Consider the following 119,476-nt stretch of genomic DNA (forward strand, 5'->3'; position numbering starts at 1 on the left):
GTCATCGGGTTTACAGATAGCCTAGATATGCCACTGCTTCACCTGCTATCTTTGTACACCCAGCTCATGTGAAAAACACAAGAGGTCAGGTTTTCTTTTTGCTTTTCCTCACTCAACAGGTCAGAGGTATCATTTTAATCATTTCAGGTAGCTTGGTATTGAAAGGTCCAATGAAACTGTGTTATGGAGAGGTAGCCAATAAAGAAGACAAATAGGCCTGTGGGGACAGTCAAAGTTGATGCGGAGGATGAGCTTTCCACATATTCAGCATAGCATCTTCAACAAGGTCAGCTATGGAGAAGACAGTGGTGACAGTTGAAGGCAGATGAGCCTTCCATGCTTTCAACAAGCTTGATTATGGAGAAGACAACAGCAGTAGTCACGGTAAGTGAAAATGAGCCTTCTGTGCCTTCAAAAAGTTCAAACACGACAAAAAGAAAAAAGTAACAAGAAAGTATGACACCAACTACTTAAAATTGGGATTCATGTGGACTGGTGATGGGGAAGATCCACAACCATAGTATGTGGTGTGTGGAGAGGTGTTCGCAAATGAAAGCATGCAGCCAAATAAATTGCAGACATATGGAGACAGTGGCCAGTCCACAATAAGCAGATGGTAAAGAGTGCACAGGGCATTATAAGAGACGGTTTATATGTGTTTGAGACTCCTACCATAGTCCATACAACCCAGGCAGTCTTTAGGAACAAACCAGAGCATGACAATTGTGTGCATTTATTATGAAGAAGGCTGGGGCATGCCAGTTTTAGGGTACTAGAAAAGACTGCTGAAAATACGTGTGGGCTGAAGTTAAAGAAATGTCCTAATTGTTTGGATTGTGCCACATGCAAACAGGTGAAGTCAAAAGCATGTTCTGTTAACAAAAGGAGTAATAGGTAAACTGTCCGTCCGTTCGAGCTAGTTTTCGCGGACCTGGTCAAGCTGTCTGAAAGGTCACACGCAGTGCCAAATATGTTAGTTATAGAAAACCATCACTCCAGATACAGCTTCTGTTATCTTATGTAATCCAAAGACCAAACCTTCCAGTCTTTCTGCCAATGGGTTAATTTCATGGCACAAAGGTACGCCCATAAAGCTGGTCAGCTGCAAATCAACTGCTGCAACTGTCAGTTGGATGGAATTCATACGCTCTGAGTTTAAGGATTCGTTCAGGGGAAAGGGAATTTGGCTGCGGCTGTTATGATATATGCCCCAGGCCTATAGTCAATTTACAGGCTGGATAGGGCAAGGCTAGGCCCTGATGTCTTGGCCAGCATACATGTAGTGTAGCCCAGGTGCATCATGGGATTGGCTGAGCAACAGGGCACAGCAGGGATGACCCAATACCCTGCAATAACATGTCACCAGACAATGAGTCATGCAGTCACCAGATCGTAGCCCGCCTCTCATTGGCCAGTGCCTATATATATAGAATTTGAGGCATGAGACGGAGTCTGCAACCCACACAAGTGGTTCAGGTAGTGCAGCTCATCCAGGATGGCACATCAATGTGAGCTGTGGCAAGAAGGTTTGCTGTGTCTGTCAGTGTAGTGTCCAGAGCATGGAGGCGCTACCAGGAGACAGGCCAGTACACCAGGAGACATGGAGGAGGCCGTAGGAGGGCAACAACCCAGCATCAGGACCGCTACCTCCACCTTCGTGCCAGGAGGAACAGGAGCACTGCCAGAGCCCTGCAGAATGACCTCCAGCAGGCCACAAATGTGCATGTGTCTGCTCAAACTGTCAGAAACAGGCTCCATGAGGGTGGTATGAGGGCCCAACGTCCACAGGTGGTGGCTGTGCTGACAGCCTGACACCATGCAGGACGTTTGGCATTTGCCAGAGAACACCAAGATTGGCAACCTCGACACTGGCGCCCTGTGCTCTTCACAGATGAAAGCAGGTTCACACTGAGCACGTGTGACAGACGTGACAGAGTCTGGAGACGGCAGGGAGAACGTTCTGCTGCCTGCAACATCCTCCAGCATGACTGGTTTGGCAGTGGGTCAGTAATGGTGTGGGGTGGCATTTCTTTGGGGGGGCCGCACAGCCCTCCATGTGCTTGCCAGAGGTAGCCTGACTGCCATTAGGTACCGAGATGAGATCCTCAGATCCCTTGTGAGACCATATGCTGGCGCGGTTGGCCCTGGGTTCCTCCTAATGCAGGACAATGCTAGACCTCATGTGGCTGGAGTGTGTCAGCAGTTCCTGCAAGATGAAGGCATTGATGCTATGGACTGGCCCGCCTATTCCCCAGACCTGAATCCAATTGAGCACATCTGGGTCATCATGTCTTGCTCCATCCACCAGCGCCACGTTGCACCACAGACTGTCCAGGAGTTGGCGGATGCTTTAGTCCAGGTCTGGGAGGCGATCCCTCAGGAGACTATCCGCCACCTCATCAGGAGAATGCCCAGGCGTTGTAGGGAGGTCATACAGGCACGTGGAGGCCACACACACTCCTGAGCCTCATTTTGACTTGCTTTATGGACATTACATTGAAGTTGGATCAGCCTGTAGTGTGTTTTTCCACTTCAATTTTGAGTATGACACCAAACCCAGACCTCCATGGGTTAATAAATGTGATTTCCATTGATGATTGTTGTGTGATTTTGTTGTCAGCACATTCAACTACGTCAGGAACAAAGTATTTAATAGGAATATTTCGTTCATTCAGATCTCGGATGTGTTGTTTAAGTGTTCCCTTTATTGTTTTGAGCAGTGTAGTTCAGAACATGCAAGCTGCTGTGCGGGAGATGTTATGTGGAGTGTCTTCGGGAAGCTACGTTGGTGGAGTTGGTGATCTGAGAATTAAGAAAAGTGCTATCTTTGCTGTTTGCTTGCTGAGTTGCCTTTGCACTGTAAATATTGCATATATCTCCAAGGACATCCGGTGGTGGAGCACTGCCGTGTCTGTGCCTCATTATCTACTGGGATTATTTGCCTGACATTGAGTCTCTGGAGCTGCGGTGTCGGCTGTGTACTGCAACAGACTCATTAACAGAGCTACTCAAGTGGAGAACGGTCTTTTTGAGAAAAAAAAAGATTTATTGCAGAAAACAGTGTGTGCATTGTTATCCGATTCTGGTCTTGGAAATATCAGGCTGAAGCTGTGCTTACTGCTAACTAAATTCTTAACTGTCTTTGGAGTTCTGTCTTAGATAAGACTCCTTACAAGCTTTTATAGGGGAGAAAACCCTCTCTGGAACACCTGCTTGTTTTTTGGTCTAGTGCCTGGATGAATGTGCCAAGGAAATTTAGGAGGATGAGTGATGCAAGAGCTATTAAATTGACCTGGTCCCTATTTTCAAAAAAGGAAATAAGAACCTTCCCTCTAGCTACAGGCCAATAAGCCTTTTGGATGTCGCAGGAAAAATGTATGCATCCCACTTATTGGAAAAACTTTCTTCCTGGATATCTGAGTATAACATCATAGGACCAGAGCAAGCAGGTTTTAGACCAAACAAGTCCATAGTCGACCACTGTGTGATATTGTCCCACTTAATTTTCAAACAGGTGATTCAAAAGAAATCTCGACTCTATGTGGCATTCCTGGATTTAAAGTCTGCCTTTGACTCTATTGATAGGGATAGACTCTGGGAAAAACTTGAGAAGACGGGACTTGACAAAAGACTATTAGAATTAATTCGTGTCCTCCACCTAAACACTTCCTGTCAAGTGAAATTATCCCCACAGGGTGACCTTTCAGCTCCAATCCTGATCAACAAGGGGGTCAAGCAGGGTTGTGTGCTGGCACCCACTTTGTTCATCCTTTTCATCAATGATTTGGCCCCCTTCTTAACAAAGCTTGACTCGCATTGCCCCAAACTGGGATCGCTGGGTGTCCCTTTACTGTTATATGCTGACGACATGGCTCTGATCTCACGTACAAAAATAGGCTTACGGAGATTGGTCAAAGCCTGCATTGAATATTTTACAACAAATTCTTTGCAGTTAAATTCTGGAAAGTCTAAAATTGTGGTATTTGGGAACTCTTGGAAACCATAATCTTGGCTTTTCAGTGGAAAATTAATACAGGTCAAAGAATTCCAGTACCTTGGTCTTCGATTTCATTACAAGCATTCCTGGTCCTCTCATCGTTCAATTGCAATTAATTCATCTAAACCAGTGGTTCAAGCCATAACTCGCTTTTTCTTCTCCTGGGGCAACTGGTTTGTACCAGCTGCTTTACAAGCCTTTAACGCTAAAGTTATACCACAAATTTTATATAGCATCCCAGTATGGATGCCAGCATTAAATAACACAATTGAAAGCGTCCAATCCAAATTTCTTTACAAAATTCTTGGCTTACCGCATTGCTTTCCCTATGCGGCTCTCTGCCTGGAATCAGGTCAACACAGGCTGGAGTTACATGCATGGTCCAGTTTTTTAAAATACTGGGCCAAAGTCTTTTTTAGGGCTGATCACGACTTGCTGCTAAAGGGGTGTTGACTGATTCAACGTTATCCCCTTGCCTAGTACTTTTCTATAAAAAAACTCAACAGATGGGCCTTGAGGTCGATCTACAAGGAGCTCCTTCACCTGAGGTTATCATCAGACTTGTGAAAACCAGACTATTTGATATAGAAAGGCAAGAGATTCTAGGCGCAGCACAGAAAAAATGTTCCCCTCTGAATTTTCAACTTAAAATCACAAGTGGTCAACAACCAAATTATCTGTCCCTCCTAATACACCCCCTGGAGAGAAGGGCTTTTACCTTGGCATGCTGTAATGTGACCCCCTGTAATGACTTGCATGGCAGATTTAGAAACGCCTCCAGGGAAGAGCGTTTATGTTGCTGCAATTTAGGCGAAGTAGAATCATCCACACACATCATGTTGCACTGTCCCAGATATCAAGTACTAAGGCAGCAATTTCTCTCTCCCTTGCTCCATTCCAAAACAGGGCATTCTGAGAAAGATATAATTCAATTCCTTCTAGCAGGTGATGTAAAACATACAACCCTCTCAGTCGCACAGTTCTTAAATTTGAGTATCCTGAATCAAGCCAAGCTTTCTGTACCAAGTAATCACTGAGTAGGCTACATTCTGGCAAGATCCGCAGAGTAACTGACTGTTTCTGTCTTTTAAATAATTCATGTTTGTTTGTAAAATGTAATGTACGTTGTATCTGTCTGTACACATAGGTGTGCACTGATACATATATTTGTGTACTATTTAGGTTTATACTCTCTACGATTTCTGTACAGAGTTCTCACCTATCAAATGTTTATGTCAAATAAAGGTTTTGTTGACTGTTGACTGTATTAAATTGACCTGCCTCGGTCATGAATCAGCGACAAAATCGTATTATTTTGCAGATCATAATCTGAAAGTTACATTTTCCTGGTCAGCCACGTTCAATGAGCAGCAAGGCTGACAAAAAATAAAGAAACCTGTCAGTGTATTTGCCTGACAGCCGCAGCAACCAACTGATAAGCAGGTAGAGAACCAGGTAGAGAGCCAAGGAGGGAAGGATGACAAGTTAACCCCTGTAATGCCAAAAATTGTGCATCCAGAGGTTCAGGCTGTAATACAGCTCTGACATTCATAGCGTGCAACAAAAGGGGTCCCTCCTCAGAGATTTGGCCATATCACAGTTTGCAACATTGTGGCTGAGCCTTGCAGTTATGCGAATGTTTTACAGCTACCTCAGGCCGAAAGGGAGAAATGGCAAGATGCGATGGAGGAGGAATGCAGGGCTCTCAATGAAAAGAATGTGTTTTGCAAAACAGTTACTGGCAGGGCAGAAAACCATTGGCCACAGGAGTGTGTATAAAATAAAACACTCAGGCAATGGAGTGTTTATACAACTTAGATACATTCTATACCTGGGGTCGGCAACCCACGGCTCTGGAGCTGCATGCGGCTCTCTCAGCCATCTGCTGCAGCTCCATGCTGAGCCAACCCGTCCCGGGGGGAAAGGGGTTTGCTCCCTGCGGGTGCCGAGGCTGAAGGGGCGAGCCAGACGCGGCCAACGGGAGTATCCCACGACATGGCCGCCGCTCACCGGCCCGAGCACACGCACGCACAGCTCTGATACCTCCAGCGGCTGTGCCGACGAATTTAGGAGAGGGCGTGAACGGCCGGCGCGCTCGCACATGCAGCCACACTGACGAGAACAGGAGAAGCAGCCCAGCTGCCCGCCCCGCAGCTCCCCTCCCCGGCCGAGCTTCCAGCCTCAACACAGGTGAGGCCAGATCAGAGGGACAGCACGGGTGGGACAAAGAGGAGAGTGCTGGAGCAGCTCCTGCCCAAAGAGCCCCTGCCACCCCTGAGAGCGAGCCCCCCTGCTGCGTGTCCCCTCCCGCCCGAGCCGCAGCACCAGCTGCTTGCCCGTGTGGGGGAGGGCACGTAAACAAATGGAGCCCTGACCCACAAGCAGCCCTGACCCCATTAACCTGTTGTTAATTTATTTGAATCCCACCACTGCAGAGAGCGCGCCAAGAAGAAGCAGAGAAGATCCAGGGACCGGGACAACAGCAGAGCGAAGGTAAGTAAACAGTAAATAAAAAAAATATTTTCTTGTCGCTGCATAATAAAAAAAAGGGCCTACACGAGGGGCCTACATTATAAAAATGGGACCTATGAGAGGGGCCTACATTATAAAAATGGGACCTATAAGAGGGGAGTGTATTATCTAACTGGGACCTATAAGAGGGGAGCGCATTATAAAAATTGCATATACAAGAGGGGACTGCATTATAAATTGGGACATACAAGGGGGAGTAATAACTATAAATCTCTTCATTGTATTGAAAAATACTAGTCATTAGATTTTGTATTTCATTGTACCTCTTTTACATTACTGTGGAAAAGACACAAAGATGACTATTTACTGTTGGTCAGGATTTTCTACTAGGGAGGGCACCAGCCCAAATCTTGCCTATAGCACTTAATTGGCTAGGGCAGGCCCTGGGAAAATAAATTAATATTTAATTTAAATTTGTTTTATTTTAGCTTTCATTTTTTATATGTAATTCCAAATTTAAGATTATGGTGATCTTGTAACATTAAATAAAACGTGTTTAAATGTGTCGCTCAAATATGTGATTTATAGAGCTTTTCGACCTTCTGTAGGCCAACTATGGATAAATCCAGGAAAAGAAAAGTTTCTGAAGAAAACAGAATTTTTAATGCTGTGTGGGCAGAATCATTTGGTTTCACTGCTGACAAGACTGGTTTACCAGTATATTTAATATGTGGTGAGAAATTAGCAAACAACAAAAAGTCAAATATTGAAAGACATTTCCAGAATAAACACATAGTCTTTGCTGAAAAATATCCAGATGGAGAGGAGAGAAAAAAAAGCCGTTGCGGTACTGATGCGGAAGGCTGATCAGAGCAAAAAACATTTTAAGAAGTGGATTAAGTCTGCAAATTCAACTACATATGCTAGTTTTGTGGCCACTCAGGAAATAGGCACGGGAAGCCGTTCACAGATGCAGAATATATAAAAGAATCATTCATAAAGATTTCAGAACATCTATTCACAGACTTCAAAAACAAGAGTGAAATTGTGCAGAAAATCAGATATGCCTCTCTCTGCAAAGACTGTCAAAGACAGAACCCTAAAAATGGCAGAAAACATCACCAGACAGCAAATTAAAGACATAAATTCAGCTGTGGCGTATTCAATCACCTGTGATGGGTCCAAAGACAAAGATGATATTGAACAAATAGTGCTGTTCTGCCGATATGTGAACTCTGCAGGGCCACAAGAAGAAATTGAGTTGATACCACTAAAAGGCCAAACATGGGGGGCAGGACATCTGTGAGGCTGTATTGGATTATTTAAGAGCCAAAGAAATAAACACTGCCCATCTGGTGTCAATGGCTACTGATGGGGCCCAGAGTATGACAGGAGCACAAAAGGGCTTTGTGGCTTTATTGCAGAAGTCGCTGGGTAGAAAGCTGCTGACATTTCACTGCATCCTGCACCAAGAGGCATTGTGCACGCAAACGTTTCCTCCGGAATGCACAGAAATAATGAATGTTGTCATTCAGATTGTCAATAAAATAATGGCAAAAGCTTTAAATCGCCATCAGTTCCGTTTATTACTTGACGAGGTGGAAAGCACATATTCTGATATCCTGCTGCACAACAAAGTCCGGTGGCTGTCCAGAGGGGAGGTGCTGAAACACTTTGCCACATGTCTGGAAGAGGTGAAAACTTTCCTGGGCAACAAAGGGTTCACCTTTCCTGAGCTGGAACAGCCAGATTGGCTGGAAAAGCTGCACTTCATGGTAGATATGACAGCACACCTGAACAGGCTAAACACAACACTTCAGGGGAAAGGAAGCACATCCCTGCACATGCTGGAGGAGGTTTTAGCATTTTAGCGCAAGTTGAGTGTTTGCCAGAGATTTACAGAGAGGTACACTGTCTCACTTCCCGTTTGAGATTTCAAACAAGCTAACAATGAGATAAATTTGGAGTATTTGCAGTTTGCTATCACTGCAATGCAAACATCATTTGGGAAACGATTCTATGAGTTCAGAGAGGAAAAAAACACATTATCCTTCCCTGTCACCCCCCTGACAATCGATCCGTCCCTATTGAATATGACTGCATCCGCAGGTGTAAATCAACCTGATCTTGAGATGGAACTGGCCGACATAGCTGACAAAGATATATGGGTGTCCAAGTTCAAACACTTGACAGCTGATCTTGAAGATGTTGCCCGTCAGAAGGTCATTCTTGCTCAGAATCACAAATAGAGTGATATTGAGAAACTTCCTAAACTGGACAAACTTGTGTTTGAATCATGGAATGCCATCCCCGACACTTATATGAACATGAAAAAGTATGCATTTGGAGTCCTATCGATCTTCGGATCCACATACGTACGTGAGCAAGTCTTATCCAACGTGAACTTTGTTAAAAACAAACATCGCTCACGCCTCACAGACATCTGCTTACAATCCTGTGTGAAGATGAAGGTGACACCTTACAGCCCTGATGTGCAAATGCTGTGCGTTGAGGTTCAGGAGCAAAAATCACATTAACCGGGTAAAATAAATATTTTAATTGGCTATTAATTAGCCAATATATATTTTACATTGTTCAGTGAAATAGTCCCTTTTTTAATTCAGGTTGACAGCTGACTGCACGCTCCGGTACACGCGATGAAAGGATGACAGCATTTTTGGTTTGCTGCAGGGTGATAAAGTTCTGCTTTGAATTTTGCTATTGAATTCTGCTATTTGAAAGTTATCTTCAACCCGGCGTCTTTTTTTCGACATTCAAAATGTTTTTGTTGCATGCTGAAATAAAAATTTTTCTCTGTAGCAGTTCATTCATTTCAAAAATGCAACACACTATAGTTTTTTTATACATAGCATAAAGGTAAAAAAGAACTATATATGCAGTGTTAGCTTCATTTTAAATGTCAAAAGGATTTTGTGGCTCCCGAGGTTTTCTTTTCTCCAGAAAACGGATCCAAATGGCTCTTTCAGTGTTTAAGGTTGCCTACCCCTGGTCTATACAAAGCCTGCTTAGTAGCTCAAGGCAATTCGCAAATAAAAAATGCCACTTATGATGAAAACTTCGCCCCAACTCTTCGATGCCAGTGTATTCGGCTGTTTACCCCTGGCAGCAATTCAGGGAAGCCACGTGCGGCACCTTGACTTTACCACTGCTTATCTTAATGCTCCTCTGAAGCAAGTATTGTATATGGCTGAAGCCCCAGGTTTTAGCAGTAATACACCTGGGACAGTTTGGGAACTTAGAAGACCATTGTATAAGCTGCTTTTGAATGGCATGGGTGCTTAGATGCCACTCTGAAAAAATTAGTATATAAATCTGCCAAAGCAGATCCCTGTATCTATTTAAGAGGTTCAAATGATGACTGTACCGTAATTTTATGCTCTGTTGATGACTTTTTGCAGTGTGGACAGTAGAAGGGGGAAGTAAAGCCTGCAATTCAAGAGCTGAGTAAAAGCTTTAAACTAAAGAATCTAGGAGAGATCCAGAACTACTTAGGTGTGTGCTTTGAGAAATCTCCAAAAGAGAGCTCTCTCTGGCATCAAAGGGGGACAAGATAGAGCAGCTCCTCCTACGTAAATTTGGAATGGAGCAATGCAAGGGAGCTAAAACACCTATGGTGACTGATTTTTCAGAGGGGGGACTATGAAAACAGACTAGAATGCAATAAAGAACAATATTAATCGGCAATCGGAAGTCTTTTGTATTTAGCCCAATGGTCCCAACCTGACATAACCAACGCCATCTCTGTATTGAGCAGGTCAGAGCCTCCCAGGTCCGTGGTTGCTCAGGCCGCCCCAGCTGCTTGCCCATCTGCTGTTCTCCCCCCCCCCCCGCAGGCTGCAGCCCCACTGGAAAGAAGGCTGCCAGGCCAGACCCCTGGCCTTGGTCCTAATGAGATCCCACAGGCACCAAGAATGCCAGGTCCAATCCAGTTGCACAAGCATGCCAGTGTTCGCAAGCACACAATCCCACCTGAGATAGATTGACACAGCCCCACAAGCCCAGCATCATGTCCTGCCCACCCCAACACCAGTCCCAAGGTGCTCCCAGGGGGCACCATGGACAGGAGCTGCAGTGCTGAGGCATTCACCGGCCCCCTAGGCTGAGGAGGGCCAGCCCCACCCAGCAGCCAAGCACTCTGGCTAGGGAGGCTGCCTGGCCATTGTGGCGGGGCATGCCGGCTGCACGCCGTCAAGGCCTGTTGTGCCTCCTTGCCATGCTGGGTGGGGATGTGCCACTGGAGCTCCAGAAATGATGAGCATCCGCAAAGTTACCGTGGCACCAAGGTGTTCAATTGTTATGGCATGCCAGAGTGCCACTCTGGCAGAAAATGGCAGCGATACTGACCCAACACAGGGCCTGGATGCCTGAGGCAGCTGGTGTGCTGGTCATGGCGGTGGGCAAGAGCCCCCACCTATACACCCTGGTGGCCAGCACCACAGTCCCCAACAGGGAAGTATGGAGCACAATTCGCCAGTTCATGGCACAGGGCCAACCAGATGGTAGGCAAGCTCAGAACAGAGTTTTACTCTGAGCTAGCCTACCAGGCCCACCATGGCCACCCCAGCCAGCATTCAATTCCCCCCCCCCCCGAGAGGATGAGACAGCGGGCAGACCAGCCCCACTACCGAGACTAGTGGCACAACAGTAAGGGGGGCCCTGCCCCTGCATAGGGGTGTGAGGGGGGACCTTAGTCAGGTCAGGGGGCCCCAGGGGCCCCAGGATCCCTGCCTTGTGGGTGGGCTGGGGCATGGGGGGGGCCTGCCAGTGAATCCCATCTTATTCACCATTTGTCCTTTTCAGCAGGAGCATCATTTAATGATAGTATCCCAAGCCATCTTTGCACAGTTCATTACACTTCTTTTGACCTGGCCATTTGCATTTTGAGAGGATGTGGCCCTGGGGCCCTGATACAATTTGCAGCTTCAAATCAATGACAAAACTGGCTTTGATCTTGTAGCTAGAATTGAAGCATAAATTTTGTAATCTGTGTTTAAAAGCGAAATGGGTCTATAATTTTTAATTTATTTGTCATCCGTGTCTGATTTATGTATCAAAGTAATTGTTCCTTCCTTCCATGAATTTGGCATTTCTCCAGTCTCCCATATGTCATCAATCACTTTTTTAAATGGTAACAACAATACTTCTTCAAATTTCTTATAATATTCAGCTGGTAATCCATCAGGGCCTGGCATTTTTTGAAATTTTTGTTTTTTAATCGCTTCTGTAATTTCAGTTATAGTAATTGTAATTTCTAATAAAATTTCTAATAAAAATTGTAATAAATATAGTAATTTATTTTCCAATAAATTCTTTTGATCATCGAAAATTTTCATGCTATTGTTTTTCTTCAGATACACTGTTTCTGGTGTTCTATATTTTTTCTTCCATATAATAACTGATAAAATTGTTCAATAATTGTTTTTTTTTCTAATTCTGTTTCTTTTTTTCCAATCAAATCTTTCAATATCTTAATATGGTTTTTTTGTCTTTCTTTTTTGAGCTTGTAAGCTAACCATCTTCCTGGTTTATTTGCATTTTCAAAAAAATTCTGTTTTGCCATTTTCAATTTCTTCTCCATTTCCTGGGTTTGAAATATTTTGATTTCATGTTGTATCTTCTTAATCCTTTGTTGGATTCTTTGATTTGTAGGTTCTTTCTGTAATTCCTCTTCGTCATTCTCTAATCTTTGCACAAGATCTTTCATTTTCTTCTCTTGTCCAATTCTTTGTTTCGCTGCATTTCTTATTGCTAATCCTCGAAAAAATGCTTTACTTGCATCCCACACCATTTGTTTTAGTTTCTCGATGAAAATTGGTCTTAAAAAAAAAAATTCCATTTGTTTTTGTTAGATTCTAAAATTCCTGATTACTCAACTGAGCTGTATTTAGCTTTCAAGTATTTCTCCTTAATTTTTTACTTATTTACTTTCATTTTACTTAATGAAAAGTATTAAATTAAATAATTAAAGATCAAACTGGTTTTTTACCAAAAAGACAATTGAAAAGCAACGTGAGAATTATAATAAATATATTGGAATTTTTTGAAGCGCATCCAGATAAGAAATTAGCTATAGTGTTTTTAGATGCTGAGAAGGCTTTTGACAATTTACATTGGGATTTTATGATTAATTGTCTTCAAGAATTAGATTTTGGTCCAAAATTTATCAAGATAATACAAGGAATATATTCGGACCAAAAAGCAAGGGTAAGAGTAAATGGAAAATTGACGAGAGAGATTAACATTCAACAAGCAGTAAGACAAGGCTGCCCACTTTCACCATTGTTGTTTATTTTGACATTAGAAATACTGAATAATGTAATAAAAGAAGATGACAGGTTGAAACCGCTCAAAATTAAAAGTGAAGAATAGAAACTACAAGCGTTTGTGGATGATTTGGTATTTATTTTGGAAGATCCACTCAACTCCATGGAATTTTTGATAGAAGACTTAAAACAATATGGAGAAGTAGCTGGCTTAAAAATAAATTATCAGAAGACCAAAATGATACTTAAAAATATAAAAGATAATGATATAGAACGATTAAAGGCATTTGGATTACAGATAACAAAGTAAAATATCTAGGAATTACAATTACAAAAAAGACAAATACATTAATGGAAGACAATTAAATTAATGAAAGACGTCAAAAAAGATTTGGAGAAATATAACAAACTGCAATTATCTTTAATGGGAAGAATAGCTTTATTGAAAATGAAAATATTGCCCAAATTAATATTTTTATTCCAGACTATTCCGATTATTTTGAAGAGAACTTTTTTTGAAGAAATTAGTAAAATTACTACAAAATTTGTTTGGCAAGCCAAAAAAACCGAGAAATAAGACTGAAGTTACTTCAAGAGGATAAAAAAAAGAGCAGGATTTGGACTACCAGACTGGAAATTATATTATCAAGCAGCAGCTTTAAACTGGATAAAAGATTGGGGACTTCGAAAATATTAACATTAGAGGCACATGATTTACAAATAGGCTGGCATGCGTTCCTGTTTTATGATAAAGTTAAACAGCACGGATATTTTAAATAGCACATTTTAAGAAGATCTTTAATTTGGATATGGGATCAGATAAAATATAAGATATATTCTAAATTACCTAGATGGATAAAACCGCTTGAAATAGTAACCAATCCAAACTGGATTAAAAAAGATCAAAATAAACCATATGGCGAGTTGCTGAATAAGAAAGGAGAGATCCTAAGTAAGTATGAGTTAGAAGAAAAAGGAATAAAGCTTGACTGGTGGAATGAAATGCAAATAAGAACAAGATTACGAGAAGACCAAAAAATAGGTCTATACGAAGAAGATAGAAGTTTTGATAAAATATTTTTGATTGATGAGGGGAAATATATAAGAAAAATGTATAGTTTTCTTCTGGAGATAAGAATGGAAGATGAGATAAAGATTGCAATGATGTGTTGGGCAAAAAAATTTGGATATATTGATGGATGATGAATCAAATTTGGAATACAAATATTAAGATAACTAAAGCAGTGTCTTTTAAAGAGAATTTATATAAAATGTTTTATAGATGGCATTTAACTCCAGAGAAATTAGCAAAAATGTATTTTGGGTTATCAAATAAGTGCTGGAAATGTAATGAGGTAGAAGGAACTTTTTATCATATGTGGTGGACATGCAAAAAAGCAAAAAAATAATGGAAAATGATACATAAAGTGTTGCAAGAGATATTGCATTGTGTATTACCATTCAAACCAGAAATATTCCTCCTAAATGTTATATCAGAAATTAAAACCAATCTAAGAAACACCTTATTGTACATATTGTTACAGCAACAAGAATATTGTTTGTGCAAAAATGGAAATCTATAGATGTGCGAACTAAAGAAAATTTAATAGACAAAATTTATGAAGTAGCAGAAATGGAAGTCTTAACAGAAAGAATGAGAGAGATTTAGATAGAGTAAGAAAATATTGGAAGTTTTTTTACGATTGGGTAGACAAATTTAGTTAGATAATATTGAGTGTTTCGTTAGTCAATTTTTTATATTGATAAATATGATAGCCTTTGTACTGATGATTATTGTGTTTTGTTTTGTTTTTGTTAACTGAATGATGTTGAAATCTAAGGCCAAACCCTTATGCGTAACCTGAGTTGTACCCACCCTAAGTAAACCTATTTCCTTTCCTGTATCTGTAATAAATAAATAAATAAATTCAAAACTGGCTTTGAAACCAGCATTCCAATCATGTTTCAAAAGGTTGCAAGCAATTTTGCTATCGCATACCATGAAAATTCTATTGAAGGGCAACTGTCTGTATGTCTTCAGGTTTCAGGCCCAGCTCTAGAAGCTGAATCCAAAAAGAGTGGATTCATACATGTTGTTCACACCCATATTTATATACTGCTTTGCAACAAAAAATAGTTCACAAAGCGGTTTACATACTAAAATCAAGCTTCCCTGTTCCCAAAGGGCTCACAATACTAATAACAAAAACAATAATAAATAAATAATGCAGACACTGGAAGAGTTGCCATGGTGAGGTGAAGCAGAACAGTTGCTCTCACCCTGCTAAATAAAAGAGGACACCACTTGGTGCTGAGTACATGAACATTAACATCTTCACATACTGTTGCAGAAAAGTTCTCTCATCACTGAAGTACACCATCAAATATATAAGCTGAAGTATTCTCACCTACCCACAAAAAAACTCATTTCCTTCAATACTATATGAAAAAACCCAGCTTATATCAAAGTTGATCTTTCTTTCACTGGCTAAACAGTGCTGCTGAACTGTTCCTTTTTATCTTATGCTCATAGTCCAGTAGTTCCCAAACTTTTTAGCATGAGGATCCACCTAAAAAAAGGTTAACTTTACCATCCACTCAAGCCTCTGTGGCTATAATGGTGATTGGGCAGCAGTGCTCCCAAGGAGCAGGTTGTTTAACCCTTGATACACATCACCTAATCTACCCTGTCAGTTTTGTGAACCACCAATAATTGGGTCGTGACCAACTGGTGGGCCATGGACCCAGAGCTAGGGAACCACTAGCCAATACTGCTAAGTGTTCTAAAGCTACAATTTTAATAACCTAGCTAGATCATAAGAACATAAAAAATCCCAGCTGGATCAGGCCAAAGGTACATCTAGTCCAGCCTTCTGTATCTCACAGTGGCCCACCAGATGCTTCAGGGGGCACACAAGACAAGACACCTGCATCAGGCTTTCTGAGATATCCCACTTCTAAAATCAGAAGCTTGAACATATCTATTATGACTTGTAACCTATGATGGACTTTTCCTCCAGAAATCTATGCAACCCTTTCTTAAAGGCACCTATGCCAGATGCCATCACCACATCCTAAGGCAAGGAGTTCCACAGACTCATCACACACTATTAAAAAAACTATTTTCTTTTGTCTCTTCTCCTGACACTCAATTTTAGTGACTGTCCCCTGGTTCTGGTGTTGTGTGAGAGGAAAAAGAACACCCCCCCACACACACAAAACACGTGTGTAGTTGTATGAGAGGAAAAAGAGCATCCCTCTATCCATCCCCTGCATAGTTTTGTATATCTCAACCATTTCCCCTCCCCTCAGGCACCTTTTTTCTTGACTGAAAAAAGCATAAAAATCAAGCTTTGCAAGGAAAAAACTACTGCTATAAACTGCTCATGGAAGTACATACAGGGCAGGCTATACAACTACTGTATTATAAATTAATTTATAATGGAATACGAGTTAGATAATTTAAGTAAAACCTCTTGGCACAGAAGCTGCTTGATGCAGCTAAAGAAAGAGGTATGATATTGCTTGCTGACGCCACGCAACTATGACTGAGCTAGGACAGAACCCAACCCAAGGCAGAAGCAGGTCAAAGTCCCAGCCTCCTAAGGAGGGCTGAAAGGGAAGGAGCAAACCATGCTGCTCCTCCTCCCTTCACACGTGCCAAGCCTTCACATGTCTGTTCCCAGAAACAGAACAGGCTTCCCAAGATACCCCCATCCGCCCTGCAGCCTCTCCCGCCCGCCAAATGGCTGCTCTCCGCTCCTGTGCCTCCTTTTATACCAATCCCCCCCTCCCCTCTCGCTCGCGCACGCGCTGCCGCCTCGTGTGCCGTTACTGGAGAATGAGGATCGGGGGCTTGAGCGATTGTGGGGCGTCCATTCAGAACGCCTGACTAGAAGTTGACCCAAAAAAGCAGGCACTAAGCAGGACAGCCCCTGAGGCGAAGTGGAGAGGGACCAGATGGGGGTCCATGGGATGGGCGCGCGCCAGAATTCTGAGGAGGGAGGGGCTGGAAGGAGAGGCTGAATTCCAAGGCTTGGGTGAGGCTCTCAGGGAGGCAGTGATGGGCTAGTGTTGCACCCCTTTGAGTGCACAGGCCTCTGGAACTGCTAGGAATAGGAGGAAATGGAATAGGAGGTTGCTGCCTATATTTTGGGTGGGCTGTGCACCCTATGCTTTTTTGTGAACTTTTTTTTAAAATGCAGCTAGACTTATTAAATGCATGTAAAACTATCTTCTTAAAGTGCTGCTTTTCATTATTTAGAGGGAAAAAATCATTTTATTGTAGTGTTCTAGAGCTTTGGTAACAAAGGAAATACGCCAGGCACTGGGTGCTCTTCAGGAGATGGGGCAGATCCAGTGTTTGGGGAGAGAGCATTAGCACTATTAACTCTAGAGCCAAGGTCAACAAGACAGGGAGACCTGGACTCCAGGTTCTCCATTGCCAAAGTTCGCAGGGTGGGTAGAGCTGGGCTTCTGCATTGCCTTGGAGCCTGGGACTACCTGCTGGGTAGATCTGGGCTTCTGCCTGGCCTTGGAGCCTGGGTCAACATGGGCTCCCACCTGGCCTCCAAGTCCAGGCAGGAGCCTAGGTTTACCCAGTCGGTAGACCTGGACTCCCATTCCAGCCAATCTTGCCAGTGCCCACCCAGTAGGTGTTCCCCCTGGGGGCTGATTTTGCTCCTCAGCTACTGGAAAACAGTTTGGGAGGAGCACACACCCATGGCCCCACTTGGATCCACCCCCTCAGGAGAGAAGTAAAGCTGCAATCCTGTCCCCACTTACTTGGAAGAAACCCCAGTGTCTGTAATGGGACTTACTTCTGAGTGTATGTGCATAAGATTGGGCTCTAAGAAAGACACAGGTTCTGGACCCTGCACAACAACATTTTAGTGCTGTATTTGCTCAGGGTGTTCTCATAAGAACATAAGAACAGCCCCACTGGATCAGGCCATAGGCCCATCTAGTCCAGCTTCCTGTATCTCACAGCGGCCCACCAAATGCCCCAGGGAGCACACCAGATAGTGAGCACACCAGATGTTCTCCAGAACATGTCCTCTTTTTTTGGCCTTGTGTCCTGGAAAAATGTCCTCCTTTCCCCTGTGAACAACCCCTGCAGGCAGTACTTAGCCTTCTTGGAATTAATACATTCTACACATTTTATGACTAATTGGATATTTGCCCTCTATGCCTCTGAAACACTACTGTGACTTGACTGCCTCCCTGGACTTACTTGTTTCCATGGACCCAATGATAATTGTCATTTTTTGTAATTTTTAATGATAATTACAATGATAATTGTAGTTTTTTGCCATTTTGGTTACGTTCCACTATGTAATGTGAAAAACAGGAATTTGCCTTAACTGGGTAAGTCTTGTTCCTGGTGGAGGCGGGGGCATTCCTCACCAATGGGATTGTCCCTCACTGCTGCTGGAGGCAGGGCCAATGAAAAGGCGGGTGGAGCTCCACAAGCACAGGGATCCAGTCCCAGGACACTACTTGCAGAGCTGTGACAGGATCCTCATACACACTACTGTGACTGGTTGTAAACTTGCATCACAATTGTACACTGGAAAACAACTCTACACATAAATAGGTTTAGTACCCTAGAAACAGAAGGGTTTGAGCAAGGGAAATAGATCATAGGAAACCCTAAATACCACCTTGCATCTATGTTTATGCAGTAGAGGGAGTGATCCCCTGAAGTGTGGTGGGCGGAATACCCCCTGCCTCCAACAGGAACAAGATTTACCCAGATAAGGCAAATTCCTGTTTTCCCTGGTGGAGGTGGGGGCATTCTTCACCAATGGGATCTACCAGAGCAGTATCCCTCGGGGGGGGGGCAGTTAGATCACTCACTCTCATACCTTTAGTACCCTCTGGAGAACTTTCTTCCTGAAGGAAGCCTCTGCAGAGGTTGATAGATTTACCTTGTAGTGCTTAAAGAAATCAGGATGCAAACTCTAAGCCACTTAGCTAGAGTTACCAGGGAAACCTTCTTGCCCATGGTAAGTTACAGATAGAGCGCCCGTCTTCCTGAATGGGCAAGTGTGTTCTGTATGGAAGCTTAGGACTCTTCTGACAAGTAGTGTGTGCCAAGCCTTTTTCCTTGTATGTTTAGGATTAGGACAAAATGATGGTAAAACTAGTTCAATGAAAAATTGAATTAACTTTGGGTAAGAAAAATGAGTCAATCCTAAGTACCACGGTGTGTGGCATACACATAAGTCAGGATGGATAAGGCCCCCCGTTCAGATACCCTTCTTTCCGATGTTATAGCTACTAGAAAGGCAGTTTTATATGACAGGACTTCATGAAACTATGGCTGTCTTGAAGGAAGGACTCATTAAAGATGTTAGGACCCTGTTCAGATCCCAAGTTGGAAGCCTATGAACAGGAGAAATGTTAAGTAACACTACCCCTCTGAGAAAATGTTCGGGGGGTGTCTGAAGATAGGCAGATAGACTCACCCCCTGCTCCTTGGATGCCTTGGAGAGCTGCTACTTGACGATGTAGCAAGCTAGTTCTAAGCTCCTTGACTAAGCCATCCTGGGGAAACTCCAAGATAACAAACACATCAGGTGAGGTAGGAGAGAAAATCTTATCCCTGCACCATTCTCTAATGGTTTTCCGGGTGGTCCTATACACATTTCAAGCAAGCAGAGGATAGTCTGGGCTTTATAACCCTATTGGAGAAGCCCAATTGGTGCAATTCCACTTTTCAACCTCCACACTGTCAATTGAAATCTGTGTGGTTGTGGGTATTGTAAAGGGCCTTGTAAGAGTAGATCTGGCCAGACTGGAATCTCACAAGGTTCCTGTCTTAATAATTGTATTATTGTGTTAAGAATAATTGTATTAAGAACCTGGCCACTTTTGTGCCACCAGAACAACTTAGGAGCCCCTAAGGTCAAGGGCTTCGATAGTGCATCCACCACTTCCACTCCCTTGTCTCTTACTCTGAATTTGTTAAGTTGCGAGTTTTCCTTCTGCAGTAGCAAACTACCTACTGTGGGTGCTCGAATCTGGTCCTCAGTTTCTGGGTGCAACCTGCGCTCTGTTTCCGAGAGGCTCCATCTGCATAGGCAGTCTGCCTCTATGTTCTTCTCTCTGCTAGGTGTTAAGTTGTGAGAGTTAACTGGTTTTGTTTTTTTTGTGGATGCTGTCTGTTCTTACTAGAACATGACAATGGCAGTAATCAGGTTTGAGATTAAAACAAAGCAAGACAGATAGATCTCAGCTCCAGGAGACTGATGCTTTGAGACATCACTCTGCCATTTAGTTGGGCCCTCCAACCAAATACGCTGGCATCTATGGTCAGGATTACTTGTTGCCAGTCCTGAAGGCTCCCTTGGACAGCTGTCCATTGTACACCCACCACTGCAAATCCCTCTTCAGGGGTGGTGGAATCAGAGTGTGGAAGTGGCATCTCCCTTCTATCTTGAGCGGGACCAGAGATACTCCTGAAGAGTTCTGGTGGGGAATTGGGTCTAGTTGACCAGCTGGTGACAGAACCAACATTCATAGCAGGTGGACCATCGTCATGATATCTGCCTACTTGACTGAGAATCTGGAGGATTGTGTCTGTGACCCTCTGTCATCTCTCTGTTGGCAAAAAGGCATGGAAAATGTGGGTATTGAAAAATACTCCCAGGTGTTGCAGTATCTGGATGGGAACCAGTGAACTGTTTGACTGGATTATCACAAAACCATGAGTTTGCAGGCAGAGCACCATCTGGTGCGTGTTGAGCTCTGCTTTGCTCCCTGGACAACATCTTTATTTAAAAGTCATCCAGGTGAGGAAAAAGAAACAGTTCCCTCTGCCTGAGATGCGCCAATAGTATCACTAACACTTTTGTGAGGCCCCTTGGGGAGGTCATTAAACCAAAGTGAAAGGCATGGTACTGAAAGTGAGAGGATTTGTAGGAGACCTCAGATTCCTTCTGTGATTTTATAAAAACAGTTCAGCCACCTTAGATCTAGGATTCCATGCCTCTGCATTCTGCTTTGGTACTGGAAAGAACACCAAGTAAACCCTGGTACCTCTCTCAGCAGAGGGAACTGCCTCTATCGCCCCAATATGAGGTAGAAACTATATGGCTGCTAGGATAGGTATATGGGCGCTGCATGTTTATTTGCATCCCTTGATTTTGAGATCTGCCAGAACCCTTGGTTTACTTACAAATTCCAAGGAACAGTCTTTGGAGACATGTCTCCAGGAACCATGCATCCAATATTGTATTGTACCAGGTTCGCACATAATACTGAAACCTAGCCTGCACCTTGGGTGAGAAACCTGTGCTTGTCATCATGCCAACCTGTCTCTAGCTTCATTCCCTGCCTTGGAAGAATGGGAATGCTGGAACTTTCTGTGGAAGTTCCCAGATTTGTGCCACTTGGGGTTGAATTTGGACGGCTCTCTGTTCCTTCTTTCAAGATGAAAGGGGCGAAAGCTCTGGTTGGCTTGAGTCTTCCCTGTCTTGGAAGCTGTGGAAAGTGTTCTGTTTTTGTCCTTGTTTCAATAAGAACAAGGTCTAATGCTTAGATCTGGAGAATAGAGTCCCCACTAATCTACTTTGAGATTGCACAGCCACAAATTTCTTATGGCCACCACACTGGAGGTGGTAGCTCTAGAATAATAATAATAATAATAATAATAATAATAATAATAATAATAATAATATTTATATACCGCCTTTCTTGGTCGTCAGATTTCTCCTCAGACTTTATTCAAGGTGGTTTACATAGGCAGGCTGATTAAATCCCCGTAGGGATTTTTACAATTGAAAGAAGGTTCTATCTTTCAAGAACCACAACAATCCAGATGTTTCACTCTGATCTGGTTTCACATTCTGGCCTCCATCCTCCCACGCTCAGAGCAGATGGAATAACTCGGCTCAGCTTGTCAGCTGCTTCAAGGTCGCATGGTGCCGGTGGCCTTGAACTGGCAACCTATGGATGTTATCTTCAGGCAAATGGAGGCTCTACCCTCTAGACCAGACCTCCTGCCATAGAACAAATAGTCAGCTAAAAAGCAGCTGGCAAGGATACCTTTTCCAAAGTGCCTTGATTGGTTTGGATAAGGTGTTGTACCTCCTCCCAGAAATTGGTGACTGGAGAAAAACAAATTGGCTGCTGAGGCTCTGAGAGCAAATGAAATGGTCTAGAAAGCTCTTTTCAGCTGTGCCTCAATACATTTGTTGCATGGGACACAAGGGCTATGTTGCCCATCTGAAGGGATCACGGCCTGAGAAGACAGTACTGCAACAGGTACATCCATTTACTGATGGTACCTTATCTAAGATTCCCTTAGGAAGAGAATAAAACTTACTCATGCATTTGGTGTCTCACTAGCCGTGCAGTGAGGAGGACCACTCCATCTCCATCATTTTAGGATGGGTTCTGGAAAAAGCCATCTCTGCTGGCCTCAGTGGACCCTGAGGAAAGAGACTTTCTGGAGAAAGAAGTTAGAGTTGCAGCACTGGTTCTCATTCTGAGGCATTAAGGCTCAATGGCTTAATAACTTTATCAAATATCCTGGAAAAAAACTCCCTCTGGAAAGGTGTTTGTTTTTTTTCCATTGATGTAAGCATCCACACTCTCCACATCCTCACCATTTTATTTTATTTTTTTGGTCCTTTACTGAGGAATGGGCAACTCTGAATCTGAGGAGTCAGATTGGCTTGAACATTGTGAGGGAGAGCTGGAAGAGGCAGGGTTCCTCAGCGCCTGAGGCTGCTTTCCCTTTTCCAACCTTGGTCCTTCAGTTGTTTAGGGAGGAGAAGCAGACCCTGCAAGGCCAGCTTGCTATCAATCAAGCCCTTGAGCCACAGCACCTAGGTCAGGAGGAACAGGGGTGATAGCCGTACCACTGCTTGACCCCTTAAGCTTATTAGTACCTTTAGGCCATATATATATAAATATATATTACCACACTGAACAGCCAAAGAATAACCGTCCGGCTGATCACTGGACCGTTTATGAGGGAAAAACAGAGGCTGGCAAAAAGAGCAGGAAAACAAACCCTACTGGGTCACTCACTGCATGTGAGGAAAATGTTGCCCGCCGAGATACAAAATGGCACCTGCTGAGGTAAAAAACAGAGCCGGTGCTTTGTGAGCATTGGGCAGGCTCTGGGCAGGCTGATGGAGAGTCCTGCCCATTTGCCCGATACCGCAATAGTGCCTGGTCTCCCTCTGTTCCTCAAACTTGCCGCCACCTCAGAGAGGTGCAGACCAGGCACTGTGAGCCCAAACAGCTGAGGTAAAAAAACAGAGCCGATGCTTGTGAGCGTTGGGCAGGCTCTGGGCACTCATGGAGAGTCCTGCCTGATTGCCCCTGACACTGCAGTAGTGCCTTGATGGAGGGGTCTGCCTCTGTTGCTCAACCTGCCACCACCTCAGAGAGGTGCGGACCAGATATTGTCAGCCCCAACTGCTGAGGTAAAAAATGGCGCCCGCTGAGATAAAAGCAGACCTGATGCTTGTGAGCGTTGGGCAGGCTCTGGGCGCTCATGGAGAGTCCCGCCTGATCACCCCTGAACACTGCGATAGCGCCGGGTCAATCCAGGGGTCTGCCGCTGACCCCCAAACCTGCCGCCACATCAGGCGCAGACCAGGCGCTGCCAGCCCAAGCAGCAATTTCCCTCACAGCGGGAGAAATGGTGAAAAAAAGCAGCTGTTAATGTTTCTGTGGCAGAGAGAGCTGGGCCTCAGCCGCATCCGTCAGGCAAAAACGCTCCTTTCTCCAGAACTCAACGGACCCGACTCACTGAGGAGGGGAGTCGAGACAGGCTGAAGAGAACCGTTTTCCCTTCGCTTTGAAATCGCTGAGGAGGAGCTCCAAAAGAGATGACCAGACTCCAGCGAGGCAGGGATGGTCTGGGGACTGGATCCCTGTGCTTGTGGAGCTCTGCCAGCCTTTTCGTTGGCCCTGCCTCCAGTAGCAGTGAGGGACAATCCCATGGGTGAGGAATGCCCCTGCCTCCACCAGGGAATTGTTTTTAATGCCTTATTTGATTCCTGTTGCTATGCTTTGTACTCGATTATAAAGCCACCTTGGGCTTAATCCAGGTTCCACAAGATGTCCTCAAGCTCACACACTCCACTTCCCCAATCATGTCTTTCCCCTTCCTTTCTGCAAAGGCATTCAAGCCTCACTGCAGTACTGAACTAACGCTTTTTAGAACAAAAGAAAGTAGGAGTTTCAACAGTTTAACTTTATACCCCATAGGATAGAATACCGTTTGTTGCAACACTTATTTGGAAAGGGGGATGAAATTAGCAGTTCGATCCAAGAAGAGGTCATGCTCCTTTATTTAACATTACCTTTTGAGTGGGAAGGTTTCGTTCAGTCAATCCATTTACATACTTGACATCCAGATACAGAAATTCAATGTAGTGAATTTAATGGAGACTTTTTTTGCAACATTAGAAATTGTTCAACATAAAACAAATTTGTAAATCCAGCAGGGTGCTATAGTGTCAAATTTATACACGTCAATTCAGGTATACAAAGCAGCATTAAACAGCAGCACAAGCGCCCGTATTCGGGCAACAGTGTTTTATAGTGCAATTGTTTTCAGAAGAAAACATAACTCTCCAAAGGCCACTTTTTTCCCCTAAGTCAGCAAATCTAAAAGAGGGATGGGTATCTGACCTCTAAGTCAACTTCCTGCAGGTTGGTTTCTCAGAGGCACACTTCTGATAAATTCAGAATCTAAATTTGGAAGAAAAAAAGTTATTCAGAGAAGCTATTCATCAAACTTGCACATTCCAGGGAGGAGCTCTTACCCTGAAATTCTTAAGTCTTCAGTAGAGTTAATATAAATTTCCATTTGGAAATATCACAGGAGCTGCTCCTAACCCCATTTCAAAATACTGAAGCCCTTACTGAAAAGTTGTATCAGAGACCCAGAGCATTTAAGTACACGGCTGTCACGGGTTCTATAAAACACTCAAAACCGTTGGAAAAAGAAAAGGAAAAAAGCAACACTTGAAATTTCTGCCAAATTAAAGAAACCCTCTTGCACGACAAAATGGTGTATTTGGTAAAAGTCATACAAAGGTCTTATGCCTACAAACATTCACATTTACAGATGTGCTTGGCCAATTCAAACTGAAGGTAAACAACAAGCAGCTTTCTGTAATACACTAATCTTTTAGACCAGCTTATAGCACCTCACAATTCCTTAGCAATGGATGCAAGTTAGAGAAAGAGGCTTTTAATAGAATCTGACACATGCCCCCAACCACAATTTCTCAAACTCGCTAAGGGCCAGTTTGCTAGCATACAAGCAGTCCTCTACATGTGGTGAGATAGCATGACTACAAGCATGCTCTTCCCCACCAAGTTCAAGATAACATGACTCAGGATATAGGCATGTATATTATGCACAAAACCCATTTTCTCTCATCTATCCCTCTTGGAGAGAAGGATTGTAGGAATTGGATATATATTACATTATGACGAGGCTGCTATACAGCTCAGATGTCCCACTCCATCTTCAGGATTTCTGGAAGGTGATAGTCTGAAGCAGCCCTAAAATCCCCCTTTCTGTGAAACATATTAAACCTTTCTAAAGGAAAGGCATATGCTCAGTAAGTTATTCTATATCCTGGTTTGAACTGCTGGGCTCCCAAACCATCATTTCTGGGAGTATAGAGGGCTGCTCCAGTTGTATGAGCCATTTCCATGCAAGCATCATCCATGCAGCTGTCAGGATTTATGCAATTCAAGCAGTTTGCCAAAAGTCTTCTCTCGGCAGCCACGTATACAGCCTCCTTATGGAGGCACTGATTCATACAACAGGTGCCTCTAGCTGAACCAGGAGGCTAACAATGCATGACTCCCAGAGACAACTGAGTGGGGACTAACTATGTGAATGGGCTCAGTGTATTGTGTGCTCTCCAAGACTGTTTTATACTCTGCAAACAGTATCTCTATACAAACAGTATCTCTATACAGAAGGCAATTCCGTGTAGGAATTCACATGCTGCTTATTTATAGAGCTTCATGTGCAACAACCCTACAGACAGCACTTTACATGCAAAAACATCACACATGACAACCTATAAGTGGGTATCACTCCAATTCCTACACAGAAGTTCCTTCCACATAGGACAACTAAGCTTACAAGTGTTGCTGAAATTCAGAGTTGTGAAGTTGCATGGACTAAGAACTTCACAGTCTAAGAAATCTTTATTAAAACTGAAGCAAATATCAGATTTATATTTTTTGCTAATACAGTATGAGGGACAGAGTAATGTTACTATTGAATACAATCACATTTGTACTCTGTGTTATTGAATGTAATGTCAAGTTGGTGCAAACCAAAAATACTTCCTCAAACCATAAGATGCGGCAGCTGATAATATTACATGGTTAACAACATTAATAAATGTTAAAACTGATACAGCTTTCCAAAGCAAGAAATGGGATTACAACAAACCTGAAGGGCAGAGGGGAAAATCTACTATGAAGTATTTCTTGAAATGACTTGAAAAATGTATTTTAGACAGATTTTGCAACTATCACGTTTTGTTTTTGCAAAACAACGTTGAGGTAGAACAATGTTCCACCTCTAATTTTTAAAACCAGTTCTCATATTTACCCTTGTTCCAGGCAACTAATTAAAGTGCTTTCCAATGTGCATTCTTATCTAATAAATTCCACACCTTTAACACAGGGAAGAGGTGGACTTGCCCAAATCTCAATTTTAACTCCATTGTTACATCAAAGTGACGTTATGCGGCTCTGAACAATCAACACACACCATTAAGGGAGGTCAGGCTCAACTAACAGAAAGACTGTCCTCTTCATACATCGATTAGTTCCCTTGGTCCTTCTATGGGACCTAGAGTGCTACCAGTTCATTACCCAGTAATAATTAACTACTCCATATGAAAGACCCAGGTGAGGCTTAGTAAGGACTTGCTCTCCAGTGCTGTCATAATCACCTTTGTTAATTCTTCTATAGGGGTCATTGTTTTTGTGCACGCAGTAAAAGATTTTGCCTGGTGTAATTTATCAACAAGGTGCTTCTCCTTCTCATCACTCACACAGAACAAAGCCACTTCTCCCAAATTCGTTACGCAGTTTGTTTTTGTAATACTTTCAAGGCTCGCTTACTAACCAAACTGGTTGAAATTGTTAAAAAAAGAAAGAAAAAATTAATGGGGAACAGAATTCAAGGCGTTCTTTATTTTAGCCAAGGAATGATGCATGCTACAAAGTCATCTTCATGTTCCCTCTTCAGAGCACACTGCCTGTTTATTTTTGCTTGCTTCTTTTCTCATGGCACTTGGTTAGTTTCAATCAATATTTTCTAGGGTTTTCTTTAACAATGATGCTTTCTCTTGTAGCTCAGGCCTGTTGTCCAGTGTCAGAGCAGTTAATGAACCAATGAGAAGTCCTCTGCTTTCTGTGCTCAGGCTTTCCCACTGTTTGGACTCTACGTGGGGACAGAGAACCAAAGGGCACAATATTTATTAAATTCACACATTCCAACTCTGCTTTTCAGCCAAAAATGCCTCTCACAGAGGTTTACAACAATTAAAACTCATCATAACTTTACTAGTTAGAATACTACTATAAAAAACCTCAGCAGCAACAAAGGTATTAAAAGATCAGAACCATCACTATTTACCTGGCCACCAGTTTCTTCAGCACTAGAAGTATGTGGTCCCTCAGGCCGATATCTGGCCACAGCCTAGCTGTTGCATTCTGGTCAATCTGCAGTTTCTGAACAATGCTAAAAAAACTTCTCCTAATCAGCCCACAGCCAAAACCTGCAGCATTTTTTAACTCTTTGGATTTAAGAGGTAATCTTGATCACATTTCTAGAACCACAAAGCTTACCTTCAAGTTTTTTGAGCAGCACTTCTATCACTGACAAGGCTTCTGTTCTTATTGAGGTGTAGCTTCTATTCTCTAATGGAACAAAGTTAAATTTAAGGGTCAACATACCTTAAGCCAGAGGCACTAGCATCAAAGCCTTTGTTCTTTTTAAGCAACATGCAGCCTCCTAGCAAACACACCTGCTATTTATCAAAATGTTACTTCTAACCCCGCCATTTAGGCAGAGATAAACTTGTATTTGAGAGGTCCAGTTACCAGGGGGTAGAGGAGCAAATTATACAATTTCCAAGATCAGAATCACACACTAGTTCCTCCCCACCACAAGTAAGAACCAAACTATACATTGTACAGAACAAGGTAGTAGAATTCTTGTACCACCTCAGATTATAGGTGGAAAGATAACTTGCTCTATGTAGGTAACTAGCATGCCACAGATCAGGATTAAAGTGGCTAAGTTAACTGCGTATTTGGAGAGATGTAGAAATGTTGAAGGAACATTCTTTAAGTTAGAGATTGGTTACTCATTATTTCTTTAATAATCAGAATGAATCAGATTATGAAGCCAGGTGTGGATACTTTAAGAAATTAGACAAAGATGGTATACATTAAAGGTGAATAGTTATGATTGGTAGGTAACATTATATATACACACACACATACATACATAGGCACCTTGTATATTTGTATAAATTTAGGTAGTTTTGTATTGCATATGTATGTATATTTGTTGCCTGAACTGAAATTAAAAACGATTCTTCCATTTACAGTCTGAAGAAGTACAGGGCAAAATTCTACCACCTCATTTTACATAATGTGTAGAACAGCTCTTAGGTGCTGTAGGAGCCAGGCATAAGCAGATGTCCTTATGGATGAAGCCCCAATTTGCAAGATCCTTCCTCTTCAATTAAGAGCAAGCATAGACTGAGAGAGCCTAAGCATCTCTGGGTTTATGAACTAAGTGCCTGGATTACACAATGCCTTAAATGCACAGGACAAAGGACTGTATGTGCTGTATTACAATGTCCACCATGAAATGACAACACTCAGACCAGAGGCTTTCAGTTCTTTCTTTAAATTCAGGAAATAAATGTTTTCCCCCTCAAACACCACCTAGGTTTAGCAGAACCTCACTCTTCTCAACTACCAAGACAGGAACTTCTTAACCCTCAATCTGGCTATTCCAGTGGTTCCCAAACTGAGCCATGGCTCCCCAGGAATTTGTGGAAATTAGCCAGGGGAGCCATGGTATCCTCATAAAAAATCCATCACCTTATGCAATGTATAGGATTATAGCCCTAATGGGGAGCCGCAGCCAATGGCCCAGTAGGTCAAGGGAACCACCAGTTAAAAAAAGTTTGGGAATCAGTGGGCTACTCAGTGGATATAGGTAATATCAAAAGCAAAAAATACTCTATGTTCCTCCTCCAATAACTCAAAATGTTAGACTAATGTTAGATTAAAATGGGCATCTAAAATGATTAGATTAAAATAATCTGAAAATGTTAGATTAAAATGGGCATCCTGAAATAACACACCACTGAAAGATACTTACCTAGAGAATGGGTAATAGAAGAACAGGTTTCCAAGAGTATTCTTGTCAAAGCCTCAGAGTCTGAGTATTCTGCTTCAAGCAACAGTAACCTATCCAATTGAAGAATAGCATAATTACATTTATATTGCCAAAAAGGGCACAATTCTTTCCTCTCTCTCTCTCTCTCTCTCTCTCTCTCTCAGAGAACATCAGTACAGTGGTAGCTTTTACACGCAGTTCAAAGCTACAGCAGATACTGAACTGTCTCTGGAAGAGACAAGAATTTTTTCCTCCATAGCACCCTTGCATTTGGGTGAAGGAGGACTGAGACTGTGCAAACTGCATGCCTATACCAGTCATAGTCATATAAATAAGTGCTGAACCAGATGTACTTCTGATATCAGACAGAAGCAGCATTTACAGATGGCTATACTAAGGGGCAACTACCTACTGTGTTCATGCAATGATTTGGTCAACAGATTGCCTGTAATGCCCTACTAGGCAGTTTAGTTTAAAAATGTATATCCCACATAACTAGTCCAACTGGCTTATTCATTTTACTAGTCCCCTATTTTTCCAGATGTCTAATTATATGCCTAAAGGTGGAAAAATTCTCATCATAATTTGGAAAGACAATATGGAGAATTGGACACTAGTAAGTTAACACTTGTCTGCATTCATTGACAGACATTATCTCACAAAGACAAATTTCATGCAACTGTGGGATTTGTCATAGCTATATATGAAAAGCACAAAACATCATAGAAAGGCAGCCCAGAAACAACAGCACCCAGACAAATCATAAAATTACCCTTGAAAATAAGCCTTCATAGCTTGGAGCACGCTGAGCTGCACTTTCCATGTACTGAGTTTCAGTCGTTCACACATTAGTTTGCACAGCTCTAGTTGATAGCAACCTGAAAAAAAGTTTGCAAGAAAGCCAGCATCTAAGAAATCAACATTCCTCACTTCATTATATTGATACATTTTACACTAAATCCAGGTACTCTGCTGCACTGGCTCCAAAAAGAAAAAAATGGATGCTGGCTTCTAGATTACTGAAAAGGGCAGGAAGAAAGTTTTTCATTCTTCCTTGTGTGTTCTTGGGCATGGGACTTGGTTGCCACCAACTTCTCTTACTTCCTTCATTCCTAATCACACCAAGCAGTTGCTCACTAGATGAATGGTTCCCATGTAACCAGTAATTTCTAGGAAGGTTTCAGAAGCAAGACTTCTAAATTAAGCACTGCCCAAAAGAAAGATGGGAGGGGGGAGGCAAGGAGAGAGACTACCACAGGATCGCTTCCTCCTCTTCCTCCCCCAATACTCTGAGCTTGTATCTAGACCAGCAGTCTCCAAACTGGAGTCAGCTGCACACCAAAAATCCCATCCCCGGAGCGAACAGAGTTTACCATTCCACTGGGAAGCCTACCATCTTCCTCTCCAATCTCCCCCAAAGTTCAAACTGGCCAGCCATATCTGCCTGGAAATCCAGGTGCAGAGCATGCTGGGGCAACAGAAGCAGCTGGCTAGTGTGAAATTTGTGAGAAATCAGAGAGGAAAACAGCAGGCTCTCCTGTGGAATGGCAAGCTCTGTTTATGCAGGGGAAGGATTTTCATGTGTGCTGGATCTGGCCCATGGGCCGGGGTTTGGTGCCCTCTGAACTAGACCATCAGGCATTGCTCCTAAGTTTTGCAAATGAACCTCTTTACACCTCCTGCCTATTCACTATGCTCAAAATTAAATATCTTTCATTGTAAAGTTATGATCAGAAGTCACCATCATGGTCTTGTGCCGAGTGGACTTTTAACGATGAAGAGTCTAGGCAAGGCTGTGGATCTGGATCCTGCCCAACGCATCCAGGCCTTTCTAATACTCACTGGATGTCTTCTTTGAACAGAGGGCTTCTATACATACAGCCCACTATGTACACAGTTCAGTCTGCACAATTATTAGTTCTCAAAATCTTCACATGGCTAGTGAGCTCCCTTCCAGCAAAACAAATCTTGATTCGTGATTGCTCAATAGTTAGGAACACTTTATTTCCTGCAATAATCTTCAAAACTGCTGCTGTAGTATTAAGAGAGATCACTACCTAGACTATAGAGATAAGCATGATTTTCCTAACAGAAGAATTGCACCTTTTCATAGCCCTCCTGTGGGTACGTGACATTAATAAAAATATACTACTGATGCATTTATAGCTTAATCCTAACTACCAATGCAACAGCAATGCAGCCCTGAGATAAGGGAACAAACATTTAACTACCATAAAAATAACTAAATACAAAAAAAGTAAACCTTAGCATAGCATAACAAACAAAATGACAAGCATGAAATTCACAGCTCTACATCTATGAGTGCTTTTATTAGCTATCTCCCTTCCCCCACCCCCAACAGATTTCCTGGAAAAGTCTTATTTCAAAAAATCAATCCGTATTCTAAATGCATTTGGCTCTGCTAAGTTAAACCTACGCTGTGTTTCTGGGCTTCTAGGCCAGGCTTTTCCCAAACTCTCAAAGGCACAGAGGAGAGATTCCATCTGCAGTTCCTTCACATTTTCGTCCTCATCCTCGTCATCCTGTGGTGACTTGGCTCCCATATTTTCAAGACAATTCTTCAGTGGCACCAGAGAATGTAAGGTTTGGAAGAGACAGAAGAGTCAAGGAGTGTGTGTGTTAAATGTGAAACATCTCTTTCCACAACAGTTCAGACATCCCAGTTCATGTATTTATTACTAATATTTATACACCACTTTTCTATGAAAAAGGTCACAAAACATAGCAAAATAAATGGTTCCCTTTCCCCAAAGCACTCACAATCTAAAATAAAAAAAATGCAGAGCATGTTTGGGCAACAAACATGCATGGGCAAAAGAATCTTATAATTAAATTTAGTTCTCTCACATAAGGACAAATGGCTTAAAATGAGAACCTTCAAAAGTTGGGGCTGTCAAGTCTCCCCTTGGACTTGTGAGTGAAAGTCTCTATACTACACCAGCTAAGCACTAAATCAGAAGGTCACAGCTAGGAAGCCTTATACAAGTGGCTACTTCTCAGCTTTAGCCCCCGGCCCCATCTGCAATATAGGGCTATCAATACTCACCTACAGGGTTGTTCAGTTTTTTGAAAAAGCACAATTGTGAATGCTAAATATTCTTCACTATTAAGCTGTACTCAACAACAAGGAGGACTGCAAATTCACCTTCTTTATGATTGGAAAGACGATGTCTGTCAATTCCTGGAAACGATTTTCCTGCATGGTCTTCAGCACATCAGCTGTGCACCGGAGAGCCACAATCTTGTACCTGAGGTTCTCCTTGCGGCACTCCTTAAGCATAGCCTCAAGGACATCATCAACACTGGGTTGGTTGGGCACGCACTTGTGCAGCTCCATGCTGAAAACAGCAACAGCAGATGGTGATAACTGTTCACAATTTGTCCATGTGCTGCTGTTATCAAGTTCACAGCTCAGGCCATCCTTAGCTGTTATGCCCAAAGTCCACAGGCTTCCCTTATTATAGTGCTAACCTAACCTGCGAACAGGCTCAATCCTCCTACTGACTTCTCGCCTCATTTTAATCAGGGATCCCTAATTTTAATTTATTACTACCTCATCTTTGGCTGAGTTTTTCAGAATCTTGCCGATTCTATTGATAGTAACTATTTTGTCTTTTGTTTCTGTTTTTCACTTTTTGAAAAGTGGCATAGAAGTTTGTGGAGCATCCCTGCTTGCCCTGTGGAGAGCTTCATAGTATGGTCACATAGGGAAGATGTAATTGCCAAGCACTTTGAGCAGCTGAGAGCTGGCTGCAGCACAACTGAATGGCAGCATGTATCAACAGAGCTGAGTGGCTGATATCAGCCCTGGGGGAGAAAAAAAGAGGAGAAGGGAGGAAGAAGATGGGAAAGCACACAGAGGAATAGAGCCTAAAGAAGAGAGAGAGAGTGCAACATGAAAGAGAAGGGGTTGGAGCAACATCAAAGGAAGGAAGGAATTCAGCAACAGAGGACAGGAATACAACAGGAGGGAAGTACCCCAGGTGAGAAACAGGTGCAAGAGGGAACAGAACCCTGGAGAGTCTCAACAGAACTGTTCCGTTAGGGCAAACTTGTAGAAAGAAGACCTTGCACTAGATTCTACCCCTCTGAGGGTCCAATCCTATAGGTCTCCAGCTCCAGTGCTGAATTCTGGCACTGGATGTCACAAATGTGCCGTAAGGCACGTCCGCGACACCTGGAGAGATAAGGCCATGGGTGCTGAGCCTCAGCACCACACTGACAACTTTGTGGTGCCAGCGGTGGCAAGTTCGCCCGGTGGGAGGTGCGTGTTTGTGGGGTGGGGGCGGGAAGGCATTCTGGGGCAGGGAAGGAACCAGGCCAGGAGCAGGGTGGGATCAGTGGAGCCCACCCAACACAGAGGTTCTCTTGTCTGCACCAGCAAAAAAGCCAGCATAGACTTGAGAAGCCCCATTGTGGGGCCTAGGGCTTTCCTTGGGGAAAGGGGATGAAAGTATACATCATACAGTGGTTGCCACTGTGGTGCCAATGCAGTGGATACAGTGGTTGCCATTGTGGTGCCAATGCATCTGGCATCAGGGACACCATTGGGCTCTGAGTTAGCTGAGGCCAAATGGGATTGTGCCACCCTCTGCAGTGGTGAACAAGACAATTTCCTGGGAGACAAATGCAGTGGCCAACATCTCCAGGTGGGGAAATTCATCTCCAGGTGGAGAAATTCCATGGACCAGAAGCACATCTGCAGTGCTAGATTAGCTGGGCTTTATGTTACCCCCAAGGGTAGGGCATGATGAGCACCCACCTAGCAGACTAGTGGTGGATAAGCCCAGGGTGAAGAAACCACTGGGCACATCAAAAAGGTATGGATCAATGAAAGAAAAGGAGGCTATTGGGGATTCTTTCAATGCTGTGCCCTTAACACTTTGGAATCCAGGTCTTTCTGTGGGCCATGTCCCACCCTCACCAGGCAGTGGAATAAGGTGGAGGCCAGCATGACAATGTGCTTAAAAATAAATCAGATGTTGTTCACTCTTAATCTAGAAAACCTAGGACTATATATCTTCTTAGTTTCCATTCTTTTATGTCAGGAATTCCTTACAGCATGTCTGTGTGTGTCTCTCTCTCTCTCTCTCGCACCATCTCTTCTGTTCATTTTACCAGATCCCTTCCCTTTCCCTACTTTTATTTTTATTTTCAAAGCATTAGATAATGCTACAATGAGGACTCGCAGCATCAATGTATACATGCTTCTGAATGGGCTATATCTGCAGTTAACACAATGTAAGTTTATAAAGCATGACATTACAACAGTCTCGTGTGCAAATTTCTAAGAAACCATTTTAAAGATTTAATAACTCCCCCATGCCAGAAATAGTCTTACGAACATCAATTGAAATTTGCTAGCGTAAACAAATTTATACAGGTGGAACCTGTTTATCGGCAAGGGTTACATTCCTGGACCACCGTGGATACCAAAAACTGCGGATAACAAAATTTGCAGTTTTCTTAGCCCACCTGAGCTCCAAACACAACCGGAGCCTTGCTGAGCATCTGGTCGCATCTGGAGCCGTTCTGAACCTCCAAAGCTCAGAATGCTACCTGGACACTTTTTATATCGTCTTCTGGTTTTCATGAAAACTGGAAGTCGATGAAAAAAGGCTCCAGGTGGCATTCTGAGCCCTGGAGAGGTCACATGTGCTGGTGAGTGCCCTCTCCAAGGTTCAGAAAACCTCTCAGATGCAACCTGAACCTTGCTCTGGTTGCATCTGGGAGGTCTTCCGTGGGGCTATTGGGGGGGGGGGTTCAGCATCCGTGGTGAGGCAAATCCGTGGATGCCAAATCCACAGATAAAAGGCCCCACCTGTAGTTTGAAGAGTAAAAAAACTTCCAGTTTGAAGAGGACCTCCATTCACAAATCATCTCACCATTTTACAAAATGGCATCTAGATTGATTTACTTTCTCCTCTCTTCTACAACTGATTTACCCCTTCTATTTAACTTATTCTCCTCCATCTTCATCCCAATCCTTGCATTTTTCACCCTTAACTTTGATTCCTGCGCCCATATTTCCTAGATCACTCACTATAAAGAGCAATCTTGCCGTAGTTCTAGGTTAAAGGAAGATTATATTTTGCCTTCATTAAGATGAGAGAGAAATGTAACCTAGCTCAATATACGAAGGACACTGACTTCATACATAAGAGGAAAAATTTCCAAACCAAAATAGTAGAAGAAATTTACCCGCATGAACAGACAACACTGGCAATAGCTTTCAGTAACTCCTCCTAAAATAATTAACATGAGAAATATAAATAATTTTAGCATGATTTTTTCAGTGTCAAAAATTCTTAAGTCAATCTGAACAAGACAGAAACTGCAGAACTATTTGAACTATCATTTGCATACACAACAGCAACTTGGTTTCCAACTCCAGTCAAAAACCCATATAATTAAGTGTCCTGATACATTGCGCTCTCTCTCTCTCTAAAATGTTCCTAACCATGAGTGCACACAAATTTATGAGTGATTCCACCTTACCATGAATTACTTATATGTAAGTGGTTCTTTATAGACCACATAGTATGATTCCACAGTGAAATATGGGGCCAAGGGACCATAGTTTAAGAAACACTGCATTAAGGTAATTTTTATCCAGCACCAGACCAAAGCACTCGTAGAATTTAGATTAGCCAACTAGATTGGTAGTTTTCATAACATGCCAATCACCATTTTATTTTCAGCTGTCCCTCTATACATCTATCTATAAAATGTTAAAAATCAAACATATCCTGCTAATGGAGGAATGAAGTTACAGAAAACCAAGCTATTAAAAGGTGAGTGCTGTTCAAAGCAAATCAAAATCTTTCCTGTTTGACAATCATATTCAAAACAATATTCAAAACATACAAATTAATAGACAAATGTTTTATATTATTTTTCCTTCATGTCTAGGCTATGGAATAAGCACTTTTTACCACTGCAAAGTAATGGTGTCTTTACCTTTCCTGTCCATGTTCTTCCAGGTAGTCCTTGCAACAGTGTAGAAAGCACCATGCCCAAATGTGGAGGTACCAAGGAGCCAGTTTGCTTTGCTATAGATGCCATGGCAGCTGCTCCCTGAGCTTTCATCTTCCAAGACTGGGACTGCAAAGCTTTCTGGGTAATTACTATCAATTCCTCCATATAGAGCCGAAGGCCACCAGTAGTACCTGTTTAATCAAATCAAATACAGAGATTCACAGCACAATCCAAACCTTCAGATTCACCAGCTTCGTGACCACTGTGTTGGCGTAGAGCAGCTATTTTCAACCTTTCTCATCTCACGGCACACTGACAAGGCATTTAAATTGTCAAGGCACACCATCAGTTTTTTGACAATTGACAAGGCACACTATGCTGCTGGTAGAGGGCTTAAATCCCCCAATTTCCCTGCTAATAAATTACCCTCCCCAAGTCCTGCGGCACACCTGCGAACCACCCATAGCACATCAGTATGCCACGGCACAGTGGTTGAAAATTGCTGGCCTAGAGTGTTGCAAACATGCTGTAAGACATGTTTGTAAGACTCATGAGCTCCAAAGCTAATGTTTTAGGTGCACTTGCAGCCACTATTTAGCTTTAAATACCTCAGCAGTATATAATCCTACAGAGTAGTCATTGCATAATTATTAATATAGCTGCTATCCTTTTTTTCCTGAAAGTGAGGGCTTTGTGCCTTTAGCATGCATAACTAGCATATAGGTTCCCTGCATTGTTTATCACATTAGCTGGTATGTAAAATAAGTCAGTTAGCCTGAAATCTAGGTGCTCCACATGTGCTCCTAAGCACATGTGGCTTGAAAATACTGGGGGAAGGGCTACAATTCCTCACCCAGCTCTACAATTAGTAGATGTTCCAGCCTTTACTAATGTTTTTCCCCAGAAACATTTCAATAGTTTCCTTAACAATAGTGCATTATGTTTCATTTTCACAGAGATAGGACTGACAATATAAAGCAGGAATGTCAAACTCATTGCATATAGTGGGCTGAATAGCATTCATGAAGCCTGCTGAGGGTCAGAAGTGACATCATTAAACAGGAAATGATGTCATTAAGCAGATGATAACCAGAAATAAGCATTTGTTTTCACATAGGCACTTAGCTGCAAAGGACTAAGAGAAAATGTGCAAATCTTGATCATGTTTTCAAGAGATGGAACAGCCCAGTTATCACATGGGTTGTCCTTTCACAGCAGTGCCACTTCTGCGGAGGTGTCACCTCACATCTCAGCAGCAGACAGGTGGCCTACAAAGTGATCCTCAGCAGACATGGCACTACTGAAGGGCAACCCATGTGACAATTGGGCTCTGCCTGTATCTCAGCAGCATCTCCCTCCTTCACCTCCTTGGTCTTTCCCTTCCCCCATAGCATTCCTTGCCTTTTGAGGCCTCCTTTCATCTCTCCCTCTCAGACCCTCAGCAGAAGCAGCACTGCTGAAAGAGACAAAGCACTGGTAGAGACAAATTATCATGTGGACTGGATAAAAAACTTCCACAGGCTGTATGTGGCCAATGGGCCTTAAATTTGACACCCCTGATATAAAGCTTCTGTCTTAATAATCTCACAGGCTGCAAACTATATGTTCACAAACCGCCCTCATAGCTTCCTACAGGGAAACAAATATATTGCTAATCTCCATGTTCTGTCACTGACCCTACATACTCCAACCTGTCCATGAATTATGAAGTTTAGGAAACAGTTGCTTCGGTTTAGTTGAAGGGAAAAAAATTGTAGTATTGGTTCATCTTGGGATGCAATAGGAATACATGTATTAAACAACAGTTAGGCATATTATGCTGAGGCTTTGAAAAGTTACTGTGACATTATTGTTAATGGAGTTCTTCTTCAAAGTAGGAATTCCTTTTTCCTAATTGTAATTGCAACATGACAATAATTTTTCTCAAACACATATAAAAATACCATACCCCCACCTCCTATAAGTGCTGGCAAAGTGATTTTGCATGTGTGTACATGTTTGTGAGTGTGTGTGCACGCGCGCACACACACACACAGACAGAGAGAGAGAGACAAGTAACTTTTCTATAAAAAGGTAATAAAAATGAAACTAGACAGCTTCATTTATCACAGAATTTGTGGCTCATTAATTCTCCAAAAGTAAACATGAGGACTAAGACAACCCACTTCACTCAATCAACTTACCAGGTACATTTTCCTGCCATACTTCAGTCCATAAGTTCCCTTCTTCTTTGTCTGCTTTTTCTTCCTCGGAGATTTCATGCATGCCCAAGAAGGCCAGGGGCAAGACATTTTTGGCTTGATTCTTCAATACATCTGGGCTGTAGCGCCCAATAGCATGGATGGTTAATGCACAGGCTGTTTTATAGACTGGTTCTGAAGCAGAAGAAAGAACAAAGCTGCAGACATGTGGCTATGTACTGAGATGATTTGGGGGCATGGGTAAAAGTTATTGACATTACACTTGTGCTACACAAACGTTAAATGGGAAATAGTCATTTGATGTTTAGTACAAGCTCTTCATCCAGAAGAAATCCACTCATTCACTACTTCTTCTGTCTCACGTGGTTGATTCCTTCAAAATGAAGATTTAAAAATACATATACAAGATACATACCCTCCTTCTCCATGTACCAGCTGCTCAGCTTCTGCAGTAGTTTGTCAGTGCTGCTATCCCGTGAGGTCTTTACAAAAAAAGAAAAAAACAAATTTCAAATACTCATGGTTTCAGAACACACAAGCACCCAATGCCCAACATAGCAAACACAAATCAGTAAGCACCAAAGTTTCACTCACCCGAACTAAGTGTCCCATGGCAAATGCAAAAGATTTTTGCACTACACTATTGCGATCAGTAAGGCCACTGAGCAAAGCACTCATGAGTTTGCCTGTGTGAAAGAAGGAGCACACTATAATTCATGCTTCACCAACTAATTTTAGTTCTTTATTGAGACAAGGGCTGAACTTGATTACAGGGCCTAAGATTTAGCTATTGATCACAGTTATACATTACCAACAGCCTGACTTGGCTTCCATCTAGCTCTGCGTCACTGCCACTGACTGACAGTGGCTCTCCAAGATTTCAGATAGAAATTTTTCTCAGGAGATGCTGGAAACAGAACCTGGGACTCTCCACAAGCAAAGTAGCTGTTCTACCACTGAGCTACAGCCCCTCTTTTCCTGTTTTGTCCTCTATTCACTAGTCATTTTGCCCCTTAAACTTGCAAATTCTTGCCATGAAGATCTTAACTCCTTAGACCATTCCAAACTCACTGAACACTTACCCTCTCAACACTCTCCATTAAAAAGTGTTTGGTGAAAAACAAATTTAGAGTGACTGACTAGTGCTCAGTTACAAAGAATCACTCCCTTACCACTCAATCTTCAATGCTACTCTACAGAACTATTTCAGAACTGCTTTTCAACTGGTGGCATATTATAGTTAAAGGACCAGGAACTTTTAGTTCACCCCACATTCTGCTCCCATAGATGTCAAGACTCAAGCAAAGATTTCTTTAACTGCTCCTCCAACAGTGTAAACTGTAACAGAGGCTTTAGAAGAGCCTTTGCTTTAGGCTGCTAGCTACCATTTTGTCCCTGTATCTTGATGTGTACACAGAAATGAGCAGCTGAGATGCCTATGAAGGGGAAGATTCTGCCAAAGCCCCTCTTAGTGTTCACATTGCTGGAGAGGAAGAGATTGAAAAGAACACAAACCTCGACATACAGTGGCTTAGGAATCCAGTGGGACGGTAAAGTACTTGGTCAGGATTTAAGCAACAATGGAAAGCCCCACCCCAAGCAACAATTTGCAGGTCTGGTTTCCAGGAGTTGTTTTGTTCCACAGAACCAACTAGCTTTATCTAGTCTGAAACTAGCTATGTTAGGCTGAAAAGTGGGGTACAAGCTTCATTTTATCATTGTTTTCATTAACAAAAACAGTAATGCCAAAAAATACCCTACCTGAATATGGTGTCAAGTCTTGGGGGCACTGAGTTGTTAGTGATACAATTACACTAGCACAGCCACCCTAAAAACAGAAAGAAATCCAGTTTTTACCACATTTTGCCAAGATTCAGATTACAAGTCTATGCACATTTACTTGAGAGAAAACCCCACTGAATCAGATACCTTTGAGTATACAGGTGGACCCTCATTATTCCATTCCTGGAACCCTTGCTGGAATACCAAATTTCACATGAAACAAAGTCACACGAAATTCGGGGTTCACCAAACTCCGAATGCAACCAAAGCCTTTCTCTGGTCATGTTCAAACCTGTTCCAAGACTCATAGAGGCCGCGTGCAGCCTCCACAGGCCTCAGAAAGGCCTCCAGAGATCCTAGAAGGACACTTCTGGTTTGGTGGCAAAAACCAGAAGTGCCCTTCTAGGACCTCCAGAGGCCTTTCTGAGGTCTGTGGAGGCTGCACACGGCCTCCATGGGCCTCAGAAGAGCCTCCGGAGGCAACCGGGGCACAGTTCTGGTCACCTCCAGAAGGCTTAGGTGGGGCCAAGTCTGGCTTTACGCAGGTCCTGGGGACCTGCATTGAGCCAGATTCACGAATAGAAATTCCTCAAATAAATAGGCTCAACATGTATACACAAAATACAAGTTGTTAGCCATTCCTTCCAGCAGTTTGACTTGGTACATGATCTGCAAGCCACATTCAAACCCACATTGCCATTATTTGTTATAATAGAGCCTGCAGACTCCACAATTGCAGTCTTCCCAGAAAATTGAAAGTGAGGAGAGACTACACTCAGTAGGGGTGTAAAACTGTGGCCCAGGTGCATTTGACCAGCCTCTGGTCCCAATTCCAATCCATAGTTTCAACCCCATCTCTGGGTCCAACTCATCATGCTCACTTTTAAGATAATGTAATCAGGCCTAAGTCTGGACATGAGGAATTCATTCATTCATTTGATTTCTATCCCGCTTTTCTCCAAAAAGCACTCAAAGCAGCTCACAACAATATTAAAATTCAGTCTAGCACCTCAGTCTGCCTCTCATCTCCATCCATCTTCAAACACAGCCTTGCTAAAAGGACAAGCATACCTTAGTACCAATGCCTATTCCACTCCGCGTCAGTTCACATAGCCTAGGAACCAGTTCACCCAGGACAGACACATCCAAATACTGTAAGCACTACATTAAAAAAAGTAACTGAAATTAGAAACACACAACTGTGAAGACTGGTAACATAAATGATGTTCACAAGCCACTTGCTAAGGCATCACTGGAATGCTTAGGACCAATCTACTAGTTTATAGACGAACAGGAAGAAAGGAGTATGCTGTTACAGGCCCCTAGAAATTGTAGGATCCTTATAGGCATCTTTCTCATGCCTATAATCATAAAACACATACAGATGGCACCTTGGTATCCATGAGGGAATCCATTCTTGGAACTCCCGTGGATACAAAAAAACAGGATATGGAAGTCTGCTGTTTCGGCCTCTTTAAACCCTCTGAAGGCAACAGGAACTGTGCTATGGTCGCCTCTACAGGGCTTTCTCAAGCCTGCAGAGGCCACGCACATGCACCTGTGGCCTCTGCGGGTTTCACAATGGCCATTTCAGGCTGAAAAATGTGACTTTTGGTTTAGGCAGCTTCCTATGTTTAAAAAGCATTTACACATAAAGAAAATGTGTAAAAGGGAAGACTGATTTGGCTTTCTTCTGCTTCTCCATGTTCCAAAGCATCAATATCTTTTTCTTATCAACTTGGGGAAAACAAGAAGCACGCAAAAAAGAAGCAGCAGCCTGAATACTTATATGCCTACAACTGGCTTTTCTGGGAAAAGGGCAGCAGCAGCTGTTAGAACTCAGATGGATTTAACACATCCACTTTTATACAGAGCTTTCCACGTAGAAGTGCTTTATATGCTATTTATAACTACTATTCAATCTATTTTCAAAACGCAGTTGTCAGGAGCATGGAATACGGAAGAGACATCCAGTTGTCTCATATAAGACCTAGCCACTATATTAGGTTAGGAAGAATAGCTAGAATGCTCCGCTTCAAGTCTGCACTCTTTCCTACCTTTCTTGCCTAGAGTATTTAAGCTCCAGACTAGTGGCATACACAGCCCTTCAAAAGACGAGGTGCATCATTTGAGGAGCACAGTTCAGATGCACAGCCCTTCAAATGATGAGTGGAGCTGGGGCCTGAGCACTCTAGGGTGGTCTTGACTGCTGAATTAAATTATGATGCACTCCAAAAGGTGGAAAGATGCTGCCTCAGATCCCTTCAGTATCAAGACAATAACGTGTGATTTACAGTGTTGAACCCACAGAGAGGAACATCTGTGCAGTATAGAAACGGCCCAGCAGAAGGAAGACTCAGAGAAAGAACCACCAAACAGTTCTGGCTCTCTTTCTCTAAAGATGACCATTTTTCATCCCCTGAGGCTTACTCTAGGAGATTCATGGAAACCATGCATCCCTGTCACAGAGAGGAAGGCTAATAGGGATTTGTGAGCTCAGGCTTTGTGACTCATATCTTCCATGAAAATGAGACTTCCCTAGAGCTGAACACCCTCCTGCCAGCAATAGCAGCTTTAGGGCCCAATCCAATCCAACTTTCCAGCACCGGTGCAGCTGCAATGCAGCCCCAAGGTAAGGGAACAAATGTTCCCATACCTTGAGACCACCTCTGTGACTACCCCCACACCACAGGATGCAGTGCATACCCCATTGGAATGGCTGCACCAGCACTGGAAAATTGGATAGGATTGGGCCCTTAGCTTGCCAAAGAAAGATTGAGTAAAATCTTACAGCCAATCACAATCACCTAAAAGATTGCATCTCAAAAACACCTAAAGCAGTCCTAAACTACAGATGAACGTTAAGTCCCCCCTACCCAACTTAACACTAATACCCCATTTTTAAGTAAGTTACCAACCATATTGATAGTTTCCATCATGGGAGAGGATTTAGCAGCACTGAGTCTTGCACTATCCATTGCAGCCTGAAGGACACAAAACAAAAATTGAAACAATTAGAATGAGATATCAAATTGATGCATTCCAGCTTTCAACAGAAAGTACATATAGTCGGCCTGCATCTTACACGCAATTAACTTATGCAAAGTCAAGAATATGCATTTGCCCTCCCTCAAATGAGAGAAAAACAGCAGTTTAAATAGTGCAGACAATTCTATGTACCATTCAACTTGATGTTTGTGCACTCCTATCCTAGGAAACCTCCAACATGCAGCAACTGATGCCATTTCTTTATATCTAATGGATTTTATAAGTCTTCAGTGAGCTTCTCTGTTGGGCTGTTACCTTTTCCTGTTCTGTTGCACGGAGACTCAAGTAGTTGAGCACCTGGGGCTCTAGCACACTCAGTGACTCCAACAAAGCTGGGATGAGCTTAGGTGCATGTGGTTTGAGCATGGCCCCAGCACTTTTACTGATCTTCACCAGGGTGTTGATGCTACAAAAAAAGGGCACAGAAAAGAACAAGCTAAGGTATAACGACTTCTTCAATGTGTTATAAAAAAAAAAATCAACAACTCCAGAAATGAAACCTCTCTGCACAAATAGGATTCTACCAGATATATAAGGAATAACGTTTGGAGTTAAGAGCACCTAGCAGCAGTAGCAAGCAAGGTGTTGCTAGAGCAAATTGGTTCTTTAGCAAGCCTACTCTGAATTTGACAGCATACAGTTGAGAGAACCTATTGATACAAAGCAATCAAAGTTGGGAGAATTCAAATACAATGCAATCTACATTGGCTTCAGTGTAGCTACAATAGATGAAAACCAGAACCAACAGGGGATGGTACCTGTGCAGCTACATGGAAAAAGGACACTAACGTAGAGATTAGTCCTTGTTAGCTAAAAGAAAGCTGCCTCAGACATAAGTGGAACACTAAGCAATATCTGACAGATGAATCACATAGAACCTCATTCTCAGATCAGAAGCCTCCAAGTGACTGTAGCATTCAGGTTCCATCAGAAAACTCTCTTCCAACTCTCTCGTAATGCTGCCACAGTGTGTGCACCCCCTTCCATCCCTCTGGCAGTGCTTGGTTGCTTCATGTACTTTTCAGCATTAGCAGCAAGGAAAAGTAATATTGCCCCCCACTGAGGCAGTGCTGATAAAGGGATGTCAGAGGCCCCCCACAGGTGGCTATAGCAGCTCTTGGAACACAAAGTTGATGCAGTCATCCCCTGCATTCCAAGTACTGTATTTTCTCCAACACCATAGGATTGTGGGATTGCTTATTTTATTTCAACTAAAACCTGTAAGTGGGGGAAAAATCCTGCTCCAACTGAATGGGCTCCCAAATACTTAACTAAAAATTGGGGGGGGGGGGAATGTGGCAGAATGGAGGACAGAGAACATACCTAAGGGTCCGCACTTCAGTCACCGTACTCATCATTCCTTTATCAAGAAGGCATGGCAACAGTACAGCTATTGTTTTCTGACCTGCAGCCCCTTTAGATGGGTCACACATCTTCACACACACCTCAAAAAAAAAAAAAAAAGACACAATAAACTCATCACTGCTTCTTGAATGAAACATATGCCACTATGGGAGGTAAAATTCTGCTGGAAGCAATGGAATGGCCCTTATTCATACAAATTCAATTTAAATTTACCTTACTAAGAGTTTTCAGGGAAAATTCTGCTGCCTTTCGTACAGATTCCTGAAAAAGAAAAAAGGGGAGGCGAAAAAAGGTTTTGCTTAAGCTTTTAATATAGCAGAAGTCACTATGTGCAATAAGCATAAAGTTGTTTATCCCTATTCCATGTTCATCACATGCTTACAGAACTACCTCAGCTGCTTGTGTGGGAAGCCAAGAGGAGCCCCAAAAGTTCACGTTAAGTCAATCAATTATGAGGGTGTCTTATGGGAGACAGTTAAATGTTTCCACACAGTCTGCCTAGAGCAGCCATTTTCAACCACTGTGCCATGGGACACTGGTGTGCCACGAATGGTCCACAGGTGTGCCACGGGAATTTGGGAGAGGGTCTTTTATCAATAGGACCATTAGGGGATGTGAGCCCCAATTGACAGAATAGTGTGCCTTGTCAATTTTCAAAAAGCTGATGGTGTGTCTTGACCATTTTAGTGCCTTGCCAGTGTGCCGCGAGATGAAAAAGATTGAAAATCACTGGCCTAGAGTTCTAACAGTGTTCCACACAAATATAATCAACTAGATTTGTATGATTGCAGAAAGCATGAATAGTTTTGCTACCAACTGCAGAAACAAGTTCACCTATACTGACCTGTGACTGGATGCCCTGTTATTTTTACTTTTTATTTTACTTTACATGTATTGTTAGAACCTAACAGTAGCTTTGCGAGTAGGAAGTGATATAACATGCAGACAAACTTGCTGCAGGGGCTGAAATTCCAAGCAGAGTATAAATGAGCCAGAGAGAGGCCAGAGAAAGGCCAGACCAGGAAGGAATTCAGCTGGAACGAGGAGTTCTATGAAAGACTAGAACTATTCAATTGTAAAAATCCCTACGGGGGTTTAGAACAGCCTGCCTATGTAAACCACCTTGGATTAAAGTCTGAGGAGAAATCTGACGACCAAAGAAAGGTGGTATATAAATACCTGTATGCATGCATGCAAGCACAATAAATAAATAAATAAATAAATAAATAAATAAATAAATAAATAAATAAATAAATAAATAAATAAATAAATGTGAATTTTATCACTCTTGGTCAGACCCAAGACAAGCAAACTCTTTACAGTTATTACAAGATGAGTCTTGTTATTTGTGAGGGCTCCATTCCTAGAACTGATATGGATGACAAATATTGCACTAAAGCAAATCCATTTAAAAAACAATATCCTTTTGCTCAGCAATTTAAGAACAGCCTCACCTTACAAAAGGTCAGCACACAGAGGCAAGCAGTCTCTCCAGGTGCTTAGAAAGGCTTCACTCCGAGGCAGTAACCCCCTCCCTTCCCCCTTCCTTGGGAGCCCAGCGCAGGGAAAGAATGGAGGTGGTGATAAATAACTTGCATTCTTTCACATGCACTGGGGGAACGGAGGGGTTGCTTGCCTGGGAGTGAAGCTGTTCTAAGTGCCTGGAGAGGGAATGATTGTGGATTGTCTACTGGCAGCCCTCTTGCCCATTAATGAGGCTGTTAAACATCTTTTTTTCCTTTGATTTGAAAGTCTCTTATCATTGCATTGAGATAAAACTGTGGATGAAAAATCCATGGACAATTAGGTTATACCTGTATATATATTTTAGTACCTTAATGTCATCTTGTACTTTAAAGAGAGTTTCCCATATTTCTGGAAGTTTATCAATAATGTCATCCAAGGGTCTTCCTCTCAGCAAGTCATTCAGGGCTAGACAGCTGCAACAAGAGGGGTTTGGGGTTTTTTAATTATAGTTTAGCAATATAAAGTTTCATGTAATATATATTTCATGTAAGTTTCATGTAATATATTATAACAAAACATTCAGTTTCTTGAAACCAAGACATTTTTTATTAAACTTGAAGGACTGAAATAACGTCTAGATTAAAGCAACTTCCTCAAGAGGGAAAGACCTCTTAGGCCAAAAATCTCTACCAATACAACTGAATCCAATTTAAAAGTTCCCATCTCCCTACAAAAAGTGTTCTTGGAATAATTCAAAAGCATAGGTTATCTGTGTTGGTTCAAGGCTCATAACTAAAACCAACATTAATATACAGGCATCCCCCACATAGTCAACAGGTTATACTAGCTAAAGACTTTATTGGGAGTAAGCCCTATTGACCAATGGGACCACCTTCTGGGTAGACATGCATAGAAGTGTGCTGTGAATCCTTTCTTGTACAACTGTAATATTCCAAAGCAAGTCAAAGCAATGTTCTGTGACAGCTCCAATGCATGTCAATGGGATTTCTGACCCCTGCAAGTCCCAAAGTTGCATAAAAGCAACCTTTTGTTTCAGGTGTATGAAAACATCTGGAATATTTTCTGGTGGCATAAATCTCTTAATTTAGGTCCCCTGACAAGGATTCCACCCCCCACAAAAGCAAACTTTAAAGGTTTTTCTATACCATGTCCTTAATGGGTTAAAGGCAGGAAGGGAGAATTCACTCCAAGAAAGCAGCACTCACCCCTCTAGGTCATTCTCAGATAAATGTGTCATTTATGCCTACTTATTAGAATCATGCCATCTTAATCTTAAACCAAACTGATAAAACTGATTTCACTAGGATGCATCTAAGTATGCATGCTTAGTATTTTAGTGCTAGGCTTTTGGCTTTTTTTCTTCTTAAAATGTCTATCCTTTATAGTTACTTAAAAAATCTTGAAACTATACAGTGCTGGAAAGATACACATGTGGTTCTTCCAAAGCACCTAACTTTTCTTTGAACAACAACTGGATTCATACACACCTTGATTCTCTAATTCGCCACATGTTGCTTGTAAGATTATTGATTAAATCATCAAGTATTTCTTTCATATATTTGTCCACCTAATGGAACAGAAGTCACCTGTAAACATTAATAGCATCTGTACCTTGAAAGCTGTCATCTTATACCAATATTAGTGTGGACTATCTGTATGGAACCAATTGCAAAATTCTGGCTAAACAGAAATGTAAATCATGAGTTCTTGTTCTTGTTCATGAGTTAGAGCCTTCAAAACCTTTCCATCTGAACAACAGGATAAAAAATCTAAAAGTACAATGCAAAGGAGAATCCACCAGGGAATATCACGTCCAAAAGAGAAAGTATTTCAGTGACTTTCCTACATGAAAGGGGATAACTCTTACACAAAACTAAGGGCCAAATCCTTCCCTTGCTGCCTGATGGTGGTGAGCCACTTGCACAGTGCTGTCCACCATAAAGAAATCAGAATGTCACGAAAAGTGCTCTGAGAGCACGCAAGTTAGTGTGCTGCCAAGAGTGCTGAAGGGAAGGCCTGCACCCTGTGTCTTCAAGGCCTGTGTCTTCCTGCACCCACCACCAGTGGATTCCCCACTCACCAGAGCAGGGATGATGATGGGAGTGGTGGGAGGGAGGAATGGAAGCGGGGAGGGGGAAGAACAAGGCGGCGAGTAGGTGGGGGATGGGCAGATTGCTTCTCAAGAGTGGGCAGGATCAGCTGCAATGGCGCTGCCAATATCCTAACCCAATTCCAAATTTCAGGCCCGATTCTGTGGCACAGGGCAATGCAAACCTACAACAGCTATTTAGCTGTTATAGGTCCGAGTTGACCCACCCCCACCATGAAGGCTTACCTCCAGGTAAGGAAACAATTGTTCCCTTACCTAGAGGAGAGCTCCCGGACTGCCATAGAATTCAGCAGTCGTCATTTTGGCACTGCTGTATTGACAGATGGCAAAGGGGATAGGATTGGGCTGTAAGTGGCTATTCTCATGAGGCAGTCACACTCCTCTATTTTGCTGCATGTATAAAACACTGGAAGCCACAACCTATCATACATACATACAATGAAATAGTCAGGTGTACATTCATTGCATCTGAGTGTATACATTTGGTGTGCATTCTTTTTCCTATATGGAAAATATTATCTGCATAGGAAAAAACTGGGAATTTCTTATCTATAAATTACTTGTACAGCATGTTCGCAATACTTGTAGGCTGGCGCAGGCATTAGGTGCATTAGGCCTGCACCAGCCTAATGTGAAATTATGATTGCGCCATGAAAAAAACAAGCACTGAGTTCCTACAACTCCCTCAGGTTCACTTACTGCAGATTTGTCAGTCACGAGCGCATTCCAAATGCTGGTCATAGCCTGCCGAATCCCAATATTGGGATCAAACTGGTAACGATAGAGGCGAGGAAGCAGCTGAGGGAGGAATGGAGCCAGTTGTTCCCCAGCTTTGGTAGCAATCACATTAAAACCAAACGCTGCTCCCTGAGAAAATAAACAATAATATTGTTGAATGGGAAAAACTCTAGTAGACCAATTTATCATCTTTGCTCACATTTTACAAATGAGGTATGGGAGACTAGATGATAATCAGGAAATATTCAACACCAGTTACATGCCCACTATTATGACGTATGGAGTGTATGTGGAGAGGAAGCCTATATACTACAAATATCTTGGGCAGAGTGCAATATGTGTGCTCTCTGGGGTCTGGACTGCATAGGTTAGCCCAAAGGGATTAGTGGGTTAGAAGGTTTCTTGGTCTATTCCAATTATATATGAATTCTACAATCATGAACTTCATAATACAGGTCAGATCACAGGACCAAATTCCTTCAAAGTGATTCTCAACACACACATTATTATGCAACATGTTGGTTGTGTCATTTACATTTAACAGCCATAAAAACATTACCTTCCGAGAGTTCCACATTGCATGATGATTGGCCAAATTCATGAATTTGTACACCAGGTCTGGCTGGTTGAGATCACTAGCAAGTGAACAAAGTTCCTGATATGTAGAGAGACCCCGGCTTGGGAAAACAGAAATGAAAAGTTAAATGTAATTTATTTTATCTTTTGACTTACAGAAGTTACTACCAAAGCATGCATTAACTATAGAGGGCATTAAAATAATATATTGGCCATAGTTTAGGACAATTCTGCAACAATTACTTTTTCACAACTCCAACAAGAAAAAAAATCCATGGTAAAAGCTAGTGAGCAAACCCAGTGAGTCAGATTTGGACTAGATGAGAAAAAAAATCCAGGAAAGATTTTCCAAATATAAATACAAAGTGTAAAAATTGTGATTTATCAGTGAGCTTACCCATCTGGTGTCTTGCCAAGGCCTGATCCCTGAAATACCACAGTTTCCCCACTCACGTCATGCTTGACTCTGGAAAAAAGTGCACTTTTTGTAGGCAAAAGCCCGAAAACCAGTCACTATAACACTTGCTAACAGTTAATAGTTACTCCCTAGCCGTACTCTCTTAGAGACTGATATGTCTTTAAGGGACATTTTTTATGCAGGAACAGAGGTTTCCATATACGGACCCCAGTAGGATAGGGAACCCTATGAGGAAATAAATCTTGCCTGTGCAGTTCCCCTCTCTAGTTTAAAACCTGGAGTTCTGTGTGCACAGCACACTTTCAAAAACACCAAAATCTCCCTGATTAGCTATTTGACAATATTTTAGCTGCTTCAAAGGGGATTGATCTGCAATATACATATATAGTGAACATTCAAAATGGCACAAAGCTGTAAATAGGTTTGTTTGGGTAATTATTTGTCAGTAAGGCTAGAAGAAACGGTTATTCAGTTCAGTCTCCTACAGTCAATCCAGATCTTTCACACTCAGTAATTTTAGTCTGCAGTTCTAAGCAAACATAGAAGAAGTCAGCCCCCACGAATTCATGTTTAGGAATGGGTTACCAGTCAAATACATTCCCTGATGAAAACCTATTTCAATTCAAATTATGGTGTGTCAACTGCAGAAGGCAGGAGTCAGTTTGTACTGAATAAGCTTCATTATGTCAGGTAAAGATTGCACACTATGAATCCATGTACTACTTCCCCCCTTTAGTAATTCTCCTACAAAACTGCAGATGGGGTCAAACCAAATTTACATCAGTTATTTTCAAAGATCTGCTTCTTAAATCCCTGACAGATTCCCTGTTCCCTCCAACAATGCAACAAACAAGGGGTGCACAAAATACCTTTTCCCAGTCATAAGGGTTTCAACAAGCGTAGTAACCAGTTCCTGTTGATCTTGTTCACTCCCTAGCTCATATATCAAACCAAGGCCTTTAGAAGCAACATCTTGACTGAGTTCTATAAGAAACACAAAACAAAATTACAACTAAGAGGGAATCACAACTGAATTCTTATTTACTGAATCCATAAATTGCTTATTTGTGAAAAATCAAGGCTTTCAAAATAGCTAATTAAAAACTACAATTAAAAAATCCTTAAAACATAAAAATACAGAAACTCCAAACCCAAGATCAGGGATAGCTGCAGCGATCATGACAGTCCTCTATTGCATATGAAAGCAAAACTTCCCTTAAAGATTACAGTCATACACAACTTAACAACGGGGATTGGGACCGCAGTCCCTGTCATCAAGCAGCGCTTGACGCAATGCAGACCCTCCACAGAGAAGGGGATACTCTGCTCCGCTCCCCTCCAGAAGGTCTGAGCCTCCCAGAGGCAGTGCATGTCTGAGCACTGCCTCTGCAAGGTTCAGACTGAGGGAAATTGCATCTCTCACGATTTCCGGTTTCCTCTGTGAAACTGGAAGTTGCACAAGAGACACAATTTCCCTCAGTCTGAGCCTTGCAGAGGCAGTACTCGGGTGTGCTGCCTCTGGGAGGCTCAGATAACCCTCCAGGGTAGGGTGTTACTAAAAGGGCTGTTTTGTTTAGGGGAATTATTACACTGCCCTTATTGGAACCTTAGGATCGCAGGCTGGATAACAAGAGGGCGTAATGCAGAGCAATTCCCTTTTGCTTAAAGAGGAAACTGAGAGAAAGACAACTTTCAATAAAAGATTATAGTTTTATTACAAAAGCACAAAGGTAAACATAATGCACATGGAGAAATGATAAGTGTATGTTTCTTGGTCCTAGTACTTGAATCCAGTGTACCTAGCTTTCATGGTGGTTGCGTGTAAAGAGTATTTGGTGCATCCGAGGAAATTAGAAAAGAAAGGTTGTAGGGAAGGATTTTAGGGGTCCCTGATCTGCCAAACCCAGCTGCTAACTAAAGATGGGGAGAGAAGGAGAGAAAGGGGGGGGGAGTAGAAGGGAAAGAGTTCCAGGCGCAAAATAGTTACCTGTCCTGTAGAGCAGTTGGATTGGGGGGGGGGAGAAGAGTCCTGCAAAGAGGACCCTCTGACACAACACAGATGTGTTGGTCCTTGGAGAGAGAGCCAGAGAGAGCATGTGAGAGGAAGCCCTCACTTAAAAGGGGTTCTGACACTGCTGAGCTGGGTGGTAACTTGCTTACTACCACCCAGCAGGGTGCTTGGAGTGTGTAAAACATTGAAAGGATCAGGATGTCCCTTATCAGCAAAATTCAATGGGGTCTATGGCTGGTTTCCTAGCTGGGGGAACTTAAACAGTACAGTGAATCAGCAACCCAAGAAGGCAGTTCAAGTTTGCATACAGGACTTAAACAGTGATTGGGTTAAAACAATACAATGAATATAGTAATGTAGGAGACACTTAAACAATGATTTAAGATGCCAGACTTTCTCCCATAATGTGTGACCATAGGGAGGTGGTGGTTGTGTAACCATGAGCTTGTGACTTGACTTGATTGTGGCCTGTGTGCTAGGAGAAGTTTAGCCTGCATGATATTTTAGTCCATAGTAACATAACCAGATATATAGAGAAAATCACAACTTAAAGGAAAAAGGGGATTTTCACGTAACAAGGGGTGCGTGTCCCCGATGACCACATATGGTCATTGGATACATGATCCCGGCATTAGCTGGAACATCACTAAGGGGCGCACACCTGTATTTTCTTTACAATTTTCCTAAATGGTATGAGAATGTAAAACTCACTGTAAAAAGAATTATAAACATATAATGTAATAACAGAGAAGGTCTGTAGTCATCTGCAAATGTGCTTTCTGAAAAGAAGGAACAATAAGCAAGGTAACAACTTAAGGCCAAGGAGGAATATATGGGATAGACAATCCCTTCTGATACAAGCAGCCATATCATTAAATATTTATATACTGCTTTTCAACAAAAAGTGGTTCACAAAGCAGTTACATAGGAAAAGAAAATCATTATCTGGCTCCCTGAACCCAAAAGACTCACAACCTTAAAAAAAAAGATGCAGAAGAAACACCGGTAGCGTTAAACCTAGTCAAGGAAGTAAACTACCAGATTACGTAGACTTGTTGCCAGGTTTTATTCTTGCAATATAGTTAAAGGCCCCTCATTGCCTCATTGCCCCTCTGAAGTCTGCCACAGGCGAGGTCATCCAGGATCGGGCGCAGCAGATGGAACGCTGGGTGCAGCACTACTCTGAGCTATATTCCAGAGAAAATGTAGTCACCGAAGAAGCACTGAACAACATTGAGTGCCTGCCTGTGCTGGAAGAGCTTGACAGTGAACCAACCCTAGAAGAACTTCACGTGGCCCTGGACTCCCTTGCCTTTGGCAAGGCACCTGGAAAAGACAGCATCCCTGCTGAAGTCCTAAAATGCTGCAAAGAGATCATCGTCACTGAGCTGCATGAAATCCTCTGTCTCTGCTGGAGAGAAGGTGGAGTACCTCAAGACATGAGGGATGCAAACATCATCACGCTGTACAAGAACAAAGGTGACAGGGGTGACTGCAACAACTACCGCGGCATCTCTCTCCTTAGCGTTGTAGGAAAGCTGTTTGCCCGAGTTGTACTAAAGAGGCTCCAGGTACTTGCAGAGAGCGTCTATCCAGAATCGCAGTGTGGATTCCGAGCCAACAGGTCCACCACTGATATGGTATTCTCCCTTAGACAACTGCAGGAGAAATGCAGGGAACAACGACAGCCACTCTTTATAGCCTTCATAGATCTCACAAAGGCTTTCGACCTGGTCAGCAGAGACGGCCTCTTCAAGATTCTCCCCAAGATTGGATGTCCACCCAGGCTCCTCAGCATCATCAGATCCTTCCACAAGGACATGAAGGGCACTGTTGTCTTCGATGGCTCCACATCAGACCCTTTTGACATCCGAAGCGGAGTGAAGCAGGGCTGTGTTCTTGCACCAACCTTGTTTGGGATTTTCTTCGCTGTCCTGCTGAAGCAGGCCTTTGGAACTGCAACAGAAGGCATCTATCTCCGGACCAGATCAGACGGAAAGCTCTTCAACCTCTCCAGACTGAGAGCAAAATCCAAAGTCCAGCTGAAATGTCTGCGTGACTTCCTCTTTGCCGACGATGCAGCTGTCACTACCCACTCTGCCAAAGATCTCCAGCAGCTCATGGATCGTTTTAGCAAGGCCTGCCAAGATTTTGGACTGACAATCAGCCTGAAGAAAACACAGGTCATGGTTCAGGATGTGGACTCACCTCCCTGCATTACAATCTCTGAGCATGAACTGGAGGTTGTCCATGACTTTGTGTACCTTGGCTCAACGATCTCCGACACTCATTCTCTCGATGCCGAGCTAAACAGGCGCATCGGTAAAGCAGCTACCACGTTTTCCAGACTCACAAAGAGAGTCTGGTCCAACAAGAAGCTGACGGAACATACCAAGATCCAGGTCTACAGAGCTTGCGTCCTGAGTACACTTCTGTACTGCAGCGAGTCATGGACTCTTCGCCCACAACAGGAGAGGAAACTGAGCGCTTTCCACATGCGCTGCCTCCGACGCATCCTCGGCATCACCTGGCAGGACAAAGTTCCAAACAACACAGTCCTGGAACGTGCTGGAATCCCTAGCATGTATTCACTGCTGAAACAGAGACGCCTGCGTTGGCTCGGTCATGTCGTGAGAATGGATGATGGCCGGATCCCAAAGGATCTCCTCTATGGAGAACTCATGCAAGGAAAGCGCCCTACAGGTAGACCACAGCTGCGATACAAGGACATCTGCAAGAGGGATCTGAAGGCCTTAGGGATGGACCTCAACAAGTGGGAAACCCTGGCCTCTGAGCGGCCCGCTTGGAGGCAGGCTGTGCAGCATGGCCTTTCCCAGTTTGAAGAGACACTTTGCCAACAGTCTGAGGCTAAGAGGCAAAGAAGGAAGGCCCATAGCCAGGGAGACAGACCAGGGACAGACTGCACTTGCTCCCGGTGTGGAAGGGATTGTCACTCCCGGATTGGCCTTTTCAGCCACACTAGACGCTGTGCCAGAACCACCTTTCAGAGCGCGATACCATAGTCTTTCGAGACTGAAGGTTGCCAATACAATAGTTAAAGGATAAACTATAGGATCTGGTGATGGAATGAATATGGGGAGCAAAGGAGAGAGAGGAATTAAAGATGAATCCAATGCTTGGAGCCTATTCAACAGGGTGGATGATGACATTGTTAATGGATAAGGAAAGAATCGGGAAAAGTTAAGAAGTTCAAATATTTCCAGGGCAATTCTATGCATACTTACACAGAAGAAAGCCCCACTGTGTTTAATGGGGCTTATTCCCTGAAACACGTATAGCATTGCAGCCCAACTGCATTAAGAGCTTTGCTTCCACTTACAATGCCCAATATTAACTTCTATTTCCTAAAGATATATTAACTTCCATATTAACTTTATGGAATATTAACTTCCATAAAGACCTGATTGTTTTCAATCAAGAGGCAAAACTGTGAACGTGTAGTCTACTTACCATCGCTGTCAGATAAAACAGATACAAATGCACTTTGAATCTCGTTGAGATGAGACTACAGGGAGAGAAAAAGAGTGAACTTTAAGCATACAGTATTCTTGGACCTGTTCTCTCAAAAAGAAAAAAACAACGAACAAAACCCAATGGCGCATTAATTCAGATTTGCCTTCTTTTGATTCTAAAAGACTCATAGCCAAGACCAAGACTCATTCCCTACGCTACTGCTTAGGCTTCCTCTCTAGGAAAGTAACATCTGATCAGACAAAAAGAGAATACTGCCTCAAAATCAGCTCATTTGTCACAGAAGGAAAAGGGAACTGACTGAGAGTTAGATTGGGAAGTGCCAAGGAATCTGAACATTCTTCAGTGTGAATGAAAGAAGGTATGAGAATCCAACCAAAAAGCCTTATACATTCACGTGAGCTTCAGATAAAATTACATGTCTATAAAAACCAAAAGGCATTGTTACTCCCTATCTTTTTTTATGTAACCAGATGCTGCACTTAAAAAAAAAAGTAGAAAATCAAAATACAGAAGAAAAGAACAAAAGGAGATAAAAAAGGCAGAGCAAGAGGATATAAAAAATTAACACTGCAGAACCAGAGGGAGAGATAGACTGATTACTTTTTCTTCCTACCTTAATTTCTTTATGGGTGCTCAACTTCTTCACCAGTGACAAAAGCCAGATGCAGGATGCTTGCCTTACATGAGGATTGGGACTGATAATGTGTTTATTTAAAATGACATCTAAAACCCAGGGAACAACATCATTCACTTTCACATCTATTGTAATTAAAACAAATGGAGACAGATGAGAGCATTAAAGAGACAAAATAATTACAAACTAAAGAGAGTGGGGGGAAAAGAAAATTCTAGCTTTCACTAATGTTCTGTCCAAATATGAACTGATGGATACAGGCGTCTCATATGTACTTAGGAAAAAAGCTGCAACAAACTTTCCCAGAACAATTGTGGGATTTAAAACAGGACTGGTAGATATCCAACATTGTTTTTGCCTCCAAAATTAAATATTACCTATATAGATCTTGCCACATGGATGATCTTATTGTAAACACTACTCTCACAAAGAAATTAAGCATCCATTTTCTTTCCAAAGGTTGCAATCCTAGACACATGTTCCTGCAAGTATACCCCACTGAATTCTATGGGACTTACTTCTATGTAGACATGCTCTATAACAGCATGTCCTATCCATGTCTACCTGGAAGAAAGTCCCATTAAATTCAATGGTACATATTTCCAGAAAAATATGTATAGGACTGCAATCTAAATTTAGCAGCTCTATGCACTAGTCCCTGCAAAGAGAGAATATTAGCTCCTCAAAGCTCTCACCAGGCTACATCTCAGAGGCTGTGAGGGAACAAGAAGGACTCGGGTACAAAGGCATTCCATGAACTTTTCACTTAGCCCTTCCTCACCTTGGAATGCTCCCCAGAATGTAAACACACAACCTTCCCCGCATCAACAACCATGCTCTCTCTGGACCATTTAGACAGGAAGATCCAGATATTATTGAAATGTCTCTGGTCCAGGAACCGGAACACTATGTGAGAGGGTGAAGTACTTTTGATGACTGCCCAGAGCTGGGTACAAAGGTATTGCATGTCGCATGAGCTTCAAGCATGTGTAACCCCAGTAGTAAGAGTGGCACATGAACCTTGCTCTCTGGGTCTGTGCACATAGACACCTCAGCACCCAGCCTTCAACACACAAGAGTAAGTAGATTACATTGTGCCTAGGTCTGCAATGTGTTTCCACTTTTGTGAAAGAAGATCCTTATTAGGCAAAGCACATACACATATTACATGCAAATTTAAAGCTCAGCATGGGCTTATGACCTTGCTGAATAAGGCCCAGTATCAATGAGCTTTGAAAAGAAGTCCACAATAGTCAGAAGAAACAGATTTCACACAAATTGAGAAATCAGGGTTCCCTGTAGATACTGCTTTTCTCCTGCCAATCATGAAGTCTCCATCACATCATAGTAAAAGGCAAGGTGCTAGCAGAAGGCTTAATTTCAAGTGAGTCATAAGGTGGCACTTGTGAGGGGAGGGAAAGTAAACAGAACAAATTCGTTCTCATTGATACCAGACTGTAACTGAGCTTAGGAAAAAGCACTATGTGCACAAGAAGAATTTTGAAGGTTTTCTAGATGTTACCCACACCCAGACATACCAGCAGGAGGGGTGTATTCTTCTTCAGTTACCATCCATGCATCACGGGCAGCTACTGAGCTTGTTCCTATTGCAGCACTGGTAATAGCTTCACCAACAGTGAACTGGAGTTCAATTTGCTTGGCCTGAAAAAAAACAAAAGGAAAGCACTAAATTGCAACTTGCTCACTCGCAAGTACCTACTTTCCTAGAAAAATACAAGTTGTAACTTCTGTAAAATACAGAAGATATGGTACTCTTTACCAAAACTTACTGGATGAAATTTATCAGCTCACTCCTGTGTTTAAATCAGTGACACCTGAATGGCAATTCCCTGACCCCAACAAAACTTTATCCAGGTGGGGCCTCCATATCCACAGATTGTGTATCCACGGATCTAGCTCAATGCAGGTTCCCCTCAGAAAGCCTTCTGGAGGTGACCACTTCAGTCACCTTCAGAGGGCTTAAGGCGCCAAAGATCATGGATTTGATTATCTGAAGTTTTCTGTATCGGGGGGGGGGAGGTGTCCAAAAATTGATCTCCCACGGATATCAAGGTCCCACCAGTATAACTTCTTTGGAAGACTTTCGCATAAATGTCTTTAGAAAAAAATAATCCTATAACCATAGGCATTTTCACTTAGCAAGCAGCACATTTTTGAAGACTCAAGCCATTTTAACTAAGCAGCCTAAGCAATCCACTAGGTGGATTGCAAGCAAATTTTAGGTGGGTGTCCATTCATTTCAATGTATATTTTATTTTTAGTATATTAGACTTAATACTACCATAGAATGTGACTGCATTTGGGGAAATGTTACAGATCTATATTTTTAACAGGCTACTATGTATATGCTTTTAACAATGCTAGTTAATGGGGCTTACTCCTAAGTAAGTGTGAATAGGATTACAGCCTTAGAATGTTTGGGAATTTTTTTTTAACAGATCAGCAACTACTTGGGAGGGTTAGGAGGGTTATTTAATTAATTGAATTTGTTGTATGGGGGTGTTAATAATTTTCCTGCAGGATGAGGTAACTTCTGGCCATGTTGTCACTTCCAGGTTAATGACCTCATTTCTGGTGGGTCCCAACAGATTGCCATTCTAAAACATGGGTCCCGGTGCAAAAAAGTTTGAGAAACACTGGTCTAAGCCATTTACTCATTTTTAACCTATTGCTTAGCCCAGAAGTTCTCACACTTATGTGTTGTGATGCCCCAGCCAGGAAAGCCCTGTCTCTGCCCCCTTAAGGGGCGGAGCAATGGCAGCAGCAGCAACATGATCACCAGGATCACATTGTTGCCGCGGCTGAAGGGGGGGTTGTACATACCAATGCCAGCCTCCTGAGTGGTGCAAGGAGCCCACGGATGCCTCTGCAGGGCTTCTCAAGCTTCAGAATGTCCAAAAATAACAATTGTGACCCACTTCTGACTTTGGATCGTGAAACCAGAAGAGGGTCACAACAGCTATTTTTAGACATTCCAAAGGTTGGGGAGCCCTGTAGAGGCATCCATAGGCTCCCCGCATTACCAAGGAGGCTAGAGCTGCCACTTGTAAGTACAAAAAAATCCCTTTAGGCCCTGGCAGTGGCGTGATCCTGCAATTGCATCACTGCCTTCGCCCCTCCCCCGCAAAGACTTACAGCGGTTCCCAAACTCCCAGAGAGTTTTCCAAACTCCCTCTTAGCATCTTGACACCAGGACTACAGAACGGTTTCCCTTAATCATCTTCAAAACAGAACTACTGTCAAAACTCTGTAATGCAGCAACTGTGACTTTATCATTTGCAATGGACTGGTGAAGATTTAATGGAGACAATCCTTTAACATAAGCATAAAAAGGTCATGAACACGTTATGGAAAGCTTCCTCATCCCCCTCTCTCCTCCTCTTCCTTGTGTTATTTTCCTTATCTTCCTTCACCTAAGTTAATCATTACATTGGCACCAGGATTAGCAACCATCAAAGCTAATGACGACTTTTATACAGCTTAAAATTTTAGTTAATAGCTATAAAGGCTAACTAGGTTAACTGCTGGTCTGCAATTACAGAAGCAAAAGGGAATTAATTCTTTTAAAAAATCCAAAGAAATGAGGGAAGGGAGTGCACAGTCTACAGCCTGCTCCAAATCTCTTAAGTCACGGTTTAAAAATTGCCCCATTTTATCTGCACTGGAACAATGCAATTTCCACATTTTGACAGCCACTCAGACTTGATTTGACTTGTGAGAGAATTTAGAGAGAACACCCTATTAAAGCACAAAAAGCCATCAATCAATAAGAACAGTTGGTGCAATTAAGTGTAACATTAAAGATTTATGATGCTCATGAAGGGTTTACTTATGCTTTCCATATTAAGGTAAAGATAAAAGAAGTGCCAGTCATAAACCAAAAATTGTTAAATTAACCCATGTTATCATGCAACCAAATCTGATAAAAGCAGAAGTTGAAACAGGCAAATGAAAGCATATGTTACACAGAAAAATTGAAGCCTGAAGTACAAACTGCAGAATATGTTACTTAAAAGTGTGTATATTTGAATCTCACTTATAGAAAAGGCAGACAGTGGCATCGCTAGAGGAGTGCAGGGTGTGTGGACTGCACTCGGGGTGTGTGTGTCACAACTATTGGCAAAAATTGTTATTTGAAAATACCAAGATTATCACATCATCATTCAATGTGTAATTTGATGCAGAACGCATTGAAACAAACCACATTGAAATATCTGTATTCTATCAAATGTTATAGCCAAATAACCCAAAAAGGTCACACAATGCCTTGTAACTAGCTGTAGCAAAACTGCCTGTAACAAAAAGTGGGTTTCTTTATCTCAAAACTGACCAATGAGACTGATTGTTCCAAGAGCCAATGAGGTGTTCTTATGACACAGCAGGAACCCAATAAGGTGTTAGTATGAGTCAGCTCTAATTTCCTTGCATCAGAGCTAATTCTAGAATTCTTATTCAGTTGTGTGAGTGTCATCAAATTGGCCACTGGTTTTTTGTTGGTTACTGATTTGTTGGCCGACCCATATTGTTATACATTAAAATAAAAGAAAGTTAATGGGGGTTATACCATCCCTATTGATGCCACCGCATTTAGGTTGTGTGTACTTATTATTTATTTATTTATTTAAGGGATTTATGCCCAACCTTTCCACTCCACTTAAGGGCCCCCAAGGCAGCTTACAAAATAATATTTCAATACAATAAAAACAATGCTAATATAGTTATTATAAAACAATTAAAACCATAAAAACAATACACAATTGGATCACAGTCAAAAGATGATTTAGAAAAAGCACCAGTCCCCCCAATGTCAACATTTAAAAGCTTCTGTAAATAAAAAGGCCTTGAAACCCTGCCAAAAAGACTCCAAAGAGGGAGTTGTTCTCAATTCCAGAGGGAGGTAATTCCACAGACGGGGTGCCACCACTGAGAAGGCCCTATTTCTTGCTGCCATCCCCCTCACCTCTACTAATGGCAGCACAGTTACAAGGGTCCCCTCCAATGACCTGAGAGGACAGATAGGATTATATGGAAGAAGGTGGTCCCTCAAATACCCTGGACCCAAGCCACAAAGGGTTTTAAAAGTCAAAACTAGCACTTTGAATTCAGCCCAAAAACAAACTGGCAGCCAGTGTCTGCTGAAGTAACAGTCTGACAGAGTGGAACCTGCAAGCCTCAGCAATGACACAGGCAGCTGTGTTCTGCATTAATTGCCGTTTCGAATCATCTTCAGAGGCACCCCCACATAGAGCACATTACAGTAATCCAGCAGTTTTCAAACTGTCAGGGAGAGTTTGAGCCGCTCTAAGTTCTTGCGCGGGCAGGAGGGGAGGCACCGGGGGTGGGGGGAGGCAGCGGCACGATCACCAGGATTGCGCCGCTCAGGGGGGCTGCAGGGGATTGGGTCCACTTACCTGAGCTTCCTGGGGGTGCAGGGAAACCTGCACGACCTTCTGCAGGGCTCCCCGCAGTTTCAGAAGTGAAAGTGGAGCGATTGCGTGCCACTTCCGCTTTCGTGGAGGTGGGGAGCGATCACTCTGCTTTTGTTTTCAAAGCTGCAGGGAGCCCTGCAGAAGGTTGCGCAGGGCTCCCTGCATCCCTGGGAGACTGCAGGAGGCTCAGGTAAGTGGACCCAAGCCCCTGCAGCCCCCCTGAACAGCATAATCCTGGGGATTGCACCACTGCCTCCTCCCTGCCTCCAGGCTGCCCCTGCCCCTTAAGGGGAAACAGGCCAGGGCCCACAGCCTGGGGCATCACAACGCCCCAGTTTGAAAAGCCCTGCAGTAATCTAATCTATATGTCACTAGGGCATAGGTCACCGTGGCCAGGTCTGAGCAATCCAGGTATAATCATAGCTGGCAAATCAGCTTAAGTTGAGAAAAGGCTCCCCTCACCACAGCTGCCACCTGGGGCTCTAGGAACTAGTGCAGATTCAGGAGAACCCACAAGCTGCGGACGTGCTCCTTCAGAGGGAGTGCAACCCCGTTCAGAACATGCTGATAGTCCAATACCCAAGCCATGGACTTCCAGACCAGGAGAATCTCTGCCTTATCAGGATTTTTTAATTTTGGCTTGTTCGCCCACATTCAGCAAATGATGTATGATACTGTTGACATACAATGTATGACATACAATGCATGACATTGTAATTTATTCTGTATGGTGTAGTATGGGAGGAAGTCCATCATGGGGGTGATGCAAAGAGCTCTCACACTGGGTGAAACAGACCCTAGTGACGCTACCTAAGGCAGGGGATATCGTATTCTCATATTTGAAAAGCAATGGATCAAAAGTTGAAGGTCAATTTTTAAAGATACATGCCTGTTTTGGGAAAACTTGCAAGGAATAGCATGAAAGAGAATATTACCTCCACAGAATCCATTAGTCCTTGCAAGAGTAGCTTCTGGTGTGGGAAGTCTCCATCCCCCACTGGAAAGTAGCCAAGTGTCTGTATGGCTCGTTCTTTCATCTGAAAGAAATTAGAAGGGGTTCTTCTCTCAGTTCAACATGGAAACATTTAACATACAATCCCCTAACTTCAAAATCACATCAAATTCACCTTACCGGCAGAAAATCACTTAATCACACACTCTCCTCACATACTACACTGCTTTCTCCCCTCTTGTATGGAAATCCCCCACTTCTTATTTATCCAGAGATAGCCATGATACAATGTTACAGGTGCATCAATGTTAGTCTAAGGCAGGGCTTTTCAAACTGGGGTGTCGCAACGCCCCAGCCTGCGGGCCCTGGCCCCTGCCCCCTTAAGGGGCGGGGGCAGCCTGGAGGCAGGGAGGAGGCAGCAGCGCGATCCCCAGGATCGTGCCGCTAAGGGGGGCTGCAGGGAGCCCGGCACGACCTGCAGCAGGGCTCTCCGCAGCAGTGAAAGTAGATGCAGAGTGATCGCTCCACATCTACTTTCACTGCTGCAGGGAGCCCTGCTACAGGTCTGCAGCCCTGCAGCGATCGCTCCGCATCTACTTTCACTGCTGCGGGGAGCCCTGCTGCAGGTTGCGCCAGGCTCCCCTGCAGCCCCCCTGAGCGGTGCAATCCTGGGAATCATGCCCCTGCCTTCCCCCGGCCCTGCTGCCTTCCCCCACCCACCCACGCAAGAACTTAGTGGCTCTCAAACTCTCGCAGAGAGTTTGAGAGCCACTGGTCTAAGGCTATAACACCTACACACACTTTCTTGGGAACAAGCCCTATTGAACACTATGTGACTTGCTTAGTAGATATGCATAGAATTGTGCTTTAATTATAGATAAGTACAAACCAGTTCAAAAACTTGCTACTAAGAATGTTTTAAGGTTAGAACTGATTACTGCTATCATTAGTGTAGATGCAACACTACACAATGCTTAGTTTGGAAAAGGGAGGAAAGGGGAGAATTTATGCCAAGAAAAAAGAAGGTCTTAATGAAAGAAAAGTGGTGCTTAAAAGGAACAGAGAGAGCAGATAGTGCCAGCAGCACACTGGTTTCTGGCAAATGATTATCATTTTAAAAAATCCCATCCATTATCCACCCCACCCGATTTCTTGTACTAACTGCCACTGCTTGCAAATCACCAAATTCAGAATTTAACTATGTAAACTGCATTCAAGAAACAGAACAAATCCCAAGGACTGGATTTCAGTGCATTGGATCCTACATGTTCAAGACTATACAGAAACAATCATTCAATGCATGAACCATTGGGCATGAGCATGTGTTTTGGGATTGGCCTACATTACAAGCTTTGCACAATCCAGCAACAACTGATTTAGGGCCCAGTCCTAATAGACCATAGAGCCAGTGCTGAGCTCCAGCACTAGCACTCAGTGTCGTAAACATGCTGCAAAGCACATTTACGATACTACAGGAGAAGGGAGCACCAGCACTGCGCCTAGCAGTGTGGGAGGGGAGGCAGAGGCAAAATAGCCAGCGCAGACTTGAGAAGCCGCATTGTGGGGCCTGTGCCCTTACTTGGGGGAAGGGGCTGAACATCCCCCCTCCAAAGAGATCTCCAGCGGCTTACTGGCTCCCACAGGATACAGTGGTCGCCATTTCGGCATAGAGTTGGGCTGTTAGTCAGAAGCTATCTACAGTGCAGACAACTGGGAATCACTTGATGACATGCCTGAAGTTGCATTTGCCCTAGGTTTGACAAAACACTGCATTTTTCCCCTCTTTTTTGATGATCTTTCAGACACAGAAAGACATGTCTGCTTTACAGGGTAAAATTAAAGCATACATAAAATACATGAGGCACTAAAACAGCATTGCAAAACCTTACTTTATTTGTTTCCTTGCCCGAAGGAATCCTGGCTAGTAAGCTTTCAACAAGATGGAGCTTTGTAAAACCAGAGCCCTCATTGGGGATGGGCAGAGCAGCATTCCGGCCAATTTCTCCCAATGCCGTACAAGCAGCTACTGCCAAAAGTGGTGAGGTACTATCCAAAAAAGAACCTATAGAGAAAAACCAAACAGGATGAATTTGATTTCACCTGTAAAAGCCAGTGGTTCAAAGTCAGACCATTAGTCCATCTTAGGGTGCAATCCTATCCCAAGCTGGAACACACAAGCCAAGAGGCTTGTGCTATATCCAGCATAGGATAGGGGCCCAAAGTGGCTCAGCAAGAGGTAAGGGGAAACTTTTCCCCTTACCTCTGAGTAAGGCACCCTGGCCCCAATGGGTCTGCTCAGACTTGTGCCTGAGGTGGCACAAGTTCGAGGAGAGCGAAGCAGCCACTCCGAACTCTCATGGAACGGGGGTTGGGATCCAGCATAACTGCCAGGTTCCAGCCCTGCCTCCCATTCCCCACCCGCCCCCAGGGCCACCCACAGCCCCCCCCTGCCCAGGAATGCCTCCCTCCCACCTCCTCCCTGCCCACCCCAGGATCTTGTGTCAGCTGAGCTCGGCCAACATAAGACTTGGGGCCTCCATTGGTGCGGAGGCTTGTGCATGCTGGCCTTGCTGACTCACGAGGAGGTGCAAACATGCCATACAGCACGTTTGTGACCCTCCTGGGCCAGCACTTGTGCCAGCCCAAGAGAACCTCAAGATTGTGCCCTAAGTCACCAAAGTCTACAAGGACTGACAGAAGCTTGCCAAGGTTTCAGTTGGGTTTCTGCCCTTCCTAAAGGTGCCAGATTGAATCTAGGATCTTGTGCATGCAAAGCATGTGCTCCACCACTAAGCTATGCCTCCCACCTAAAAAGTGAACTCTCACCCCAGCAGTGTCTTTTCTAGTGGCTGTCTGCTGGTGTTGCATCTTTTTAGATTGTGAGCCCTTTTGGGACAGGGAGCCATTAGATATTTGATTTTCTCTGTAAACCGCTTTGTGAACTTTTTGTTGAAAAGCGGTATATAAATACTGTTGTTGTTGTTGTTGTTATTTCAGAATTTTAAAAATATATTATCTTTTGTTCCTTATTTAGTAATCTTATTCACAAAGCCATGAACAATTTTAATATCGTTAAAATTTGGGTCACCAGGGACCACAGAAAATAGGCTACAAATTATTTTGGCCATCACTGCCATAGGTAATGCACATCAACACAGTCTGAAGTGTAGCTATAAAGCAGCCATTTTCAACCACTGTGCCATGGCACATTGGTGTGCCGTGAGTGGTCCACTGGTGTGCCACAGGAATTTGAGGGAAGGTCATTTATTATTAGGGCCAATGGGGGATGTGAGCTCCCACTGGCAAGCATGGTGTGCCTTGTCAATTGTCAAAAACCTGATGGTGTGCTTTGACAGTTTTAATGCCTTGTAAATGTGCCATGAAATGAAACAGGCTGAAAATCACCGCTATAAAGTACTGATACATTATTCAAGTTTAGAACTCTACTAGATGGATGTATTTTACACTGTGTATTTGCCTTCAACCAGAGAAACCTTGTACAATGTAAAAATAATAATTCCCTAAAAAGAATTGAAAGTCAGCACAACATAGCACAACTATGTCATACTGCACAACATTTTGTTGTTTGATGCTTTGGCATTTAATTCTTTTTAAAATTATGGGTTAAAGTTACAGCCCACCATTATGCCATGAAAACCACTATGTCATACTGCAACAGCATAGACTAGGGAAAAGGAGATTTTAATGGTTAAGAAAGACGCTTCATAGGTAAAGTGCAAAAGATACGGATTAACCTATAGTTTCTGTAGTTGATTTTATCATCTGATCTTGTTCTGGAGAAACGATGGTATTTGGATCCTCTAGGTCATGCAATTCTGCCATCCTGGTTTTCCTTTTTGACAAATACCGTCCAACTGTAAATCCTAAAGCCAATAAAGATCCATGTTGCATTTCCAGATTCTGCAGACAAAGAGCAACAATCTCAAAATGAAATACAAGTCACTAATTAATACCCATAAAAGCTTAGAATAGTACAAGACATTTTGCAATAAATTCACGCAGCTAAAAGTTTACCATAGTCCTATGTCTAATGAACTCAGCATCATCCCAGGACCTCCTGGCACCTCTGGTGGGGCAACATGGTGATGCAGAAACATTACCCCCCCATGTCACAACATCATCCCCATGACTGTGCCCGACTCCCCCCCCCCACCCTGTTTCCAGAATGGCTTCATTTCTGAGCCAAATGGAGCCAAGGGTGGGCCCAAGTTCATAGCCCATGAAACACCCAGAAAGCCCAGAAAACACCCAGAACACCACAGGTGAGCTCTGCCCCAGTCACCCCCTTCATACGTTACTGGACGAAATGAATGGCAAAATTCCAATCAACTTGAATGGGGTGAGATTTCTACCCTCTCAATGGAATAAATATTTGTTTAGATTGAAATCCTCAGTAGGTTTCAGTGAGGTCCATGGAGATGTCTATGAATAAACTATGGCTTCAAAAACACTTTCAGTTGAAGGAAACAAAAGGCAGGGGATGAATATGCTAATATACACAATCTACAGTCTGTCATTTTTGCTTAAGGGAACATAAAAAAATAAACCTCTCAAAATATTCTCTATTACAACACAACATTCTACAGAATAAATTCTCTCTCTCCAAAATACAATGGTTCAGCTGAATTAAGAACACTTTGGGGCATACTGTAGCATTGCTATATTTTATTATCATTAGGAAAAATTACATAAAACAAAACAAATGAGGCTAATTATACTTACATAATTGTCTTTTGCTGTTTTTATCAGATGATGAACTGATGTTTTAAATTCATTTTCTGACACTGTTGACAACACTACTGAATAAAACAAAGCAGCCAACTCCCGCATTTCTTCCTTATTGGTATTCATAAGGCTCTGAAGGGTTTAAAGAGGTGGGGGGGAGATATGTTGAAATGCTAGTAATATACATTTTAGCAATAAACAGGCTGATCCAAAAGCCTGATAGTCAATATCTGCATGGTATGTTACCCAAAGTTGCAACTGTAGGAGGAGGAAAAATGCAATATCGAAGAACTCTGCATCAACTGCACCTTTACACGGTGGTCCCAGCATCATACCTGTGGACAATGCAGGCCAACCAAGGGCCAGATCAACCAGGGTGACAACGGAAGGAAGCAACATACATCCAAGCTTTGAGAAGCCCGTGAGAAGAATCTCTTCCAATTCCAGTGTTTTAGTTGCTCTTGTACTAAAACAAAATCCGTTGACTTTGAAATTTATTTTCAAATCATGACATGCTTAAAAGGAATTTCTATCATCCTTTTTTGTTGCATCCTTATTTTGCTTTATCTTTAGAATGTTATCATATGTTTGTAACGTCACACCAGCATCCCTATAGCTCACTCTTTAAAAAGGATCCCTGTGTGATTTATAGAGTGAGATTTAAGTCTCACTTGTGAGATTTAAAAAGGAATATACCAGGAAATACTGGGACAATGCAGATGCAACACTGGTTAACTGTTAAGAGTCAAGACCCAGCCTTAGGAACATGCACTTCCTCCTCCCATTTTCTCCCTTCTAGAGAGAAAATTTTCTCTCCTGAATCAACCACAGTTAAGGAAAATGTTGGGTTCCCATTTAACCAAAATCTGAAACAGTTTAATGTAGCAGGTGGGAACCTAGTTCTGCACAAAGATCTTTTTTGCTTAATTGTGACAATATTGTTCCCCTTTCATTCTTTTCCCTTTGATTTAAGATAATTTTCTTCCAGCTAACCCTTTCTATGCAAATACAAACCCCTATGTTCTACAGAAGTGAAATGTACTGAAATAAAGTCACATAATTTCATAGATTGAAATTAATGGAAACGGTTGAAAAGCAGTTTATAAATACTGTTAATGATAATAATAATTATTATTAGAAGTTTAACATACCTTTATCCAATCCATTTTGTCTACAAATCTTGCAGCTAGCTTTTCAGGATAGACTGAAACAACCTCCAGGAGACAGTACATGACTGGCAAACCTATGTAGTAGATATTTTTTAAAATGTTACAATAGCAAGGGACAAAAGGATAATATTTTTATTTAACTACATAGGTTAATAATATATTTACTGTATTTTGATTTCTTTCATTATATCAAAAATAAACATGCAAATAATTTTACAAATATATGTTAAGATTGCACAATTTTCTTCAAACTAGAACTAGATCATACTTTCCAAGACAAGACAATTTGCAAACTTGAATCTTCACAATGAGCACTACCAACTTTTTTAAAATGAGATCTAGAATTTTGAGGATACTATAAATAAGAGTGAATCAGGGCCCAACCCTAACCAACTTTCCTGCACTCATGCAGTCACAATGCAGCCCCAAGCTAAGGGAACAAATGCTCCCTTCCCTTGAGGAGGCCTTCCTGACTGCCCTCCTGTTTGTGCATGCCCCTTTGGCACAGCTGCATCAGCACTGGAAAGTAGGATTTGGGTCCTTAGTCACATATAACAATATGATGTTGCTCTAGTGTGCCATATAGTGACTGGTAAAAATATCAAATGCAACATTCCACATGATCAAATGCAACACCCCACATGCACAACACTTCACCAATAGGAATTTACAATATCCGGATGGTCCAAAAAAAAGACTTAAATCATTCTGAAAACTTTTAGAAGGCACAATATACACAGTGTTGACAACATTGTACATGCACTTCTGGAGCTGCTATGTGCTTTAGCAATACTTAAATGAAGAAAGAAGCAAGCTGCTGAAACCCAAGCCAAATCCTACCATGCATGATGTACATTTCACTCTGGTTCAAGCAAAAAAGGGAAACTGTGATCCATAGGCTAAACTCACTTATGCCTAGAGCCCAGAAATCCCAAGGTCAAAGTTCATTTGATTTTGGGATAAACTGATTTGGTATAAACAATTTTAATTGTTGAAATAGGCAGATGTTTAAAAACAACATACTACATTAAGTTTTGGCAATTTGTTTGTTTTAAAGAGCACAGTGGATTTTTTTCCCTTTCCTAACACATAACACAATTCTGAATGGCACTCAAAAATTATGTGTCGGGAAGGGTAGCTGCATCACCAAGGACTCACCCACACAGAACCCGAAAGCAGGAAAGATGGAAGAATGAGTGGCACAGCTGCCAACATCCCGCGATACTGGAAGTGATGCCACTTCCGGTGTCGCTGTGATGAGAGGAAGTGATGTAAGAGAGGTGTGGGGATAATACAAGAAAACTGGAGGCAATGGAAGCATGTAGTACAGCAGAAATACATGGGGCCATTAAGGATGTGATAAACCTAGGGTACTCTTTTTTATTCAGAATGCAAGGTTAGAAACTATTTAAAAGAAAGAGCAGCATAAGGAAACAGACTTCTGAAGAGAAATTAGTCAACCTTCATGGTCTCTCTTTGAGAGTCTGTCCTCTGCACATTTACCCCAACCAGCAGATAAGGGGCCATACAAACTAGCCTTTAGTAACACATTTCAGGTGTCCATGACTCATTTCAGAAGACACACCTCTGCAGACAGAGTGAGGTTAGAAAATCCTACAATATATAAAGAAAAAAGAACCTGTAACAGTAGGGCTCTCAACAGTTAATAGTCACACAGAACGTCAATGTCCTCAACTAGAGACTTCTGGATGCCAGATAACAGACACATGGGAAAGGCCATGATCATCATGCCTTTTTGGCCAACTGCTGTTGGAAACGGAACGCTACACCAGATAGACTTTAGACTGTTCCATCAAGATAATTCTTATGTTCTTAGGAAAATGAACTTCCTGCACACCTGACAGATAGCTGTACCTGAATTTGTGTTTGGAAACAGCACTAAGAGCTCATTTATAAGGTGCTTTTATGAAGTCGATTACAAGCGAAGAGCTTTTTCATACAGTACTGAGGCTCATAGTTTCTCACCTCCAACACCAGAGAGCAGCTGCTGAAGGAGACTTATATAGATCTGTACAGGGTTGCTTTCACCAGTCTTGGAGGAGGAGGAAGAGGATGTTATAAAATGACCAGACAAGAGGTTTCTTATATAACGGCCAATGGCTGGAGCATGATCTTGCATATCAGCTAAGCTTTGAGAGGTGGGCACCACTCCAGCACTGTGAGCAAGACACATTCGGAGGTACAGGACTATCTGAGCAAAGACGACAAATGATAAAAGGTTGAAAAACGACCCAATAGATACAAGGAGCAACCATCACTAACCATCAGTAAGATACAAGGAGCAACCATCAGTAAGGGAGGGGCCTGTCTTTATTATCTAAGTCGCAATTCCTTATTTAATGGGTTACGTTAATGCATTAAATATATTACATAGCATTTTATAGTACTTTAAAACATTAAAAAAACCTATTCTTTAAAATAGCCCTGCAAGGTAGGTCACTCCAATTATCCCCATATTGCAGGTGTGCACTGGGAATGACATACCTATGGTCACCTAATAAGTTCATAGCAGAGGTGAAATTTTAAATAGAACTTCTTGGTTCAGAACTTCCTGGTTCAGAACTCAATCTCTTAGTAACTATTCTATACCAGCTTTCTAATTTAGGCTAATAAAAAAATCGTCAAACTGGGATGGAATAAATAAGATAGGAATCGGACTTCAGTGTCCTCCATAGCTTCTTACTCCTTCCAGTGACTAACAGAAACAAAATAATTATGCAAAAAAAAAAATGTACAATTACAAAATTAGCACGGGTTTTCTTGATAACAGAATTTACCAAATTCTTTTTTCTCCCTCTTGAATGGAGCACACACAGCCCTGATTTTGCCTGAGGTTTATAACACCAGCTCTCAGAATTAAATGGAAAGAATAGAGCCCTATTGTTTGAACAACAGATTTTCAAATATTTATCAGCATAGCTTTAGAGCATACCTGGGGAGGGGTGTTTGTATTAATTGCCTTCTGGGAACAGAAGATACTGGCAATAATCAGTTAATGTGTATCAGAAGGTCCACTGTTTTCATGCTGACTACCATGGTTAGGGGAATAGATACATTTTAAGGCTTGCCAAAATGCACACAGATCTGGCTTCCCCAAAGCTGAGCACACAAAAACATACCTCTCCATATGTAGTTGGGTTGAAAGGCATGACTGTAGTTCCTGTCATATATTTAGCAGGAGTTTTCATTCTGTGAGAAGCCTAAAGAAAAAGACAAGAACATATCTGACAGAGATCCAGGCAGCATCCGATAACAATCCCAATGCACAATTTAAAATGTATTGCTCAACACCATTTAGTACGTGCATGAATGAAAGCAGCTTCCTATGCTTCCTCCTTGTAAAGGCTTCAGTACAAGTTTTTGAAAATGGTGTTTTCATTTTATTCAGAAGTAAGGCCATTGTGTTCAGTTAGGACTTGGGCCATAAACCTATCTGACTCACTGGAAACAAACACCTCTAGCCCAGCCTTTTCCAGCCACTCTGCTGTGGCACATTGGTGTGCTATGAATGGTCCCCAGGTGTGTTGCAGGAATTTGGGAAAGGGTCATTTATTAGTAGGGCCATTGGGGAATGCGAGCCCCCTGCTGGCAGTGTGGTGTGCCTTGTCAATTGTCAAAAAACTGATGATGTACCTTGACCATTCTAGTGCCTTGCCAGTGTGCTGTGAGATGAAAAAGGTTGAAAATCACTGCTATTTACAGACAGCGGTTTCACTTATCCACTGATCTGGGAGGACTCTCCTCCCCACCCACTACACGTACCTTTGTTTACTGTAGTAGCACTTGCAGCACAGGTGCTTCTTGCTTATATTCTTCCTTAACTGAAGAACTGAACATGCAGGCAACCAGTCTGCATGCTAGAGGGTGATTAACAGATCTGGTCGTGGGCCAGGTCAATTTGGAAGTGGCTTCTGTGTCGTGCTCCATATTGACTCACAGCTTCCTGGTTGTAGTGGGCCCACAACCCACTGTGGACAACAAAGTGGGTCGTGGAGGTTAGAAGTTTGGGAATCACTGCTCTTAACTATTCTCTGTGGCAGGTGCGCTATTTTAACTAGAGTATTTACAGATTTTGCCATACCAATTGGGAAAACAGAAGCTGACATACTGTACCTTCTCTTGAATATACTGGACCATTTCAGGGAAGGAAGGCATCTGCTTGCCAGCACTTTCCTTTTCATTTTTACCAGGAAATGTTCTCAAAGCCCGTTGAGCCTCTCCATGTACTTCCTCCCGTCTTAAAAAAAATGTAAAAAAACATGCAGTAAAGTGTACGTACACACATACACAGAATATATGTTATTTCCTCCACCATTCCAATTAATGTATTGAGTGAAGAAATTTAAGAAAGGACAGGGTATGTTTTATGCTGAATTTTTTTGAGAAAAATGTAACAGAATTTGGGGTCACCCAACAATGTTGATCAGCTGTAGACTCCAGATAGCCAAAGTAAAATACTGTTTTCACACAATGCATAATTAATTTGAAGTACTGATTAACACAAGATGTGATGATGGCTACTAGCTTAAATGGAGTGCAACAGGAATTGTTAGTAACAGACTTGAAAACAAGAAATTATTCTTTTTTGCCACAGTCACTGCAAAATGTGGCAGGAGACACTAGCATAAATGGTTTATTTCTTAAAAATGAGATAAATCCATGGAAGAAAGGTCTCTAAATGGCGATAAGGCATGATAGCTAATTGAGGATGCAATTCTAACCCTTTATGTCAGTGCTTTCCAGCACTGACATAAGGGCAATGCAACTCTGAGGTAAGGGAACAAACATTTCCTGACTTTGACGAGGCCTCCGGGAATGACATCCAACTGCCGGATACAGCACGTGTCCCATTGGCACTGCTATGCCAGTGCTGGAAAGCACTGACATAAGAGGTTAAGATTGTGCCCAGAATCACCATGTTCTGAATACCAAAGGATACTGCAATCACATCCTACTTATTGGGTTCCTGGAAGTATCTAGCTGGCCGTCATTGCTAAGAGAATACTAGAATAAAAGAACATTTGTTTTGATGTAGCAGGGCTCATCCTAAGTTTCAAAAAGGAGCAGGAGATGATTAGCAAGTTGATGAATTTGACTCCCATGTGAATTCACCTTCTACTTAGGTATCAAGAACTGGCACCTTGACTCTATCTACTACATACTAAACCATCTGTTACCACTCCCAAACTGTATTATAACCACCCCTGACAACAAGTAGAGAAAATTCCTTGCTTCCATGAAACATTTATGTCTGAAATTTTGGAACAGTCCCCATCATCATATCTTTGATCTACAAAATCCAGCTTTAGAGTTTCTGTTTTCTTTGGTCATAACCACAGCAAGCTTCTTCTCTCCTTATCAGCTTTCTATTACTTGTTTCTATTTCTCAACTAGCTCAGCCAAACTTATTTCATCAGATCTGGCATATTCTACCAGTGAAATGCAAGACAAACTTACTAAACTGCAACAACCCCTCCCCAAACATTTAGCCTGAGCCTCAACGAAGTCCAGCTACCTGTGACTTGCTCATATTTATCTCTTGAATGATCTCTTCAGGGCCTCTCCCATTTCCTCTTTGAATTGCTCACTGTCAATGTTTAGACAAGCAATTTTCAACCACTGGGCCGTGGCACATTGGTGTGCCACGAATGGTCCACAGGTTTGCTGCAGGAGTTTAGGGAAGGGTCATTTTTGATAGGGCAATTGGGGGATGTGAGCCCCCCACCAGCAGTGCCGTGTGCCTTGTGAAGTGTCAAAAAAACTAATGGGGTGCCTTGACAATTTTAGCATCTTGTCAGTGTGCCATGTGATGAAAAAGACTGAAAATCGCTGGTTTAGACTCTAAGCATCTTGGAACAGAAAAAAGGGGTCACTCTGTGTTTCAAGGAATGAAGGAATTTACTGCCAATGCAAATGAATATTGAAGACAACAGGCATTTAGTTGTGCCAGCAGAGTGTTACAAGCCATTTTATATTACAAATGTTGCAATGACACTGTTTCATTCAACAGAGAATTCACTGATGCCAATGATTAAGACAGCATCACAATGATGAAACAGTCCATTTCTTCATCCCAATGTAACCTATGCTTATCTGTAACCTCAAATAGTTATAAAGCCAGATGACAAAGCTCCGTTAGTCTATCATTATAATATAATAATAATAATAACAGGTATTTATATACCTCCTTTCTTGGTCTTTGTTCAAGACTTTATTCAAGGCGGTTTACATAGGCAGGCTTTATTTAAATCCCTTATTAAATAGGGATTTTTACAATTTGAAAGAAGGTTCTTTCTTTCAAGAACCACTACATTCAGGTGTTTCATTCTGATCTGGCTTCACATTCTGGCCTCCATCCTCCCACGCTCAGAGCAGATGGAATAGCTCGGCTTCAGCTTGTCAGCTGCTTCAAGGTCACATGGTGCTGGTGGCCTCGAACTAGCGACCTTGTGGATGTTATCTTCAGGCAGACGGAGGCTCTACCCTCTAGACCAGACCTCCTGCCCATTATCATTATTCCACGAAGAGACACAGTAACCTTATACACTGTGTTTTTATACTGGCAATCAATGCTTCAAGTTCAAAACCATGCAACATTAAAACTTACGGATCTCCTGCAGCCAGAAGTAGTAAGTATCTTGAAGGAATGTGATCTGGAGGAAACACTGTGCTGGCAAACTTTACAGCTACCTGACGTACTTGGACTTGAGGCTTAAAAAAAATAGAATAAGGGATGTATAAAAGCTACTAAAAATGTATATGAAAAACATATGGAAGAGACTCCCAAAGTAGAAAAGTAGTTACATTAATACATGAACAACTCAGGTCTCTCCCACCACTGCAGTTTCTGGCCATATGCACCTCTGCCCAACTCTCTTCCAGTTTTCTTTTCCTTCTCACCCCTCATCACACTGGGGAATCAGCTCTATCAATCATTCCCTGCACCCCTGCTTCTTCTCTCCCTCCTTTCCCAAGATCTTCAAAGTAGGTCAAACAATGCAAGCCAACAACATTACAACAAGTCATTCAATGGCAGACAGAACCTTCCAACTACCTGGGCTCTTAAAGACAGAGAGGCAGCTGAACCAATTACTGCCAAATGCTTCAAACACCTTCACTAAGGCAAAATCCTGTAGTACAGCCATTCCCAAACTATGGATCATGACCCAAATTTTGGAGGTTTGCAAGACTGAAAGGGCAGATTAGGTTAAGTGCATCAAAGGTTAAACAAGCTGCTACTGGGTGGCGGGATACTGCTGCCAAATCCTCATTATAGCCACACCCCCTGGCATTTATAAATCAGGCAGCTCCAGGCTCTCTAAAAAGTCTGGGAACCACGGCTCTAAAACATTTCAATAGTGGAGAATGCTGACGTTGTTCCATTTCTAACAATACTTTTACATAAATAAGATGGGAAGATCTGTTAATTAGTTCATTTTTTCAAAAAGGGATACTGGCAGCAATCTATTCTTTAACTTCTTCCACATAATCATGGAGCATTTTCCATATATATGAAAATTAAAACTCAAATGGGAGTTATGGTTATTTAGAGTTCTACCTGAACATCTTAAAAGAGATTCAAAACTATCTGAACACCCATTTAATTGAATAACAGGAGTATCACGCACCCAGAGTTTTACCAACATGGAGATAAAATAAGGTTCAATAATGGGGATTCCTATCTTTAAGTATTCCACTAAGCAGCAGAACAAGACACTGCATTAGAAAATGAAGGAAATGGGTTTCATTAACATAAGTCTTGCCGTATAGAAGGGATTAATATATAAGAGATACTTGGCTCTCCATATCACAACCTCCTCACTCTTTTGACATACCTTAATTAGGTTTGAGGCCACAAGTGCCTCCATAAGAGTACGAGGTGCTCCTTCCAAACTGGTGTAAGCCCCAACCATCATAGACAAGGCCTCCTGAATAGCAAGTATGGTATCAGGCTCTTCCTGAAATAAGAAGGTAGCTTTTAGTAACTAACATGAGACATGCATCCACATTCAGCCCAAGAGTGTCCAAACATGCTATTCCCATGACAAAAATATTGAAAATAAATAGTCACTCACTTTAGAGAGCGCTTCAAAAAACTGTTGGACTAAAGCCAGGTCCTTGGTGAACAGCTGAGGTATGCGGCTAAAATGAAATGTCAGTGTTTTAAAAGGCTAGCAATATCTAAGAATGAAGCAAGATATATATGCATTAAATCTAGTATTATTACCCTGTATGATAACTGGGGACCTAGAATGAGAGAGAGTTATTTGTCTCAAGGCTGTTGACATTTGAACTCAGAATTTTGTAGTCTTTTAACTGATATTTCTGGAATCAGTAATAAAGACTAGGAGATCACATCTGCATATTTAATGTAGATCTAAATTAGCTGCCTCTACCATTTGGATGCTATTCTAATAATCATGAAATACAGTGGGGGGGGGGGAAATCAGAAAATTATACAGGGGAGTAAATTTGATTGACATTTTGAAGGTCAATTTCTATACACAGAACTCATTGAGCGTGCCACTACTGACTGCGCTCCAAGATTGCTTAGTTGGCAATCTTGGGGGTTTAAACTACGCCGAGAACAAATCATTTTTCAACTCAATGCCCATTTTTAAAAAAAAAAAATGGATTATCACAAGCATTCAAACAAACTATTCAGAAATTAAACCGCTCTAAGGTATTAATATCTTTTCTACATTCTGCATCCCATTACAAATTGCCATGTGATATGCTAAGCTAACTTGCTTGCCTGCTGGCACAGTAACAAATTGCTTTGGAAAAATCAACTGACATCTCATTAGTTTAAAAATGCTTTTCTGTTACCTGGAGAGTTTTCCAACAGCTGAATAGGCCACTGACAGCAGTTTGGGGTCCTTGAATTAAAAAAGATCAGCAGAATAAAACATGAGAGGCAGAAGACACATTCAGGCTTCCTCATTTATCCCCAACAACTACACTTTTATTCTATATCTTTTCTACAATTTTTTTCCCCAATTAAAAAAAATTTTTTTTCAGGGACATATGTACAATAATAACTCCTAAAGCAAAACAAGTGAAAAATAGATAGAATTATGTTCTTCATTTGGATATTTTAAAAAGCAGCATATAGCAATAAAATTACATCTGACTCTTAATTTTTTCTGTCCAGAAGGAAAAGAAAGAGGACTTGGCAAACGCAAAAATGCAGCTACAGTATGGCCAGACACTATGCAGTGCCTTTATGACAACAACTTGAAACAGCATGAATGCCTGAGCAATGTAATCCCAAACACAGCCTGGGAATCAATGACATGATTTGGGCCTATAACGAGGGATGATGACTCAACTCATGCCGACTATACTTGAGTCGCCCCAAAATGTGCTTTTGGATGATTTGTGTTGACTCAAATTGTGGATATTGCTGACTCCACTGCAACTCAGGGCCAGTGAAATGAGTCTTGTGTGTGTGCTTGCTTACATTTTTTTGCGGTTTTCGCATCAAGCTGAAAGACCCCATGGGCAATCTGGAAGCCGGCATTCAGAAGGACGGCAGTAGCATAGGTAAGTAGGTTTCAGGTGGAGAAAGGCTTAAGTCTTTTTTTTTTTTTTTTTTGCTGCACAAGACTTGTTTCTCAAGATGACTCATGACTCAACTCGAAAGACATGAAATTTTTAACAAGTTACAATTTGTGAGTTGAGCGGGTTGTTGATTCAGGACTCAACTCGTGCTCATGAAACCTGAGCACATCCCTGCTACTACACACATCTACTGAAGTCTTACAACCACTTGTAGATTTCTGCCTTAATAGTGAAAAAGGTACATTCAGTGAGCAAGGTAGGAAGCAAGGTAGGAAGACATGATGCATGGTAGGAAGCAAGGTAGGAAGACATGATGCATGAGAAGATTGGGCAGAGTACCGAAGCCATAGCTTGAGCTGATGCTGCCTACCCCATCACCTCCAAAGCCAGCCAAACCCCAGCAAATGCCAGGCATACCATGTGGTCCACAGACCATGCAATTACCCTTAATGCCAAATTATTTCTGACTGGGAAGTTCTGGCACTGCTCTGCCCAATCACAAGACCTCCTGGTCAGGTTTGCTAAGTATGCCTTGAGTTTGATGGGGCATAGATTTCTATGCTGATGTGTGAGAGGAGGATCATTCCCCTATAGTTGAAAGCTGTGTGAATTGCAACCACAGAGATTAAACATAGGTTGGGCTCTGAAGAGCTGCACATCTAATTCCCCACGACTAAGGGGCATTTGGGCTAACATTTCTCCCACAGCAGCCTCCAATATTACATGCAAACTGCTTTTGAAACCAAACATTGCTTTCAAAAGCTGTTTATGATATGGCACAGAAATCTCCTGTTCAAGGAAATAAAAAAGGTTTAAAATCTCAGTAGGGATACCGAAATACTGGGCTCTTTGAATCCTGACGCTTGGTTAAAACCATGCAGATTTATAATGTTTAAATTTGATCTGTCAGTGGCACTTAGGTACACTTCTCTGGGCTCAGAACTGCAGCCTTGGCTGGCCATTTGGAAAACCAAGCATGCATTGCATCCTGTGATGGGGGGGCAGTCCCGGAGGCCTCCTCAAAGTAAGTCAGAGGTCCTCAAACTGGGGAGTCATGACGACCCAGCCAGGGAAGCCCTGTCTCTACCTCTTATGGGAGAGGCGATGGGAAGGCAGCGCAACCACCACAATTGTGCCGCTGCTGGAGATAAAGATTGTTTTTAAAAAACTTACTATTTGCAGTGCTGGTCTTCTTGGGAGTACAGGAAGACTGTGGTCCCCTCTGCTGGGCTCCCCATGCCTAAGAACAACTAAAAATACTAATTGCAACCCACTTCCAGTTTGCAATTGTGAAACCAGAACTGGTTTGTGATCACTATTTTTAGTTTTTCTGAGGCACAAGGAGCCCAGCAGAGGGGTCCACAGTATCTCAGCACCCCCAAGAAGGCCAGCACTGCGAATATTAAGTTTTTTAAAAAAACACTTTTATCCCCAGCATGAGCACAACTGTGCTGACACCTTTGCCCTCAAGCACGTACCCCAGTTCCCAAACTCCCAGATAGCTTGGGAACCACTCAGGTAAGGGAACAATTTGTTACCTTGCGCTTCATTGGTGCTGGAAAGTTGGATAGAATTGCACACTAAACATAATTATTTTAAAAGGATCCTTTGAACTTACCTCTTTATATTCATTAATCAGTTTTGTCAGTCCATTCAACAGCATTGGACCTAGTGGCTTAATCTTACTGTCTGGGCAACTGAAATTCAACATACGAAAGAGTAACAAGTTAATTTTTTTAAGTGTCACAATATAAAACAAATAATAAAAAGAAGGTCTTGGGTTGAAATCAACTCAGTAGTGCAATGCTCCTCATGCAAAGAATCTTTTCCATTTCCTCCTCCCCACAGACCAATCAGAAGGTGCAGGCACCTTGTGTGAGTACAGCTTTGCTCAAGGAAGGAGGCTGCACCCTATTCCCCAAGATTCCTCTCTCTGCTTGGAGCCACTGCACCTCATTCCACCCACTTCCAGGCACTCTTCAACCCTTCGGAGAAGCAGTGGGGGGGGCGTGCACACAGGCATTTACAATTAGAAGGAGAGGACAAGAAAAATCCCATGTACAAGCATCATTCTGCTCATGCAACTATCGATCCAAACCACTGTTGATACTTTTTCTGATGACCTAACACTACCTCACACTGTATTTTGTTACTTGACTGTACAACCCACACCCCTCTGCTGGATTAACTTTATATACTATTCAATATAACTTACATAATGATTGACAACCAAAGGTTAGATTTGTTTATATGATGCCCTAAACAATATTCAGTTACTCACATTATACAAATATGATGCACGAATTGAAGAGACAGAGTTCTCAGCTTCGCATTAGTATTTGCGCCAAAAAGGCCATCATAGACAACCTAGCAGAAAAAAGGAACTCATCAGAAACAATATTTCAAAGTCCTTTCCTGGAGGTATAGCGTACTAAGAATAATAAAACACACACCAAATCCTAACCATTATCCCCCCCCCCCATGAGGCAGCAATGCCAAAATGGTGAACGCTGCATCCTATGGAGGGCAGTCCAGGTGGTCTCTTTCAGGTAAGGGAACATTTGTTCCCTTACCCAGGGGTAAGCCTCCAAGGCATAGAGGGGTCTAACTAAAGAGGGAGGAAGCATATCTGCAGCACCAGCACCACCAACTCCATTCCCCTCCCTAACCTGATTTGACCACCCCTGCTGCATTTTCCCCCTCCCTGCCCTGATTCATCTTCCTGCCACTCCCTTCTGCCTGTCCTGCTGACATACCTTCAGGAGCAGGGCTTCCCACCAGCACTGCCAGCAGCACACCAAGTGGTGAGCCGTTGGAGCATTTTTGCAATTGGCACTGATTTTTTATGGCAGTCAGTGCCAGCGCAGAATGTGCCCTGCCATCAGGGATGACAGTTATGAAGTAAATGCTGATGGACTGCATACATTTTCCTCTTGTTTTTAACATCCCACTAAAGTGCCACATTTTTAAACCAATAAAGTTTCATTTTAGAAAGGGTATTAAGCTATAGGATACTAAAGGAAGTTCTCTCATACTATCATTACATATTTCTTGCATGCTGCTGAAACAGATGACATACACTGCAAATAGCACCACACAAGGCCTCCTAGTTTGGCATCTCTGCTGTATTGAAAGCACAACAGAACAACACACACAGTACCTAAAAAAGCTTTCTTACTGTAGACTCCTATGTATGTTCACAAAGAAGTAAGTTCCACTGCGTTCAGTGAAATTTACCCTCTGGAAACCATGAATACGATTACATCCTTATGCTATTATAGTGCTACTCCAGCTTTGTGGCACACCTCATATTCATTTAATACTTACCCCACCTAAAGATATGGGAAGATACAGGACTGGCCTTACCATGAAGCAACTTGAAATGGTTGCATAAAGTAACAAACTTTGGAAGGGCGACAAATGGACAAGCCCCACCCCATCTGCCAACTCAATTCTGTTGCACCAGTGGATGTTCCAATCCTCTTCAAATGTGCATGGAACAAATTAGAAGAGAATGATAGCAGCCCCCTTCTTCCTCCAGCACTGCTGGGGGAAGGAAATTAAGCTGCCATGGCTTCCAAAGCACAAAATGGGCAGGAAGAAGTAATCTGGAGCCTACCCCCTCTTCCCTGCCTTTCCCTTTCTTAGAACACAGCGCACAGTCTCCCCCTGCCCACCACTTGGCTACTGTTTCCAATGAACAGAAGCAGTGCATGCTGAGAAATCAGCATGGAGGGAAGGAAAGGGGCACCTCTCATTCCCTCATTTGGCTGGGCACTCTCCACTTTCATCCACCGGATGGCGGGCAGTGCACAGGCCACTCCTGTTGGAACAGTAATTAGCAGAGTGTGTAAAATTGGGTTCTGAGAGGCTGAGTACTAGTGAGGCGAGTACCTGAATATTTGCAGGAAATGTTTCTGCAGCTTGCCGGGAACGCAGAAGATGAGGAACAATCTTCAATTTAACCCGTGTGCTGACAGGATCATGCTTCAGTTCTGGTTTCAAAACAGCTCCCTATGATAAGCAGACATAGATTTAGAGTGTGTGTGTGTGTGTGTGTGTGTGTGTGTGTGTGTGTGTGTGTGTGTGTGTGTGTGGTTCACAACCAGGACTGAGGTGAACACAGCCCTGATCTCAGCCTGTGGTAAGTAGGGTGATCAGGGCTAAGCTCCCCTGAATCCTAAGCAATGTTTCCACCACCACTGTCTCCCCTTTCCCCTGCCCCCAAAAGGAAGCCAGAGTTGATGGTGCAATCTCTCCAGGGCCCAGTGAAGTATCTTTTCACAGTATTCCTGGTGGAAAAATGGAATCTTCGTATCATTTTCTCACTGAGGGTGCTGGAAATTATCCCAGTTCAGTCCAGAGCAGAAAAAGATTTTCCACTGAAGTCCGGAGCACCCACAACCAGCACTGTCAACGCTAGCTTTCCCTGCCCCCAAACAAATTTATGAAGGAAAAGGAGAGACGGCAGCCAAAAAAGCTGTGGGCACATTGAGTACTTACCTGGGAGTAAGCCCAACTGACCCTAGTATGACTTACTTCCAGGAATATACAGTGTATTAGGAATGTCTCCCTATCTTAGGGCCCAATTCTATCCAATTTTCAAGCACTGATGCAAGCATGCCAACAGGGGGTGCACTGCATCTTGCAGTGGAGGAACAGTCATGGAGGCCTCCTCCATTTGTTTTGTTAAGCTGCTTTGCCATAGGTAGAAACTCATATCTTGACACATCTCATCTATTGTAAAACGTATTCTCCATTGCAAACACACAAGATACAATAGCACAGCATAACTATTAACCTGAAATGTTAACTCAGGCAAAGAAAAAAAGCAAAATGGTCATCTAAAAATGGCTGGCTGCTACAAGGAAAACAAAACTTCAGACCTCTTCCCCGCCCCCTCAATTCAATTCTTCCTTCCCTAGTGAAGGTAACGGGAAAGCAAAAGTAGCAGGCAGCCTTAAGAGTTGCTGGACAGGATTTGCTATTATAGCAATTAACCCATTTCTGCCCAGCCCACAGGTATACACATTTTATAGCAATTATACACGTATTATAGCAATTAACCCATTTCTGCCCAGCCCACAGGTATACACATTTTATCCCTGTTACATATATACAGCATTGGGCAGAAATGGCTTAAAAAAACAAAAACAGAAATTCCAAAACTAAAAAAAACAAAACACATCTCCGGTAAAAAAAGTCACATGCATAGAAACAAAAAAAGAAACACTGTCTGAGAGAAGTAATTCTCACCTCCTTAGTTTTTAGTGGTATATCCCCAAGATACACTTTGTACAGCTTGTTGACGATGGTTGGATTATTCCAGTCAATTAAACTAAAGAATGTTAAAAAGACAGGCATAGAGTAAGGTACTGGAATTAATTATTTTTACATGATTGCGAGCAAAACTAATTAGCTGCCAGGACAGCATCACTTTCTCTCCAATGCAATAAGAGTCAATAATAGTTTAAATTAACACATACACATAGTTACTCAGACACATCCTCTCAGACTGAGAGCACAGCAGTCTTGACAGCCTCTAAAACCACCCTGATTGTAAAAAAAAGGAATTTCTAAGTATTTTATCATCACGTGCGTATTTTTAATGCACATATCACAAGGACATTGATGCCTAAAAATGCCAAATCATAGCAGTAACACACAAGAGTTTTGAGTGGAGTTGTTTGTAAATGTGGACAATACAGGTTCTCATCAGTGTTTTGAAGTAGCAGAAAAACAACGAAAAGCCTATGGCCAGCAACTGAATAGTCCACACACCCAAGGGAACTTGGACTCGAGTTTCTTAAATGACAACCCCCAAGGCCATAGAAGCAAACTGTTTTTGAAGGTCACCTTGATTTAAAAAATAGGCTCTTTACATGGAGTCCCGACATTCAAAGAAAAAGTACGAGCACAAAGGTATTTCCTTGCCTTGTATATGAAGATTTCTGTGGTTGCGTGTCTAATTTTTTTTAAACCAAGAAAACAACTGGTAAGTACTGGTACTAGCTCTTTTCACATAAAATATACTTTTAGTTCCTAGTATCATACGTGGTAAGCTGAAATGTATATGCAATGAATACACTTTTGAAGTTAGAATTGTTCTGTCTTTTCTTAAAATCTAAAATGGTGGGGCCAAATTAGCTCTTTGGAGCAAATATAAATTTAATGTACTGGGATCCAATTATGCAATTAATGCATTAACTAATGTTCTATTTATAATACTTCTCCTATTGCAAATTTTTCTTATATGTTAGCATTATGCCTGGTGCCTTAAGAACATACTGCATAACTATTATCCTTTCTTAGTGTAGCACAATGCCAGATACCTATAATGGGAGAAGTTGTGCTTTGAACGTCTTTCAAAGGTAATGCTGGTGTGCATTTTGAGAAATTAATTCCTTTTCATATATGTTTTTCTGACATTTGACACATTCAAAATAATCCTTTGAACCCCTTTGAACTGAATCCTTTGAAAGAAAGATCATTCGTGAAATGACAGCTGAATTAAACTTGGGACATAGTAATGATAAACCATTTGGAGAATACAGGTAACACACATCTAATTCGAAGAGAAAAATGATAAGATTCCAAAAGCAGTTCCAATAATCACACTACTCATTCAGTCTGCAATTGTTAGGCGTTGCTTTTTCTGGGATTCTTAGATTCATACGGGGTCTTTTTGGTGGAGAAGGGGAACAATTATCTTCATCACCCACATGTGCTAGGACTTGCTTAATCCAGTACCATGATTCCCCTATTCTCTCACCCGAAACCAGAAAACAAATTTCACGTTCTAAGGCATCAGAATCAAATATCTAAAAATTACTTGACCATATGCCTGGAATTCGTCTAGCCCAATTCTCATTCTAAACATTTAAACCGCCCACCTCACAACAGTTCAGGAAGGAAAGGAAATTCTCTGTTGTGCAAGTACAAAATAGTAAAGCAAATCAGTATCTAGTAATTATGTACCAACCAGTAGAAAAAACCAAGTTTCTCTTAGGGCTTTGGAGACATTCATCACTATAAATGCTAACTTAACAGAAATACAGTTTCTTCCGCCAGATTTTTCTGTCTAGTACACATGGTAAGAGAATGTACGGGACAGAAAACAGGGGTGATACAAGGGATGGTTCTACAATATGATAGGTTTGACAATTTAGTAAAAAAGCCAATGCTTTTAATCAAAAGCATTGGATCATTGGATGCATTGCATTGGATCAAACAAAAGAAAGTATTGCCAACTGTTCAGTTGCCATTTCAAAATTAGAAGTTATTACCTTTGCTTGCTTTTGAGTTCAAGGTCTGCAGCAGTTGCTACACTGTGCCGTGTGTCACTAGAGGCAATGACCAGATGTATGACAGCTTCAAGTTCAGGCACCTGTTCAGCTTCAATGAACTTCACAATGCCCAATTTACACTGCCCAGTAAGGTAAAAGAGAGGAGGAAAGTCAATTAGTCTGATCAGGCATATGAGTGAAAAATGGCAACAACTGAGACCCAGACTTTTTATCATCACCACAGAATTTCAGAACTGGATGAGAATGGATGGCCAACTCATCATAACAGCACTACAGAAAGTAAATCCAGCCCCCGCCCCCCCCCCCAGAACAGCACTATTAGTGGCACTGGCAAGAGAGCTGGGACTAAATCTGCAGCCACCAAATGAGTAACAAGCCTTTCTGATTTTTTTTTATCTCACAAAAACCCATGAACTCAAGAAGAAAATTGTCTAAGAAGAAGATTGTGCTAAGATTGAATAGCAAAAGGGACAGAACTGGCTCCTGTAGGATGCTGAAAACCAGAAGACGCAGCACAGGACAGGAGTCCCCAATAACCACCTTCTGGAATCTGCCTTTCAGAAAGGACAGGAACATAACACAACTCCCACATGCTCCAGCCTGGCCAGCATTTCAGGAGGATACCACTGAAAGTTGAGGAGATGTCCAGCCTAACCAACAGGGATACATTCCCCATCTAGCTCCCAGGTCATCTGCTAGGGTAACCAAAGGATGCCTCTGTCCCAAACCCTGGCCAAAAATCCAAAAACTGAAAAAAGTCTAAGAAATTGGTTTCATACTTGCTGCTCATTTGCCACCACACACTTGAGTATCTTGCTCAAAAATGGTAGGTTAGAGACTGCCTAGTAATTATCTAATGAAGTGGGGTTCAAGGAGGACTTCTTTAAAAGAGAGTGGACCATCACCATTTTAAGGAATGATGGAACCATTCCTTCTCCAAAAGACGTACTGATCACCCTCCCTGTCCACTCAGCCAGTTCCTTTCAGATAACTCTCATAAGCCAAGACAGGCAACAGTCAAGCACACATATCATTGGCTGCACACTCCAAGAATCTAGTCCACATCCTCAGGTTATACAGGACTAAAATACTCCAAAATAGTTGGATGAGCAGATGCAGAGGGTACATTCTCAAATACCAACAATGTGGAGTAAGTCATAGCAGATGTAAATAAATTTATCTGCAAGGTGTCCTCTAAGTTGGTCACAGTAGGCCATCAAGATAGGCTCCAAACCTTCCTACAGGCCAAGAAGCAACAAGCTTTCCACTACTCAGAATGGTAAAGTAAGCTTTCTTGACTCCCACTAATGCCACAGGGCAGGCCTTACAAAGAGGTCTAGCCCATGCTAGTTCAGACTCATCATAAGTTTTCCTTCACCATGACTTAAATTGTATACTCTGTCACTTTAGCACCAGCAGCTCCTCAAAGAAACAGGGTGCAAAACTGGTTCTATGATTGGACACATGGCATTCATGAGAGATATTGTAAATGGCCCTAGTCATTTCCTTATACCAGAAGTAAATTAGGACATTGGCGGAACTGCCAGTCTTGGCAGCAGGAAAATCCCATATGGTCATCAAGAATCCATCAAGATTCACAATGCTTCAGGGTCTGGCCTTGCAAATAGCCCAACCCAAACTTGCAGAGCTGGCAAGTCCTGGTGAGTCTAGACCTACCAGTTAGTGAGTTATTCATGAAACAGTTGTAATATTAATCTTCTCCACAACTGGATCATCATCAACCAGCCCAACAGCAATTACCAGGATCCAGATGTGTTCTGCAGCATGTGTTGGGGCAGATATTGAGACAAGCCCACAGGGGCCATGAATTCCTGTGTCACTTCCAGGGCAGGCCCCTCAGTGTGAATATTTATTTCCCCCCCAACACCAAAAGCCTGGGAGAATCCAATGCCACACCTGAGCTCAACCAGTTCAGACAGAGAGACTAGTGGGCAGCAAGGTGGACAGTAACACTAACAGAATTCCAACCCTGTTTCACCCATTTGGCATCAGGAACAAACACTCAGATTTGGAGAGCTGCTGGATAGGATGGTTAAAGATAAGCAAGCACATTCTGCTACCCCCTTCCCACCAAAAATAAAATTCCTAGAAGCAAAATCCTTTTCTAGTCACAAATGCAGCAATAAATCCATCTTCATTTGTGAAATCAAAATCTACAATTTTATTCTCTTTTTACAAAAATTGTTCATAGCTCTACCAGTGCTGGTCCTCCACCTCATATGACATTTCCAGTTAGCATGACTATCTCTGAACAAACACAAAGCATCACATCATGTCTATAGATACACGGAGTGACTAAACATTCTAATCAAGGATAACTCAGCTGTAGCGAGATCAATAGGAACGGAATCAGTAGCCATTTACATCAAAAATAAATGTTCTGAGAGCCAGTATGACATTTTATAACACAAAACCACATGGCATTTGAGGGAAGACAAAGTCATCAAGAAATTTTAATAAAATAAATTCTAACACCAACTTTATTCCCACTACTCTTAAATCACCCTGAAATGCTTTACTGCACAAACTGTTTTTCAAAATAAGATGCAACTAGCATGCCTTCCTTGTTATCTAAGTAAAATACTGTTGGAATAATGTATTTGCTCACTCTCTTTGCCATACATGTTACAGGCACCGGGAAAACAGTAGACATATTACTTAGCATGTAACTAGGGTTAAACATTGGGAATAGGCCAAGCTTCTGAGAGCTGGGTTCAGAGTTCCCCTGGGTTTGGGTTAACCATGATCGACGCCAGTCAGATGTGCCATTAGTCAGGATAATCAATAATGAGGGAGATGTGTCCTCTCCCCCTCCCATGTACAATTCTACAGCCTACTCCCTTAATGGCTTCATTAGCTGCAACCAACTGGCATTTTTACTCCAGTATCACACTGTAAGTTTAGGTTTACCTGCTCTAGCTGTTCAGGAGTCCATGGGCTGTCTCCAATTACCCGCTTGGCTGCATAAAAGCTCATCCCTGGAGGAGGCTGAGGGATCCCAGTACCTCCAGAGCTACTTGATGAAGAGCTCTGTCCCGATGGAACATTCTGACGACTCTGAGATTCATTCAATACGTATCTAAAGAGAGGGAAACAAAATCAAAACCAAGGTCATTTTTGGATTCAGTGCCCCAAATATACCCAAGAATAGATCTAATGTTTAAGACAACAAAATGTGCATAGGCCTGTATAATCTGAGGTAAATCTCAGTCTAGTTCAACTAGAATTTTAAAACCTAGAAGGCTGGCTAGGCAACTTCAACAGCTTCAAAAGAGCACCATTCTTTGAAAACAAAACTACACTTCCCTTATGAGAGTTTAACAACATTTGTCATGTAAGGGAGAAGAAATGAAAATTGTGGAGCAACACAATTACTTACCCATAAGGCATAAGGAGAACATCCAACATAAAGTCCAATAGCAGCTGCACAGTCTTTGGTTTTTCAGCAAGATTAAATGGAGAAGCTGCTTTCAGAGGTTCAACAGGGTATTTCATGTGAAAAAGGGTTGGTATTAGAAGGTGCATTAAGCTGAAAAACAATTATATTTACTGCAACTATTTAATAACATAGTAGCACACTAGTTACGTTTTCATATCAAGAAGACAAATTACAGAGACATGACTGTGAAATGTGTCTTCATAATCTGTTCATTTTCAGGTGATAGCTTTCATAACTATTCAGAGTGCAAAAGCAAACTTATGACCATGAGAAGCAAATTCTGAGAACATTTTAGGGATCTCTTTAAAAATTCACCTTTGCTTAAAATTTCACTGAAATCAACTAATCAGAAAGCAGTAATTCAGCAGGTTAGACCAAAAATGATGCTGTATTCAAATACTACAGGAATGTTGCTTAACAAATGGGACAAAGTATTTTAAATATCATAAGTATTTTAATTATAATACCAGATTAGTTAAGCACTAGTTCACAGTTGCGTGATCATTATTTTATTTAAAAGATTTATAGGTGGTGGGGTCCCCCCACCCGCATTGAGCCCTGATCAGGCCTTACCTGAACCCTCTGAATGTGAGTGGAGCTCTGCTCCAATTGCATCTCAAGCGTGTTCTGAGGCCCTGAAAGGCCATGCATGACTGCCTGTGGCCTCCGCAGGCCTCAGAATGCCTTCTAGAGGCAAAAAAAAAAAGCTACTTCCAGTTTTCGGGTGAAAACCAGAGGTGACTTTTTATGTCTTTAAAAGGAATTTTAAGGCTGCGGGCAGTTGTACTTGGCCTCCCCAGGCCTCAGAACATCCACTGGACGTGACCAGAGCTATGCTCTGGTCACATTTAGAGGGTTTGGCATGCCTGACCAATGGGTTTCATTACCTGCAGTTTTCAGCATCTATAGGGGTTCTGGGAATGAAAACCCTGCGGATACTGAACCACAACCTGTATATACTACTTTTCTGGTACTCAAAGCAGTGTACAACATAAAACTAAAATACAGAACTAAAATATATAAAAATACAGAGCTAAGGGCCCTGTCCTGTTTTGGACCCTATCCAACTTTCCAGCACTGATGCAGCTGTGCCAATGGGGCACACACTGCCTCCTGCTCTGGGGAGGACAGTCACAGAAGTCTAATCAAGGTAAGGGAATGTTTGTTCCCTTACCTTGGAGATTGATTGCAGCTGCATTAGCGCTGGAAAGTTAGATAGGATTAGGCCCTAAGAAACATAGTACAACATAGAGTCAAATATATTAATATTAAGATGACCAAATCAAATCTTATTGTCCACATCTTCAAAAGGGCTGGACGTATTATTATTAAGAATATTTATATACTACTTTTCAAGAAAAAGTTTACAAAGCAGTTTACACACAAAATCATATAAATATGGAACACTTCAACCACTTCATTCACAAAGCTTTTAAAAGTGGTTCAAAACTAGACAGGTTTAACAACCCTGATCTACGAAGTGGGAGATTTCAGAAGATTGTATGGCCCTCTACATATTCAGATAAATCATGTGGAACCTCTTCAGACCTCAAATGGGGGAGGGGGGAGCAATTTTGAATGCTCCAACACAGGGGTGTCCAAACTTTTGGGCAGGAGGACCACATCATCTCTCTGACACTGCGTTGGGGGCCAGGAAAAAATAATAATTTACATTTCAAATTTGAATAAATTTACATAAATTTTAATAAATGAATATATTAGAGATGGAACTTATATGAATGAATGAAGTTCCTGCAGTAGCTCAAAGCCTATATAAAGCCTTTCACAAAGCAAGGCTGGCCTTTCCTTCACTGCTGCTGCTGCTGCATCACAGACATGAAACAGCAAGCAGGGAAGGGAGCCCTCAGGCTGCAGTTCACGCAAGAGGTTGAACAGTCATCCTCATGCTGAGAGCAGTTGCGTCGGGCCAGCATGGGCTGCAGCAAGTATCCGGAGGGCCAGAGGCTCACTGGAGACTGGGGGCTCCCCGTGGGCCAGATTGGGAGTCTCCGAGGGCCGCAAGTGGACCCCGGGCCAGGGTTTGGGCACCCCTGCTCTAACATATGAAAAACTTTCTGCCTGAAAAAAGTAAGCATGTCAAGGAAGGACTATAGGCTAGCCCAGGGGTGTCAAACTTGTTTCACACCGAGGGCTGAAGTTAGCATTCAGGGTGCCTGCTGAGGGCTGAAGTGATGTCATTAACCAGAAAGTGATATTAAGCAGCTGACGGCCAGAAATCAGCACTTTGTTCTCATTAATTGCACAAACCGCAAATGACAGAAGAGAAAATACACAAATCTTGGTCGTATTTTAAGACATGGGAAAGCCTAATTTTCATTTGGGCTGCTGTTTCAGCAGTAAGACCGTAGTACTGCTCAGCAGCTGAGAGCCTGAGGGCTGGATAAAAAGCTTCCAGGGGCCGCATCTGGCCCCCAGGCCTTATGTTTGACACCCCTGGTCTAGACTGACATATTATGATTTGAATGTTTCTGCATATAGAAACCTGTGACCCCACACATATTCTCAAGTGGCACAGTTCCAAGAGGGCTATACCACATGATTTTTTTCAGTATATGTAGAACAATCTTAAATACGAGTAATATTGCACTTACTAAAGAAACATGCAGATTTTCAAACTAGACAATTCAAATTAAGACACAAAAGAATGGAAAATCTCTGTACTCAGGATCATACCTGTCTTGTTGGGGTTGAGGTTTTCCTTCCATTGCAGTAAGAAGAGTGGGGGCCAGCTCACACTGTTTTTCAACAGGCAAACGAGGGTAACCCATCTTAACATATATTATTGTAAAATTCTGCAAAAGTACAAAATATATTTAAATAACACCAACACAAAGAAACAACCGCTCAGAACATTTCCATAAAGGTTTAAGAAGCAAATTCCATTCAAGTTCCCTCATCTGCTAGTCAACTAGTAATTTGACTACAGGAACCTTAATTTGATATCAAGGAAGCCTACTGAAAAGTGCTGCAAAAAGGCTAAATGCAAGTACCTACCTCCTAACAGAAATGGGTTGCTAGGAGCAGAGTATATCCAATGGCTGCACTGTCTTCCAGGCACAATTCAATCTGACTGCTAAATTCCTTTACTAGGCCAACTAACACAATCCTAGGCATGTTTATTCAAGAGTATATCCTATCGAGCCCAATGGGATCCCCTAAAAAGCATGTCTAGAGTTGCAGTGAAGAGATTGATTCCCTCTCTATGTACCATCACAGCCTCTGCAATCAGCTGGGAAGGCTTTCAATTCCTCTTGATAGCAACTATTTTCTGTCATCGTCTCCCACCCCCCTCCCCCAGCAGCAAGCATATGTAATTTTGGTGGTTGTAAAACCATTCTGCAAGTACATCTCCCAAGACTCTTCCTGAAAACCCCTTTTTACTTGAGATGACTGTTGGAAATAGAATGGGATAATCAAAAAATCTAAAGAAATGAACAAACCAACCATCAGCACTAAAAAAAGTGGAAGACTTTCTACATAGATTCTTAAATATATGATTTAGGGCACAATCCTAAATGTGCCTTATGTCAGCCCAAGTCCCTTGGGCTGGCATAGGAGGGTCGCAAATGTGCCGTAAAGCACGTTTGCACCTCCATGGGAAGAAGCCGCGTCGGTGCATGTAGATGCGCCGATGCACGGAGGCCGGCAGAAGCCTCCATGGTGGCTTCCTCACTGCCACTTGTGTCGGTGGGCCTGCAACGACACAAGAAGCAATGGTAGGCTTGGGGGGACATTTCTGGGCGGGGGAGGGTTGGCGATGGGCAGCCCCAGGGGCAGGTGCATGGGAAGCCGGTGGTGGGGCTGGGACCAGGCAGTTATGCCGGATTCCAACCCCCGTCCCCACGGAGAACGGAGCTGTTTCAAGCCACTCTCTTCAGACTTGCACCACCTCAAGAGGTGGCACAGGTCCGAGGAGACTCATTGGGGCAAGCAGCCCTTACCCAGGGGTAAGGGGAAGAGCTTCCCCTTGGCCCTGGCTAAGCAGTTGCAGCCAAAGAACCTGCGTTGGATGCAGCGCAAGCCTCCTGGCTTGCCTGCTCCCGTGTAGGTTTGGCTTGCGCCCTTAATGTCTAAAGAAAAGACTTGTCATTTTCTGACTTGATCTTGAAACTTACTTGAATAAGACAATGGGATCTTAAACTAGATTGCAACCTACTTGACAACAAGACCTTCTAAGAAAAATGTTACTGATTGTAGAGAATAACCCCAAGTTAAGAGTAATATATTTTATAAAAACCAAACAGGAACATTTAGAGCATTATACTTGTATTCATTCCAACAGTGTAACTTTTTTTTTGTTGGCATCCTTCTGTCTTGGAAGACCACAGTATCGCGCTCTGAATGGTGGTTCTGGAACAGAGTGTCCTCTCCAGTGCGCGAAGCCTGGGTAAAGTAGATATGGAGGATAGACTGTTTCCCATGCAGCAAATCCCGCCTCTCCACGTCGCTGAAATGGTCCAATGGAAAGGCAGAAGCCAATACGGTTCCAGCGACGTCGCAGGAGTTGCCAGAACATGACTGTGTTCAGCCATGAACTGCCTCAGGGACTCCGGCTCCGGATTTTGCCTTGAGGTTGACTCCTGAAGCCTTTTCCATAACTGGATGTAGCCACAAGACAGTTGCGGTTTGGGATCAGAGTTTTCCTTCTCTCAGATGAGCTGCCTTCCCTGGCTAATGAGTCCCATCTACCCAGTGGCTGTTTAGTCGCCTCTTATGACAAGTTCAACCAAACTAAGGGCCTATTTTTACAGTGTAACTAACAGAGTTAAAAATACAATAAAAATTATGCTTAAAAGGCAAGTGCAACTTACGAAAACCTGAATCTCATATGTAATCAAAACTTAGAAAGAAAGCACTTACTGTGACAAAGGACACTGCAGAAGGATCTTGATACTGGACTAGTAAAGTCTCCACAGGAAGCTGGATTTTCGGACGACTTTTGATACGCTTATTCAGGTGAACTAGCAGTTCCATAACCTAAAAGGGAGAGGGGAAATCTTGACTTTGGTGCAGTGGTGAAGCAAGCGGCAGGGAGGGCATGTAGCTCCAGGTGCCAGGCCAGAAAAAGGGTGCCATGTGAGGCCTACCCAAGATGGTGGTGGCGGGAGACGTAGCAGAACCACCAGTGCAATTGCAGGTATGCAGAGGTCTTTGCCACTTCTTCCTGTTTCAGTGGCTTTGTGATGTTGCTGCCACCCCTTTCCTTCTCCTTTGGAGGCTGAACCTCCAAAGGAGGAGGAACAGGGTAGCAGTGAGATTGCAAAGGTTCTGCTGCCACCACCTTGCATTTCGCCACCACAGTCTCCTCCCCTTCGTGCTTGGCAGCCTCTTGACCCAGTCACCATACTCTCCATCCTACCCCAGAGGCTCTTGGGACTTGGAAACAATGTTGCTTCAGTGGCTTCCACAATTCCACATCTGAAAGGCAATGGGCTAATAATTTCTAGACTGGGCAGACAAAATATATCAATACCCAGAAGTTCAGAGCTCCTTCTCACATAACAATTTTCAGAGTAGCTCCAGTGTGATTTATTCTGCTAGCACATTTATACAAATGAGAGACAGAACCAATTTTTTTTCCTGAACCAGAACAAAACCCTAAAAGAAATTCAGCGTACTAGTTCGAAACATACGACTGAGAAAGACTCACTGACATCAATCAGGATAAGTACGTATAAAACTAATGTCTGCAAGGACTTTTACTTATTTTGAGTTCATCTAGACTTCTACACCTCATCAGCTAAACATACCTTCTTACGTACTCCTTCTTGTGTACTGGAAAGCTTTAGAAGAACAGGTGGTAAGAATTTGGATATAATATTCTGCAGTTGTTCATCTGTTTCTGCATGACCAAGACGTAAGAAGACACGTTCAAGCTGATCTATAATAAAGGAATAGAAAGAGTAATTTGGACCTGAAAGTCTATATGAAATTGAAAAACAATATCACCAAGTACTGTACTGATTATACCATGGTTTAATTCTCAATATCTTTCCACCTCAATATGTTCAATTTTGCTCTCCAGTATGGCCAATCCTGCCCCCTCATGGGCCTGATTTGCCCATTCCCCCCCCCCAGGCTGCTCAGAGTAGCCCTTGCCTACTCTGGCATGTGCTCCTTCTGGATCTGGCGCCAACAGGATGGCACAGGCCTTCACCCCAGTGCCACTAACTTCTGCACTGTCACAACATGCTTTGCAGCAAATTTGTGACAGTTTGCACCAGGAGCGAAGAGAGGGGTTAGGTCTGCTTCAGTCTACTGTGTACTGAAGGACTTCAGGACAGTCTTCAGGACTATCACAGTCTACTTCATGCCCCAGCACTCACCGCAATGGCACTAGAAATGTACCTCATCCAATGTGACACCAGTATCAAATACAAGACCAATATCAGCCTAACAGAATCTTAGGGTTCTCTTGTACCAGCAGCAGTCACCAACAAAACATTTTACAGCCATATAAAGACACTTGTGTCACAGCACTCACAAGCCATTTTATTTAGTTAATAAATAACCTAACTCAAAGGGTCAGTGTGGATAAGATATCAAGAATAAACTACAAATCAATTGAGAAAAATTCATATCTCACCTTAGTGCCACCAAACACAGGCCTCCAAACACCATCATGAAAAAAAATCTTACAAAAAAATTGTCTACTGAAAGTAGTGTGTGTGTGTGTGTGTGTGTGTGTGTGTGTGCGCGCGCGCGCGTGTGCGCACACGCGCCTGGGAAGTCTCACTTAGCAGTGGCCCAGTACAGACATAATGCTGGTTCCCGCCAAATGATGATTTGCCATCCTCATTGTGCACTTCCTTCACTTTCTTTGTTTCCCAGCATTACTGGCTTAGCAAGCAGCTGATCTGATGATTTAAAATGTCATTATTTTATTTTACAGTATTTTTATTCTACCTTTTCCCCCAAAGGGACCCGTCAACTGACTTTCCTATTTAATCCTTGTTACAGGCCACACTGCTCTATATTACATTTTGTTCTCAGAGACACTGAAGCGTTGTGACACACCTAATCTAACAGAGTCCAGTCTTCTCTTGACTTCCTTTCTGCCAATACACAATCCTTCCAGAAAGATCAAGGCTACATGCGCCTTTGCAAAGGGAAGCAAAAGTCCATCCTAGACCTAAACTGATAGGGGAGGAGGGGAGAGTAGTTTATGGTTTCTAATATTTAAAAAATGCCTGCTTAAAGAGACCTATCCAGAACTCCATAGCATTATTTATATAACACCATCAATATGCATGGCACTTTACAACTGAAGAGGTCAGATTCCTCACAATCTAAAAATAGAAACAAAGGAGGGGGGGTGAATGATGCCAGGGTAAGTGCGAAAGACTATGCATATACTTGGGCTAAATTTTACAGTAAACTTACAGGACTAGCAGTGCCAAAGGCCTCAGGAAATAGAGGGAGGATAAATGCAACTGCCAATGGAGACCAGAAGTTGAATGGTTGCAACTGCCACCTGCCCTTCCTTTCCATCTAAGCAGCAGTCTCCAAACTAATCTCAAAATAATATTCTCCGTCCCGAGTGGACCTTACCATTCTACCATTGCGCCGCATGTTTTTCAAACAGAACAGGTCACAGCTGCACTCTGGGTAGTCACTTCTCCCTAGATATCCTGTGACTCAGCCTTCTGGGATGCTGGGCAACTGATGTGACTGACCAGAGCATCCCTGTTACCTGTTATGTTTGAAAAAACATGTGGTGTCATGGCAGAATGATAAGCTGTGCTCATTGGCGGGGGGGGGGAGGGCTTTCTCCAAACCCTGGATTTAGCCTGCAGGCTGGGGTTTGGAGAGCCCTGAACAGGGGTCCCCAAACCCTTGCTCGGGGGCCAGATGTGGCTTGTGGCAAGCCTCTATCCAGCCTGTGGCAAGCCTCTGGACACCTGCAATCTCTGGCCTGCTCAACCAAATGTGACCAGAGCTGTGCTCCTGTTGCATTTGGAGGGTGTTCTGAGGGCTGGGGAGGCCATGCGCCTCCCCTCAGCATGCTTTCTAAAGGTCCAGAAGTGACATTTTGGGCCATCTGAAGCCCTTAGGCTTTCTGAAGCTTTCTAATGTATTTATTTAAATTTTATATTTAAAATTTATTTCTTTATCTGGTCTTCGACACCATGCCAGATGACCTAAAAGTTTAGAGACCCCCTGCTCTAGCACAAAGTAAGAGACTCCCTCCCTTGCTTTCACTATGTATCAGAAGTGGAGCTAGGGCGGTGGAACAGTAAGTATAGGATACTCCACAACACACTATGTAAGCAGTCCTTCCCCCTCGCCGTTGGAGCCATTCAGGGCAGCAGCAGCAAGGCACCATTACTGACTCAAATGGCTCCAACGCTGAGGGGGAGGGTCCACTTACACAGTGCGTTAAGGAGCATGCCGTACTTACCATGCCGCCACCACCTCCCCAGCTCCACTCCGGCTGTGTAGCACAAGCAACTCTAAGCAGGAAGGGTGTACCACTTTGTGGCTAACCTTATTACCCTTTGAGCCTTCCGGCATCAACAAAGAATGCAGAGGTTTTGTCTCTTGCTTTGTGGCAAATTTCAAAGAAAATCAGAAGCAGCTCTCTCACTACTTCCAATGTTCCCCAATGCCTGATACAAAGACAAGAACTAAGGGCAGTCATAAGCAGCATGAGAGACTCTCACTGTTTCTGACCATCTCCAAAGTCACATGTGAAGTGAGAGATGAGCTCCTACCTCTCCTCTGAGTTTTGTGCATATTCTAGAGGACACGGGAGGGTGATGTCCATGACAAGTGAAAAGAGAGACTGGCTACCATTTTTAGCTCCCTGATCTCCAGTCCAAGCCCCCCCCCCCACCAACACCCAAGACCAAGAAGTCATGCAACACCATCCCCATGCCAAGCAAAGTGCACCACACACACTTTTTTCCTATGCTGCTGTCCCATCAGCAGCCCCACCAATTTCCTTACTTTCCCGCTCTTATCCTCCTGCCACCAGTAACATCTTTTTCCCCATTCTTGGTGCCTGACATTTAAGGAGGAAGGGAAGAAAATAGGAAAGGAACAGAGACTGGTAGCCTAGACTGGCTCTACTCGCCACCTATTCTCTTCCCGACACTTTCTGCATTTTTAAATGGCAGGATGCTGCGGGGAGGCTTATTCTCCCTGCTTTTGAAATAGCAGGCACCACAGAAGGAACCAAGAGGAGGAAGGCAGTGGTGACTCCCCATCACCACACTGCTGCCACCTCCACCAGGTAATAAGTTGCTGTTCTACCAATGTGTGCTATCATGGACCCAAGACCTCACTGGGGCTCATCTGAAGGCCGGCCCTATCCCAACCCTCTTGAGAACTGCAGATATAGCTAATATATATTAGATAGAAAACTATTAATGTCATTGCAAAGATTTTTGTTGGTGAGAAGATCCTTCAGAAGACAGAAATATTAAATTTCATTAGATGGAGGCTTAGGAGGACATCAATATATCTCTAACATGTGAGAGAACATATTTAGAAAACAAAACATTCTGATCTCTTTTCAACTCTAAACTGTAAACTGTGTGAGTTGTGCAGCTGCAGGATAACAGTTAATCCACAGGCCTTGCTCTTTAAACACTTAAACCACTCCTGGATTCCCATAACCTTTTACACAGTAGAATCTAGCCATGAAATAGGTCATGATGTTAAGCAACCTCTAAATCTCTCTGGATTCCAACTTGTGTCCAACACTCAAAGGCATTGGCAGTTCTTCCATTAGGTTCCTTTTCAGACTCCAAGCACAAAGTAAGGATTATCCAAGACAATGCACAAGTTGTCAGAGAAAGGCAAAATAATGAATCCTTACACTGAGAAGCAAGGCACGGGGAAGCCTGGAAGATGTGCCCTTGTTTGAGAGATGCATTATATGGTAATCTTGAAAAAAGCTAGAAGGTACAGTGGCATTTCCAGCGATGAGCAAAATGGTAAGTTTTGCAGGTGTCTCAAAGCACAGTGTAAGTGGCCCCTGCTCCTCACCTTCAGAGCCATTCCAGGCATTGAGAGCAAAGCGGAGGAGCCTTCTCTCACCACCCGAAATTGCTTCAGAGGCAAGGAGGAGGGGCACTTACACAGCTAGTTGAGGCACCTGCAAAACTTACCGTTTTGCACTCTCCCACAGGAATGCCACTGAGAAGATAGACAAGGAGATCCGGCTTTATACTACAGCACTTGCTTCTCACACTAGTTTCCAGCTGCTTGAACAACTGTAACTTCTCTTCCAAGTCTTTAGAATGGGAGCCCCTCCCAGGTGGCCACACACCACTAACATCAAGTTTCGGCAAAAAAAAAAAAAGAGAGAGAGAGAGAAAGAGAAGCTCCACAAGATTTAACTACTTGTCAAGATGGATAGCTACCTAACAAGCTACTTGTCAATTTGGTTTTAAAACCAAACCTTTTACCAAAACAATACAGGCATCCCCCTGTATCCACATATTCATTATCCATATCTGCAAGGAATAGCTTCCTGCTGTTACCACAGATGCCCAAAACCATGGATAGCAGTGTACTGTTATGTGGAACCCCCAGGTAGTTACTGAACAGAGAGATGAATCCTCAGCACAATGCTAACAGGAACAGGAAAGAACAGCAGAGGAAGCTTTCTGTAAAATGAAACAGAAAGTGAAAACACTATACTGGTACCTGGTAAAGGAAGTGACAGCAAGGAAACTAACAGGAAGGAGAGTCTAGCACTCTCACTGTCTGCTTCCTCTGCTGTCCACTTCCTGTTGGCTAACAATCTTCTAGTAGCTATGAGTCTAGCATTCTCACTGGCTGCTTCCCCTGCTGTCCCTTCCTGTTAGTGTCACTTTGCAGACAAAGTGTTTGCAAACAAACAGAGGCTAGACCTGAGCACAACGGGGGGGGGGGGATTTGAGAACCACAAGTAAATGAAACCGTGGATACAGGGTATCTACTATACATTTGTCTTTTCCGAGACTGAGCCCAATTTTGAGGCACTTCTTTCACAGTAGTTCAGTGATCTGGCTTCCATTTAGTGTTAATGTACACATAAGTTTGTCTTATTATCTCCAACTTTCTATTTTAGAAACAGATACTCAAGAGTAATGGAATAACCAAAGTATCATCAAGTATGTGCAATCATCTTACAAAGATTCTTTTCATGGTAAACTATCGAGTTAATACCAATACATCGTATTAATACACTAAACACAGAATGGAGGCAGCAATATGTCTGAGACACATCAAACCAAATGATAGGCCTAGCCAGCACAAGATTATCCAAGGAAAGTTGTGACAGAGAACAGACCTTTTACACAATAAAATTACACTACTGGGTGTGAAGCAGTTGTTTAGAAGGTGCTTTGGAAAATTATTTCCATCCAATTTAAACTTGAAGGTATCTACCGTATTTTTCGCTCTATAAGACGCACTTTTTCCCCCCCAAAAAGTGGGGGAAAAAGTGTGTGCGTCTTATGGAGCGAATACTGCAAAAAAAAACAACAAAAAACTCCGCCCCTGTCCCCGCCCCCTGCCCGCTCTGCTCGGCTCTGCTTCCCAGGAAAGCATGGGTGGGGTGGCAGTCTTGCTGAGCAAGCCTGCATGTCTACTCAGAAGTAAGTCTCAGAGTCACTGGGGCTCAGTCCCAGGAAAGCGTGGGTGGGATGGCAGTCTTGCTAAGCAAGCCCCTAGAGCAGGGGTGCTCATTATGTCGATCCTCCAGCTACCAGTCCATCTCCAGGCGAAATGAGTCAATCGCGGGCTTCTCTCCTGTCCACGCATCCCTAGGAGTGAGCCCCTGGCAGGCTTGTGAGCCCAGGGAGCGAGCCTAGGGAGTGAGTCCAGGGAGCCCAGGGACTGAGACGGGCTCCTCCCTGGGAGAGGAGGCGCTGGCAGGCTTTTCTCCCGTCCACTCATCCCTGGGAGTGAGCCCCATTGGCTCTACTGGGGCTGACTTACCTTTCTTCTGCTTTTGCACTGGTATGTATGGAGATCTGCACCACCCCCCCACTTCTATCTGTTGGTTCTGTGTGCAAGGGGTTTTGCAATGGTCTTGCTGTGATGTCTATACAGAGATCTTACCTGCCCCACACTTTTCCCCTGCTTTTGCACTGGTATGTATGGAGATCTGCACCCCTCCCCCCACTTCCATCTGTTGGTTCTGTGTGCAAGGGGTTTTGCAATGGTCTTGCTGTGATGTCTATACAGAGATCTTACCTGCCCCACACTTTTCCCCTGCTTTTGCACTGGTATGTATGGAGATCTGCACCCCCCCCACTTCCATCTGTTGGTTCTGTGTGCAAGGGGTTTTGCAATGGTCTTGCTGTGATGCCTATACAGAGATCTTACCTGCCCCACACTTTCCCCCTGCTTTTACACTGCTATGTATGGAGATCTGCGCCCCCCCCCACTTCCATCTGTTGGTTCTGTGTGCAAGGGGTTTTGCAATGGTCTTGCTGTGATGTCTATACAGAGATCTTACCTGCCCCACACTTTTCCCCTGCTTTTGCACTGGTATGTATGGAGATCTGCACCCCTCCCCCCACTTCCATCTGTTGGTTCTGTGTGCAAGGGGTTTTGCAATGGTCTTGCTGTGATGTCTATACAGAGATCTTACCTGCCCCACACTTTTCCCCTGCTTTTGCACTGGTATGTATGGAGATCTGCACCCCTCCCCCCACTTCCATCTGTTGGTTCTGTGTGCAAGGGGTTTTGCAATGGTCTTGCTGTGATGCCTATACAGAGATCTTACCTGCCCCACACTTTCCCCCTGCTTTTGCACTTCTATGTATGGAGATCTGCGCCCCCCCCCCCACTTCCATCTGTTGGTTCTGTGTGCAAGGGGTTTTGCAATGGTCTTGCTGTGATGTCTATACAGAGATCTTACCTGCCCCACACTTTTCCCCTGCTTTTGCACTGGTATGTATGGAGATCTGCACCCCCCCCCCCACTTCCATCTGTTGGTTCTGTGTGCAAGGGATTTTGCACTGGTCTTGCTGTGATGCCTATACAAAGATCTTCCCTTCCCCACACCTTTCCCCTGTTTTTGCACTGGTCTGTATAGAGATCTGCCCCCCCCCCCCTTGTATTGGAATCCAGGAAGATCTGGTGAGGAGGTAGATGTGGTGTCAGCAGTGGCCCCTTTAAGGGTAAGGCCTGGGCTTCCAGGGAGTGTGCTGCACAGCTGCAGCCACTGGAAGGCAATAGGGCCCTCAGGGATATAAGGAGTACCAGAGGCAGAAAGGGTTTGTGGGTTTTGAAGGAGTGCAGGTTGGAGGTAGGGGAGGAGACTGACTGGGTTTATTGAATTTGGAATTTGACTGTGGATTGTGACTGGACTTGGATACCCTGATGGATTTGACTGACCTACCTGGAACCTGACCTTGGACTGTAATTTGGCTTATTGGCTCTGGACTCTGATTGATGGGACTGATTTACTTGGCATCTGTGGACTGGAACTGGACTCACTTTTGCTTGCTGCACTGGTGAGTTGCATAAGGGGGACTGATCAGCCTTAAGCAGGCATGAGGCCCAGTGGATTGGAATTTGGCAGAACATCATTGTAGCAGAAAGATAATGTGATCCCCTATTTGTGTGCACCTGCTTTTGTGTCTAGCGATGATGAGTTCTTGGTGTTTCCAGGAAACTAGAGTGCTCAAACCTTTAAGTCTCTCCATTTGTTAATGACAGTGATAATGGTTCTTAATGCCACTGTTGACTGCTGTTCACTTTACATGGATCAAATGTTATTCTGTTATAGTTTATTAAATATTTTATTACACTATTTGGTTCAGAATATTTTTTTTTCTTGTTTTTCTCCTCTAAAAACTAGGTGCATCTTATGGTCAGGTGCGTCTTATGGAGCGAAAAATACGGTATTTGCAAAAGCAATGCAGAGTTTTATACTATAGAGCAGGGGTGTCCAAAGTTTTTGGCAGGAGGGCCACTCATCTCTCTGACACTGTGTTGGGGGCCACGGGGAAAAAAAGAATTAACTTACATTTAAAATTTGAATATATTTACATAAATATACATAAATGAATATATTAAAGATTAACTTATACGAATGAATGAAGGTCTTGCAATAGCTCAAGACCTATAAAAGGCCTTGCACAAAGCAAGGCTGGCCTTTCCTTTGCTGCCGCTACTGCATCACAGACGTGAAACAAGAAGCAGTGGAGGGAGCCCTCATCCCACAGCTCACATGAGAGGTCAAACAGTCGCTCTCATGCTGATAGCAGTTGCATTGGGACAGTGTGGGCTCCAACAAATCTCCGGAGGGCCACAGGCTCATTGGAGACTGGGGGCTCCCTGAGGGCCACACTGAGAGGCCTCGAGGGCCGCATGTGGCCCCAGGGCCGGGGTTTGGGCACCCCTGCTATAGAGTCAGGGGAAAACATGACATCAGGTGGGAGACATTGCAATATCCGCCTTCCTGTGCCACTGCAATAATCCACGAGGCTCATGGCCATGTGGTATGAACCCACACTACAGCTCCTCCCTACTGCAGTACTACCCCACTTTCCAGGAGGGGTTACACTAACATGAAAAAGAGTTGCAGCATGGGTCCTGTAGCAAGTTCCAGGAGTTTTCACATTACTTCAGCAGTTCAGGAAAGGGCTATACTACAGTAACTCCTATGCTCTAAATCAGGGGTGCCCAAACCCTGGCCCTGGGGCCACTTGCGGCCCTCGAGGACTCTCAATGTGGCCCTCAGGGAACCCCCAGTATCCAATGAGCCTCTGGCCCTCCAGAAATTTGTTGGAGCCTGCACTGGCCCGACGCAACTGCTCTCAGCGTGAGGGCGACTGTTTGACCTCTCAAGTGAGCTGTTGGATGAGGGTTCCCTCCACTGCTTGCTGTTTCACATCCGTGATACAGTAGTGGCACCAAAGAAAATGCCAGTTTTGCTTTGTGCAAGGCCTTCTATAGGCCTTGAGCTATTGCAAGACCTTCATGTAAATTCATCTTTAATATATTCATTTATGTAAAAATATGTAAATTTATTCAGATTTTAAATGTAAATTAATTATTTTTTCCCCATCCCCTGACACAGTGTCAGAGAGATGATGTGGCCCTCCTGCCAAAAACTTTGGACACCCCTGCTCTAAATCTAAACCAGCGTTTCTCAAACTGTGGGTCGCGACCCACTCAGTGGGTCGCAAGCTAATTCCACGTGGGTCCCCATTCATTTCAATATTTTCAATATATTAGACTTGCTGTGACCATGGTATGTGACTGCATTTGGAAAAATGTTAGAGACCTGGATTTTTAACAGGCTACTGTGTACATGCTTTAGACAATGATAGTAAATGGGACTAACTCCTGGGTAAGCGTGGGCAGGATTACAGTCTAAGATTGTTAAAATTTTTCCTGCTTTATGATGTCGCTTCCAGTATTGAAATCACTTCCAGCAGGTCCTGACAGATTCTCATTCCAAAAAGTGAGTCCTGGTGCTAAATGTGTGAGAACCACTACTCTAAACAGAATATTCAAGGAGCCCAGAACTAATGAGCACAGGTATATGAGCATCTTCAAAACAATTTTTAAAATAACATTACTCTCAGGAATATAGTGGTAAGAGACTTACGGCCCAATCCTATGGTCCGCACCGCGCCTCCACGGCGCGGACCACAGTCGCAAACATACTGTAAGACAAGTTCGCAGGGCTTACTGCCGGGCTCCCGCCAGTGGTGGCTCATCGCTGGCCGGCACTGAGCCACTGCCCAGTGGGCACCCATTTTCCACAGCTTGGTGGTGCCTGCGACCACCGGGCTGCAGAACGGGGAATGGGGGTGTTCCTGGGGGTGTGGGGGAGGTGTTCCGGGGAGGGGGGAGGTGTTCCGGGGAGGCGTTTCTAGGGGTGTTCCTGGGGGAGAGGCGGGTCTGCGGAGCCAAGCTCCGCAGGATCCCAGGCACTCATGGATCCCAGGCACTCCCAGGCGCGCTACACGAGCGACTTCACTTTAGCAGCGACCAAACAGTCACCACTAAAGTGAGTACTCCCAATGCGGGACTGCTTCCCTTACTCGGGAGAAGGGGACAAACATCCCCTTCTCTCGAGGAGCCTCCTAAGGTAGCACGGGAGGCTTGGGATCCGGCGGGAGCCCTTTGTGGAGCCCGCAGCTCCGGGCAGCTCAGGATTGGGCTGCCAAACCAGTACCAGTGGCTGTTTTCTATCCTCACCCAATGAAGGGGGGGGGAGTCTTGCTGCAAAAAAATATTTCCAACTTTTGTTGTTTTTAAGAGATGGATTTTTACATGGGACAGAAAGGTGTGCAATCTTCAAAGAACCATTTAAAAGATTGGGGAGCATTAATGAAATAATAGGACATTGCTGGAGGGTGGAAGAAAGGAATCTTGCAGCTATTCAGCACTATTTTGAAAGGACTTTACTTAAAAAAGAAACAAATAATTAAGACAGGATGGCACTGACATGCAAAGATGCTGTGTCACTATCACCAGTCATGTCAAGAGCACTATCCAATAGGAACCAGGGACACCCACTTGCCACAATTACAGTATTACAAGATATGCAGCACCTATGACAGGCATAGTTCCAGCAACAAAATATTGCTGTCTGAGTTCTGGTGAAGCAGTGGTAATCCCTTATTTCATAACTCCGCATCCCCATAGACCACCTATAGTACAGTAACTGCTATTTACAAAACCTCAGCCTTAAATTCACAAGGGCTGCAACAAAGCACATACCATAGACATTTATGGGATGCAATTCTGAGTAAGCATGCTGAGGTTCACTCTGTGTATGACCTTAAGCCACTATCTCTCCAACTTAGCCCTCAGTCAAATGTTGGCTGGGAACCTGTGTGTGTGTCTGTCAATTTTGGAGACAGAAGATAGCTATTCTAAGAAGAATATGATGGGAATGAAATATCTCATACTATTACACTTGCTTGCATATAACTACCCAATCCTATCCCCCACCATTGAGAGCAACGGAGATATGCTGATGCATAGCGTGCAACATCCAATGGTGTGGGGGGGGGGGGTTCATACAGTCAGCAAGAGGTGAATAAAAAAAAATTTTTTACTTATCCCCTGGGAGGCTGCCTGATCACACATGGGTCTTCTCAGACCTTTGCCAGCCATTTTCCTGGCATGTCAGATAATAATAATCAAATAACTAATGGCTCTCTGTCCCAAAAGGGCTCACAATCTAAAAATATGCAAAAGAACACCAGCAGGCAGCCACTAGAAAATACACTGCTGGAGCACCCACTTGAAAGAGTGCCTCTTACCAGTTAGCAGGGGTTAGCAGATGAAAGAAAAGGGGCAGGGCAGCCTGGGAGAGAGGGGATAGGATCTGTCACACACTGGTGCAGCCGAGATCCACCCTCATCCTTCTCCCTGCCCACAATATGCCTCCGCCATCAACTTCCAATACTGGCAGAGGCTCCAGGAGTCACAACTGTGCACTCCATGCTGCTGTACATTTGCAGCAACAGTCCCAACACATGTGGTGGCAGCCCAACTTTTACACCACTGTAAAGGACCTGTGCTGCCAAACACTAGTACAAGACTCCAACAGGATTGGGGCCTGAATCTCTCAACATTCTGTTGCAAAAGAAGAACTAAATCATGCCTTTTCAAACATGAGAAAATGGGGGGGGGGGGAGAGAGAGAAGACTTATTCAAGGCCAGGAGGATTTATTCTAAGGCAGTGGTTCTCACACATTTAGCAACGGGACCCACTTTTTATAATGAAAATCTGTCAGGACCCACCAGAAGTGATGTCATGACCAGAAGTGACATCATCAAGCAGGAAAATTTTTAACAATCCTAGGCTGCAATCCTACCCACACCTACCCAGGAGTAAGTCCCATTGGCTATCATTGTTAAAAGAATACTGTATACATAGTAGCTTGTTGAAAGTACAGGTCTATTAACATTTCCTCAAATGCAGTCACAGACCATGGTAACATCAAGTCTAACATATTAAAAAATATTGAAATGAATGGAGACCCACCTGAAATTGGCTTGTGACCCATATGGTAGGTCCCAACCCACAGTTTGAGAAACACTGTTCTAAGGGAAGAACTAGGGCAGGGGCATCAAACTCATTTCATACAGAGGACCAAACAGCACTCATGATGCCTGCTGAGGGCCAGAAGTGATGTCATTAAGCAGGAAGTTATGCCATTAAACAGGTCATGACCAGAAATAAGCACTTTTTCTCATTTGGGAACTCATTAGCTGCAAATGACAGAAGAAAAAAATCTAAAATCTTGATCATACAGTATTTCAAGGTATGGGAGAGTCCAATTATCATGCGGGCCACCCTTTCAGCAGTGACAGCTTAGCACGAGTCAGCAGCTGAGAGCCAGAGGACCAAAGCTTCTGCAGGCCACATCCAGACCCCAGGCCTTATGTTTTATTATTATTATTATCATTGATATACCGCTTTTCAACAAAAAAGTTCACAAAGTGGTTTACAGAGAAAAATCAAACAATTAATGGCTTGACACCCTTGAACAATGGTTTTACACTCTTGAGCAAGGGGTGACACCCCTTAACACTTTATTAAGGGAGCATTGTTCCAGCCAAACAGCCCAAAAGTTATAATTATAGAGCAGTATTATATCTGATGGATGTCAGTGGGGTGCACAACGCAATTCTATATATCAGTGTTTCTTAACCAGTGGTATGGATCCACCAGTGGTACTTGAGGTGGTGTCCGGTGGCACTCATGGGACCACTGGACACCTGCCACCCAGCAGTGAGACCAGGAACGCGACAAGACAAACAGCAGTAGAAGTCTCAGCTTAGTGAGCAGAGCTCCAAAGCACACTTTTCTACAATCAAAAAAGCCCTCCTGTCCACCCTGAGCCTCTTACTGGTGTTTGCCACTTAGCATCAGGCCTCCCAATCTAGAAGTAACTGGCGATTATGTCATTGCCAGTTACTTCCAATGGTACTTTGAATAGATGGACCATGTAAGGATGAACATTGAGAAACACTGCCATGTATGCATCTTTACTGGAAGGAGTTCCATCTGTTTGCTGGGGCTTACCCCACAGTAAATGTGCACAGGACCAGGAGAATAGAAACGTGTGTGTGTGTGTGTGTGTGTGTGTGTGTGTGAGAGAGAGAGAGAGAGAGAGAGAGAGAGAGACTGATTCAGTCACAAAATACATTTCCCAGCTTGCCTCACTGTCATATACTGCGGATGTTTCCTGCCACAAAGAATCACTTCCCTGGGATGCCACGCCTCATTACAGCAAGGCCCTGTCCCTTTAACATGGGGATGGAGGGGACAGAGTCACCACCATTGGCAGGGCAATACAGTCAGGGGTAGGAAAGCCACATATGATGCTTCCCCAGCACTTGCAGCATGCCTTTCCCCAAGGCAGACACGTTGGAGAAAAATCCCTAAACTACCTCAGTTGCAAAACGAGAGTGGGAGAGGTGGGGCAGGGGCGAGAGGCCAGCACACCCTTGCAGATTTCATCTCCCCCCACCAGCCCTTGGCTGCAAACCCAGAAGTATCCAGGAGAGGCTCCTAGAACCAGCTTTGGACCCAGAAAAGTCAAGACATGAGCGCTGCCTCCATCATCAAGCATTCTGCATCATCATGCACAGAGATGGGGGCAGGAGAAGGACTACAGGCCCAAGTGATTTGTGACTACTGGGGGGAAAAGAGGGACTGAAATCCAAAGTCTCCCCACAAAAAAAGCAAGCCACGTTTGAAACAGGTTTATCTCCCCCCCCCCCCCCCAATCTGGGGCACAGCCCTGGAGGAATGAAAAGCCACACACAGACAGAGCAACTGTAAAACAAGCACAGAGGATCTTTCCATTCAAGCCATTTCTGCCCAAGCTTGCATGTACAACTCAACAGGGATCCAATGTAGAAATGGGTTTAAAAATGCAAAAACCCCAAGGTGGTGTCAGTGCCACTGGTGTGTGAGGGAAGGTGGGGGGAGGGGAGGGGGCACCCCCTCACGCCTACCCAAGCTGAAGCTTCACTTTCCACTCCTTAATGACTTTGCACAACAGAGGCCTACGACACGCAGCAGCTACTCCTCGCCCTCTCGCTTCATCGCAGCTCCTGGGGGGGGAACCCCTACCATTCCCTCACCCCCTTCATGGACCCACAACGTGGCCCTCCACAGCCAGCCCCAACCACCCGCACCCCTCACCCCCAACCACCCACCCCACAGGGGCATCCCCCAAACGGCAACTGCCCCGACCACTCCCCTATACACAGGCGAGGAGGAGGAAGAGATGCCCCCCCGTCCTAAGGCATGGAACCCAAAAGACCACCTGTCCGCCGAGAAAAGCCCCCCCACACCAGCCCCTCAAGAGAAAGGGCTGTGCTTTGCCCCCCATCCACCCCAGAGAACACTCACTCTGTTCATCCTGAGCAGCAGAGGCGGCCGCAGCCATGTTGTCAGCTGAGAAGAGAAGGAAGGAAGGAGGGTGAATCTTATCCAGTTCTCCTCTCACTCAGGGGTGGCTGTGCAAGGCGGGGGGGGGGAGGACAGGACTGGGGGGTTCCTTCACCCCCCTTCTCCTCTTCCTTGTAGCTTCTCCTGAGAGTAAGCTGCAGAGGAAAGGCTGCTCGCTGCTTTTCTCCTCCTCCCTCTTGTGACTCTCCCCTAAAACACCAACCACTGGGAGAGACAGCAGAGCTTATGCCCTGCTACTCACTCTGTACATCTGCTTTACACACACCCTTCCCCCAACCCACCCTCCTGGCTTTCCTTTAGTTTTATATTTAGAAAAAGCTGAGCCATCGTCCCACCCCCACCATCTATTTTCTCCCCCTTCTCTCTCCTTTGCTACCTTCAGTCACTCCCTGATTGTGGGAAACCAAAGCAAGAGCTCCGCACACAGATGGACTAAGGGTATTAAAATCCAAGAGGGTGGTGGTGAAAAATCCCTGTTTCCTATTGTACCTGCTCTGTTAGATCTTTCTGTTCTGCTTTCCTCATTCATCAGTTCCCTAGCTACTAAGATGGAGAAAGGAGGGTATGGGGAAAAAGAAACTGACCTATATCCATGCTGCCCTCCATGACTGGTGATGTAGACTTTTTCCTCCAAAATGGGTGGCAAAGAAAAAACAGGTCAATGCTTTAAAAAAAAAAAAATCAAGAGTTTCTCCCCCTATCTGCAGAAGGTGATTGTAGCAGCCTGACAAGACAATTCTGTGCATGTCTACGCAGAAATAAGTTGCACTATGTTCAGTGGGGCTTACTCTAAGGAAAGCGTGTTTTGGATTGTAACCTGAGTAATTTCCATCTCAAAATGGATCTGGGTGACACAGAGCCAGAAGTGGGGTTGTATAGTTTTAGAAATCCATTAGGAGCAAACTCAAAATCCCTAAACAGATTTTGTTACGCAAACCGCCCCCTCATACACATATTCCTACCGGATTTGGCTAATGTGAAAGAATAGATTTTTATCCACATATCTCTGTATGAGTCAAATGGGGATGGTTATCCATAGTAGTGACTGCGAATGTAAAATGCTCACAGGGATAGAAAAAAAACTAGTGAAATGTCTATCATTGGGATTGCACTGTGTGTGCAGAGGAAGGGCATTTCATTTACGAGAAAAACATGCATGCAGAAAAACATATCACGCACATGCCCCTGTAAGATCGCTGTCACTGGTAGCCAGACTACCAGTGTCCAGGTCTATTATAGTGTATGAGCCAAGTGCAGTGTTTCTTTACCAACTCTGCCCCCATTTGAAATATCTGATCCTTGTCCAGGTGAGAATCAAGCTTATCTGTTACAAGCTTTCTTCATCTACCCAGATTCATCCCAAGTTCAGTCTTTAAATGCCTCCATTTAAAAAAATTCATCTTGCACACTTTCTGCAGTGTAAAGTAATTTCTGTCACTAGTGTTTACATTAAAAGATTTGTGCACATAAGGAAATATTGGATCATCACAACTTTGAAACCAGGTTGTAGAGTAGATTGCAGTTCTTTGATCAGAAATTATGTAGCCAGGAAGATGAAGCAAAGACATCACTCCTTTGCCTCAGCAGACTAATACTGGATCAGAAAGAACCATCTACATAAATAAGGACAGATTTTTGGCACAGTACAGTGCAGAGTGTAGGAGTCAATTGTGCATCCAACTTGCAATCAACTCACAGATATGTACTAATGTAGACACAGTCCTGCATAAGTACTGCAAGTTCTGTTTGCAGTTCTATTGGTATTATTTGTTTATTTGTGTAGTACCATCTGTGTGCATGGTGCTTCATAGAGTGAAAAGATAAGTAAATGTGAAAAGTTGAACCTACCACTGGATCATAGACAAGAGATGTTGAATTTCCATAAATTTCAAAATCACAGAAAATAAAGCTGCTTATCCTATACATGCTTACTTGAGAGTAAGCCACATTAAATGCAGTGGATCTTATTTTTTAGTAATAAGGCATAGCCTTGCACTGTGTGTATATTTTTCTTTAAGAAAAAAAAAGATTAAAAAAATTATATAATTACAGGACTGACATTGTAGTCCTGTTCATGTTTACATAGAAGTCCCAATGAGTCAATGGGACTTACTCCCAAGTAAGCATGTATAGGTTTGCAGTCTTATCCTCTGATGTTTACCTGTATGCCTGGTGGTCAGAAGGTACGGCTGTCCCAGCCGGAGAAGTCAGTTTCTGTCTTAGCAGAGTAATTTTCTGCCATGCCAAGGTGCTTATCCCTTCATCATTTGTTCTACTTTTGCCTCTCTTGGTATAATGGTAGAAGCCAGGAAAAGTTCATGATGCAGACAATATTTTCTATTATTAAGAATATTTATATACCACATTTCAACAATGGAAGGTTCACAAGTGGTTTGCACAGCAAAATATTTGCTTTCAACAAGACTTCTTGTGGACTGCTGCACTTGATAAAAAATCCACAAATATTCAACAAGTTCATGGGCTTGTATGCTTTAGGAGTTGCATAATATGATCATCACTGCTTTAGCATGTATGTTAATATTGTTATATAGCAGGGATTCTTTAACCTTTTTATGATTACAGATCCCCAATGGATTGCCCAATATGTCCCCAGACCCCCTTCACCAGATTGGTCAAAATCATCATCACCACCAGTTCTATTATTATTATTATTATTATTATTATTATTATTATTATTATTAACGTATTTATATACCGCTTTTCAACTAAAAGTTCACAAAGTGGTTTACAGAGAAAAATCAAATAACTAAATGGCTCCCTGTCCCAAAAGGGCTCACAATCTATAAAAAGATGCAAAAGAATACCAGCAGACAGCCACCAGAACAGACACTGCTGGGGTGAGATGGGCCAGTTACTCTCCCCCTGCTAAAAAAAGGAGCACCCACTAGAAAAAGTGCCTCTTACCCAATTAGCAGGGGGTATATGAAAAAAAAACTCAGAGGAAATTAGATGTAATGTGAAGTTTTGAATGCAGCCAATTCAGTAGATCCAAGTTTTTATACCTGGTCATTTATAACTTCGAGACCACATGGCAGTCAACTGTAAATCCTTTCTCATAATAGGTACAGTTTATCACACTCTTAAAAGGTATGTCAGCTGTTTCCTGCATTCAGTTAGGAGGAGCAAGTAAATTAGAAATGTTTTGTCTCAAATCCATTATCTATAGCTACTACAATACAATTTTGGATAGTATTTACATATACCTTCTGAGGCTGCATTATATCATAGCTGATCTACCCTAAACTGTATTCTGGGGACACCATATATCTTGCCCATAAGCCAGCATATTCTCTCTCTCTCTCTTCCACTTCAATATACTGTTGGTCATGCTGACTCAGTTATAATAACAGTTTTCAAAATGTTATTACAACTGGGAACATCATTACAGCTCTATTCACTCAACAGATAATTTTAAAGGAGAAGTGTACAATGGTAACCACCCATTAAGTCTAAAATAGATTTTTTTCCAGGCTTCTCATCAATATTCATTTTCTATTGTTCTAGGAATTGGATTACTCATTGCAAGACGCAAAGAGATAACTATCCTCTTTCTGTGCAAAGTGTAGTAAGAAACAGAACTGTAGTTTTGTCCTCCTCGTTAGTATGATTTTCTATTTACCTGAGAACGGGCCACCAAAAACTAGTGCCAGACTTCAGAGGTTCTCTTCCTTCATTCAGAAGAGGTTATACCAGTAATTATGCAAGACTAAGAAGAAGCTAAAGGCAGAAACCACAAGGGCTTCCTTGTTCATTCATCTGTTTAAACATTTGTATCCCAGCTTTTGGGCTAAAAAGATTCACAAGGCAGCTAACACATCTTTACAACCCATAATAAACAAGTAAATTACAATCAAAGCCAAGATAAAAACGCAATAAAAATAAACGGCATAACATAGCAGGACACTTATAGGTTAGTAGCATCCACCCTATGGTATAGTGCAGGATCATCCTGAATTTAAGACTAATATGCATAATTTTAAAAAGAAAGGCAAAGTGAACATTGTAATATGTATTTTAGATTACAGATTGCCATTTCAGAGGATCAATGTACTAAACCACAACTTTTGAGCTGGGGAAGAATTCAGTTATGACATAGCATTACAGCTGACACAAAGGAAAGAGAATGTTAACACACACTGGTACTTGTTCTATAATATTCTTTGGTTAAGGGTCTCATTTTCAGCTAAGATTATATTTGGTTGCCTTAGACGGAATGCAGCCAGTGGCGCCTCTGTTCTCAGTACAGTCTATCTACAATGACAGACAGCAGATCTCCTGGCCAAGGTGTCAAGCAGAGGTACAGTACAGTATTTACAAGCTCTACAACCTTTTTATTGGAAATGCCATGGTCTTAACCTGGAAATTTCTGCATGCAAATATGTGCACTTTGAAAGCATATTCAGTAAGCACATATGTACTTTGTGTGAACTGTATATTCATCCCACAATTTTAATGTGTCTAAAATCTCTCACATGCTAATAATTTTAATAATTTGTCCAGGTTGCCATGCAGCTAAAATTGTACAGGCCCAATCAGAATCCTAACTCTGATGCTTGTTGCTGGAATTGGAAACGGTCTTACCTGCAAAATCTTATTATTGTTGTTTGTGAGCACATGTGTACTATGGCAGCATGGCAGGGAGTAGGGTAGAATGGGGTGTCTGTAATGTAATTATTAACATTATGTAATGCTCTGAAAGTTGTGAATGTAGTACAACCTACCACTATATAGAGCTCCACACCTTAATAGGCCAAGAGAGACTGAGGATGGCAATGGTTCAAGAGTTGGACTTAAACCCGAAAGATCCAGGTTCAAATCCCCACTCACAAAGCTTTCTGGGTAACTTTGAACCATTATCTCTCAACCTAACCTATCCCTGCCCTTGTTGTGAGGGCAAAGGGAGGGGAAGAACTACGTACACAACTCAGACAGACTCCTTGGAGGAAGAGTGGAGGTATAAAAATGTGACAAATAAATAGAATGGATATGTCTGAGACCCTACTTTAGGATGACTTTGGAGAAAGTATGAGTTAAGTATCTTCTGCTGCAATCCTATACACATTTTCCTGGAAGTAAGTCCCGTTGAATTCAGTGGGGCTTACTTCTGAATAGACACATACAGGATAGTACTGTGCAGGTCAGGCAGGACTTAGCCCACACACCTACCTGCCACACACACCCCTCAGCCAAGTCTCAGATAGTAGAGCATTTGTGGGACCACTGCCCTTCTAAGAAGGTAGTCCAAGACACACTACATCATATTTATTCCAGAGCACACCTAGGCAGGTTGTGGAAAAGTTCAAAAGCATGCCTTTTATCCAGTGGTGTAGCTAATGAATGTGTAGCCTGGTGCAGAGCTCAAAATGATGCCCCAGAAGAGATGTCACAACCAGAAGCAACGTCACACCTGAGCTTTTTAAAAAGTGCAAATTGGGGGGAAACCTGTCTCCTCCCCCCAGCAGTTCACCACTCACTTGATCTGACACCTCCCCCCATCCAGTGGCATAGCTAAGGCAACTATCTGCTACCTGGAATAAAACAATACTTTGTAGCCTCCCAATGACAAAATCAAATTTAATTATGTAAATAAATAAAAAGTGTGCCCCTTATTGATCAGAGACACTGTGCTGGGGTGAAGAGGGACAGTTATTGTCCCCCTGCTAAATATAAGAGGAGCACCACTTGAAAAAGTGCCTCTTTACCAGTTAGCAGGAGTACCTGTATGATGATACATGGATATGAGAGATGGCTCATATTAACATCTTATTGGTTCCATGCTGTATCATAACAACATCTCATTGGCTCTCAGAACAATCAGTCCCACAGGTCCGTTTTGAGTTAAGAAAATCTACTTTTTGTTCCATGGCAGTTGTGTTTTCGTTTTCTGCTTAATTGGCCATAACTTTTGATATAATGCAAGTAGTCCAATGGGGTTTGTTTCATTGCATTCTGCATTAAATTACCTTTTCAATGATATATAACATGAAGGTGGTATTCGTACATACCAAATTTTTTCACAATTTTGGCCACTGGTGTCAAGCTCAGCTTGTTGCCCCCCTAAAGCTTGTTGCCTGGTGCGACTGCTACCCCCTGCACCCCCTTAGCTATGCCACTGCTTTCATGAATACTCTAGTACATTTCTCAAACTGTGGGTCGGAACCCACTAGGTTGATTGTGAGCAAATTTCAAGTGGGTTTCACATTCATTTCAATATGCATTTTATTTTTTAATATGTTAGACTTGATGCTTTCATGGTATGTCACTGCCTTTGGGGAAACCTGTACTTTTAAGAGGCCACTATGTCTATGCTTTTAACAATGATAGTCAGTGGGGCTCACTGCCCGGTAAAGGCGCAATCCTATCCAACTTTCCAGCACTGGTGCACCCACAATGCAGCCCCGAGGTAAGGGAACAAATGTTCCCATACCTTGAGGAGGCCTCTGTGACTGCCTCCCAACCACAGAATGCAGTGCATACCCCATGGGCACAACAGCACCAGCACTGGAAAACTGGATAGGATTGGGCCCTAAGTATGTATAGGATTGCAGATTTTGGGATGTTTGGGGATTTTGTTTTTAAACAGATCAGCAACTGCTTGGGAGGGTTAGGAAGGTTCTTTATTTTGAATAAATTTTAAAACTTATACCTATTGTAAACTTTTAATTTACTTAATTAATCACTTTGATGTTGTCGTATGGGGGATGTTAACAATTTTCCTGCTTGATGATGTCACTTCCGGCCATGACTTCACTTCCAGGTTAATGACATCACTCCCTTTTAAAAATTTTTTTTATTATTTTCCAAAATAAAAAACAAACAACAAATATAAACAGACACGTAACAAACACAAACTCAATACACAACACACACACACAAAAACAACACAAAAACACACCGTTGGAGGGTGCAAGCAATCATATCAATATATCTAATCAATCAATACATATCTTCTAATCTTGTTCCTCTTCTAGTTTAGCCTCAATATCATTTATCTATCATATCATATCCTGTATAATATATCATGTGTACAATATATTCATCTAAATGCCCTATCTTATACATCTACAACTTCATTTTCAACCAAGCATAAAATGGTCTCCATTGCTCTATCTGTGTCGGTTTGTGCTATTGATCCAAAATCTCTGTAAGCGTATCCATTTCCGCCACATTCATTATTTTCTCTATTAATTCATCTTTAATTGGAATTTTAATATCCTTCCAGTATCTAACGTATAAAATCCTTGCAGCAGTTAATATCACAATAACTAAATACACATCATTTTCTTTATCTATAATATCTAAGGAAATATTAAGCAAAAATAACTCTGGTTTCAGCAATATCGTAAATCCAACGATCTCTTGTATTGGATTCCTTACCATTTTCCAATATACTTGCATTTTTTACATGTCCACCACATATAAGAAAATGTCCCTCCTACACATTTACACTTCCAACAATTTTTTGATATGTTCTGATTCATTTTTACCAGGTTTACTGGTGTCATGTACCATCTATAAAACATTTTATATACATTTTCTTTAAAATTTGTTGCTCTAGTAAATTTTATATTTTTATTTCCAAATCTATTCCCATTGTTCTAATGTAATATTATGACCTATCCATATTTAACTTTTACAATTGAAGGAAGACTTTCTTTCGTTTTGAGGTGAATTTAAGCCATTTATGTTGACAGAATAAATGCTCCCTCCTCCCTTAACCATCATGGTTCTTTTTACTATTCACCTTCTCTTTTTGTCTTCTTCTTGTTGCTATCGGTGAATGCCTCCTTGCCCCTCTAGATTCTTCCTTTTCTGATTCCTCAGTTCTCTGAATCATCTGATTTCTTTTCTTCCAGCTCTATTTCTTCACTTGCTAGTTCTTTTCTTCTCAGTTCCTCTTCCTCAGTTTCTTCATTTCTTGTGTCATCTTTCATCACTGTACTCAAAAAATTTTCTGCTTTCATTGTTGAATTTATATTATATCTCTGTGACTAGAATTGAAAAAACATGCCTTCCAGGAGAAGCCATCTATATGGTATTTGCTTTCCTCTTAAGAATTCTGCTAGCTCTTCATATTCTTTTCTCTTCTTTCTCACTCTCCTTGGGACATGTCTCAGAATTTTCATTTTGCTACCCTCCACCATCCATTCCTTTTCCTGCAAGATCTTCAATATTTTATCTCTGATGAAGTTCACATGGATTTCTCTTGGTAGTTCATGTTTTCTTACATAAAAAGTGCTCACTCTTCTCGCTGAATCCAGATCCACGAGTATCTCCTCTGTTTGCATGTCGATCCACTCTGATATTAAATCACCAATCAGACATTGTGTATCTTCCCCTTTCTGTTCTGGTACATTTTGTATTCTCACCACTTGAGCTGCACTCTCCATCTGAATTTCCATTAAAGTTGCCTCTCCATCATATTGGTTCTGTTCTATCTCCAGTATTCTAGATTGATCTTTTGTTGTCTTTTCTTCTAATTTTCTAATCTTTTATGTATTCTCATCTGCTTGGCCTTTAACAGCTTTCAGTTGCACACTGAGATCATTTAGTTGTGTAGTTAAAACATCCAGACTACCTTGAATCTGCAGAAATTGATTTGTGTACTGCTGTCCCATCACCACTAATTTTTCTATATTGTCTTGTATAGTCTGCTTCCAATATTTCCCTTTTGGTTCCTCTTGTGTTAGTTTTCCCAAGCTTGACTCCAGGGCAGGAGAGCCCCTAACTTTCACTCCTTTTCCTGTCATCCTTTTTCTTATGTCTTCTTTCCTGTAAAACTCAAATATCTGTTATCACATATATCACTATCAGTTACCCATATATCACATCACATCATCAAGAAATCAACTGTTCACCCATAAAAACAAACACAAGGAAATTTTAAGTCAAATAAACCTTTGCCTTGCAATATTTTTAATGCCACTAGATGTCCTCAGCATATCGTCCTCCTTACTTCACCTGTCAAATCCTGTTCTTGTCCTTGCAATGTCTTTTTAAATCCACTAGATGTCGCCGATGTTCTATTCTTCTTATTCTGTTGTTTTGATTCTATTGCTTACATTTGTTGCTATATCAACCATATTCCAGGAGATAGTGAGAGGAATTCAAAACAATAAACCACTTTTGCAAAACAAAGAAATGCAGATCTCCAGCCCTCTCCACAGGCACTCCAAGATCTCCACAGGAAAACAAAACTGAGCGTTCCAAAGCAGAGTTTATATTCCAAAACGATTAATTTGTAATCCAAATTTTGGATTTTTAGAGTTTTAGATTTGTAGAGTTAGAGTTATGCTCTCATATTTCCATAACAAGCTCGGCAAATCTCCTCCGAAGCTTCTTCTCACACAAGCAAACACGTGAATGGAGAAAGCCTCCAAGATCTTTCCAAGCCTCTTTCCTCTTCCCAGAAGGGGAAAATCTGCCCATCCTTCTTCTTCCCTCAGGCAAAAGCTTAATCAGGCAGTCAATCAATCAATCAATCAATCATTCAATCAATGCCAGACACACACAGCAGAATAACACTCATTTAGTTCTTCCAATGTCTTTCCCTGCCTGGGGCCTTCAGTTTAGTTTCAAGATGAACTCCCACCAACACATTGATGGCTGGGTTCCCTTGGAGAAAAACAGCCCCTGACTGGACCCTTCTTCTCTGAAACCCTACACCATCTGTAGGATCGAATCTCTCCTGATCACAGATCCTCGAATCTCCTCAGACCCACAGTTTTTGGGGAGGAAATAGCATGCTTTCAAGAGCTTAGAAAAACACAGCCATTCAGTTGCCTCGGGCCCCACCCCCTCCTGGCCTGGCCCCACCCCCTTTATTTTGGAAAATAATTTTTTTTTTTTAAATGACATCACTCCCGGTGGGTCCCAATGGATTGTCACTCTAAAAAGTGGGTCCCGGGCTAAAAGGTTTGAGAGCCACTGCTCCAGCACGCATACATCCAGGGGCAGTTTGTTCTTATGCCCTTCAAAAAAAAAAAGCAAAGTATTCCTGGAGAACTCTGTACATGCTCTAAGGGCTGAGTCATGGGTGGCAAAAATGTTGTCTCAGAAAATTATTATAATGGGTTAATTAATCTGAACTAAAACCTGCCCTTTGCCACACTTCAAACAGAAAGTTAATGAAACATAATAGCACATTCACAACTGCCTTAGGGCATAAGACAATGCATGTCTACTCAGAAGTAAGTCCCATTGTGTTCAATAGGGCTTACTCCCAGGAAAGTGGGCAAAGTACTTTATATGGGTGCCCTTGATCCTTGCATGGCTCTTGCAGGGAAGTTCTTATGGCTCCGCCCCCTCCCTCTT

The 119,476-nt window shown here is 42.7% G+C and overlaps 1 protein-coding gene across 4 annotated transcripts; it reads right to left on the reverse strand.

Annotated features, from left to right (window-relative positions):
- Window positions 1-24,047: 24,047 nt before the first annotated feature.
- ECPAS (Ecm29 proteasome adaptor and scaffold) lies at window positions 24,048-109,764 on the reverse strand. Of its 4 annotated transcripts, none has more exons than XM_066613625.1 (51): window positions 109,726-109,764; window positions 109,082-109,126; window positions 94,488-94,618; window positions 93,598-93,714; window positions 91,411-91,529; window positions 88,657-88,806; window positions 88,188-88,356; window positions 85,236-85,375; window positions 83,206-83,287; window positions 81,844-81,963; window positions 80,231-80,316; window positions 79,568-79,646; window positions 77,215-77,264; window positions 76,461-76,527; window positions 76,221-76,343; window positions 74,993-75,096; window positions 72,499-72,622; window positions 71,505-71,585; window positions 70,351-70,576; window positions 69,523-69,615; window positions 68,347-68,438; window positions 67,193-67,327; window positions 66,205-66,370; window positions 64,339-64,511; window positions 62,433-62,534; window positions 57,586-57,709; window positions 56,027-56,172; window positions 55,390-55,444; window positions 50,777-50,891; window positions 49,887-49,955; window positions 49,473-49,590; window positions 48,875-49,042; window positions 47,553-47,632; window positions 46,412-46,517; window positions 44,791-44,838; window positions 44,536-44,657; window positions 43,468-43,618; window positions 43,083-43,148; window positions 41,236-41,325; window positions 40,144-40,210; window positions 38,977-39,068; window positions 38,798-38,864; window positions 38,365-38,556; window positions 36,164-36,372; window positions 35,405-35,448; window positions 32,349-32,541; window positions 31,620-31,761; window positions 29,955-30,060; window positions 29,165-29,253; window positions 27,613-27,684; window positions 24,048-27,205 (listed from the first exon to the last, which is right to left on the reverse strand). In XM_066613625.1, exons 1-51 carry the CDS (start codon window positions 109,745-109,747, stop codon window positions 27,066-27,068), a joined length of 5,667 nt encoding a protein of 1,888 aa, XP_066469722.1. In that variant the 5' UTR covers window positions 109,748-109,764; the 3' UTR covers window positions 24,048-27,065. The 4 variants fall into 4 exon arrangements, with proteins under 4 accessions (XP_066469722.1, XP_066469723.1, XP_066469724.1 ...); XM_066613626.1 differs by lacking the exon at window positions 109,726-109,764 and adding an exon at window positions 109,518-109,533; XM_066613627.1 differs by lacking the exon at window positions 69,523-69,615.
- Between the last annotated feature and the right edge of the window lie 9,712 nt (window positions 109,765-119,476).

Source organism: Tiliqua scincoides, chromosome 2 (genome assembly GCF_035046505.1).
Source record: "Tiliqua scincoides isolate rTilSci1 chromosome 2, rTilSci1.hap2, whole genome shotgun sequence".
NCBI lineage: Eukaryota > Metazoa > Chordata > Lepidosauria > Squamata > Scincidae > Tiliqua > Tiliqua scincoides.

Coding starts and splice junctions, on each gene's coding strand:
- ECPAS (XM_066613625.1), bottom strand. CDS start 109,747: ATGGAGGGCAGCATGGATATAG. Junction 91,530..93,597: donor CTGCAGTGTCCTTTGTCACA/GTAAGTGCTTTC, acceptor GTACTTTTGCAG/AATTTTACAATAATATATGT. Junction 49,591..49,886: donor CTTGGCAAGACACCAGATGG/GTAAGCTCACTG, acceptor TGTTTTCCCAAG/CCGGGGTCTCTCTACATATC.